This window comes from Strongylocentrotus purpuratus, unplaced genomic scaffold, assembly GCF_000002235.5.
Source record: "Strongylocentrotus purpuratus isolate Spur 01 unplaced genomic scaffold, Spur_5.0 spur5_contig_821, whole genome shotgun sequence".
Classification (NCBI taxonomy): domain Eukaryota; kingdom Metazoa; phylum Echinodermata; class Echinoidea; order Camarodonta; family Strongylocentrotidae; genus Strongylocentrotus; species Strongylocentrotus purpuratus.
The window spans coordinates 1667446-1791892 of NW_022145526.1; the positions used below are offsets into that span (position 1 = coordinate 1667446).

Sequence of the window (124447 nt, forward strand, 5' to 3'; positions counted from 1 at the left end):
TAAATTCTCACAGAATCCAACAAAACTCACACTGAATGTTCAAGATTACAAATAAATGACATGTGCCATACAATTTTGGTAGAAAATGTATAGGGGGTGAGTAATGAGCTGGGAAGATAAGGAAATCAAGGTAAGTAGGTTACAATGCAATTCCATGACCAGAACTCAACTTGATCTTTGGGCAATTCCACGGTAACGGAAGGACACTCAGACAAGATTTTTGAACCTCAGGTTCATACTAAAAGAAATGTTTTATTAGTATGTATTAAACTATGGGGAACAAAATGTGTTTCAGTCAAGTGGAAAGCTTCATCAACTTCACAAAGTTTGGATAAACACTAATTAACTGGAAAAACCATGTCCATTTTTATGTCCTTCCGTTACCGAGATAATTAATATGCACATTCTTAAACTACTTAACTATAATGACAATTTTTTGGGGAGAATTAAAGGCACTTATATAGGTATTATATCTGTACTGTTTCACATCTTATACTAATAAAACAGTTCTTTTAGTATGAACCTGAAGTTCAAAAATCTTGTCTGAGTGTCCTTCCGTTACCGTGGAATTGCCCCTTTATAATTAGTCTAATGATCATATATTTTCCAGAGAGGGACATGAATTAAGAATTACAATGTACTGTACCATAATCTACTTCAAAAACAAAATTACACATGAATTAAGAATTACAATGTACTGTACCATAATCTACTTCAAAAACAAAATTACTCCTACGAGTTTCTTGAATTCAATAATTTCTGTTTGATAAACCGGCACATGTACAGTGTGCATGTTCAGAAGAAAAACTATACACCGGTACTGAAAAAAAGCAATACAAATGTTGTGAATGTCCTTCTTTTGGAAACAAGTGCAGACTCACACCTTCCCTTGTTGTGTTGCTACAACCTGCAACGACGCAGCGTTGCGGCATACTTCGATTTAGATGTAAATCCTCGAGGCAGTAAATGAGTTTGCACGTACGATGAATACAAGATTTTCTCAACAATTATCGAGGACTTCTGTTTCTGACGTCATACGTCAATCAATCTCGAAGAACGATAATTCAGGGTTTTAAAAGGGGCGGGGCTTAGCGGAGTGATTTAGGCATGAATACATGGGGAAAATATATATTTTTAATATTTAGATACGTATAAAGTTCAAACAGATAACATTTTTCACTTTATATGAGTTACATGTACAAAATACCAAGTATTAGAATTTCATAATAGGGAACCTTTAAATATTACTCAAAGCACAATATTGCACTTTACCTGATAATATGAGTTCCTAGGAAATATAAATATCACCTATTGAGCAACAGAAGGGCATGACACTGTTTGTGTTTTGAGTTAAAGCCCTTCTGGCTCTACAATAGGCAACATACTAATACTGCTCAGGAAAGGAAACAAATATATATACGATCAATGACCAATTCAACTCTGGGAAGCTCCGAAATAGCTCTGGTAATTCCAAAAAGGAGCTCTGATATAAAGAACAAAGTTACAAACAAATAAACAAAGAAGAATACAACAAATTTGCAAAAGAGAAACTAATTTCAATACAGCACGCCAAGAAAGAGCTTCTACAAACATACATGTACATGTAGAATTGTAGATGTATTTTTTGTTTCGCCCCTAATCAGGGATATTGCCTGTTGAGAACAGAGAGTGCATGAAATCTGTTTTAAATTAAAGAGTTATGTACACTCTTTCGGCTCTCAACATTGATGATCGTGTCCTTGCTAATCAGTAGCCATACTGGTAGTCTTTGGAGCGCAGACATGTTTAGGAAGATATCTGTCTGAGCTGTATTCTTTCAGACATACCCCACACTTGTATGGCTTCTCGCCTGTATGCATGTGTACATGCTTGGTGAGGTCACTCTTCCATCTGTACGTCTTGCGACATAACGTGCAGCTGTAAGGCCTCTCCCCGGTATGGACACGCATATGGACAGTGAGATTTCTTTGTGTACTACAGGTTTTGTCGCACAGCTTGCAGGCGAATGCACTTTCACCTGTATGAATTCGCATGTGAACTGTCATGTCTCCTTTTCGACTGAAGCTTTTCCCGCAGGTCTCGCAAGAAAAGGGCCTGATCCCGGTGTGGGTGCGGAGGTGATAAGTCAGATCCGAGCCTGCGCGGAACTCCTTGTGACATACCCAGCATTGGTACGGCTTCTCGCCTGTATGCATGCGTACATGCTTGATGAGGTTACTCTTCGATGTGTAAGTCTTGGGACATACAGTGCAGCTGTAGGGTCTCTCCCCGGTATGACCACGCATGTGGAGGGTGAGGCTTCTTTGTGTACTGCAGGTTTTGTCGCACAGCTTGCAGGCGAATGGACGTTCACCTGTATGAATTCGCATGTGAACTGTCAGGTCTCTTTTACGACCGAAGCTCCTCCCGCAGGTCTCGCAAGAAAAAGGCTTGATCCCGGTGTGGGTGCGGAGGTGATAAGTCAGGTGGGTCGGTTGGCTGAACGCTTTCTGGCAGACGGAGCATGCGAATGGCTTCTCACCCGTATGGCTACGCATGTGGCTTTTAAGGTGGCGTCTTTCGATAAAGCCCTTGTCGCAGACACTGCATTTGAATGGTCGCTCTGACGTGTGAACCTTCATGTGTGATTTTAAATGTATGGAAGATTTGAGGCATATCTTGCACTGCGAGAGTTGTTCTTCTTCATTCAGTGACGCCATTGCTGATGCGCAATGGTTCTGTGGCCGTTGGCAAGATGTTCCTTCCAACGCATTTGTCTCTTTGTTCTCTTTGGATACAAGATCTACTTGACAGTGAACAGCAATTCCCGATTCACGAATCATAGTCACACCCTTAGTAGAGGGTTTTACATCCAAACTCTCCCTGCCATTTACTTGAACCATGTCATTGGCTGGAGATCTTGGATTTGCATCAGATACATGTTGGCTTTGAAACTGTCTTGCACCCAGACCATCTTTCATCAGGTGATTAGTATCAGAAGCCTGTGATCCATAGAAATATCTTCTTTCCAGAGCACTTGCCTTTTTCCCATCTCTGCTCAAAAGATCTTCTGGATGAAAAATGGAAACCCTGGTTTTGTGGGAAATCGACTTGATTCCACCAGAATGCTTTTCCCGCTGTGGCATTAAAATATGTTTTCCTTTATTTTCAATTATCCATGGCTTTTGGTCAGGCGTCTTTTCACAGGTATTTGAAACCATGTTCTCTTCAGTCTCTTGTGTCGAAGGACCATCAAGGTCCTGAAGAGCAACCTGTGATTCTTGCATCATTGTAGTGCTTGCACCTGGTGCTTCCCGTTCCCCATATGGTGGCTCACAAGGGATCCAATCTGGAGGAGTCCTCCTAGAGTTCAGAGCTGGTGCATGAAGCTGGACACCTGCACAGGAATCCTGTGAGTTCTGTTCCTCTGTTGAAGAACCAAAGCCATGACCATCTCCAACACTGGTCCTTCCTGTCTGGGTGTCTAATTGACCTGGTGGTGAACATGACACAGGTTGATTGGCAGTAATACCGGACATCCTCTCTCATTTTCTGCAATTAAGAGGGCAACAGATAAACATACATGAACAGTCAACAACTCAATTTTTAATCATACCCTTACAAATCTTTTGTAATTTCTAAGTATGTGAAATATTTGATTTGTCCTGATTTATGTTTCTTGAGAATGAGACATATTACAGCTTACATCGAAAAGTATTCAACAAAGGCTCTAATTCAACCAATCTTGCTAAAGGATTATTAGTGCTGCAGCGGGACTCAAACCGTGAACCATGTGAACCAGTGACGAATTCCACTAGACCCAAACACCTCTACCAAGATCAAGATCTTGTCTTACCCTGCTGGTTGTGAGGTTCCACTGGTTCTTGTTTGACAGTGACGGTGATACCTGACAGGTTTGAGCTCTCCATCGTCTAACTCACATCCACCAGCCCACTAAAAGCACTAGACCTAGATCTAGTACTGGATTGGAGACCTGTATAAAATCATAAACAACAGGACAATGAGTAACTTACAGTAACAAACAAGTGTGAAATATTATGGAGATAGATAATGAAAAACAAAGGAAATCACAAATTAAGATCCCTCGAGGCTTTAGGCTCTAGCTCTTCACTTCAGACTTCATTCAGACAATATTCTCCACTGCACGGCCCACGATCTATCTGGTCACCCTGTCCTACCCGACAGCTACGGGAGGGCCATCCCATAGGAAAGTGAAAAGTATGCCGCAGACCTGCCGCAGACCTGCCGCAGATCTGCCGCAGACCTGCCGCAGACTTTTAGTCTGCGGCAAAGAGTATGCCGAAGTATGCGGCAGAAAGAAATTTTGCTGCAGACTTGCCGCATACCAGTATGCCACAGGAACAGTCTGCGGCAGATCTGCGGCAGGATGAAATTTTGCTGCAGACTTGCCGCATACTAGTATGCCACAGGAACAGTCTGCGGCAGATCTGCGGCAGGATGAAATTTTGCTGCAGACTTGCCGCATACTAGTATGCCACAGGAACATTCTGCGGCAGATCTGCGGCAGGATGAAATTTTGCTGCAGACTTGCCGCATACTAGTATGCCACAGGAACAGTCTGCGGCAGATCTGCGGCAGGATGAAACTTTGCTCCAGACTTGCCGCATACTAGTATGCCACAGGAACAGTCTGCGGCAGATCTGCGGCAGGATGAAACTTTGCTCCAGACTTGCCGCATACTAGTATGCCACAGGAACAGTCTGCGGCAGATCTGCGGCAGGATGAAACTTTGCTCCAGACTTGCCGCATACTAGTATGCCACAGGAACAGTCTGCGGCAGATCTGCGGCAGGGCGAAACTTTGCTCCAGACTTGCCGCATACCAGTACGCCACAGGAACAGTCTGCGGCAGGTCTGCCACAGGAAATCCCATTAAAGTCTACAGGGCCAATTGAAACCAACCATCTCATGCATATTCATTATTACTTTACACGTGTGACAGAAAAATACATTTATCATGATTTGTTAAGCAAATTAAGACAATGCACATCATTTTTGTGATTTCTATTTTCCTTTTGCCATTATTAACCAATAGAATATTTTGTCTGATCATGTTACAATTACATTCACGTTTAAGCAATAGATATATTGATTACTAACCAAGAAACTATGATTACTAACCAAGAAACAATATACATATTTAGTATATATATGTGTACGAGCCTGTGTCACTTTAAATGTTACTCTTGAATACACTTCAAATGATCAATGTGATGAAGTTAATACAATTGAGAATAGAATATACCTAATTGGTAATATCGATATATATTGGTATAATTGGTAATATCGATATTGCCAATATTGATTATGAAGTATCAATCAGTTTATCACTGGTTCTTCTACATGCATACTTTATTGCCACGTACTGGATATGAAAGAGTATGCGGCAGGTCTGCAGCAGGTCTCTTCATCATACTGAAAGAGTATGTGGCAAGTCTGCAGCAAGTCTGCGGCAGACCTGCGGCAGACAGTCATCTTTTTCACATGCAAATTAGTTTTGCCGCAGACTTGCCGCAGACTTGCCGCATACTCTTTCAGTATGATGAAGAGTCTGCGGCAGGTCTGCGGCAGGTCTGCCGCAGACTCTTCATCATACTGAAAGAGTATGCGGCAAGTCTGCAGCAAGTCTGCGGCAGACCTGCCGCAGACTCTTCATCATACTGAAAGAGTATGCGGCAAGTCTGCGGCAGACCTGCCGCAGACTCTTCATCATACTGAAAGAGTATGCGGCAGGTCTGCAGCAAGTCTGCGGCAGGTCTGCCGCAGACTCTTCATCATACTGAAAGAGTATGCGGCAAGTCTGCGGCAGACCTGCCGCAGACTCTTCATCATACTGAAAGAGTATGCGGCAAGTCTGCGGCAAGTCTGCGGCAAAACTAATTTGCATGTGAAAAAGATGACTGTCTGCGGCAGGTCTGCCGCAGGAGTATGCGGCAGGCTCATTTCTTTCCTATGGGATTACCTGTCCGTAGATCAACCCAAACTGCGCTGCGCATGCCACTTGCCGACAAGTTACGACTTAAATTGTACTCTTTTCCTACGTTTATATCGATCTGTTTTACTGCACACTCTTGCAATTGAATTCAAGTATCGCTCTTTTTATTGCAAACTTTCTACTTACCCTATTTCGGGGTTAGACTTGGTTCATTTCTTCTTCGAAGATATTTAATAGTAGTCTTGTTCTCAGACTATATAAATATGTAGACGCTATGTAGACGTCTACATATTTATATAGCCTGAGAAGAAGACTACTATTCACAATTGAATGACACACGCCCTTAAAACTAAAACAACAAAAACAACAACGGTTGGCCCAAAAATCTTCGAAGAAGAAATGAACCAAGTCTAAAATAACCACAAAATAGGGTAAGTAGAAGATTTAAAATAAAAAGGGTGATACTTGAATTCAGGTGCAAGAGTTTGCAGTAAAAGAGAAAGATAGAAACGTAGATAAAAGAGTAAAATTTGAGTCGTATCTTAATGTCAGCAAGTTTGGTTAGATCGAGATCTACGGACAGTTTAGAACGGTCCTCCCGTAGCTGTCGGGTAGGACAGAGCTGCAGATCAGTGACCAGATCGAGAGCTCGAGGGCTGTGCGTGTGCAGAATAACTAGACCCCAGTCTAAATGAAGTCTGATTCTCAAATGAGAAGAGCTAGCTAGAGGCTTGAGGGATCTTAATTTGTGATTTCCTTTGTTTTTCATTATTAAAGAATCAAATCAATGGAAAAAGAAATAGTCTATAAAATAGATCTAGTCTAGATCTAGATCTAGCATTAGCAACTACCGGTAGACGTAGACCTAAAGGTGAGTAAAGGCTAGATCGACTATAGGCCTACCGGTAGTCTAGATCTATAATCGCACATTTATTTTGGCGGCCAATGCATGGCCTGGAATAGCAACAAACTGACTTGTGGTGGCGCACTGGCCCTTTACAGTAGACCCTAATTAAAAAAGATATGACGGGTTCGGAGCAGTGATCGACAACTCGCTTGTCGCGGAAGTTGTCGCTCATCTTCTTGGCAAAGACGGCTTTGTGAAATGACTTAGCTGACAAGCCGAGCGACAGTAGCGACAGAAGCGAGATGTCTTTGATCTTTTTGTAAAAAATTGTAGCCATGACGGTTTCGAGAAACGGCCCCCAGGCTGTTTATTTGTTTTTTCTTGGCTTTTTTGCCCAGATTTTTCTTCGAGTTTGACCAATTGAGGCATTGAGTGATTTCAAGTTCGATGTGTATAGTGTTAGTGTTTCGAGCAGCCAAGAGCTCTTACATCGGGCAAAAAATTTGCTGATGAAATTAAGAGCTCGATTGATACCGATATCAATATCGGTAGGCCTACTGTGCGCACTGACTTTGCCACACAGACTTGATTTCACGACGATGATTTAAAAATAGTACATCAAGAGTTCAAGACTCAAGATATCATGAAAAGCACAGAATAAATTTACACTCACTTCTCTGGTCTTATAAAATAACTCATTTTACACAAAAGAATGTTTGGATCACATAGTGAAGGAGCTGTTTCTACTTCTACTTCTACTATCGTCAGACAATAAATTAGCGTCGTTCGTGCGTTGACTGTTGTGCGGGTATAACACTAACACCGAACTGGAAATCAACATTTGCTTAATCCCTAGGGTCTAGTGTTAGTGAATAGGACATTTGTACATAAAATATTAACACCACAACCACAAATTCGGTTCAGCAGACAATAATTTTGTAAAATCAATAACACTAGCTACCGGATGTTGACAATATTCAGTGGTCAAAGCCTTAACACCAGCTGATTTCCATTTCAGTGTTTAGGGCTGGTGTTCGTGTTTATTTAACACTAACACCAGCCCTTCACACCCAACTTGAAAATACTAATTGAGCTGAGTCTGAGCTGACTGAGCTGAGTAAATTCCATTACTTTTCTTACATTATTGTGTAAAAGTTAGATACTAGTAGGCCTACTAGGCTGCCATTGACGGTAATGTTTTGAATTTGGTTTGTTTTCATGGATATTGGGCAGTGTTTTTGAAGACTACTGAAGTACTAGTATAATTCTCTAGTCTATTGAAATAAGCATGATGAGTAACTTACAGGTGTGAAATGTAGGACCCCAACAAAATGTCCATGTAATTTTCTGTTATAAATATTTAGGAAAAACAAGATTCAGAATCAGAGATACGCATACCCTGTAATCTATCTTCATAATATTTCTCACCTGTATTAAGTTACTCATTGCCCCGTTGTTTATGATTTCATGCAGGTCTCCAAACCAGCAGTGCTTCAATCGGACTGGCCTGGGCTGGTGGATGTAAGTTAGACGATGGAGAGATCGAATCTGGCAGGCATCACCAGCACCACTGTCAAACAAGAACCAGTGGAACCTCACAACCAGCAGAGTACCGGTAAGACAAGATCTTGATCTTGGTAGAGGTGTTGGCCCAGGTCTAGTGGATTCGTCACTGGTTCACATGGTTCACAGTTTGAGTCCCACTGCAGCACTAATGACATATCCTTTAGCAAGATATTTATATAATATTGGATGGTTTTGAGTGTGATACAAGAATATCTTGCTCGAGCTATGACAATATTGAACGAGTCAGAGACGAGTCCAACATTATCATGGCGAGAGCAATATATTCTTGTATCACACGAAAACAAAGCCATACAATATTATTTGTATTATCTATATCAGACTGCATGATTAGTGAAATAACAAAATTTGACTTTGCTAAATATGGCTTTGTTTTTGTGTGATATTGATATGATATGATATTGATAGTTGAAGTTCCCGGATGACTGAGCACTACAAAAACAATATTGGTCAGTCATCCGGGTTCTGCGCTAAAGATAATGAGTACACTGATTAATTATACCACTTGGACGCCTTAAAATATAGATAATAATAATCTATATTGCCACTCTCCGCCCAGGTGTAGTAAATAGGTACCCAGTAGGAAGAAATCCTTGAATGCTTGAGCGCTTTCTCATTGTACCTCCGCTAAAGCCAGTGTAATGTTAGATTGCAGGGCCCTCAGGGAGAACAGTATTTATACTGATGAGGCTTCCCTGGGTAAAGAAGAATATTAATATTATTATTATCAATATAAATATTATCTAAGTCTTTTAAGTGTCAAAAGTGTTAATAAAGTATGCAAAACGTTTTGGCACAATTTGCTGACTTCAGCCCAAACATGATACATGACCCTAAATGATAAACCCTAAACAAGAAAATCTAATCACATCCTTGGAGCACTATCCTTAAAAAACAAGTTTGACCACTACCCTACATCTTTATAATATCTTTGACAAAATAGAGTTCAAAGCAAAATTATGCCACTCATGGGTAGGTTACTTATACTTCCATGCAGATGTACTTACACTGCATGTACATCTTCTTCATGCACAGGTAAACATAATTATTTTTGATAACTATGTTTTTTCCTTTGATGCAGAAGATGATAGACGATGTCCGTTAGTTGCCAATCAATCTATGTCAAGCCCACCACCCCGTCAATCCTTGGCAGGTGTCCAGCTTCATGCACCAGCTCCAAACCCTAGGACTCCTTCAGACTGTACTCCTTGTGAGCCAACACAAGGGGAAGGGGAAGCACCAGGTGCAAGCACCACGCTGATACAAGAATCGCAGGTTGCTCATCAGGACCTTGATGGTCCTTCGTCATATGAGACTGAAGAGAACATGGTTTCAAATACCTGTGAAAGGATGTCTGACCAAAAGCCATGGATAATTGGAAAGAAAGGAGGACGTATTCTAATACCACAGCGTGAAAAGCATTCGGGTGGAATCGAGTCAATTTCTCACAAATCCAGGGTTTCCATTTCTCATCCAGAAGATCTTTTGAGCAGAGATGGGAGAGAGGCAAGTGCTCTGGAAAGAAGATATTTCTATGGATCACAGGCTTCTGATACTAATCACCTGACGATAGATGGTTTGGGTGCAAGTGTTCTTGAAAGACAGTTTCAAAGCAAACATGTACCTGATGCAAATCCAAGATCTCCAGGCATTGACATGGTGCAAGCAAGTGACAGAGAGTGTTTGGATGACAGACCTTCTGCTAAGGGTTTGACTATGATTCATGAATCGGGAGTTGCTGTTCACTGTCAAGAAGATCTTGTTTCCCAAGAGGACACAGGGACAAATGCATTGGAAGGAACATCTTGTCAAAGGTCACAGAACCATTGTGCAGCAGCAATGGCATCAGTGAATGAAGAAGAACAACTCTCGCAGTGCAAGATATGCCTCAAATCTTTCATGCATTTAAAATCACACATGAAGGTCCACACTTCAGAGCGGCCCTTCAAATGCAGTGTCTGCGACAAGGGCTTTATTGAAAGACGCCACCTTGAAAACCACATGCGTAGCCATACGGGTGAGAAGCCATTTGAATGCTCCGTCTGCCAGAAAGCGTTCAGCCGCGCGACCCACCTGACTTATCACCTACGCACCCACACCGGGATCAGGCCCTTTTCTTGCGAGACCTGCGGGAGGAGCTTTGGTCGTAAAGGAGACATGACAGTTCACATGCGAATTCATACAGGTGAACGTCCATTCGCCTGCAAGCTGTGCGACAAGACCTGCAGTACGCAGAGCAACCTGACCCTTCACATGCGTGGCCATACTGGGGAGCGACCTTATAGCTGCACTGCATGTCCAAAGACGTTTAAATCGAAGAGCGACCTCATCAAGCACGTCCGCATGCATACAGGCGAGAAGCCGTACCAGTGCAGCGTATGCCACAAGGAGTTCCGCGCAAGCTCGGATCTGACCCGGCACATGAGAGCCCACACCAACGAGAAACCGTACAAATGTGATGTATGTCTGAAAGAATTCAGCTCAGACTGTTATCTTCCTAAACATGTCTGTGCACCAAAGACTACCAATATGACTGATACTGATTAGCAAGGACTTTCATCATTGTTGAGAGCCAGAAGAATGCAAAAACTCTTTACTTTAAAACAGAGTTCATGCGCTCTTGGTTCTCAACAGGCAATATCTTGATTAGGGGCGAAACAAAATTCATCTAGAATTCTACATGTACATGTATGTTTGTAGAAGCTCTTGCTTGGTGTGTTGTATTGAAATTAGTTTCTCTTTTGCCAATTTGTTGTATTCTATTTGTTTGTAATTTGTTTGGTTCTTTATATACCAGAGCTCCTCTTTGGAATTACCAGAGCCATTGATCCTACATATTTATCCCACCGCTGCCACGATGATGAGTTTGAGATTGGAATGCTCTTCCACTGAATATTCATAACATCCAAAACTATGAAGTGTTGAATATTCATTAACATCCAAAACCTTTAGTCTTGGATATTCATAAACATAAAAAATTGTTGAAACATTGAAGGTTTTTCTGCTGAATACTTTTATACAAAATCCAATATCATTCAATCATTGCTGTTGAATATTCATAATATCCAAATCCATGAAATCATTATACTTGAATATTCATAATATCCAAAACCATGAAATCATTAGACTTGAATATTCATATATATCCAGAACATTGGATAATTATTGTCTTCAATATTCATAAACCTCTTAACTCACTAAAATCATTTAAAGTTCTTGCATTATAAATAAATAACACCATCCGAAAACATTTATAATCAGGATGATAGAGAGTCGGCAATCTGGTTTGTTATGGTAAACATGTTGTTTATTCAACTACGACGAATACTGGATATTCGGATATCGCATATCGTAACATTTATTTACTTTCCTGATTTCAAGGAAATGATTGGGGCTAATTGGCACCGACCGTACTTAAAGGGATCCGGTAACTACAGTATGTCTCATATTCTGAAACAAAATCCTGGATTTAGCTCATGCTGCAATGATAATTCTAAACCTTTAGGTCAGTCAGGAACCCCATGACTTTTACAAGCTGATCGCCTGTCTAATTATCAAGATATTTATGATTGGAAATTAAAAACAAATTTTGCGTTTTCGTAATGGTTTTCATAACACTACAGTCTATTGGGGAAAACGAGTATGGTAAAACCGGTCACTCAAAGATTTTTACTTTTTTGAGGCACTTCTTGATCATTTTGAAACACAATTTTTTTTTTAGTGCTTCAATATTAAACCATATCACAGACACCGATAACACATAGGGCCGTGCATCTGAGATTTAACATTGTTAAACGATGCGTTTAAGGATGTGACAGGATGATCGAAGTACCGTTATTGAAGCTTTAAACAAAGTTTGATAGCAGTATTAAAACATTGCTTCTTGATCCTAGTTTGTGATGCAATCAGAGTTTTCCTTCAAAGTTTCAAGAAAGGTAATCACTCAGAGCCTCACTTGAAAACCAGCGAGTGAGTTATCCTTAACCCATTGCTTACTGGAACCTGGTGGCCTCTGTGTTAAGCCTATGGCAACAAATAAATTCAGTAGTCAACAGGTTAAGTGTCATCACAGAAAGATCCAATATTCTGGAAAGAGGAGATGGCACCCAAAAGATAAAGAATGAGAAAAGAAAAGTAAGAAGACAGAAAGAAAATGAAAGAAAAGACAAGGAAATTAGTAAATTAATGAATAAATGAATAAATAAATAAATTCCAAAGGTCAATAAAGAAAGAAATTAAGATAAAGAGAGACAGAAAAAAGCAGTGTTCAGGGGACGCTCATTTGAAATGGCGGATGCACAGCTCTTACATTAATTCTATCAAATTTGGTGCTTATAGAGGAAACTGGAGAATCTTTAATATTTTTGCCATTTAATACAAGTATTAAACTCATATTATCAGGTTTAGTGCAATATTGTGATTTGAGTAATATTCATTTGAAGGACATTCACACCGGTTTCATGGCGTTATGTCAGTATATAGTTTTCTTCTACCGTATACATAATGTACACACTGTACATGTACATGTACATGTATATCAGACAGAAATTACTGAATTCAAGAAACTTCTAAGAGTTATTTATTTTTGTAGTAGATTATGGTACAGTGTAATTATAAAAATTATGTCCCACTGTGGGAAATCTGTGCTCATTTATTAATTAGACTAATTGAATCATAAAGATAAAGTTGAGTTCTGGTCATGCGATTGCATTGTGAACAAAATGTATAGCAAATACTGACTAAAGACTGCGACACACTTTTAGGCTCTGCAAGATTGAAGGAAGCAGAGTGTACCATAAAGTATAAGAAGACTCTGCTCAGACCCAGTGTTATGCATGCAGATAATTATCGCAGGGTGTACATCAACTACATGTATCTTCAATAGTGGACACGTCTATATATGCTTAAGTCTACCTAGATGAACATTATCATAGGTTGGAAGTTTTAAGTCCCAAAGTCAACTCAGCATATCTTTGGGAACATATCAGTTTTGTAAAATACCCAGACAGATGTGAACTAATATTTGTATGTTTTATTTAATTAATCATTTGTTGGATATTAATTATATAAGATGAAATTATACAGAAAAAATGATGCACTCTAGTGGATACTTGTAATAGCTTAAATATAAGTTACCTGGAGTGAGAGAGGAGAGAGAACAAAAAATGAAGAGAAATAGAGGAGAGAGAGAGAGAGAGAGAGAGAGAGAGAGAGAGAGAGAGAGAGAAAGTAGAGGTAGGAGAGGGGAGAGGAAAAAAAACTACATGGTTTAGGAAAATAATGAAAGAAAAAATCAAATGAATGAGGTTGAGAGAGGGATAGATAAAGAAGGAGGAGAGAGAGATAGAGGGTGTTGAGAGAGCTGGAAAAAATGAGAAAATAATGAAAGAAAAAAAAATCAATGAATGCGGTTGATCGAGAGAGGGATAGATAAAGAAGGAGGAGGTGAAAAAGAGATTGAAGGTGTTCAGAGATATTGGGAAAATAATGAAAGAAGAAATTAAAGCACAGAGAAACTAGGGAGGGGCAGGAATCGTAATTAATTAAATAAAGAAAGGCTTAATTTAGAAGAACCTGTCAAGAGATTGATATGGGGACATAGAGAGAGAGAGAGAGAGAGAGAGAGAGAGAGCTAGAGAGGGGATAACTAGAAAGATGGAAAATGGAGGGAGCAAGTGTGTGATACTGGAAGTAAAGGTTGGACGCAAAGGGGGAGGGGGGGGGGGATAAATAAATAAAATTAAATGTCACCATGTTGGGGAGGAAGGAAAGAGGCGGGGGAAGGGGAGAAAAACATGTTCAGTTAATTACGAGGCAACTTCATCTGACTAGATGATAAGGATTTTTGTTTTGTTTTGTTTTTATGTTTGAGTTTGTTTATACAAACATACACTTTTTTTAAAGGTCTGATACTTTTTTATATTACGTGTATAGGCCTAGATATCTAAACTATTAAAACTGGCTAATACTAGCACGCGCGCGTCTGAGCTGAAGTTTGAGAAAGACTATTGTCCATGAACAGATCGAGGACCTCGCCCTTATTAAAAGTTGGACGGTAAGAATGTCTGTTTTTTCGCCTCAGTTCGTCAATATTTTGTTCTTAATTCACTTTTATTGATATCAAAGATGAGGGTACGGTATGTATATATCTATCAATTTAATGGGAGCTAGAATTGTTCCTTGAATAGGTTGGAATCGGATAAATAGTACCAGCATAATCTGAAGTCGATGTGTTTACATTGACTTTATTCAGTCCCATGTGTTGATTTTGGCGTTTGTTACTAATATTATTGTTATGAATGGATCATTTTGAAATATTAAAAAGCAAGACGTGACGTGAAGTGCTGTATGAAATCAAATCATCTATTTTTAATGACACAACACCAATACCATGTTCAAAGAATTATTAATTTCAGATGAATATAAATATGAGGAGGAGGAGGAGGAGGAGGAGGAGGAGGAAATGAATGATAAAGAAAGATAAAATGGAAGTAGATCTAGACCTATCACATCAGGAGAACAAAAAAAAAAAAAAAAATGAATAGAGTAAAACCACCAAACTTTGGACACCGCCAGACTTCGGACAAAAATTACTTCAACGGCTCGAACGCAAAATATGAGCCTAGCTCAGGCGGGTAACTTGCATGCATTTGATACTACTACTAACCTACATCGTTAGTACAGAAAGTTAGGGCAGGTTGCCGTCTGCAAAACTCACAAAAAACATCAAATTCAGAGACAGATTTCAGGTTACCTGGATTTTTACAGTCCCTTAACAGGGGAGTTAAGGTATAGAGCCTTCAATATATCGATTACAAACAAATCCTTGGCATATTTCACGTGGTTTCTGCCAAAATTATGGGAGCTTATGAGATACTTTTTCACTCTATCGCGAAAATTTTCTAATGGCGGCCGTTACCACGGACCTAGGGGTACTATACAGGTACCCCTACCAGAAGATGGCGCTCTTCCAAACTTCGGACAGGCAACATTGAGTGTCATTTTGACTACGAAAAAATAGCGCTTTCGTAAGATTTTAGCACCAAAATATTGTGTGAGTGTTGTGAAAAACACCTTTCTGATAGTTCTACCTAAAATAAATCTACCCAAAACAAGAAAATAATACTTTTTTCATAAAATCAACGCAGTCAAACTTACCCCCGTCGTACCATTTTTTGATCCGGTTTCCAAACCTCCGATGAATGCGCACTTTAGCGCGCGCGCTATACGTGCGCTGTATGTGCGCTATGCGCTATAACGTGCGTTATACGTGCGCTACTCATGAACGTCTGAAGCTTGGCAAGTGCGTCCGAAGCTTGGCATGAAAAAATGTTCGGCGGGTAAGTAAATAATTCTAGTTTTCCATTTCCTTTACTAATTTTCTTTTCATGATATACATAAACAGTATTTGCACAATAATAGTTTGATCTTTCAATAATTAAAAAAAGAATTTAATGTTTTCCCCCGTTTTGTCTTAAGTGTCCGAAGTTTGGCGGTTTTACTCTATTAAAAAGAAAATATTGAAGAGGAAGAAGATTGATTGTGGGCCTAGCAATAATTTTATGCCAGCGATTGCCAAACTTCCATTTACGTCTGAGTGGAGAGTAGCAAATACACATTTTTACTGTCATAATTAATCTTCTGACACTTCCCTATTCATTCTACCCATACAGAATTTAGACCCTTGCTGCTGAGGATTCCAGCTGATACCATCTCATCATGAGCTACCCCCCACCAGGTGGAGGAGGGTACCCCTACCCACCCGACGGTGGTGGCGCTTACCCCCCTCAACAGCCCCCTAATCAGGCTTACCCACCCCCAGGACCAGGAGGGGGCTACCCCCCTCCCCAAACAGGCGGAGCACAAGGGGCGTATCATCCCCAACCTTATCCTGGCTTAGGCGGTGGTTGTGTAAGTAATTTATTAATTTTTTTATTATTATTTTTTTTGGGGGGGGGGGGTTTAAATTATTCAGCTATTATTTTGCAAAGGAGTGTTGTGAAATATATTTTAAAGTTACATTTGCATATGTATTAACAGTAACAATTTATGCAAGTGATGATTATTTCATTATATTTGTTGTTGTTTGCTTTTTGAAATTTTGTTGTTGGGGCATTGGTCATTCAGATTTTGTTCATGGTTCACAAAACCCAGCCCCTCGTCTACACTGCAGGCTGAGACATGCTAACTGTTGCTATATATCAGGAAATTATTCTACCTCCTTGAAATATATTACCGAGAACCCTCCAAGCTTTAGCTAAGCTGAGCCATGTTAGGAATCTTCAGTGACGAGAAAGAGAAAACTTCGAACCTTTTTCTTGACAGTGAAAATCAGATTAAAACATAGTGGAGATGTTGTGTTATTGTGTTTCATTCACTTGAATTGATCCAAGGATCTAGGGTTTGAATCCAAACCCGGACTAATAATAATATCCTTTGGTAAAACATCAATCCGCATTTGCTACTCTCCACTCAGACGTAAATGGGTACTTGGCAATCGCTGGCATAAAGTAAAGCTAGGCCTGCAGGAAGAACAGCAAGGATTCGCTGATGAGGTTTTCCTAGGTAAACAAAATTATTGCTCTATTTTTTTGTTTACAAAAGTTATTCTACTTGAAAAATATGTCATTTATGGTTCCTTTGTTTGTTGCGTGCAGATTCCCCCACCACCAGTCCTGCCCCAGGGCTACCCAGGCCAAGTGCCATCATACCCCGCCCAGGGCCAAGTGCAGGTAATCAATCAATCAATTAAAAGATATTTGATACAGCGCCTTTTCCTTACACTTACAAAGCGCTGCAGTATGTAGTCACACCAACGAAACCGAGTCTGACAGACACCAAGGCATGAAACAAAGTTTCATGAAACTGTCGTAAGTACAAGTTCCCCTGCAACCCATTGAAACGGGTGTATTAGAATTATTGCTTGTTTCGGTGGGATGTCGTGTGAACTTCTATACTTATGACTCTTTCCTGAAACGAGGCCCAGACGGATATCAAACCGAACAAAACAATTACATGTGCATTACACTTTTTTTGTCAACTTTGATTTTTCATTTTTTCTTCTCCAGATGTCTTCTCATTCAAGAAACATTTCTATATATTCCAACTATGAAGAAGTGGAAAATATGATCAATTGTTGCTAACTTGAGGAGAGAAAACTTATTAATTCAGAAAATATGAAAAGTTTTAAATAGATTTGCATACTAACCTTCACTCTTAAAGCCCCACTGCGCTACTTGTAGCTACTTGCTCCCTCTATATAGAAAACAATGCCTAAGCGGTGCCCGTTGGTCCCCCATGATCCTCTTTTTCTTATGATAATTGATAGCTGAGTTGATGAGATAACCACCTGTCAGTACCACACTGGGTGGTCTAATCCCTCCTGGCCAAACTAGTGCATACAGGCTTTAACAGACTTGGCTCAGACAAGCGGTAATTAGAGTTGCATTCTAGAGGATAAGTGTCTAGACAGTGAGTCACAAGGCAGAGGGTTCAAATCCCTGCCACAGTGCCGACATCTTTAGGGTTATTCCCCCTGTCACATATTAAGTGCAAACAAACTAACAAAGTAGTTGAATTCCATAAACCATAGTCTGGTGTTTATTCCCCGCACTGGGTATCAAGTCACGCGTATCGCATATACATCGCGCACATGCGATCTGACCTCCTGAGGTCACAGGTGTCACATTTGCATAATCTGATACATATTCATTATCATGACATCCCTCCTTTGCCAGAATGAAACTTTATCCTGGTCTATTTTTATACTATAGTTTCACTGAACATTCTTGTAATATTTCTTTTGTTCTTGTGTTTCAGCCATATGTGAATTACTGAAATAAACATGCTTTGGTGCATTTGCTTTTGTTTCTTCCTTTTTTTTCCCTTTTTTTTTTTTAAAGAACAACTTCTAACAAACAACAAATTTATCTGGTCGATAAACTTTTCCCAAATGTTTTATCTTCCAAACAACTTTGTTGAACAACATAAAACATAACATGCAATATAATATCTTTCATGCAATATCTTTCATGCAATATCTTTCATGCATCTAGTCTGTGGTCCAAATAAAAGTTCAACTGTTCACTGGATACTATTGAGTTCTAGTTTTGAGTTTGTGTAAATCATCTGTTATCTCCAAGCGTTCATACGACTAGCTGAAACTGAAGTTTCTGGAAATACTCTCTTCGATGATTGAATCCATTTTTGAAAACTGATCGATGCTCCAACTCAAACTTGTGTTTTTCGCAACACCTATCACATACAATAAGGGCAGCGTTCGGCGTACACCCTTTTACATTGATTAATGTATGTGTAATATTGAAACATATATATCTTTTTGAACTGAGTGTTTGAGCCTCCACCCACAGATGGTGGTGCTGGAGAAATTATTCATGAACTTGTATGTACCTGTTTGCCATTTCGAAACAATTTACTCTTTGTAACAAAATGGAGGTATTATTAGAGATCAAAATTATCCCAAATTAATGCCAGCTTGGCTCATGTTGAGAATTTCAAGCGTTATATTCAATTTAATTGAGAAGGAGACGAACGTTATTTCAAATTAATTGTAATTATATTTCAAGTTTTTTTGTGTGTCCTATTTCATCATTTTAACCATGGTCAATGTCTTTCCTTGTAATATATGTGAGAAACCCGTAAAGTGTAATCAAAAAGCGCTACTTTGTACTAAATGTAACCAATGGATACATATTTCATGTGGAGATGTATCTTCCAAACAATATGATGATAAAACTGAACAGTTTCACAATTGGCAATGTACCAAATGTATTTTCCTAGAAATGCCGCTTTGGAATGTTGAGGATATAGTAAAAGATAGAAATGTGAGCTTGAACCATACAAATTCTGTTGATATAGACATTGACTTAAGTACGAATACCTGTACCTCTATAAATGACTTTCCAAAGGGTAAAGGATTGAAAATTGCACATTTAAATATTCGTAGTCTTAGAAATAAGGTGGATGATCTGCAATTATATTTGAAAGAAAATCCGTACGAAATTCTGACCTTGTCAGAAACATGGCTAAGTGAAAACATTTGTAATTCATTGTTACAAATTGATGGGTATCATTTTGAAAGACTAGATAGAGACGAAAAGGGAGGAGGAGTTGGATGTTTTATACAAAAAAATATATCATATATTAGACGACCTGATCTTGAAGACCGTGAGTTAGAAATTATGTGGCTAGAGATAAGACTACACAATCACAAACCAAAGTATCTTGGAGTTGTATATCGTCCACCTAACAGTAGAAGTGCTTTTTTCAATAACCTAGAAATTAATTTAGAAAATATATGTATGTTATCAAATGATATTGTAATATTAGGTGATTTAAATTGTAATATGTTAACTCAGAATAATCTTTCAAAGCAGATACATGATCTGAGTGACAATATGCATTTGTCTCAGCTGATAAGGACCCCGACACGTATAACCGTCAATAGTACAACCCTTATTGATCTAATTCTTGTGTCAAATAATTTGAAATCACTGGAGAGTGGCACACGGTCTATCGGTCTAAGTGATCATTTATTGATATACCTTGTATTGAAAGAAAAACCACCGCCCTCTATATGTTCTGTGAGTACCTACCGTTCATTTAGAAACTTTAATGAAATTTTTTTCAAAAATGATGTTAAAGATATAAACTGGGATAATTTGTACTTAAACAATCACAATGTTGAGAATATGTGGAATATTTTCAAATGTAAATTCAAAGACATTTGTGATCTTCATGCACCGTATGTCACAGTAAGAAAACGTTCTAGGGGGTCACCTTGGATTACCAACGAATATTTATGTATCGCAAGAGATAGGAATTATTTTAAATGCAAATTTGATAAACACAGAACTACAGACTACTGGGAAAAGTTTAAAGAATTCAGAAATAAGGCAAATGTACTGAACAAGAAGTTAAAGAAACAATATTATAAGAATCTTTGCATTGAAAATGGTAATGATATGAAAAAATCCTGGAAAGTACTCAAAGACTTACTCCCAAAGAAAGATGCCAATTCTGATCATAAAATTCTTGTAAATGACCAAATTGTAGTAGACAAAGAAAAAGTAGCAGAATTGTTTAATGAAAGTTTCAATAATATTCAAAGCCAACTAACAGGAGCGAATGATTCTCATCTCAATATAAATGCATTGCAAACATTACCGCAAACAGCACATGAATTCAAATTTACAGAGATCGAGGAATGTTTTGTATTAAAAGAACTACTCAAGCTTGATGTTTCAAAAGCAGTTGGTATTGATGATCTTCCTCCAAAGCTACTTAAAATAGCTGCCCCACATATTGTTAGAGTCTTAACAGTATTGTTCAATTGTTCATTGTCAAAAGGGTACGTTCCTCATGACTTCAAAGTTGCTAAAATAACCCCTATTCATAAAGGTGGAAACAAAATGGAATTAACTAACTACCGACCTATTTCCATTCTCCCCACAATGTCAAAGATATTTGAAAAAGCAGTGCACAATCAGATATACTCTTACTTAAACAAACATTCTTTGTTAAGTGAACGGCAATCAGGTTTTAGACCAGGGCATTCAACTCTAACATGCTTGACTGAAATAGTCGAAGGTATACTTGACAATATGGACAAAGGTCTGGTCACTGGAGCCATTTTTCTTGACCTGAAAAAGGCGTTCGACGTTATACCACATCCATTGATTATTAAGAAAATGTTATTGTATGGTATTGGGGGAGTTGAACTTGAGTGGTTCGAATCCTATCTATCTAATAGGCAACAATGTGTATTCTTGCAAGGGACTAAGAGTAATTTTCTAACTGTGAAATCAGGAATTCCACAAGGATCAATACTGGGGCCATTAATTTTCTGCCTCTATGTGAATGATATTTGTAACCTGCAACTCCATTCTAAGACAAAGATTTCCTTATATGCAGATGACACGGCAGTATTTCATCATGGAAAGGATTATAAAGTTTGTGAATACAATCTCCAAAAAGATTTTACCCGTATCTTGAAATGGCTAAAATACAATGGACTGTTTTTAAATGCAAATAAAACCAAAACAATACTATTTGGTTCCAAAAGAAAAATTCAAAATAATAATATTTGTATTCGTTACAGTGACAATGTACTCGACTCAGTCGAAAGTATGAAATATCTAGGTGTAACACTAGACAAAAGCTTAACATGGTCGTTACATGTAAACGAAGTTGTTAAGAAAGTATCGGGTACGATTGCCTGCATTAGACGTATACGCAATTATATTTCCCGTAAGAATCTTATTACATTATACTTTTCTCTTATCCTACCGCATTTAAACTACTGTAATTCAGTATGGGGAAATACTTCGAAACAAAATCTAACAAAGTTGCAAAAATTACAAAATAGATATGCACGATTAGTTCTTCGTGCCGAATATTTTACACCCCAAAATGTTTTAATGAGTAAATTGAAATGGCGGTCATTAGAGGAAAGAATTACATATCAGAAATGCATCTTGATTTTTAAAATCATAAACGACCTATCACCACCATATCTTAATCCATGTATAAGTAAAAGACCGATATTATATTCTACTCGTTATGCTTTAAACAGTCCATTATTCATTCCAAAGTGTAAAACAAATTTTAAAACGAAAACCTTAGCGGTTTCAGGAGCTAAAATATACAATAAATTACCCTATCATATTAAAAATTGTAAGTCGCTGCAAAGTTTTAAAAAGAATGTCAAAACCTTTCAGTTTCCCTTGTAAACATATTTTCACGTTAATTTGACCTTTATTTATTACATTTCATTCATCTAGTTTTTTCAATTTGATAGTTGTATTTTTTTTTCCTTATAATTTATTGTTAATGCGTGTTTTTCGTTACCTATGTTTAATTATTGTATATACCATGTATATTTTACCTTTGTATGTATGTTTTGAATTCATGTTATTATTGTACATGTTTTTTATGTGAATACAGGGCTCTCTGGGAGAGCAGGCTCAGAAATGAACTTGAATGAGACCACCCTGTTAAAATAAAACTATAATAAATAAAAAAAAAAATATCAGAACTTATTATTTTAGCACATAACACAACTTCCTCGTACGCTTGGTTTCCATGGTGATTTCTCCAACATGTCGATTTCACAAATATGGGCAGCGCAAGGCGTACACCCTTTAAATCATAACTTGGCTTCAACCAATGATTTCCAAACATTTCTCCTTGGCACATGTAGTTTCATATATCACTGTCGCTATTTTACAAAGAGCTCCTCCCCACCATATTGATCTGGAATCACACAAAATCATCATATCGCTTAGGGAATCTTCTCTGGCGTTGTGGTCTACTAGCTGCCATAGGAACGTTGGTGTTTGTCGTCTCTGCTTGGGTATCACCATCTTGATGTCTCTGGTCACCGCCTGATGTGTTGCTCGCTGCCTCTGAGTCTGGATCTCTGGTCACCGCCTCAGGAGTACTGGTCTCCGCCTCAGGATTATCGTCCGACCCTTCAGGAATACCGGTCACCGCCTCAGGATTGCCATCTGTCCTCTCGGGATTGGCAGCTTCGTTATGAGTGTCTCGGGACATGTATCTTTTTACACTTGATACATTCCTATTATACAGGACTCCGTCAGGTGATTTCACAGTTACCATACTTCCTGTTCTTGCTGTCACTGTGTATGGCTGGCTAAAGTATGGCGTGTCTAGTTTCCTCCTTTCATCACGTCTTACTATCACCTTATCTCCTGGCACTATGTCAGAATGTACGGCTCCCCTCTTCAGATCTGCATAGTGTTTTGCACCACTTTTCATTTGGAGGTCCCTGTCTCTGAGTTCCTGATCCTCACTAATGTCCTGGATTTGTGGTAGTTTAGTTCGGATCTTTCTCCCGAACAACACTTCTGCCGGGCTTTTTCCCGTTGTCGAATGAGTACTAGCCCGGTAGACTGCGACGTAAGTCAGCAAGGCCTCCTTCCAATCCTTGCCTTCTGCCTGTGCAATTCGAAGCCTTTTCACTATACTCTGGTTCTGTCTTTCGACCTCGCCGTTGGCTTGGGGCCATTTAGGAGTCACCCGATGGTGGTGAATTCCTGTAATGTTCATGTACTCTGCGAAAACTTCTGAGATGAACTGGGGTCCATTGTCTGAGTATAACGTCACAGGTAACCCATGTCTGCCAAAGATTTCAGCCAGGGCTTTGACTGTCTTCTCTGCAGTGGTTGATTTCATGATTGCATACTCGTAGTATCTGCTATAATAATCAACTACCACAAGTATAGATTCTCCTGTCGGAAGTGGTCCTAGGAAATCAACAGCTACATCCACCCAAGGTCCTGTTGGCAACATAGTACTTCGAATTGGTTCTGGTGGATTACCCCTGCTTGTGATTTGGCAACCATGACAAGTCTTGACGAATTTCTCTGCATCTTTCTCACATCCTGGCCACCATACCTTGGTTCTCAAATTCTGTTTGGTGCCAACAATGCCCAGGTGTCCTTCGTGAGCTAATGACACCATCTTTGGCCTCTGTGCCTGTGGAATCACCAATCTGCTACCTCTCAGCACACACTGACCAATTATACAGAGTTCATCCTTGATGGGAATGTATGCTTTATATGGACAATCATCCCATTGTCCACTGTGAATACACTCTCTGATAACTTCGAGTTCAGGATCATGTTCAGATTCTCTTTCGACTTCCTTCGTTGTCACCGCACCTGGCGTTGACTGGACTGCCACAAAACGCACAAAGCTCTCTGCTTCTGTTTCCAACACAGAAGTTTCTCTCGGTTGATCATCCTTCAGCAATCTTGACAATGGATCTGCTATGTTGGACTTTCCTGCGATGTGGACTACCCTGTACTTGTACTGTTGAAGCCTCAGAACCCACCGCTCTATTCTCGCACATGGCTTAGATCTTGGTGAATAAATGACTTCAAGCGGTTTGTGATCAGTCACTAGATCAAACTCTATTCCATACAGGTACGCATGGAATCTTTCACAAGCCCACACAAGTCCAAGGGCTTCTTTCTCCGTCTGAGAGTATCTCCTTTCAACGTTACTTAACGAGCGGCTGGCATATGCTACTATCCTCGGGCCATCAGCATGCACCTGCACCAGCACTGCTCCTAAGCCAACTGGACTGGCATCCGCTATGACTTTTGTCGGTGCATTTAGATCATAGTAGCCCAGGGTCTCTGCACTCATCAAGCTTTCCTTTAGCGACTTAAACGCTTGTCGCTGTTCATGACCAAATTGAAATGGCGTGTCCTTTCTGGTCAGCTTTCTCAGTGGATCTGCCAATGTAGCAAAGTTCGGAATGAACTTTGCGCAGTAGTTGACTAGCCCCAAGAAACTTCTCATCTCAGTTGCAGTCTGGGGTTCACGGGCCTCTGCAATTGCTTTCACCTTGGCCAATCCTGGGTTGAGTCCCTCGCTAGTCAGTCTGTGCCCCATGAAGTCCAACTCAGAGACACCAAACTTACACTTTTCTGCATTTGCAGTAAGTCCTGCGTCCCGCAGTCTGCCAAGCACCTGCTTCAACCTCTTGTCATGCTCTTTCTGGGTCGATGCATGCACAATGATGTCATCTGATATGTTCGCAGCTCCTTCTATCCCAGCTATCACTCTGTGTATCTCATATTGATAAATCTCTGGAGCAGCATTGATTCCGAACAACAGTCTCTTATAGCGGAACAACCCACAATGAGTGACAAAGGTTGTCACCTCTCTAGACTCCGGATGTAACTCCAGTTGGTGGTACCCCCACTTCAGGTCTATTTTCGAAAAGACCTTGCTAATCGACAGCTCCTGTAGGACTTCCTCAATAGTGGGAATGGGGTGACGTTCTCTTATGATTGCTTCGTTCACTCTACGCATATCGATACACAGTCTAATTTCATCATTTCTCTTTGGAACTATGACAACTGGGCTTACCCATGGTGTGGAGCGTTCAACTGGCTCAATGATGTCGAGATCGATCAATTCCGCAATCTTCATCTCGACCTTTTTTCTCAGTCCAAATGGAGTCCTTCGCACAGGCTGGGCCACTGGCTTCACCGTTTCATCCACTGCTAACCGCACCTGTCGGCCCTTCAACTTCCCTACTCCTTTGAAGACTGCTTCAAACTCATGCTTTAAACCTGCATAACTCTGTACCGCATTTACATGTACAATTCCCACCTGGAGCACTCCCAGCTCTCTAGACGTATGTTTGCTCAGTAAAGGTTCTCCCTTTTCTTTGATGACAACAAACTCTGCAGTCGACTTCATCTTGCCAACTTCTACGGTGGCTGTGAAACATCCAATGGTCGTTAATGGTATATGTGATGTGTATGGATAAAGCCTCTTGGTACTCTTAGTAGATTTGCAGATGATTTTGTCCTTCTTCAGTTTCTCCCACAATATCTGATCTATTACATTGCAATCACTTCCCGAATCTACTATCACTGGGACTGTGACACCTCCAATGATTATTGGGACTTTCTCATGATCACCATTCACAGCAAATTGATAGTACCTCTGCTCCTCACGGCCACGGCTGTTGTCATCATCACTATCATTTCTGGGTTCACCTTCCACTTGGCGAACTCTATTCTTATACTTCTTTCCATCTCTGGACTTCCCATCTCTGAATTTTCCTCTCGCCTCACTTGTGCTCTTGGCCTTACTTTTGCACATCGTCGCAAAGTGGTTTTGGCCTCCACATTTCCGACAGATCTTTCCTTTGGCTGGACATGATGCATCCTTCCCAAAATGTCCTTTGTTCCCACATCGGTAGCATTCCAAATTCTTTTTTCTGTCATTCTCGTACGATACTTGATTCACTTGACCTTGCCCACCAGCTCTAGGCCTTTCTCTCTCTCTCAATGACATGGAGTTAAATTGACCTTCAACAGCTTCTAGAGCAGCAGCCATGGACAATGCATCATTTAACTTGAGCTCACCTCCTTTCTCCAGCATTCTCCTGCGAAGTTTATCAGCTCTGCAGTACTGAACTACTTGGTCAAGAATTTGGTTTTCGACATCCCCAGCTACGAAATTGCATCCAATAGCAACCTGTCGTAATTTGGTAACAAATTGGGCAACCGTTTCACCATCTTCCTGCTTTGTTTTCCTGAACAAATGTCTTTGAAACGTAGCATTAGGTTTGACAACATAATGAGCATTTAGGGCATCTGTGGCTTTTTGATACTCATTCCTCTCTCCTTTATTGGGAAGTGTTTTGAAAGTCTCCCTTACCACAGGCCCCGCAGTGTACAGCAACAGTGCTCTCCGTTGCGCCTCCTGGGCCGGCGTACATCCGTCCAGAAACAGGCCGCGACTATCGGCGTAGGCCTCGAACTCTTCAAGCCAAGCTTTCCACTTGCCGCTGACAATACTTGCACCACCCGTCGGATCGAAGTGTGGAACTCCTCGAAGCGCTAACAATTCCGCTCCAGCGAATGCCATGTTGAAACTTTTCCAGCTCGTAGCCACAGATTCAACATCCAAGAAACATTAATCCTCGTCGCCAATGTCACATATTAAGTGCAAACAAACTAACAAAGTAGTTGAATTCCATAAACCATAGTCTGGTGTTTATTCCCCGCACTGGGTATCAAGTCACGCGTATCGCATATACATCGCGCACATGCGATCTGACCTCCTGAGGTCACAGGTGTCACATTTGCATAATCTGATACATATTCATTATCATGACACCCCCCCCCCCCCCCACTCAGTGTTATTTAGGGTACGCATATGCTATGTTACGGATTATTATGAGTATAATCATCATTATCATTATCATAATAATATAATAATAATATTCTGTTTTTATATAGTGCCCAATACATTGATATAAAGATGTGTCTAAGCGCTTTACAGAGATATTATTACCCCGGTCATCGGATTCAGGCTTACCCGCACACAATGTATGCACATTCTATACTCCCTGGGGAGCATTCCAGCCAGTCGCCATGATGAGCATAATCGTTATCATTTTCATTATTATTATTTTTTTGTCATTTACATTTATCTATTTTCCACTCCTAGTACCCACAAGCTCCTGTCGGCTACCCTGGTGCGGCAGCACCTGGATACCCTGCTTCCGGTTCAGTGGGCGTGGTCGCTCACGGGAAGAAGAAGAAGAAACAGAAAAAGATGAAGAAACACAAGCACAAGCATGGCTCGTCATCGAGTTCATCCAGCTCTTCATCATCGTCGTCTTCAAGTTCTTCCAGCAGTGACTCGGACTGTAAAGGGCATGGTTATAAGGTGAAGGTGAAAAAACATAAGAAGAAGAAGCACAAGGACTTTCGATGAATGAACCATTTATAATAGAATCAAATTTAATGCATAAATCTTTGTTAAAGATGAAGTTGAGTTCTGGTCATGCGATTGCATTGTGAAAGAAACGGTGTGGAATCGACCAGAAAAGGTTGATCATCTGGCATATAAGTATTTGTGTGTATTGCAAGGTTCTAGTTCTGGAATCATCAAAATGATAAGAAATTTGGCCAAGTCTTAGTAAAGTTACAAACACTGTACACAGAAAGATGTATATGGGACTACACCAACACGTAGCGTAAAAATCTGTCCCAATTTTTACGATGTTACATGACATATTTAGAATATGAAGGCATTTGAAGAAACAAGTTTTATCTGATGTTCTTCCACACTTGCGTAATAACAATGATAACGCTCACAATTTATTTTTCACCTCTAATTCCCAGAACTCAACCTTCTTTTTAAGTGCCATGTTTTAAATTCTTTCATTCACCTGTCATGAATGATTGTATTTCAATAGGTAGAATGCGAATTCATACCTTAATTTTTGCTTGGTAGGACAAACATTATGACATGTCCTACCTAGCAACAAGTAATATGTGCAGTTCGCATTCTGGCTATCCAAAGTAACAGGTGAATGAAATAAAATGTACATGTAGCATGGCACTTAACAAACCATTATGCATTAGATTTGATTACATTACAAAAATGGCCTATTTAGGTCCTGGTATAACTCGATCCTATGACACGAAAAGCGATCCAAATCATTTATTTTTAACTAGTAGTATTGGTGTAGATGGGGGATGTGGTATGCATCAACATTTTTTCTTTTTTTTGGTGAAAAGTGACAAACTAGTAGACAATTGGATAAAATATGAGCAGATAAGGCTTTTCCTTTCTTGCTAGTTTATTAACCTACTCTCTACTGGAATCAAATTCTGTCTGTATAAAGCCTATGGGAATTAGACAAATTCAGTAGTAGGGTTATGAATATTTCTCGCTTGTTTTTTAACCTATTTTCGACTGTAACTAGGTTTTGTCTGTATTCAACCTGTGGGAATAAGAAAATTCAGTAGTAGTCTAGTTTGGTATCGTAATTTATTGATCTACTCACTGATGTGAATTAAGAGGCTGCTTTACTTTATCTGTATCCTTGTGTTATTTCTATTTGTTTTCTGTGAAGTAGAGGTTATGATTTAATGTTACAAGTCTACCTTAGAATCCTGGCTAACTTGGGAATAGGGACAACTCAGTGCAAGACCTTGGCAGAGTTATTCAAGCTATAGCTGAATCAATCACAAATACTTGTGTGCTTTTTTTAATAAATTTTGCATCAAATAATTCTTTTAGAAGACCATGTTCAAGATTATTTGATATGATTGGGTAAAACTAGTGTTGAAAATTGCAGGAGTTAAAATTCTGCAAAGCATGAAATGTTCTGCTATTATGGGGCCTGGTGTGTACATGTAGCTTTTTTTCAATCCTGCGCAATGCCGCGTTTACCCCAGTGACAAGTTAGTGGCACCTTCTAGATCATTTTTAGCCCATTTCCATGAGAGACCGCCACTTAATAGCAAAAGCATTAAGATGAGATTGATTCAGTTCATATATATATATACATGTATATATATATATATATATATATATATATAAAAATTATATTGCAATAAAACTAACAGTACTCTTATAATAATCTTGGTTTTCTCTTTTCCATATTGTAGATTGAATATGAAAATATGTGCTAAAATTATCAACCTGTCAATAATTCAAATTTTCATATGTATCTTTATATCATGAATTGACAGGGGGTAAAATGAGAGGTGAGCAGTATAGAAGATAGTTTCTTGACATTTTAGTGCTATCATTTCTACTTATATTATTTGCAGTTTGGTATAGGAATAAAGGAATCTAGACTTATTTGACTGTGTTATTTGTGAAAAGTAATCAAATAATGTGCGTAAATTCTCTGTAGAACAGTGTTTCAAGAAATGTGCACTCTAATTCTTTTGTATACATGTATGTAATAAGAAGCAAAAAATGAATCAGTGAAAAATAATAAATAATTTATACATCTATTTAAATTATGATCATTTATCAGATTTATATTAATTTATAAATGAAGAATGCAGTACTAATTTGTGGAGTTTGTTGCTAATTTAAGCTGAGTGCATTCACAGTAATTTTTTCTGTATTCATAATTTTCAACCATTTGCTGTCAGAAGGAAAATTGTACATGACAATTTATACAAGGAATAATCAAATTCAACAGAAGTGTTATAGGGCTATATGTTCCTTTTTTCTGAGTGGATTGTATTATCTAATACTCAGACATGTTATATGAAACACTAGTGCCAAATATAAATCAGGAATTTATTAGGTTTAGTTATATATTTTATGATGTTAAGAGGCTGCATTTTATAGAGTCAGGATCTCATTTGTTCAACTCTGTTTAACTGATTATTGGCATGTTTATTACTACTACTACTACAACTATTACTATTACAGTACTACCACTGCTACTTAGTACTACTACCACTAGAAGTAGTAGTAGAAGTAGTAATGATACTAATACTGGCACTACTACTACTAATAATAATGATAATAATAACAGTAATAATGATAATGATCATGATTAATTAACAATAGTAATGATGGTAATATGAAAAGTTAAAAAAAAACATATTGATGATTATGGTGATACTAAACAAACTATATTTCTATTGATAGCAATAATAATAATAATGAGTTCTTGTACGTTGCATATTCATGTTATATCAAGTGCCTCCAAACAGCTTTGGATTTATATCTATGTATTTTCTGCTGCGACAGAAACATGAACTTTATTCTCATGCAGATGTTGCTGTTAAAATATATAGGCTTATATAGTCTGGATCTTTCATGGTTAATATATTTTAAATTAAGAGAGAAGAACGCAACATATTGTCTTTATTTTGTTTGTTTTGTATTAAACTGAATTCATATTAGAAGGATGGAGACTGAGATTGGGGAGAGTAGGAAAGGGATAAGTGGAAAGTTCATGGGGAGAGAGAAAGAGAGAGAGAGAGAATGGGAGAATCAAAATATTGTTCAGGGAGCTCTATACGATACAAGATTACAAAATAAATAGCACAAAATGATAATGATATTAAACTGAAATAAACCAATAACGACAAATAATAAGAACCATAAGATCGAGATAGATATGAAGAATGAATTAGGATAGAGAGTAATAATAGTTGTAATATTTGAATAAGACAGATGGAAAAATGAAATACTCGAATGAGGGAAATTAAGAGGAAAAAAACTAGATTGAAAATGAGATAGAGAGAGAGAGAGAGAGAGAGATAGAAAGAAAGAAAGAGAGCGAGAGATAGAAAGGAGAGAGATAAAGAGAGAGGGGGAACACATTCGTACACTCAAAGAACAAAGAATTCATAGAGAAAGGGGTGTGCTTAAAACTACATCTACATACCCACTATCCCGGAAATTACCCACAATGCAAATGGAAGAATCCATGGGGGAGGGCGTCCGAAGATTAAACAAAGAAATTAGGATTTAGGGTCTGAGGGCTAAACTATACCATTATCGATATGCTTCCGGTGTACGACGCAAAAAATTTAGGGCACTTTTCATCAAAAATTTCCACATTTATGGTAAGTGTTTTCGATCCCTTTTAGTTATAAAAGTGCAAGAAATATTTGGTGATAGTTTAGAAGAGTCGATTGTGTTGATTTTCGTCGTGTGGAATGTGTAATATTGTGTTGAATTTTGTGCGAGGCTGCCACGACGCCCCGCGGCCCCCGCACGCCTATGAAAACTGTTCATTGCACTATAGTATGGGCCTTGTGCGTGTATAGTGTGTGCAGTGCATGTATGAGCATATGATTTGGGCCTGCGTGTGTGTTCGTGTGTTGTTGGTGAATTGACATTGCCCACGCGATAATTTGTGTGAGTTGCTAGACGTGTTTTTGCGATTAAAATCCAGTCCTTTCAATAATGCCAATATAATTCACATTATAAATATGATCTAGTGAATCTATACATAGAAATGATAGAATTTAAAATCTAGAATAGATTAACTTGAGTTAGATCACAAGAATATGGTCAGAAATCTGCAGTAAGCTCGGTCTCAGACTCTCGCTCAGCATGGGGGCCATTGCAAGCAGATCCCCCCCCCCCCCATTAATCTGATTATGATCTAGTATCTGCACTTCAGAAACTGGTTGGTCTTGAGCATTTGTCGTACATGAATTTGCAGAATTGCATTTAATTTGAGTATTCTATCCACATCGCCAGTGTAGAGACTAGAGTCATAATATCCAATCATTGCGCAGAGTTAGGTGGGGAGGGGGGGGGGGGGGCGGGGGGATGTTTAGCCTCCTTAAATTTGCTGGATGTAAAGTTTGACTAAAGCAAATTTTGCGCAAACACAAAATCACCAACTAAATACCGCTGTACATTTATGGTTGATTAAATGTAGAATCAACATGTGTTTTTTTTTAAATTTACAGCAATATTTAGCCGCAAAAAAAAAAAATCCTCGATTTTGACTTAAATTTTTGAGGTGAATTATTTTGTTTTTTCAGAAGCGTGGAATGCACAGCATCAACAATTTGAAATATTATTTTAATTCAAACTATTTGAAAAAACTGACCTTGAGTTTTGTAAATGTAATTTTCTGTACTGGTATTCTACTTTGTATTTCATTATTTTATATTTTAATGTTCATGACTGAGCACTGCATCAATGTCTTTGAATCTATTGGAGAAATACAATTTTTTAACTATTTATTTCCGTCCATAAATAGAGTCTATTAATTTTTTTCTTCAGCTAATCCATAATCTGGATTCCTGGTAGAGTAATAATTATTTTGTTGTTAATGTATTATATTGTTCTATATTTATTTAGAACTACTGATTCATTTATTACATATTTTGGTTTTTCAGAAGCATGGAATACACAGTATCGACAATTCAAATATTATTTTAATTCAAAATATTTTAAAAACAATTACCTTCCTTTTTTTTTTAAAGGTAAAGACGAGTTATGGTCATGCGATTGCATTGTGAAAGAAACGTGGAATCGATCATAAAAGGTTGATCATCTAGCATCTAGCATCTGCAAGGTTCTGGAATCATCAAAATGATAAGAAATTTGGCCCATTCTTCGTAAAGTTACAAGCACTATACACAGAAAGATGTATATGGGACTACCCTATATCTCTCACAGACCATGAGAGAAACAAATTTACCAAATATATGAATTAGTAGGCGGTTTCCCGGCAAATTTGTTATCATCATGTATTAGTCAAAACATATTCTTTCACATGATTGGTAATGAGAGCTTCCATTTCATTTTTTGAAATTGGGGCGTTTCCAATACTGGTCTTTACCTTTAAGGTAATTTTCTGCAGTCTACTTTGTGTTTCATTATTTTATATTTTCATGTTCATGCTGCTAGCCACATCAATGTCTTTGAATCTAGTGGTGAAATACGAATTTTTACCTTTTAGTACATTTCTTTTTCTATAAATTCATGCTGGGAGAGTAATAATTTTTTTTTTGCTAATGTATTTCTATTGTTCTATATTTATTTAGACTACCCTAGACCCATACTGATTCATTTATTTATTCTTTAATTTATTTATTACATATTTTGAAAATTGATTATGCAATTATTTTTCCTTGGGGCTTCTCTTTCTATATGTGCAGTCCTTATTATGAATGAATGATGGCAATTAAAATATGTACCCTTGAGCAATAGACTATAGAGTGGTGAAGTGTGACGTCATAACATTAGGAGAGCACTATTTAACACATAGTTCCCATATAGGACATATATATATTCAGATGGTCAATATCTCAGCCAATACTTGACATATTCAATTCTCGCTACCCCAAATAGCGATTCTGCCGAGATCCGGGGAAAATCCTGAAAACGCGCATTGCATTATGGGATAGCTTTTCGACATTACAGCTTCCTGTGCAGGCGTTCGTGATCACAACCCTCTCTTTCACGGTAGAGTTTAACGGCCTTTTGTGCTAAAGTCACTAATTCTGCCCGAAGCTTTCCATTGCATATTATAATCTGTACAAATTACACTGATTGGCATCGATTTTAGCGTGCGTGAAAACTCTGCACAGCGAATACAGGCGCTAGCGCCAGCGGGATGGGACTCTATACCGGAAGTTGTAGTGACGACCCGAGAGAGTGAAAATTACCTCGTCTCGCGAATTTCGAGATTTTCGTACCTATTTAGGGTAGCGAGAATTGGTTTTCGACATTCAGACATTATTTTTGATGCTCTTTCGGAAAATGAAGAAAAAATTGAGAAATTCTAAAAATAGATTTTTATGATGTCACAGCTTCGGTATAGCTGAGTGGACTATCGTCACATGCACAGTGTGTAGTGCAGTTTTATTGTACCATATACACCTAATAGTACCAGTAGTCTGCTTGCACAGACTCTGATGCAACACTAAAATACAATTCAACAAAACCTTGAGCCAAGCCTAGCTCTGTCGGTCTCTTGCTGTTTCAGGAGCAGCTTAAGTAAATTACAAAGACTCTAGTGTGTCAACTGTGTAGTCAACAGACATGTAGTCTCACTGTTCAGACATTAATTGTCTTACTTGTGTACATGTGCATAGGGTTTGATTCCTGGAAACGAGAGTTGAGGTGTTGTGGTCTAGTGGATACGTCGCCAGACTGTGCATCACATGGTTCCTGGTTCAAGTCCTGCCTTGGCCCTGGCGTCCTTTAGCAAGGCAGTTATCATCAATTGCCACACTCTACCCAGTGATGTAAATGGGTGCATGCCAGGAACAAATTCCTTGAAATGCTAGAGCGCCATTTATGACAGCCATGCTTAAGCCCGGGTAATCATTGTAGAGTGCCAGGAGTGTTCAGAATGACATAGATACGTATGAGTGATATACAAGAACCCACTATTATCATTATTACACACAAAACTCTAATTTTGCAATCCTTAGTAAATACAGAGTTGACCCTTAATGCTTGACCTTTCCTAATAGATTCCAACCCAATGACTTATGAGAGATGACTTCATTGAGTTCAGCTGAACAGCTAGAAACAAAGGATGATGTACCACCTACTTTGACTCAGGAGCTGCAGTCAGAGGTCAAAGGTCAGTATAACCTCAGGAAAGCAAAGAAGTTAGATGGAACAACAGGGTTTGATATGGGTTGTTATGTCCAACTAAATCCAGATATTTAATCAAGACTCCCCAAAACATTGAAGCCACATTTCTATATTCTACATTTCGTTGGAAAACAGATTTATGGAGTGAATTAATAGATTTAGTTGATGTGGGAATTAAAGTGCCCTGTAACCTTTTTTTTTTGGAGCCCTTGGAGGAAAATAATGGAAAAAACATGCATCATAGGGTTAGAAAATATTAAAAATGAAATCCAGAAGAGGGCTCATGAATAGAGGAACTACCATGATTATTTACTATAGTAACCAGAGCCGCCAACCTTTATGATTTAATTGTATTTAGTACGATTTAAGTAAGTACAATTTTCCTCAATAAAATATGATTTTCAAAACAGAAAAATGTTAAGTATCGTACAAGCATCTCACATCGGCAAATTGGGGATGTTCATTGGTTCATTAGACACACCAGTCGTGACGAAATCATGCTTACATGTATTCAACAAATGATCAATACAAAAAATTCTTCCTGTATGTAGGAACTGTAAGAGGCATTTATCCATGTTTTTTCTTAAGAATACAATTTTTGTCAATAAAATACTACTTTTGGGATTAAAGAATACAGTTTTTGAACTCCAGAGGTAGACAGGTCTGAGTTACACATGTAATGTGCTGTTCTTTTCTTTCAGAACCTGCGCTACCTGTAGAGCAGAACTGTAGTATAAGCCCAGAGACAGAGGACGTGTTACATGATCATTTCCTACTGCCCTGTACAGTCAAAGTTAAGTGCGGCGGCTGCGGAAAGGAAGCCGAGGTTTTAAACCAAGACGACACCTCCCCGGACCTGACCGAATTCTCGTACATCTGCGACATCTGCAAGTCCCGCGCCCAGAAGAAGCTCCGCCTCCACCAGCTCATCAACGGCGGGACGTTCGCGGCGCAGGAACAACCGGATCGGACAGAGCCGAAGCGGAAGCACCCATGCCCGCACTGCTTTAAGGAATTCAACTCCCAGAAGGACATGAAAAGACATACAAACATCCATACAGGATTGAAACCATACGCGTGCGATACCTGCGGAAAGTCCTTCTCGCAGAGCTGCAGCCTGAAGCGCCATCTAGTGACGCACACAGACTCTAAGCCGCACCGCTGCGAGGTCTGTGGTCAGACGTTCAGGGGTCATCTGGCCCGGCATATGAGGAGCCATACAGGGGAGAAGCCGTTCACCTGCGAGATTTGCCAGAAAGGGTTCTACAGGAGCGAGCTTCTGAAGAGGCATTTGGCGGAGCATATGACAGACGGAAGTGTTTCCGGCTCTAAATCCAAGCTAGGTAAGACGGACCAGGTTTAGTCTGAAGGTTTGGGGCTATGATGCACAAATAACTCTTTGAAATTTGTTTATATAAATGAAGAAAGAAAGGAAGAGGAAGAAATTGATATGTTATCATACAGTTATTTATTTTAATTCCTTTACTCTTTTTCTCAATTGGAAATTTGTTGTAGGTACTCTGTGGCTAATGAGCAGTTTTATTATATTACAGTCAACCCTGTTTACTATATTAACATGCAGTCCCACCCAAGGAAAACAATGAATGAAGACTTTGTAGACTGGTAGCATTTCTAATAAGATTGGTAATATCAACCTGTCCGACAGTGCATTCGCATGTAATCAATGTCGAGCATCTTGAGATAATGTCTTTTTTATCCTTCACAGACGATATTTTTCAAAGGAGCCTGACCAAGCAGCATACCTGCTTGATCTGTGACAAAACATACACAAACAGTGGACACCTCGCAAGACACATGAAGCAACACAACAATGAGAATGTCCTGCGGTGCGGGGTATGCACCAAGGTGTTCTACATCAAGGATGAACTCCAGGAACATCTGCAGGGCCACAGCAAAGAAGACCTGGCTGCAATCATCGCTGGCACACGTAAGATATCTCAAAGATACCTACTTGAGTTATCATCTCTATAGAGGCTATCTGTCGATATACCCCAAATTATTATTGAATGAATTACAATACTTGGAATCCAGTCTGCATACATTATTTATTGCTACATTGTATGCTCGTACATTGTATGCTCGTACATTGTATGTAATATGCAATATGTCTCTTTTCCATTTAATTCATCAAAAAATGAAAAATATCTTGATATGATCCTGTAATAGTGTGAATGATACACAAAATAACCTGTAGACAATGGTCAAACCAAGAGATTTTTATTTGTTATGAAATGAATGAATAAATGTCAACATGCGGACATGTTGCAAGATATTTCCTGTATTAAGTTTCTCTATATCTTTGTATTTGCAGTTGCAAACTTGCCTATGATGACCAATGGCAGCCCTCCCTCTCCTGAGGCTGAAGATGATCCGATAAAAGAAGAGCTTGCTCCTGAAGACGATACCCCGGCGGTCTTCCCTTCACAGGTAGGAGGGATGATTTAATACATTGCCTTTTCTGCGTGGTCAAGAATTGGTTCCATTTCTTAAGACCTGTCTTCATCAGACCGAAGTTGCATAATAACCCGCTATTTTCAGACTTGAAATTGCGTCTTCACCAGACCCATACGCTCATCACAAATTAGCTCATTATTTGTGAAATAGCGGGCATTTGGAATCAAGGCCAAGATTTCTCATGATATTTTCTTGACCAAATAGCTTGCTAATTGCAACTGCTGGCTTTTTTTTTACTTGTTTTTCCACTTGGAAACCAGTGCATCTTGTCATGGAATCGTAATAAGTGCAAGTTGGCAGACGCCTCATGAAAACTTGTATTCAAATTAAACCGTGTGATGAGGTGGCAGCAAATTTGTACAGTTTCATTAAAAACATGTCCTTGTACTAGTATTTGAAAATCTGATTTCCATTCTCAACAGTTCTTTCCTTTTTTCTGTCCATTTTCCATGATTGTAGAGATCTGTGGTCTAGTAGATAAGTCGTTGGACTGTGGATCACAGGGTCTGTGGTTTGAGTCCCGCCATGGAATTTATGCCCTTTGGCAAGATATTAATGTACATTTGCCTCTCTCCACCCAGGTGTTAAATTGGTACCGGTAGGAAGGAATTCCTTGAATGCTGTGAGCGCCAAAATCGGCTGCCTAGCAGAGCCGGGGTAACAGTGGTGGATGTGTGCGCCATATAAATATACAATATTATTATTATTGTGTAAAATGTGATTCCCTTCACAGGACGCAGCTCCAGAGGAACACGCCTGCCTGGAGGACAAGGTGACCTGTGGCATCTGCGGTCATGCCTGCTGCTGTACCAACTACATCCCACTACACATGGAGAACCATGAAGAAACCATGGTCAACCACGAAGAACCCATGATGGTCCAGTGCAGATCCTGCGGAATGGACTTTGCACCATCTGGTGCCAACAAAGGCTCCACGGTGAGAGAGTGCTTGGTTTCTTTAAAGCCCATCTGCTCTAGTCTGGCCAGGAGGGGTTAGATCTCCCTGCGTGGTCACTAGCAGGAGGCTATCTCATCCAATCAGCTCTCAATTAACATAAGAAAAAGGGGATCATAGGGTCCAGCAGGCACCGATTAGGCATTGTTTGCTATATAGAGGGCGCAAGTAGCTATAAGTAGTGCAGTGGGGCTTTAACAAACGATACCCCTATTGTGCTTGCTCTAGTGCCTCAAAGTAAATTTCTAGCGGTACAAAATTCTTACTTGAAATGTAGACCCAACACCACCGTACCTATTCCTTCCCTAATAGTTAAAATATGCAATCTTGGCTGTAAGCTTCCATCTTTAACATCATAAAGTCTGGAAAAAATGCCGCCGGGGCATAAGTCTGATCACGAAAATCATAAGACCCTGTTAAAAAATTGATCTGCTTTAATAATTCCTTTTAATGAAGAATTTGTATTTGATCCATATTGCATTTCCAGATCTGCAACGTCTGCAAGCCTGAACAAGCAGGAATGGGAGCACAACCAAAATCGGATGACATCCAAGACGATGAGGGAGACGAGGCCCAGGACGATGTCCAGGATGATGATGGACTCGCCGCAGGGGATGATGAGGAGAAGAGACACCAGTGCCTTGAATGCGACAAGACATACAAGTACATCAAGCACCTCAGGGAGCACGCTCGGATCCATGCTGGCGGGTACCGACCGTACAAGTGCCCCACCTGCAGCAAGACCTTCTCCAAGCGATACCACCTCAACAGGCACATGCTGATCCATGGTAGACATCAGCAAAGACAGCAGCAGAGCCAGTCCAAGACGCTCGCTGGAGTGAAGGGGAGAATCGGAAGGCCACCGCACACCATGGGAAGGCCACCTAACACCGTCGGAAGGCCACCTAACACCGTGGGAAGGCCACCTAACACCGTCGGAAGGCCACCCAAAACTGTAGGAAGGCCGCCACACACCGTGGGAAGGCCGCCACACGCCTTGGGAAGGCCGCCGCACACCGTGGGAAGGCCGCCGCACACCGTGGGAAGGCCGCCGCACACAGTGGGAAGGCCCGTGGGAAGGCCACCGCTGCAGCACGTCGTGAAGAAGGGGAGAGTCGGAAGGCCACGGCTCACTGATCGAAAGCCGCAGCTGACCGAGATGAAGCCGGTTGTTGCGGTTGCTGTCAATGTGTATGCAAGGCCGAAGCCACATTCTGGAGGCATGCCGTTTGTTTGCTCTGCCTGTGGGAAAGGGTTCCTGAAGAGGGTTCCCTTGAAGCGGCATCTGCTTAACCACCTTCAAGAAGGCACCATCCCTAAGGATCATCCGCAGATCAGTAAGTCAATTAGAATCATTATGTCTTTATGCCCAGGGCCCTGTCTCAAAGAGTTTTATCAATCGCAACTATGTACATAAGAGATAGGAGACTGCTAATTTGTGATTGATTTGGATCAATCGCAACGCTTTGTAAAACAGGTCCCTGGTTACTTCGATCAAGAGAAACAAAAGAAATGCTGCCTGTCTATGCAAGTGGTCCGGAATGCTGGTTTCACCTTATATCTGTCATTGTATACATACAGTGTACAGAGTGCACCTTCAAATACCCTTCACTGAAACCTGCTTGCAGGATAGCCACTTTAGCTATATATATATTGGGAGATAATTGTTGATTGCAGGTCATACCAGCCGTCCCTGCAAGGAAAGTCCTAATTGAGCCATTCACATTGGTTTCTTGTTGCATAGATGGTCGTATAAATGTCTTTTCTTTTAAATAACAAAATAAACTCAATTAGCATTTCTGTGACATTAAAGAGAAGGTTGAGTTCTGGGAAGAGGTGAAATATAATTTGTGAGCATTATCATTGTTATTATACAAGTATGGAAGAACATCAGATAAAAAGTGTTCCCTGAAAAGCATGGCTCTTCAAATGTCTTAATATTCTAAATATGGCATGTAACAGGATACAAATTGGGAAGGATGCTCGTGTAACCTTACCAAGACTGGGCCAAATTTCTTATAATTTTGATGATTCCAGAACCTTGCAGTACACACCAATACTTATATGCTAGATGATCAACCTTTTCTGATCGATTCCACACCGTTTCTTTAACAATGCAATCGCATGACCAGAACTCAACTTTATCTTTAAAGGCACGCTTTACTACTTCAGCTAGAAGGGATTAGACCACCCAGCGAGTCAGCGAGGTCACTGTGACAGGTGGCTATCTCATTAACTCAGCTCTCATTTAACATAATAAACAGAGGATCATGGGGGACCAACAGGCACCGATTGGGGAAGTTTTCTATATAGAGGGAGCAAGTAGCTACAAGTAGGACAGTGTGCCTTTAAACAAAAATGATTTGTGGACGGTAATTCCTTCTTTTTCTTGTCACTTTTAGATGAGATGAAGGTCAATTCCTACGTGAACGCCAACATGGGTGAAGCGCCCTCGCCCCAGCTCCAGACCTGTCCCATCTGCACCAAGGTCTGCAAAGGTCTCCATCTTTACCGACACATGAAGATACATTCCAAGGAAGAGATCGCAAAGGCCAAAGAGGGCGCAATAGGTTCCTCTTCCCCGCAGCTCCAGCAGCAGCAGCAGCAGCAGCACAAGAGGCCTCAGATGAAGATCTCGAGTAGGGAAGCTCAGGGCGAGATGGACTACGAGAAAGGTATGGAAGATGCCGTATCCCTCTTGCAGGCCCAAGATATAGAATTGTATGAATAGAGCGGTAATGGTGATTTTATTTACCCAAGGAAGCCTCATCAGTATCAATGCTTTTCTTTCTGAGGGTCATGCAATTATTATGATAATAATAAATATTTTCCGCTTTTATATAGTATTTCAATACATCTACGATTACCCCTATCAATTACCATGTACCCATTGACACCTGGGTGAAGAGTGGGAAATGTGGATTAATGCCTTGCGAAAGGACATTTAGTGCCAGGCTAGGATTCAAACCCTCAACCCCTTGGATTGGAAGTCGCTTACAAGTGTATGAACCACTATACCACATAGAGGAATGTAATGTGTCTCATACATCGTATTACATTTATATATTTTACATCTATGAATGGAAAATCTCTTGTTATGACTATTGCTAATGGTAGTGATACAGTCAAACCTGCTTTAGTGACCACCTGTCTACAAAGACCACCTGTCTACAACAAGCACAATTTTTGTTTCCCTTGAAAATGGTTTCTTATTGGAACCTGTCTACAAAGACCACTTTTTGTTTTTCCCTTGGGCGGTCACAGTAGACAGGTTTGACTACACAAGAAAATATTGTTATTCAGTGGTCATACATCTAGAGAGTATTAATTTTTTGATGAAATATGTGGTAGAAAAACATATACACTGTATGTCATACAGGAGATGTAGGATGGAATCCCCCTTCAACTAGTTAATTGCCATGGATTGAAACCCTATACTATATCATTGTTGAAAGTCTGTGATTCATATACACTACATGGGATCAAATATGATTTTAGTGGTCCGCTGTTTATTCCAGTATTCCCACAAAGCCTGTAAAGAGTTAAGAACTGCTCTGTGAATATTACCAATAATCAAACTGGAAAATGCTGTGGAGAAGAGGATGTGATTATGCTCTTTTTGTTCCACGTTGCGCTCAATTGATCTCTGTTTCTCCATTCCATTTACCCTCCCACCGTCTTCTCTCTTTCATCTCCTTGCCTTCTCTTTCTACCCTTCTTTCTCTCTCTATGTCTCGTCTTACACTGTCTCTGTATGTCTCGGTATATCCATCCCCCTCTCTCTTTCTCTATATCTCTCTCTACCCTCCTCTCTCGCTGTCTCTCTCTTTTTTTTCTCTCTCTCTCTCTCTCTCTCTCTATCCCCCTCTCTCCCCCTCTTTCTGTCTCTCTCTTTCTCTTTCTTGCTCTGTACAATCATTCCTACAACAGATGAGAGTCATTTTGACGGTGAAGATTCTGATGAAGAAAACATGGAGGATGAGGAAGAGGAAGAGGATGGTAATTGTCATTCATTTTTTTCTTGAAGAATTTGTGCCTAGAGGTGCTTTTTTTCTGTGGTTTAGTGTGTTTTTAGCCCGGGGAGGGGGGGGGGCTTCTAAAGCCCCCCCCCCCTCGACATTTTTCGCGATAATTTTTTAATGCAAGAAAATCTTGCACTGAAATTTTTCGAAAATCGGACCTACCATTACAAAGTCATGTGTCCTTTTGTCTTTGCATGTCAGCCCGAATATCGCTCATTTTTGTGATTTGTGTACAAAACATATGGAAATCTCATTTTCAATGAGAGATAAAGCATTGGTTATTTGGTCTTGTTTATAGTTTAGGTGTTTATGTTGGGGTCAAAAAAGTTGAATTATAGTTGGAAATGAAATAAAACAACAAAAACAATAAAATACATAAAAGTTAAAAAAACAAAGAAATACATAAGAAATTATCAAAACAATAGATAACATAAGGAATAACCCTGGTTTTTCAATTTTTTGTGTTGTATTATTGTTCCAAATGGTCTAACAAATATATGTAGTGAGAAAGAATGTTTAAATATGAATAATGTCTGATTTATGGGCAATAATGTGAAATTTGCATAAATTACCATAAATATGCAAATGAGTTAATTTAAAAAAAAATTGAAATTACCATAGTATTCTATACAGTTCACTTGACATGTATGCAAATTTTCGCGGCGATCGGGCGTTTCACGGTCGAGATCATAGGGGGGGGGGGGGGCCTTAGAAGCCCCCCCCCCCCCCCTAGGCTATGCAGTTTCAAAATAGCCCGGGCTAAATAGGGTTAAGGGAACAACTTTTTAAAGATATTAGTACCTTTCTGGCATTGATGAACTGCAAGCAATTCAGCTCTGAAAAGCCCCCAAATAGCTAAGGAAAACTAAATTAATGTCTTGCAGAAAGCTGTAAAACTAAAAAAAAAAACGGCAATAAAGTAAGGGGGAAAAAGAACTAAAAAAAAGAACTCTCTTGAACAGAGAGCCTGAGGTATTTTTCTTTCCACTGTTAAGAATTCTAATCCCCCATGCTTGTGATCCCACAATCATGACGTCACCAAGTTTAAAGATAGATTTAAAATACAATGCTAATGAGAGTTTTGTATTGTCTTCCGTTCTTCCAGGATCGATGTCCATGTTAAAGGATGGTGACCTCAATGTCAAGGAAGAACCACCTGAGGAGGTAAAGGAACACACGTGTCTAGAAGACAAGGTCACCTGCGGGATATGTGGACATAACTGCTGCTGCGCCAACTACATAACAGTCCATATGGAAATGCACAGCAATGAATCTGAGAACTGTGGCAAGTGTGGGAAGGAACTGGGTGATCTTCCATCCACCTATGTCAAAGGTGGACGCATCTGCAGCATCTGCGCTTCACGCTCCAGGAAGCAGTTGCGCCTCCACCAGATTCTCCGGAACAGGGTGATCCCTTCGGATCTGCCCGCCGGCGTGACGAAGAAGCGCATTGAGTGCCCGCACTGCCCGAAGAGCTTCGTAGATCGCAAGTACTTCAGGGAGCATCTGCGGATCCATACGGGTGAGAAGCGCTACCACTGCTCCTTCTGCGGGATGGGCTTCGCGCACAGCCGCAACTTCAAGCGCCACGTCTGGAGGCACACTGGTGAGAAGCCCAACTGGTGCAACATCTGCAACAAGGGGATCGCTGGACACCTCGCGAGGCACATGCGCAGCCACTCCACCGAGAAGAGCTACGTCTGCAACATGTGCCACAAGGGTTTCAACCGCAGCGAGCATCTCAAGAGGCACTTGAAGACGCACCTTGGTATGCATGAGGAGTACCAGTGCCATCTCTGCTCCAAGAAGTACCTGCGGAAGGAGCACTTGAAGCGGCATGTGAGATCTCATGAAGATGGGACACTGACACAGCAGGGAGGAGCTGGCTCCAATGAACTTAGTCCAGGTACAGTGAAAACAATACACCGGGGCTCGGGGCGAAATATCCCCTGAAATGCCCAAAAGGGCCCGAAAATCAGAAAAGAGCCCTGTAAATTTGCATAGAGTTCAATGCAATACAAATTTTAGAATGTTATTTTCATGCAGGCAAGCTTGAAAAGTAGCCCCCGAAAAATAAATATTAATTTTTTACCTGGACCAGGTAAGATGATCATTTACCTTTATGTTTCTTTGTGAAATTTGGTTATTGCAGATGCTTTTCTTTTCAGTTAATGCACTCTTCTGTTTGTATCAGTTTGCATGTTTTACAGCTTCTTAAGTCTAAAAATACCACAACTAGTTTACTAGTCCACATAATTACCTTTTAGAAATAATCAAAATTCAAACAAAACAAAATGAACTAGTATGATCTTCTTCCCAATCAGAAAAAATATCTTAATGCTCTACAGGGCTTACCAGTAACATTTTATTGGGTCTGCAGGAAAAACCTGATGATACCCAGAAGCTACCCAACTTACATGTAGATGCAATTGTTCCAGTCCCCTCATTTTGGTTGACAAGGTCGTAGAAACAACCCTTCACTTTATTATTGTTAAGGATTACTACAATAATTCAGTTTTGTATAGATCTTTATAGACATTATGAGGTGTATTGTATATCATTATTTCATCTTTTGTCCTTTTGCTTGGCCTGCAGTAGTCATGCCCGTTCGTCCACCAGTGAATGACCAGCCATACCGGGAGCATCCCTGCACATACAATGACGCTGTCTGTGGTCTTTGTGGTGACGCCTGCTGTTGCGCCAACTACCTTCCTTTCCACATGGAAGTGCATGGTGAGAAAGCCGAAGACTACATCGAAGGCGGCACCGTCAAGAAGGGCGCTACGCCCAGACAAGGTGGTGATGGTGAGAAGCCAGTCAGGGACCACTCCTGCACCTATGATCCTGTGACCTGCGGTCTCTGTGGGCAGGCATGCTGTTGTGCCAACTATATCCCCCTGCACATGGAGATTCATGGTGAGAAGGCGAAGGATCTTCCCAAAGACCACATCCTCAAGGACTCTGAAGGTGAAAGTCTGACGGAAGCCCATGAAGCACCCCAGATTGCAGGGAAACAAGTGAAAGGGCACCCTTGCTTGCAGTACATGGTGAGCTGTGGCATTTGTGGTGATGTATGCTGTTGTACCAACTACATTCCTTTCCATATGGAGCAGCACAATGAGCAGGCTACAGAGTCCATCGGAGAGGATGATATCATCAAGAAAGCGCTAGATGCCTCCGACATCGCCTCCGACTGCGGAGACGATGTCAAACCACACCCTTGTACTCATGAACTAATCAGCTGTGGCATCTGTGGCGAGCCATGCTGTTGCCCCAACTACATTCCTTTCCATATGAAACTGCACAGCGAGGTGATGGACCAAGAGCCAATCTGCCAAGAGGAAGTCGCCTACGTTGCCAATCCAACAACTGTTACTGATCAAGATGTAGCTGATACAGCAGGTATTTATTCAAACTGGTTATTTGTCCATTTCATGGCCTTGTTTGTCACATCTTTGCTGACTTTTTGTCTGGTTTTCTATATGTCATTTACTCTTCCCTCTTCTTTTCTCCGTTCTCTTCTCTGCTTTCTCTTTACTACTTTTTCAATTCGCTTCTGAATTTCATGCATCACTGTCTGCTCCTTTAGGCCAATAACACAAGGATGTTCCATTTGAAACTTCACCTTTTCTTCTTTTATATCTATTTGTCATTTCAAGATGCTATTCAAATTGTCACAGCTTCTGCAATAGAAACAGTACATGTAGTTGGAAGTGCCAGAAGCAATCACTCTTTAAAGCCCCACTGTACTACTTGTAGCTACATGCTCCCTTTATATAGAAAACAATGCCTAAGCAGTGCCTGTTGGTCCCCCATGATCCTCTTTTTCTTATGTTAATTGAGAGCTGAGTTGATGAGATATCCACCTGTCAGTGAACACACTGTGTGGTCTAATCCTTCCTGGCAAAACTAGTGCAGAGGGGCTTTAAATGACGAGATATCCACCTGTCAGTGACCACACTGGGTGGTCTAATCCTTTCTGGCAAAACTAGTACAGACAGGCTTTAAGGTGAAGCACGCTGATCCTCATTTCTATATGTCATTTACTCTTCCCTCTTCTTTTCTCCGTTCTCTTCTCTGCTTTCTCTTTACTACTTTTTCAATTCGCTTCTGAATTTCATGCATCACTGTCTGCTCCTTTAGGCCAATAACACAAGGATGTTCCATTTGAAACTTCACCTTTTCTTCTTTTATATCTATTTGTCATTTCAAGATGCTATTCAAATTGTCACAGCTTCTGCAATAGAAACAGTACATGTAATTGGAAGTGCCAGAAGCAATCACTCTTTAAAGCCCCACTGTACTACTTGTAGCTACATGCTCCCTTTATATAGAAAACAATGCCTAAGCAGTGCCTGTTGGTCCCCCATGATCCTCTTTTTCTTATGTTAATTGAGAGCTGAGTTGATGAGATATCCACCTGTCAGTGAACACACTGGGTGGTCTAATCCTTCCTGGCAAAACTAGTGCAGAGGGGCTTTAAATAACGAGATATCCACCTGTCAGTGACCACACTGGGTGGTCTAATCCTTCCTGGCAAAACTAGTACAGACAGGCTTTAAGGTGAAGCACGATGATCCTCAATTAAAACTTCAACTTTACCCATTTTACTTGTCATTCCTAGATGCTGTTCAAGAAGTCACATCTTCTGCAGTTGAAGCAGTAGAAGCAGTCCCAACCCCTGAGGCAGTTGAAGCGCCAAGAGCAGTGCCGACACTGGGGCCGAAACAAGAAGCTTTCGAAAAACAGGTGGTGAATAATGGCAGTGCCGTCATGGAGGAACATGTGGAAGAATTTGACTGGGCCAGTGTTGCCAACTTCCTTCAAGGAACCCCTGAACCAGGTATGTGATTTTTTTTAACCTGGGCCCCTTTATACAAAACTTGTCATCAGTGACAAATGATAATTTTTGTTAAAAGCTACTGAAATCCTTGCTTCTGATTGGTTATTAGCAGATTTGTCACTGATTTTGGTCATTTGTCATTGAAAAAAGGCTTTGCGAAACGCCCCCTGGGAAGAGCGTGAGCTCTAGGCAGAGAGTTTTCCACAGAAAAAGAGAAAGAGAAAGGAATAGAGCAACGTCGATCTGGCGCTGCTCAGTGGCTGCCGGGCTCACAATCAATTATTGGGCAAAAAGAATTTCTGTTTCGGTTTAATAAAATTTGGAGTGGACTAATTATTGGATCATTATTATTATTATTATTATTATTATTATTTGGTCCTGGCTCCATTTTTCAGAGGTATAGGGTTAGTGTTGCTGTAGAGGTTTAGGTTAAGATTAGGTAAGTTAGGTATAGAGCTTGGTCCAGGGTTTGGGTTCTAAATTTGTATAATTGATATGATAATATGGATAATAAGGAACTGACTGCAGTGATTATTGCCGGAGCATTTGATGTATACCAGAGGGGAAAAATGTAAGATGTCAAAGAAATTGTGCAAAGTATTTAACCATGATTGCTATTTATATATATATATATATATATAATGTCTAGCAGTCAGTTATTGAAATATATTCAAAGATTGTTAGGAGCTGGTATTTCAATATCAATGTTAAAACAGAAGTTGATTGTTCAAGTCACTCGCAGAAGGATAGGGTGAATTTACTTCCACTTGACTCTTTCTCAGCACTAATGTCCTTTGGCAAGACGTTGATCTACATTTGCCACTCTCCACCCGGGTGTTAAATGGGTACCTGGTACAATGCGAAAGTTAATATGGTTGGATTAGCAAGTGGCACTTGTAAAATGGCGATTGGCTGGAATGCTCCCCATGGAGTGAAAATGTGCATACATTGTGTTGCGGGTAAGCCTGAATTCAATGACGGGGGTAATAATATGTGCTGCGCGTAGAAACAAAGTATTGGCGCATTATAGATGTGGGCTATTATTATTATTATTATTTCTTCTCTAGACCCGTTGCCTGTTCCTCCACTCCTCGCCAGCGGAAGCAACGTTGAACCTTTAAACGGATCACCAATCAAGGAAGAGCCCTCCACAGCTAGTCATGTCGATGAACACCAGGTGACAACGGATCACGTGTGTCTTCAGGCCGAGGTGACCTGCGAGACCTGCGACAAGCTCCTGTGTTGCATCAACATCCTCATTCCGCACCTGGACACCCACAAGGTCATCAGCGTACGGTGCGAGCTCTGCCAACGGGACGTGGAGATGACCAAGACCGTCACGGTGCTCAAAGACGGGGTCAAGATCTACAAATGCGGGAGCTGCGTGATGGGCATCTCAATGATGTCGTCCAGCCCCTCCAGGACATCTCAGGTAAGAGCTGGTGAACCACGTGTCCTCGCAAAGAAGAGTATCCCGTGTCCACACTGCAGCAGGGTATTGAAGTGCCGCAAGGATTACACTCGCCACGTGAAGATCCATGCGGAATTCAAACCCTTCAAGTGCGACATCTGCGATAAGGAGTTTACGGCGATGGCCAACCTGAGGCGTCATCTGGACGCGCATGCCGGGGTGAAGCCACATGAATGCCAGATCTGTGGGCAGTACTTTAGTGGCCACATGGCTCGTCACATGAGGACCCACACAGGCGAGAAGAAGTACAGCTGTGAGATCTGCAAAAAGGGATTCCAACGCTTGGAGCATCTGAAGAGACATCTGTGGCAGCATGTCAAGGATGGACAGGCCACCAGCTCCCATAAACAGCTACGTGAGTAGAAAGCAAAGATTCATCCAGCCTTCTAGCCATTATCCCTTGTCCTAGTCACTCAGTGTACCAAAGTCTCGACTGTGCCAAAGTCTGTAGATTGTGCATTCATGTAGCTTTAGCCGGCATGTGCTTCAAGATGGTGTCTTCCAGTTTGGTGGCGTAGGGAACTAACGTTCAAGACTCTATAAAACTAACAAGCTTTAGCCGGCATGTGCTTCAAGGTGGTCACTTCAGGTTTGGTGGGGTAGTGAATTCTTCTTTAAACTAACGTTTAATAGTCTAAAAAACTAACATAGCTTTAGCCGGCATGCGCTTCAAGAGAAATCTTGTTTACGCTAACGTTTGAGACTTGATAAAACTAACCATCCTTCTCGCTGTGATGTTTGCATGCTATTTACATTCATGCTTATATACCAAAGACTTCATAACATAACATCATTTGTCCCATTTGTTTAGTTTCCCCCGGAATGAGATTTTGTTGTGTATTAAACAATGCAACGAAAGAAAAAAGAAAGATCATACAAAAACAAACCTAAAAAAATTCTAAAAACATGTGTATTGTACTTTATTTTTTTTTTAAATTTGTCCTCTGTGAAGAGGCAGTCATTTTGTGACAATTTCAAATATTTCCAGTAATCAATGGAATTTTTGTTTCATTCTCTGGAACTCAAACGAATTTCAATCTTTTTTTCTTCCCCCTATTTTCATAGTTGTGTTCATACCTTCTTACTTGTTTGTTATTATTTATGCAAATTTACATAAATGGTTCTTTTATATCCATCTTTTTTTTTTATTGCAATATAATACCATGTTCATTTACTCTTCTGCTGCATGATCAGTGCCTTATATATTTTGCTGAATATTTACAGGGTTGTGTTTTGTTTTGTTTGTTGTTGTTTTAGTATTATTGGCGTGTATCATTCATTTAAGAATATTTACGCCCACGTTTTGTGTGGTGTTCTAGTTAGTCCTCGAAAGTTGTCATATTTCGGTTCGTTTGGATACATTTTGTGATGACTATCCTATCATATCGATTGCTACAAGTTTTTTTTTTTTTAATGAAAAAAATGCAGAGGTGACCAATCACTTGAAAAAAAGTCTTGTGTAAAGCTTTTATCTTTGTCATTATTATGAACCTACAAATCCGTACTGTATTGCTTGAAATAAAGTAGACACTCTAACACAGTGTCATGCATAACTGCATGTATTATTCCATAGACTTCGGTGTGACTTGGTGTTTATTTATGTGTCTACTTTATTTCAAGCAATACAATATATTGCTGTTCAGATTCGTTTGTTCATAATAATGTATAAGGTCACTTCCAAAAATTTATTCAGTTTTCACATTACCTAGGTAAAGTTAAAGGAAAAGGATGCATGGTACCTAAACGCATCTTGTGTGTGTTGGGTTTTCAAAGTGTCCTTATCTCATTGAAACGTCAGTTATTCTAAAACACCTGTTTCAATGAGGTATCCTTTTCGGCTGTTATGACAGTTCAGCCTAAAAAAAAGATGTTTTATTGTCCTTTAGGTACCAAAACATGGGTCGGTCGGTCAGGATTTTTTTATTTTTTAAAACTTTTTATATATTTTTTTTCTCCCTTTTTGGGCTGATATTTCTCACTTTTAAATGCTTTAATATTTTGTTTCTCTAAAAAACGGTAAAAAAAAATCAAAAAGCTGAGCATCAATTTTAAGATTTTTGGGTCAGTTGCCAAGGGCAACACAACATCTTTTTTTTTGTAGGCCTTATGACAAACAGCCCCTGTTTCCTTTTATTACCTGAATATCACAACTCATTATGGTGACAAATAATTGGGTTTTTTGCTTTTTCTTGTCTCAGTTGAACTAGGCATCACGGCGGACACTCCGCCACCGAGCGAGGCGGCGCCATCTAAGCCCAACTGGTGCCATATCTGCGAGAAGGTGATCCCGGGACGCCTTGCCCGGCATATGATAACACACAGTGGCGTGAAACCCTACCAGTGCAGCGAATGCCCCAAGGCTTTCTTCCGCTACGAGCACCTGAAGAGGCATCTTGAAATGCACTCCAGGAATAAACAATATACAGGTGTAGTCAACACCCTGAAGGGTCAATAGGTCAAGTGAATCCTTGCTTTAAACCAATTCCTACATCTTACATGTTTTATCCCGAAGTACAACCCATGTGAGAAGACTTTTCTTCATCGAGCATATCTGGAGAAACATCTGGAAGTCCAAGGTCGGAGAGGACAATTTACCGTGGAGCAGCAAACACCCTGAAGATGTGAAACCAATTCCTTCACTGTACATGTTTTATCCGAGATTACAACCTATGCGACAAGACTTTCCTTCTGTCGGAAAAAATCTACAACTCCATGTCCAGAGAGGACAATTTACAGGGGTGCTGTCGACACCCTGAAGTGAAACTAATTCTTTTAACCATATGTGTTTAATCCGAGAGTACGACCTTTAAGACAAGACTTTCCTTCAGTGAGAACATCTGGAGAAACATATGGAAGTCAAAGCTCGGAGAGGACAATTTCATGATGTAACAATGGGTCTCGGAAGTTGGTGGTTGCATTTCTCAAGATTTGAACTACATCGTAATCCAGGCCCCCCCCCCCCCCCCCCCCCCCCCCCCCCCCCCCCCCCCCCCCCCCCCGTCTTTATACAAAGAGTCAATCGCAATTATATAGATAGGAGACTGCAAACTTGCGATTGATTGGAGTACTTACGATTGATTTGGATTGATCGTAACTCTTTGTAAGACTGGTCCTGGACCCGTCATTGACATTCAACCAAAGGGTTGATGGCCATAAGCACCAGTGCTGGTATTGAATCCAATGCATATGTCAGCAATGAGAGTATTTTACTAGGTTTCTGGCTAAGATAAATACTTACAATGTATTGAATGTAGCCAAATTTGAAATACATACTACACCATTTACATGTATATGTTTATCTTTATATAGATGTAGGAAGCATTAAAGTGTAAAGGATTTAAAGGAAAGTTATTGTTGGTTTATATGTTGAAAATTCAATTTTCCTTTGTGACGCAAAAAAAGAAAAGAATTTAAGGTTGGAGCCCTTAATTAAAATGGCTTCTTGAGTTTTGTGTTCTTGTTCTTGTTTTAGAGGCGAAGGTCTAGCTATGATATTGAGATATTCAAGAGAAGTGAAAAGTGCCAAGCTGACGCAAAGTAACATAAAAATTCCTTAATTGCTGCATAAAAGTAACATAATTGTGCTCCCCAGGATAGTGTAATGTTCACTGTGGATGCTGTGATAATAATATTTCCCTGACATTATTGAAAAGTGTTTTATAGACATTGAGATTAGTATTTAAGATTACATTTACGAGTCGAGACCGATTATTTTACATGAACAGGGGGCAAGCGCTTTGATTTACATGATATGCTACATGGAAGCTACTGATCAATTATCTAAAAAGGAAGCATTTTACATATTTAGCGTTGTGCCATATAAGACACTCAAAAATAAGATTTGAATGTAGAAATCAATAAAAATCGCAGTTTCCAGCAAATGTCAATAACAATCTGTAACAATAATGTGTATCTTTCTGTAGAATAATATGCTTAAATATTTACATGTAATTCATAACTGATAAAAGAACATCTGTAAATTCTGTATAATCTAGCATTTATATTTTGTTCTTTCTAGTGCACTATCATCAAAGTTTCATGAAATTATTTTTACAGAGCAAAAAGAAATAATGTGATGTTTAACCACATTAAAATTTAATTGTGACTTCATTTTATGTAGAATATTCAATATCGTATAATTTCTCTTGGTCATACAGTTAATTTGTCTATCTTTTGTTCCAAATCTTGAGCAAAACAAATATTGTGTCCATTTTCCTCTCTTTTTCCCCCCCATGAGAAAAATATAACAATAGACAAGTTTTTTTCAAAGGAAATACCATTGGAATATATTTAGAAAATACCCAAAATATATTTGTTTGCATGTGAAAAAGGACCAGGGAGGGAATGTGTGCTTGTATCTCATCTGCTCACAAAGAGCCCTGTTAGATGGAAAAGTGTATTTGACAAAGATTAGGGTCAAAGATTATACTTACTTGTAAAGAATTGGTGTACATGTTTTCTTTATTTTTCCATATGCATGTACATATTATGTTAATTGATTATTGGATTGTTTTGCTGAAAAATGTTGCATTCATTATTAAAAAATATTGAATTCACTATTTGTTTGTTGGGGTTGTCTTTAATAACAAATATTGTAATATTGTTCCATCTACACAGTGGTCTATTTCCTACTACTTAGCAGCATGTTGCCTTGTGTATATTGTGTGTTAGACCATTATGTATATTTAAAAAAAAAGTTTATTATACAAAATGTGTAATTCAATTCATTCTTCTATATATTTCCCCCTGAATTTAAAGAACAAACTACCTCTCGAGAACAGTTACCTTGTAAAAATGTTATTGATTTTCTCATGTCTCATGTACTTGTTGCTTCTTTAACTTTCTGCTATCTGTTAACCTCTATTTCCTCGTTATTTTCATACTCCCTTGCATGTCTTATCCTCGTTCCTTATTTTCAGTTGTACAAATGTACTTATTCATTCATCTTGTATTTATTTGTCGATCAATATATTCCATTCGCTGATTTTTAAATTGAATTGTATAGTGAATTCATAGTATCAAGAAATTTGAGAAGTTCTTTCTTTATTTTACTTTTCTTTTTGCATACTCTAAGCACCCGTAATTGAGCCATTGTACGTAGTTAATGAAAGTTCAGAATTTATACAAATATTTTCTTGCCACGCATATATTATGTCTCAGCTAATTGACAAGTTAATTACCACAAATGTTTATAATAATAATAACAACCATAAATGTTTATATTAACAACAACAACAATGATAATAATGGGTTCTTGTAGAGACTTTAACAAAATGTTGATCCTTCATATAATACAAGTAGAAGGGCATGTACCCAAATTTTGTTCACTTTATAATCAAGCATTAGTTTGGTCTAGGTCAGGCAGGCCTCTAGCAAGCTCTTGAGTCATTTTAGGTCACTATTGTGCAGGCATTATGCCTAAAGTTCGAGTATATACATGAACTGATCTACTTTGAGGTGAAGGCAAGTGCAGAATATTATTCCATGGAATTGTTACAGATTTATTAACTTTGATGCATTGTAGTTAATTTTGGAAAGCTCATGCATATTTAATCTGATGAATATTCATGTAAAAGACTGCTTAGTTTTCTCTTTGTGTATAAATATGTGATTCTACATTTTAGGCATATTAATCTGATGAATATTCATGTTAAAGACTGGTTGTTCATACATATTAATCTGATGAAAATTCATGTGAAAGACTGGTTGTTCATGCATATTAACCTGATGAATATTCATGTGAAAGACTGGTTGTTCATGCATATTAATTGATGAATATTCATGTGAAAGACTGGTTGTTCATGCATATTAATCTGATGAATATTCATGTAAAAAACTGGTGGTATAATTTTGTCATTTTATATTTGTTCACACTCTAGGCACTGATAACCAAGATTAAGGCACAGAACAGCAGAGACTGTCATTTGATGTTTTATTTTGATATATGTACTCAGAATGACTAAGTTACATGTAAATTGTGAAGTAATAGAGAAAGTTGATTTTTGTATTGTAGTAATGAGATTGTGAATATTGTGCTGATTTGTTGATTTATTTAGCATTAAAAGAGAAGTTATTTCTGACATTTTGTGCGCTTAGATTCATAATTCATGTCAAATAGGTTCAGAGCGAGGTTAAGTGAATGAAAAAAGTTTGATTGTAATCATCTGGACATATTAAAGTGCCACAGAGAGAGAGTGGGGTGTAAAAGAGTGAAAAGAGAGAGAGAGAGAGAGAGAGAGAGAGAGAGAGAGAGAAAGAGAGATGATAAAAGAGAGGAAGGGAGAGAAAAGGGGAGGGTTTGAGGGAGTAGAAGTTTATAGAAAATAAAAAGAGAAGTCCAGTAAGAAAGCGAGAGTATGGAAAGAAAAACGAGAGTACAGAAAAGAAGAAGAGATGGTGTTGGAGGGAAAGGACCCCAGCTCAAATCAAGTCCAGTCTTGATGAATATAATAAGAATGGGATCATCTCTAAAGTGCTTGGACACATCGAAAGTGTATTGAGCGCTATATAAACCAAATTGTTATAGTAATTATTAATCTTGGGCACAAATTCCAATATTCCACAGAAAATTTAAAAATCCAGACGCATTTATATAATAGGAAAACCTGTGTTGCAAGAGAAGTTACATTTGTCCGATTTATGTTTTTTTTTTTTAATTATTTAAACCACAATGGGCTGTGTACCCTGCTTATCATCTGGTGTTTGTAACTTTTTATATTTTTATGATTTGCAATATTATATTATATATATATCTTTTAAATTTAGCAACTGGCTGCTAATCATGTTCAGTATTACATTATACCATGAATAATTACACATTGCAAATGCAAATTGGCTACATTTAGAGAATCAACCACGCCCCCCTTGAGTAAAAAAAAAAGAAAAGAGGATTCGGGGCAAAAAAATTGCATTTAACAACATTCCCCCCTTTTGAGTAAGAAAAATTGGGAAATAATAGGGACGAATACCGTACCATAGATAAAATAAGGGAAAAATCAGGAAGAAAAATATAAGAACAAAACAAACAAGTTTAGTACAAGTCATATCCATTTTTCTTCTCAAGGAATCTATATTCCTTTAATCCATATTTATTATTTTTCTTGCAATAAAGATTGCCATGCATACAGATAGGTATATGCATTCCATGAATAAATACATATATACAGAGTATAGCTAGAAAATAAAGCACCATCTTTAGTCCACACTATGCTACAAGTAAAAAAGAAAAATCACCCCACACATTAAATATTCAACAATACACAAAACAGATGATGTTTGAAGGTTTGCATGGTGGTATGAATAATCGCGGTAGAGGTTTACGGTACACCATGTGTGAAGTCCTAGAAGGACTAAGGAAAGTGGACAGAAAATAGAAGTGAAATAGAAAGGCGAGAAGACCCTGAAGACTCCTGAAGACGGACAGTCAACCTGTCCGAAACGTCGAGTCTACTCTCCTGCTCCTGCTCTGCAACTCTACTCAACTCTCCAACTCAATCCAGTCTTCTACTCAAACCTCTCATCCTATCTACAACTTTCTGGTTTACAGTCCTTTTCAGGACTATACTCACTTCCGAAAGATACTCTTCCTTCCAACCTCCACTTTCTCGCCTTTCTATTTCACTTCTATTTTCTATCCACTTTCCTTAGTCCTTCTAGGACTTCACACATGGTGTACCGTAAACCTCTACCGCGATTAATACACAATACGTAAAGAATTACCAGTAGGCTGCTTATTCAAACGTGACACTTCCATCATCAAAAGGCTCACAGAAAATTACATTCTGCTGCTCCAAACAACATTTCACATATCAAATCTACACGCATCAACTATTGCTTGGTTAGATACACCTCTAGCAAGCCTTTAAACCTCTAGGAAACCTTGTAGACCCACACTGGTTCTTGCCAAAGCATACTAAAGAGACATCGAGAAATATATAATAATATTCCATTTATTGTCTTCGAAAAATTGGCAACAGAATAACCTTACTTTTGCCTATAACGTACACCTCGAAGCAAACAAATAAATACATAAATACTAGAGAAGAAAATAACGATGTATCTTACGCTTTGAGCAAAAGTACACTGATAACCATGCAAATTTTCAAAAACGGCACCTCATGGTTTTCAAAAAGCACCTGAAGGACGATAACGTTTGTGTCAATACCTCATGCAAAGGGTTGCGAGAAAGCTCTTTCAATTTCCTATATTGTACCCCACTCGAGGCCATTCAATACTATACCGGTAAATATTAACAAACTAACTCAAAACAATGGTTCAGCGAAATACCCAACATGTAACCTGCAAGGCAGTATCTAACAATAAATATATCTCAACATTTCTAAATCAATAATTCAGTCAACAACTAAATTATTCATAACATTACCAAGATTTTTAATTTACTATTATCAATAAGTATGTAAAAATTTGATTTGTCCCGATTTGTATAGATTTGTATTTATTGAGAATGTGACATATTTACATTTAAAAGTATCGATAAAGGCCCTAATTCCACTAATCCATGTTCCTTTCATGAAATACACAAAAAACATCAAATTTACAGGGGTATGAATAAGCTAGTTGTTACTGTATGTGAAAAATCAAACTATGTATGTAAGTGTTAGCTGTGCAATTTTGTGACAATTTATCTTGATCTTGTAATGATCATTTAATGAGGTTGGGGCAAAAAAGAGAGTAGTATAAACCCATCACTTTTAGTGTTAAAGCAATTATTCATCATTTAGCGTGTTAAAACACAATTATATTTTTGAGGAAAGGAAAATTTGTCTTTCAACACACTAAATGATAAATTATGTCTTCAAGTTCTGCAAAAAATGAAATTCCATGGATAATCTACAAAATCATGTTTTAGATCTACCGGTATGTTTCACTCCAGAAATATATAATTTATATATATATATGCAGTCCAGCTCTTTGGAATTAATTTTTCCTTCATCACTCATTAAGTGTTCTGAAGTACCTTGAAAGGATTAAGCCCTTCCATTTTTCTACCTGATAAAATTAAGTTATTTATCAGTTATATGTGGAATGTTTAACACTTTGGTTGCTTTGGTCGCCTCTCTGTACAGTTGCAAGTTTGCCACACAAACATTTCTGCACAATACAATAAGCAGCAATGGAGAGAGGGTTGCTTTGTGCTACACAATGGCTTTGATAAATTACCAATATGGTCTTTATTAGCTTATGACAACCTTTTTAACACCGGCATAGATTAATCTTGCGCTGCAAACAGTAAAATAATCTTGAAGCCTTTGGTATATCTATCTTGTGATAGAAACAAAGTGGCACAGCATATACAGAGGCAATTATAAAGGCACAATTTTAAAAGTTCATATAAAGATAATTACTTTGACAAATGCCAGCTATGGGTCGCTTTACAAGAAACACAAAAACAACAAAAATTGTTTAATCTCGTTTCTGTTAGGGATGAAACAGGTTGGGTTCCTACCCATGGAAAAGGTGCTAATTTACTTGTGCTGTTACAAAGAAATCTAATGCTGCCTGATACATTTTGGCAAAGCACTATCAAAAATTTGAGAGACGTGTACCAATTTCTTTGATCATATGCCAAGGGCATGCGAACGACCCCCACAAGAGCACCAACGATTCCCCCAAATATTATGTTACGTATGGATTGCCAATCGTTTAGAAATTGTCACAATGTGAGAAAGAAGGTGGCCGGTAGAGGGGACGTCACATACACCCCACTAGATCCTTTGGCTTGTGTGTCTAGGACCGTACATCTACGGATTGACACAAATCAAATCCCTTTCATTGGAAAGTATGAGGGAAGTGAGACTGATAGGGGCAGGCGTGGTCGGTAGAGGGGTGTCATGTACACCCCACTAGATCCTTTGGCTTGCGTGTCTAGGACTCTACATCTACGGATTGACACAAATCAAATCCCTTTCATTGGAAAGTATATGGGAAGTGAGACAGATTGGGGTGGGCAGGGCCGGTAGAGGGGTGTCATATACACCCCACTAGAGTTTAGGGTCTATTTTTTTTTCTCTCCATTTTAATGGTGCAAATGGGCCTTTTCCTTCAACCTTTTCGCCCCACACATAAACAATTTTTGAAATGTGAACACTCACAAAACTACATGTTTCACTACCCACCTCAGTTAGGAGCCCTATTTTGCAAAGGTATATAGTAGTAGTAATCCAAAATAAATCCGAGGAAGTCCGGTAAATAACAAGCTTCCACGATCGCAGTCATCGCACAAGCATTGAAGAAAACACGCCAATGTATACAGTGTTTATGCACGGCGTATCAACTGCACATGTAATATAAATACACATGGGCTATACGCAGGTATGAATAAACATCCCCAAATTGCTGATGTGAGATGCTTGTAGGATACTTTACAGGACAGAATGGACATTTTGCCATTGAAAATGGCGGGCGCACACACAAAATATTAATTTTAAAAAAAATTATTAAAAAAAAAATAATAATAATAAAAAAAATTTAAAAAAATAAAATTAAAAAAAATTAAAATTAAAAAAAATCGGAGTTTTGAGGTATGCACTCGGAATTCGGAGTTGGTATGAAAAATGCGGAGAAACTCCGCCTAAATCGGGGTGGTTGGCAGGTATGTCATTGGAAAGTATGAGGGAAGTGAGACTGATAGGGGCGGGCGGGGCCGGTAGAGGGGTGTCATGTACACCCCACTAGATCCTTTGGCTTGCGTGTCTAGGACTCTACATCTACGGATTGTCACAAATCAAATCCCTTTCATTGGAAAGTATGAGGGAAGTGAAACGGAAGGAGGGCGGGGCCGGTAGAGGGTTGTCATGTACACCCCACTAGATCCTTTGGCTTGCGTGTCTAGGACTCTACATCTACGGATTGACACAAATCAAATCCCTTTCATTGGAAAGTATGAGGGAAGTGAGACCGATAGGGGCGGGCGGGGCCGGTAGAGGGGTGTCATATATACCCCACAGGATCCAGCATCCCCTCCCAATTTGGCTTGCAGTAACATCGGACTTGGTTAACCGTACCTGCATCATGGCTGGAAAACAGGTAGAAAGAGAGAGGGATTATTTCATGACGTATAACGTGGTACATAGAGTAAAGTAATGTTTTTCTGGTGAGTTTGTTGTGCATTTTATGTTTGAAAGTTGAAAAATGGGACCAACATTTACACCTGAAATTGTTCAACAAGTAGATTTTTGTTACAGTATTCAAAACTGTAATCATATTCTCCGTTGTCTCGTTCTTCATCTTTTCATCGTCATTCTTTATCTATTTAATTCTTTTTCCTCTCCTGCCCTCCTTACCTTATTTTCCTCTACTCTTCCTCCTTCTCTTCCTCTTCTTTTAATACTCCTCACTATTCAGCTCCTTCTTCTCCTCCTACCCTCGTTTTCATTCTTACTTTTTTTAAAACTCCTCCCCTCACCCTTCTCTTCCATCATCACCAACATTGAACATTTTCATCAACAAAACTCACGAGGCCAATGAAAACTACTCTCATTGCTATCATCTTCACTGCCTCACTATCATCATCACCATCATCACAATCACCATCCTCATTATTTATCACAATCACCATCACAACCATCATCACCATTCACAACCATCACCATCATCACCACTATCATCATCATTCAATCAATTCAATTTCAATTTCAATTTAATGTCCAATATTGGAAATTTGTTTTGCTCACATTTAACATCACAATCATCATCACCATCACCATCACAACCCTCCTCATCATCATCATCATCATTGAAACTCACCCAGCCATCGGTACAGGTATATCACTACAGTGATAATGGTAAGGGTCAAGTACAGAGTCACACTCCATCACAACCATTATCACAACCATTACCATCATCATCATCATCACCATCATCATAATCACCATCATCATCACCATCACAATGACAACTACCACCATCATCATCATCACAACCATCACCATCACCATCATCATTGTAACTCACCCAGCCATCGGTACAGGTATATCACTACAGTGATACTGGTAGGGATCAGGTACGTAGTCCGACTCCATCATCATCATCACCACCATCATCATAATCACCATCATCACCATCATCACCATCATCACCATCATCACCATCATCACCATCATCACCATCATCACCATCACAACCATCATCACCATCATCATTGTAACTCACCCAGCCATTGGTACAGGTATATCGCTACAGTGATACTGGTAGGGATCAGGTACGTAGTCCGACTCCATCACAACCATCACCATCATCACCATCATCACCATCACAACCATCATCATTGTAACTCACCCAGCCATCGGTACAGGTATATCACTACAGTGATACTGGTAGGGATCAGGTACGTAGTGGGACTCCATCACAACCATCACCATCATCACCATCATCATCATCACAACCATCATCACCATCATCATTGTAACTCACCCAGCCATCGGTACAGGTATATCACTACAGTGATACTGGTAGGGATCTGGTACGTAGTCTGACTCCATAGCGATCCGCGCCTGCTCCAGGTCATCTTCCATCTTAAGGCTGTTCTCCTGTGGGAGCGCCCAGTAGTCGTTGCTTTCTACCTCCATGGACTGAAAGAAAACGTTACATTGCATTGCATAATGTTAATCATATACAGTCAAACCTGCTTTAGTGACCACCTGCCTACAAAGGAAAGACCATCTGCCTACAAAGACCACCTGCCTTCATACATGTAGACTAAGGCTGCGACGGGTAGTCGAATGCTCGAGTACCCGCACGGTTGACAACTACTCGGGTACGATTTCTTGTACCCGAATATTCGGCCGCAAAAAAAAAAAAAAAAAAAAAAAAAATGTCCAGGCCCACGCTTACCCGTGCCAGGGAGAGCGGCGTCCGCTGGCATGGTACCGTCGGTAAAAATGTTTCCCAACTCAAGCACTGTCAAACTCACCTTTCAGAAACTGGGACCAAATGTCCAGATTTCTGTTTGGACTGGGAGGAAAATGGATTATTCTGCCATCTTTGGTTTTTAAAACAGCATTGTTTACTGTTATTATTCTTATTAAATCGGCGCCTTCAAATGCAACTCAAAGTAAAGTTGCATGCGTTTTCAGCGAGGGACCTGAGAAACTGCCGAGTGGTATGGTAGTGGCAAAAAAAGAAAAAAAATCAAAAAAATCCAAAAATCCAAAAATTAAAAAAAAATCAAAAAAATTCAAAAAAATTATAAAAAAACATGGCGTCCGAATATTCGAGTATTCGCCTGTGAGTGTACTCGGGTACCTCATTACACTGTTGTGCACAGCCCTAATGTAGACTACCTGCCTACAAAGGAAAAACCCCCTGCCTTCATAGACTACCTGCCTACAAAGGAAAGACTACCTGTCTACAAAGGTAAGACCACCTGCCTACAAAGCACTAGTGCCTGCCTTCAAAGACCACCTTTTGTGTTTCCCTTGGGCGGTCGCTATAGACAGGACTGTATTCATATATTTACATATCAGACTATCGGACAGTTTCTTTGAATTTGTGTACATTATTTATTTATCATCGTTATCTATCTAGCTTGTACCTATATTCGAAATCAAACCTCAACTTTTGGTTGCAATGAAGAAATAATAATACAATACACCAAACCAACACACAATAAAAGATATTATTTTGTAAACAGAAAATTTTATATTGTACCAACTTGAAATCAAGAGATTTTCTTAAACAAATTAAAAATAACTATTTAGTCCATTCATTTAGTGTTTATTCATATCTATTAAGCAATCAGAAAACCATGGACCCTTGCATCCTACCATTTTTTATTTATTTATCACCAGGGGGGTGTTTCACAAAGATCCTTGATCGAACCTAACTCTAAGTGGGACTTAAAAGTTATGGAGAGCCATTTGTAGCCTTAAAATAAAATATATTCAAAAGCAAATATTGAAGTGTTTTTTACTTTTAATAAATTCCACATCAAGAACAAGAAATATCCTTGATAATATACAAATATACGAAGCTGTGAGAAAGAATAGTGGAAATTATTTAACTGAGGAGGGACTGGCAAAGTACTATTTTGAAGAAATAGTAACTATTGCAGTCCCTCCAAAGATATATAATTTCCACTATTCTTACAAACTAAATGCTTGGTATATTTGTTTTATATCACTTCGTTACGTTCCGAACGTTTGATTAATGATTGGCTGGCATTATGGTTTTTATCTTTATTCTTATGTCACCCACATTGGGCCGGCGGTATTGGAGAAGTTTATAATCAGTTTGAATTTGTCAATTTAACCTGCGCACAATTATATTAACGCGCATTTAATGAGACGCGCTAATTGCGCATTATTTTTGACTGAACATGATGTGACGTCACAATGCTTTTCTACCTTAAAATCTCATAGAGCATGCGCAGTTCTGCCTATGAAAAAATGGTGGAAAACATTCGGAGCTCTGACAGAGATTTGTTTCAAATAGTGAAATTATATTTTATTACGTGACCACCAATTGACCAATCATGTATTTAGAAAACTCATGAATATTCATAGAAGGGATATAATAGTAAATATGAATGATTTGAATCAATATTTTATATCCTTTAAAATAATTTTTACAAATTATTTTCATAGATGCTAATTGCTTTCCATAATTGTTAAACTTAGGATCTTTGTGAAACACCCCCTGGGTGGATAGGTGGACATATACCAGTATCACAACCGAGGGCTCAAACCCAAGATCTTTCCTTGTTGAGCAGAGCTGCCAACCTTGTGCGACCAAAAAAAGGAATCATGATGGCAAAAAAAAAGGAATTCATGAAAACGAAACTTACAACCACGTGCAACACGCTTCCAATGCAGAAATGTTCATTCATCATGCTGTTTTTTCCATACAAGCAGGTAATTTTTTTGGAGGTTATTTTGGTATTATCGGCATTTCATTTTTTTTGAGAATATTTTTCTCTTTAACTATGTTTTAAAATTAGTTTTCTATTTAATTTGTGATCATTTCACCATTTTAGGGCAGTTGTTTGATGTGCGGTATGTAAAAGGGAAAAAAAAAAAAAAAAAAAAAAAAAAATTATTAAAAAAACGTATTTTATGAAGAAAAAACGTAATACCGTAATTTGGAGGAAAAAACAGAGTAATTCCGGCAAAAACGGAATGGTTGGCAGCTCTGGTTGAGTCAAGAATTAAACCATTCGACAATGACGCCTCTATTTATTTATGCAGACTTACCTTCATGTAATGGAGTTGTGATTGTAGTTTATCTGCTTTGGCTCGAAGTGATTCCTGCCTTGCGTGCTCTAGCTCAGGAGTTCTAATTTGTTTCTGGAAAAAATTAAAAGAAAAGAGATACAATATGTTCAAGGGATTTTTCTTTTGCATCGTGCGCTTTACTTACTTTATTGCCTAGTCACATGCATCTTTCTATACCAAATTGATAACATTTCGACCAACAGGTACAGCGTGGTGCTGCCCAAGGACAAAATGAACATTTCTCAATACAACAATTCGTACTGTACACAATGCAGAATTGTCAATTTGCAGATATGTGAATAATGACTATTAGTCCATAAGCAATAATTCAAATACATTTTGAGATATGGTTATGAAACTTCATTTGTTTATTCAATTATGAGATACTCTATCTCTCTGTCGAGTTTCAGAATCTTTTCATCACTCCATCTCTGAGATCCCGGGGTGGGATGGAATCCACCCCTAGTACCCCCTCAGCAGAGAGTGCACCCCAAACACCTGGTCTTTTTAGGGTTAAACCTTGTTGCCCACTTATTAGTCGACAACTAGCTTAGTAAAGGTTTAATGTTTATGAGCCCAGGGGGGGGGGGGGGGGGGGTGTTTCACAAAGACCAAGATTGACTTTAAGTTGGACTTGACCTAGCAGGCCATTCATGCCACTGTTTGCTCTTACCATTTACTAGCGTTGGTCTCTCAAGGAATGTACAAACCATAGTCACATATCTACAGAATTTTGGATATCGTATTTGCCAGCGATAAGGCCGCACTGCCGCATAGGCCACACCCCAAGTTTGACATTTCAAAGAGGAAAAAAAAACAAAAAAACAGACAAAACAAAATAATCGTAATTTTCTCTGAAAACACTATTTTTTTTTTACAAACTAATACCAAATTCATCAATATTCTTATAATTTACTGGAAGTTTAGCTAAAAAAGTGATCGCAGGCAGATTTGGTGTCCGATATACCCCTACCACAATGTACGGTGTAAAGCAAAATTGCATGAAATGGAAAAACAAAATGGCAACTTCGGATGGATGCTTCACGGCAGCTCCGTTAAAAGGTCCCTTACTTTACTTTTGCAATGCATTGGCACTAACTTAGATCAAGATATATCGGCAAATGTTGTTTTAGGAAGTTATTTTTCGTCTTCATGTCAACAATGCAAGATAAAATTGTCGGTAAGATGTGTTGAAATGTCCTGTACCAGAGTGCTATAGTTATTTTACCGTATGTAGTCCCATATGTGCAAATTCGTGCTGGTTTTGACTTTCGTTTTTAAAAATTTTTTTTACTCTTTCGCCGTAAAGGCCGCAACCCGACTTTTTGATATTGATGGCAAATACGGTAATTCATTATCGAAGGAAGAAATGTAAATCTAAAGATCATAATGGCGAGAGCAACCAGTGGCATGAATGTCCACTTTTAGTCAATAAAGGTAGAAAGCAAGGTCGATCTTGTCTTTGTGAAACACTCCCCCCCCCCCCCCCCCCCCTGGTGTATTTATTTGTGCTTTCAATGAAAAAGCTTTGAGGTTATCCATAAAATGTGAACAGATTCTTGGAACCATAACAACCACCTAACAGCAAAAAAAATTACACTCAAGTTGTGAGCAATTCAGCTCTTGAAAGCTCCAAAATACATGTACATGTAGCTCTGGTAATCTGAAATGGCTCTGGGAATATATAACAATAAATTTCTCAAACATGATAAATATCACTGAAAATATAGCCCTTTCACCACATGAAATCCTGAAACAACCCCTGTGAACAAAAACATGTTTGTTTACACTGCCAACTAACCTCTAGTTGTTTGCGAAGGTTTTGAGGAGTCTGCCAGCAGCTGTTTGAATCCTGATCTATCTCCACCCTGGGGTTACTCAGCAATGCCTCCTGACCTGACCCCGACCCCAGCCTCTCGGCCCCGCCCCCTTGACCACGTCCACCCTCCCCCTGGCCCCACCCCTCTCTGTCCAGTTGGGCGTCGTCGCCGCCCCTGCAGGACCGCGCCACGGCCGACCAGCTCGCCAGCCGGCCCCCCTGCCACGAGAGCCACTTTGGACCTTCTCCCTGATTGTTCGGTTGGGGTTCTACCCTTGGTCCCGTGTGGTCACTCTGGCGTTGGTGAAGTGACGGTGACATGTGAGGTACTTGGTGCTTCGATGGTTGATGGGTGATGGCTGGGAAAGATGTCTCTGGAAGGCAATCATCGTCCATCGCAAGGTCTGATGGCGAACACATCTTCTTTGCAACTGGACAAAACTGGGAGGTAAACATGAGTTGTGGTTGTCTGATTAAGTTGCAAAACAAACTGTGTTCAAGCAAATAGGAAGGTTCATGATGAAGTATATAGATGTTGGCCTGAATTCACTAAGGAGTTTTAAATTTAACCCATGGTTTAAATCTTCCTTAACCCATCACAAGGTCCGACGGTGAACACATCTTCTTTGCAACTGGACAAAACTGGGAGGTAAACATGAGTTGTGGTTGTCTGATTAAGTTGCAAAACAAACTGTGTTCGAGCAAATAGGAAGGTTAATGATGAAGTATATAGATGTTGGCCTGAATTCACTAAGGAGTTTTAAATTTAACCCATGGTTTAAATCTTCCTTAACCCACCGCAAGGTCCGACGGTGAACACATCTTCTTTGCAACTGGACAAAACTATGGGGTAGAAAGGAGTTAAGTTTCAAGTTTTTTTTATCTATCTTTCTTTCATTTAACACACATTAGAAATATGACATGAATATAACAAGTGAACAGAATATGGCATTACAATAGAAAGATGAGGTGACCTTGGTTGAAAGCAAGGCTTGTGGATTTAAGGTCCCTCATGAGTAGCTTATGAGTACGGTATGTCCAAAAAAGAACAAACTCGTCAGATAAGAATAATGTGTACATTTAAATGCTTACAAACTAAACTAACTAAACAACTGAGAAAATATAAACATTTAAATAAGAACAATACAATCTACTGACTACTAAATAATGGTTATAAACAAGAGGAAACAGGAATATACTATGAGCAACAGGACTGAAACACAGACAAAAAGTAAAAAAGACAGACAGATTAATAGATGTGAGAAACGGAAGTAGAATTATGCTGACCTATATAGCAAATAATTGCATGGTTATCTGATTAAGTTGTAAAACAAACTGTCTGCAAGCACATGGGAAGGTTGTTGGCCGAATTCACTAAGGATTTTAAAATTTAACCCATGGTTTAAATCTTCATTTACATAACCCATGGTCTAAAATTAGCATAAATTAAGCGCAACACAGCCAGAGGTCCAATATTAGACGCGCTCAAGGCAAGGTACGCTTAATTTGCGCTAATTTTCATAAGAAGAATCATTCCTCCAAAATAGGAATGATTGGCAGCTATGAAAGAGGGAGCAACACTGTTGCTATGTACCTGATCATGCGGTTCCTCAGCTTGGGAGAACGTTGATTTTCTCTTAGTCCCATACATTCCAAAGAATGTCTTGCTCATGTCCCAGCTCGGCCTCGGCAGCCCCATCTGATCACAGGATGAAACTTCCATCACTGCCACGCACCAATCTTGATCAAACTGTGAGAGAGAGAAAAAAAAAAAATCAGAAAACATATTTCGGACATGTGTGTAGGATACCCAGGATTTTGTCAAGGAAGGTGTTTTAAAATTTGGAAATCGCGCTGACGGATATTTCGCTTTGTGGGGGAAGGGGGGGGGGGGGGGTTGAGCAAAATTGAGGGGGGGGGGGGGGGGTTTAACCCCCCAAATAACCCCCTTTATGTATTGCATACGTGCCTGAGGATGCCAGACCATAACCACTAGGAGCATATACATGTACATGTATATTTTGTAGGAACAAATTTAAAGAGAAGGCACCCTCGCATAGGCTCAAACCTCTAAAACCACTGTCCAAAAATCACCAGATTTCATTCAAAATCAGCATTTCAGTCTTTACTTTTTAGATCATTGACAACTAAATTTCAAAAATTAAATTCAACAATTTACCAATTAAAAGAATAGGTCTAGACCTACTTAAAATTTAAATCGGAAATCTATCGTTACTCCTGGCAAAATGCTGTTTCGCCTTCATCATTCATATTCATGGTTCAATGTCATTGCGAATTTGTGTGCATTTCTAAATCTTGCCCTTCATTACTCTTTATACTATAGCTCACTAGCTGTTTTAGCCTAGATCTACAGAAAGTCAGATTATTTCAGAGCCACACAATGACACATACACAGACAGAGCAACATCAACAGACACAGGCACAGGCAGAGTAGACTCTAGTCTAGGTGCAGTGCAGTGCAGTGCTAGCAACACTGAAATTGACCCAGATTTGATATTGTACAAGTGTTTGAGAAACAGTCTGCATAAATTTAGAGGAAAGTGTGGCCTGCAAGTGCTAAGCTATAAGCTAATTAACGCCGTTAACCTGATACATCCTTAATTGAGTACAGCCTACAGCCACAGTTGTAGTTCGAGAACGGGCGCGGGCCGGGCTGGCGGCGGGGAACTGACTCAGTGAGCCTAATCCCCGGGCGTCCCAGCTGCAGTGGCAATCAATTATCTTGCAATACAAAGCACATGTAATAATGTCAATAAACACCGCAGAACAGAACGGTAAAACAGAAGATAATTACAGCTCTTCCCACAGAAATTGTCACAGGAAATTCAGCTTACGTATTCTATACATTCACGTCGAATGAACGGTACATGTAATGTGTAGAAACATACCTAAAATCCCACGAATTCGTCAGTTATTTCCGACTTCCTTTGTTGTGGTTTTGAAATTTTCCCAGCACAGGATAGAGCGCCAAACATTAGTGACCCGGAATTGACCAATAAGAAGCGGCGTCTTACAACCAGCTGATAAAGTTGGCTTCAGTACCGGTAATCTAATTGGCCAGTAGTAGAGAATCTAATTATGGATGTTTATGTTGTTTCGGCATGGCGCCGGTGGTTTTGAATGATCTAAATTGTTTCCATCTTTGTTTATATTGAGGCCAAATTAATTGCCAGTTACTCGCCCAGAATTGTCTTAACAAAGCAATTTAGAGTAGGGGGGGGGGGGGGGAGTGGGGTGGTGTGGTATAAAAAAAAAAAAAAAACACGTTATTTTCAGGTACAAACAAAATGCTGCTGTCAATTTTGACATACTAATCAAAATTTCAATATGCAGCGCACATGCACATAATTATATTAATAGGCCTACTATACTCCAAGGCTAAAAACAATCAAAGTTAAATTGCGCTAAGCGGTTGATTTTTGTTTTGCCACATCGCGCGTCTAACTGCCTTTGAGTTCAATTAACTCAGTGGGCGAAGCGTTTAAAGGTAAAGACCAGTATTGGAAACGCCCCAATTTCAAAAAATTAAATGGAAATATGTGAAAGAATATCTTTTGACTAATACATGATGATACAAATTTTGCCGGGAAACCGCCTACTAATTGATATATTTGTTAAATTAGTTTATCTATTGGTGTATGAGAGATAAACGCACGTGTGCGTAGTCCCATAGACATCTTTCTGTGTACAGTGCTTGTAACATCACGGAGACTGGGCCAAATTTCTTATCATTTTGACGATTCCAGAACCTACCTTGCATTACACACCAATACGCTAGATGATCAACCTTTTCTGATCGATTCCACAACGTTTCTTTCACAATGCAATCGCATGATTTATCTTTATGAAAGTGAGGCAAATTCAAGATATTTGTTTCCAGGATGAATGGATGACTAAATTTTCAACTTTGTGCATAACAGTTGAGGTACGGGTACCATGTGAAAGATAAAACATTGAAATTTAAAGAATCAATAAAAGAAAATTGAAATCTCTACTAATGTTGGAAATAATCAGAGTCGGAAACGGATCAGGAAATTTCTTGAAAGCCAGGAAGTTTAAAAATTACTTTTCCCAAAAGAAAATAGTCAGGGAAGTTAAGTCAGGGAATTTGTCAATTCTTCTAGCAAGTCGATGGAAGTTCATTAATGTATTCAAGATATTTGTTACGGTTAGCAAATTCGTAAACATGCATGGCACTTTACGGGTAGGCTACTTGAAAAAGTGGAGGGGAGGCACTGTGCCCCTGCACCACCTGCCCCCGGCTCCGCACCCACTGCCCTCTATTATTCTCTCTTTCTCCGTCTGCCTGTCTCTCTCTCTCTCTCTCTCTCTCTCTCTTCCACTCTCTTCCTACTCTCACACCCTCTCTACATTTTTCTCCCCTTTTTCTATCTCGCTCCTTCAGCTCAATAAAATATCGCTGAACTTCAAACAATCACGTTTCAAAGATAGGTCTTCATTGTAAATACTGCAGATGGATTATATTAAGACAATGCAGTAACATCCCGGCCCCCCCCCCCCCCACTCAGTGTTATTTAGGGTACGCATATGCTCGTTCCCTCTTTTTGAAAGTACCCCCTATCTGAGGACAGCCAACATTTCCGAACCCCCCTTTCGCGGGCTTTTTGCGGGCTTTTCCTGCCTTGGAGACCCCCCTAAATCAGGAAAAATGCTCAATGTACCCCCCTAAATTCGGAATAATTTCTCAGGAGTCCGAAGAGATTAGAGAAAAAAAGAAAAAACACCCCCTTTTTAAAGAAATATCCGGGTGAAAAGTCAAATACACCCCTTTTTTTACAATTCTCGGGCCGGACTCCCGGCCCCCCCACTCAGTGTTATTTAGGGTACGCATATGCTCGTACCCTCTTTTTGAAAGCACCCCCTATCTGAGGACTGCCAACATTTCCGAACCCCCCTTTCGCGGGCTTTTCGCGGGCTTTTCCTGCTTTGGAGACCCCCCTAAATCAGGAAAAATGCTCAATGTACCCTCCTAAATTCGGAATAATTTCTCAGGAGTCCAAAGAGATGATAGAAAAAAAGAAAAACACCCCCTTTTTAAAGAAATCTCCGGGTGAAAAGTCAAATACACCCCTTTTTTTACAATTCTCGGGCCGGACTTTGTCGCACGAAAAGTACCCCTTTACCGGACATTTTGGCAACACGCATGCGGTCATTTCGACCTCTGAGTGGGGGGGCCGGGGCCGGACTTTGTCGCACGAAAAGTACCCCTTTACCGGACATTTTGGCAACACGCATGCGGTCATTCCGAAACCTGAGTGGGGGGGCCGGGAGTAACATTAAGACAATTTTCTTAGATCATTTTTCTCATTGCAGAAAGTCATACCATAAAACGCAAAAACAAATATTTTGAAAAATGTTTACATAAAATATATGTTATTACCCATTGAAACTGTAGTCTTTCACTGTGCATTCGTTATTCTACCGCTTAAAAGCAAATTCAACATTTTCATTTCGAACATTTACGTAGTTCATCCCATGGCTCCCTGACATAATGCTTTCTTCTGTCTTATTTTCGCCTCTCTCATTTCCCCATTTTTTTTCCTTCTAGTTTTAATTGAACATAATCTTTATGCTCAATAGACTGTTCTTAAAGATACATGGGAATCTAAAATTTACAAGCTTAGATTTTTACTAGATTACCCTATATTTCGCGACAAGTAAATTTGTCCAATTTCCGTTTAAATACCATGCAATTTTGTAGTTAGAATTTACAAGCATAGCTTTTTAAAAAAACTGAATTACCCAATATTTCACGACAAATAAATTATAAATACTGTTTGTATTTTTACACCTATTGAAAGAACAATTCTTTTCATTCCTGTTGTTTATTGCTTATGATTTATGTAAAAATGTGAATCTGAAGAATGAAACAAAAACGAAAATTATTGATAAACTAAAACAGAATTTTGCAATTTTACTACTTTGTTGAAGCCTAAAACACTATACACAAGTTTCATAGCACTGTATTTTTACTAAAATTATAATGGTTTAATTTTTTGACTAACTACCAAATGAAAATATCTTGGGGTACCCATCTCAAAAAGGGAACCTTATTTACAAGCACAATGCTTCTAAGGTTTCCTCTTCATTACTGTAGATTAAGTTAGCATCCTTTGTATTTAAAGACTTGTATGAAGTCGTTTTCATAGTTTTAATATTACCTATCTATCGAATATATTTATATGTTTTGTTACCTTGTATATGGGTTACTTAGTAAATTCTGTTCATATGCAGTTAATGTGGAAATAAAACCTAAATAACAAAAATGATAACATAATTCACCGGTCAATACCCACAATTATATTTTACAAGTAATTCTCCCGATTAATGCATTGTTATTTGTATGTATTAATTGTCACTGCATAGTAATGAAGCTGGTTTGGGGCAGAATTTTAGCTCAGTCTGCAAACTCTCAAACTGCTTAAATAATCAGACGGATTAGTTTTGTTAAGAAATGTTCAAAGTGCTAATTTACGAGTTTAAACCAAACAAAGTAAGTATATTTGGGGGTTATTCTGTATTGTTCATACTTCTTTGATGTTTACATATTGTGGACTATAAGGACTCACATTTGATACGTGCCTAAACATAAATGTTGACTTGGATTACATAATATAATTCTATGGATTAACTTCTAATTCTACTAGTTAATTATTAACTAAAAATACACCTTTACATAATACAACGCTTTCATGTTAATTTTAATATGCATAATCTATGTCTATTTTCAAAACTTATTTTGATATTTCATCGTTCAAATTAACCAACTTGAATTCCACTGCTTAATAGTCGTAGGAGCAGCTGTATTAATACTAATACTACTTATAACAAGAACAATAATTATTGACTATTTATTAATTATTGTCCACTAATGTAGTAATAATGCTTTCCATCAGCAATGACATGCAATAACACTAGTAATACAGACAAAAAGTACAGTAGAATATTGTGCTACTTTTTTGCTACTGATATATCAAAACACGATTAACAAGTTGGAATATGCCTTCGTACTTTATGGCATACGTGTATATACATGACTCAATAATTTTTCATTTATATTTGCACCTGCATTGAAACATAAAAAACATATCTTATATTTCTAAAATCGCTATAATCTGATACCTCAGCAGAGAGAATAAAATGCAACTTTCGAAAAAAGAATTCCGGACGACACGGTGTCTACAATTTGAAATACACATCAAATAAAACATTTTTAAATGCCAATCAGCCCGACATCCAGCATGAAAAGACGTATACCCAGACAGTTAGAAACACTGGCATTTCCTTAGGGAAGTGATTACAAAAAAAATCATTGTCTCCCGATTATGTACTTATTTATTTATTCAAGTTTTATTTAAAATAGAGGGTAGGTACATTTGGTAAAGAACTGCTTTTCAAGTACGCCCTCTAGGACTACATATCAAAAAATGTGATACACAAAAATACAAGCAATACATGAAAACATAACTTTCATAAAAACTAAACATTGACATATATTTGACATAATATAGAGTACAAACATATATAACATAATAAAAATAATTATACCGGTAAAGGGAAACATATACCGGTAAATTAAAGGGATTAATGCATTATTATTTGTATTAATTGACACCGCGTAATCTATCTGGTATTTGGCAGACTTTTAGCGCAGTCTTCAAAATTCCAAACTGCTTTAATAATCAGACGGATTAGTTTTGTTAAGAAATGTTTAAAGTGCTAATTGACTAGTTTTAAACAAACAAAATAAGTCTATTTTGGGGGTATTCTTTATTGTTTATACTTCTTTGATGTTTACATAACGCATTCTATAATTATATTTATCAGGACCCACATTTAATATGTGCCTAAACATCCCCTGCTCATATGGTTATATACAAATGTTGACTTAGATTGCATTATCTGACTCTATTAATTAACTTCTAATTCTACTATTAATTTTTTAACTAAACATCCAACCTTACATAATACAATGCTTTAATGTTTATTTTATTATGCATAGTCTATATTCAAAACTCATTTGCATATTTCATCGTTCATATCCTAACACATTATCGTTGACCTATTAATCAACTTGAATTTCACTGCTATAGTGATAATAGTATAACAATAATAATAATAATTGATTATTTATTCATTCGTGTCCACTAATGTGGTAATAAAGCTTTCCACCACCAATAACAGACAGTAACACTAATAACCAATACATACAAAAAGTACAGTACAACATTGTATATTGTCCTACTGATATATCAAAACACAATTAACAATATGGAATATGCCTTCGTAGTTTATGGCATACGTGTATATACATGACTCAATAATTTTTCCTTTATATTTGCAACTGCATGATACATTATTATGTCTTGTTGATGATTGAACAATATAAGTACTAACCTCACCTTACGTTTACAGGCAGAGCAAACTTATAGACCTCCCAAGAAACAATAGGTTCATTCATTAGTCATTAGTTTAATTAGTTATATTGTTTTGAATTCAGGGTTAGTGTTAGTGTTAGGGTCAGGGTTAGGGTTAGGGTTAGGGTTAGGGTAATACACCAGTTTTTATGATGTCCTGTTAATGTATCATTTAGGGTTGTATATAGATGTCCTATAAATACAACATGTAATGTTGAGGCCTCTTTACTCTTTTGTGCATTGTGTCGATGTCGTTTTATGTTTTTCAATTTCTCACCGATTTTAAATATAATTATTTTCTATTTCAATGTCATGCATTTGATGTCTTTTTATAGTACATGATTTTGATGTAAACGCAATATGTAAAATCCCACAATGAATTTCCATGTCATTATTGGACGAAATAGAATTGAATTGAATATTATATATCCATTTAAAGAAACTAATCTCATAACATTGATTATAGTAATGTTTAAATGCCTGGCACGTTGACATAATCTCTTTTCATTGGGTCATTTAATTCTTCGTAGTTAGCTTCTTGGTCAGGTTTCTTCAGGTCTTCATATGTTTGAGTGTCAGTAAGATTCGCGTAGGTCTTAGCATCTGTACTGAGATCTTGGTAGGTATGAGGGTCGGTGTTCATGTCTTGGTATGTATGGACGTCTGTCTTTGATGGATCAAATACAGGGTTCTCATACTGCGGAGACGAATCGGACTCCTTCCCTTTAGACCTAGTAGAGGCTGATTTATCGCTGAAAGTTAATGATATTAAAGTAAAGAGGATGAAAAACATGATTGAGGAAGGAAGTCCCAATAAATAGATATATAGAAATAAGTCAACATGATATGTGGGAATTGGTATGGTACTTTTAAAAAGCATGTCATTAACATAATAATCCTTTTAAGAGAGTTTCCATAGCATTTAAAAAGTGTTATGCTTTTGAATATCTATATTGGGTCCAAATAAATAGGTAGGCCTATATAATAACTTGTAAACATGACGATTAGTATTTGGGAATTAGTATGAAATGATACTTCTAAAGTACATGTCAGTAACATCATAAGTCTTTCAAACTGGTTGCCCTAACATTTAGAAAACGTTTTGCTTTAGAATATTTACATTGAATAGCAATTTCAAAAAATGAAGAAAGTAATTAAATAACTTCATAACATTACACAAATACTTGAGCTTGTATTATCATGCCCATATGGTATAAGCCCCTTGCCACAGGGGAAATAGGATGGGATTGAATGGACTGGTGAGAGGAACAAGTTAGGTACAAGGTATCTCTCTCTAACCTTTTTCGCTTGTAAAAGATGATGATGAGCACTATAACGATAACAATCACAACAATAGCACCCACAGAGCTTCCTACGACAGTTGCTGTTGAACCTGAAGGACCTCCAGTTGAATTTGATTGTGGTGGAGAAGAGGACGGTATGGAAACTAGGATGGTATAGAAATACAGGAGTTAGAAATACCGAGGGAGCATTAACATAGAGTTGATAGATAAATGATAGATGAATCCGGTACAGTCAATCTGCTCTAGTGACCACCTGTCTACAAAGACCACATTTCCTGGCTCCATTAGGTGGTCTTTAGAGACAGGTTTCACTTATTATGATCATAATTGATTGTAATGAATAACGGCATGTGAACAGACAGGTCACAGTAGGCTGCTTACTAGCACAACTAGAAATTGATGATTCACATACGGAAAGCTGTGTGTGTGTGTGTGTGCGTGCGGGCGCGGCAGAGGGTGCGTGCATGTGTGGGTGTGTGATTATTATTCAATAAATGGAAAATAGATTGATATTGTAATTTTCATTATCTACATTCTTCATTTTTCGAAAAATATTTTTTTGCGGTTCCTTTTTTAAAATTTGTGGTTCATGATATTTCAAGCTTTCTAATGGACCGTCATTAAAACGCGTATTTTAAAATTAATTTATTTAAGATGCCAACCTTGTCTTGATGTAAAGGTCAATGCTGGTCCTTGTTCTCCTTCACCGTTGATACCATCTCGTATCGCTGCAATCTGAACAGAGTACGTTGATCCTGCTTCAAGTCCACTGACGTTATACATGACCATCTCAGTGGCATTCTCAGCAGACCTCTTCGATACGGAACGGTCCGTATTGTTCACCATGCTTGGAGGTTGTACTTCTTTAGCCAACACGACATTGCTACCTGATCGCACGTATATCTTGTATCCAACAATCGGTCCGTCCCCGGTATCAGAGCTAGGGTCCCATTGTCTCCAACCGATAGCTGCATAGTAGTATCCAAATTCAAGTAGTTCTGGTGCACCATTATAACTTGGTAAAACTGCAATGTGTAAAAATAAACACAGAGAAAGTGGGTAAAAATAGTACTCATTTATTCTAACTCATTGGTTCCTTCCTCCCCCCTCCGCCCAGAAAATGAAAGGACAAAAATGAGCAGGTAGGAAAACCATTAAATGTACAAATTAAAGAATGATTGTACTTGGAATTTCAGTATACCACCTGCAATTTATTGTATGATATGAATATGGAACATAATCTTTTGCAATTAATATGTGAAATATTTGAAATACTATAACCATATACGTGCATACTGAAAAATGACCTGGCTCAAAACCCGTTTACATTTCTGGATAAATCATGAAAGTAGACCAATATCAAAAACTGAACGTAAAATAACATACAGAGCTGATCAGGTAGTGTTAATTATTATGCTTGAAAGGATTTTCGTGAGTTACAGGTACTCGTTCTTAAAATTCATAGATCATTTAAAAACTTGTAGAGTACAACGTGAAAACATTATTGCAATAAACTGCTATGGGGACTGCTTACCAAAGAAATCTCTTGGAGGTAGCGTTACGAAAGCAAACTCGGAGGAACTCTCAGGTACCGCGACAAAGCAGTAAATTGGTTCTTCTGGCCCTGTATACTCGTGGATAAATGAATAATTGAGGGTTGTTCCTGATGTATCAGAGCTAATACGAATCATCCAGGGTTCCGTAGTAGACTTTCCTGCAGCTGCCTTTACATACTCAGAGGGAAAATTTTGCCCTGGTGATGCTGTGAAGGAACAGGAGAAGATCGCCACTCCTGGATTGGTCTTTTCAAAGCTCGTCTCAAAACGATCTAAATTTGGTGAAATAACACAACAGAATAATAAAACGTGAATGACAGTTCAAAAGACAGGTGGAGAGGAAGAGAAAGATAGTACAAGGGAATGACACCATTTTAAACACTTAAAAAATGAACTTAAAGGTATAGACAAGTTTTGGAAACGCCCCCTCTCAACAAAATGAAATGGAAGCTGATATTACCAATCATGTGAATGTAGGTGATGTAGGTGATGATGAAAGGCAATTGTTACACACTTATGAGGGCTGAACAGTGACAGTACGCTCCAAATAAAGATATATGTTCTTATGTGCGTCACTGCTTGAATGATATAAGCAGCTCAGAATTAATACTGAAAGTATTTTTGTTTAATGAAAAAAAGTTTTAATATGGAAGAATCGAATTATGTTGCAGACACTTGGAAAGAGACACGTATTTCCTTCAACCTCAGTTACCTGTTTGGCATTGATCCCTCATCCATCTTGGATGACAGGTGGATGACAAACAATCCCCAGTCAAAAAGTTACAATCCTCAACACCACCAAAACAATGGCATGTCTTTGAACAAGAGCTGAAACATCCTGAAACTAAACAAAATATATAAAGCAGCCTTAGGAAGACATTTCTGATCTTCTATGAAACTAGAATTTAAATTGAAAGTTAAAAGGGATATCGCATAATATTGGAGAAAAGTGTTCTGTCATGAGAATAAACAGAGACCGAATATTCAAGTATACTATTGCACTTTTGAATAGCAAATCATAATATTAAACAGGTAAAAAATGGATATTAAGATCTTTTAGTTATACTCGGATGTCACTTATTGTCAGAATATGTACATAGATTTAAGAAGTGTATCTGCTAATTTGATTGAATTAATAAGGTGGTATAGGGACCTTCATGCGAGCATTCGTTTCTAAATATCTGTTGTATTTCAATATAAAATATCAATAAAAGTAATCTTACATGTCATACAGTTGGATGGAAACTCGAGAGAATCAGTGAAATATCCCAAGTCGCACTGCCCTTCAACCTCGTCACAGTATCCAGAATCTTTAAGGCATGGTGTGCCATTCCTGCAATTGCATTTCTGTGTACAGTTTGTCCCGAAGTATCCGTTTGGGCAAACAGAAGGAACTAAAATGAGGAAATATGAATATATTTTTTTTTGATGAAAACAACATAAGTCATGGGCAGCATTGTTAAGCGAATGACATTCCTTTAATATGTACACTTATTTACTATGTCATTACGTTAAAAACAGAAACAAAATGAAGGCAACATGTATTTTGATTCCATGAATTGTTTGTCGGTTTACCTATGGAATGAAATCGCGGCATAGGAATATTCAAAAATAAATTGGCTTTTAAAATCACATCGAAAAGAAGTTGCATTGGGAAAAAATAGTCAACATGAAAGGTTGGGACTTATCTCGGGTCTTTTTTTTATCAATAAAATTTATTCAGCATTGTTATGATCCTTTATATGTCATTTTCAAGTAAAGTAAATGATTGTACCTTGACATGCTGAACCAGACCATCCTTGCGAGCAATCTCCAGAACATTCTCCAGTGACGTCATCACAATCTGCCCCATCAGTACAATGACATTCTTGTAGACAATCAGCTCCAAACATACCATCTGCACATGCTTTAGGACGAAATAGAAGTGATATAACGAAATTTGTAGATCTGTGGAGATATTATTCAGTTAATTTGCTCCGCATAATATTTTAATTCACATTCGCCCTAATATATTATCGTAAGTAATACACAGGTGCCAGTTCTTAAACCATGATAATATCCATGCATATATACCAATATAAATCCTCTTTTAAAATATACATCTTAGACAAATTTTGCGTAGGGATTCGGATTTGAAATGTGCAAGTTGTGTAAAACGAAAGGTTAAAATACCTTTTGTATTTCAAAGTTTCTTCCTAATGTCAATAATGCTAACAGTCGTTTAGAGCACTAACTTTCATTGCAGTAGATTCCTGTATATCCAGCTAAACAGATGCATCCATAAGGATCGGGTAGACAGATCTGACTTCCAGCACACTTGTCCAGAGGCTGACCGGGTCCACATTCAAATTCACAGTCCCAGCCAAACTTATGCATCCCACACGCTGCATGAAAATGTATATATTAGAGTGATTAATTTAAATATAATTCAAATGTTCTAAAATATTCTCCAATTTGAGAAGAGTCAAGCATGTAATATTCAAACATATTAAAATCATTCAAAACTGTTATGAAAATGTGCGTATTAATAAAACTAGTTTTTCATTATCTTTAATAGTTTTAGCATTTTTTTTTAAAATCATCATTATTACTGTTATTGGCATCATTATTGTTTTTATTGTACTAATTAAGATTATTTGTAGTACTGTCATCATCATCATCATCATCATAATCATTCGTCTCTTCCTTCTCCTCCTTCTTTTCTCTTCTTTTCTTCCTCATCTTTCCTTCTTATTCTTGTAATTATGGTTGTAGTTATTATTAATTGGAATCACCATCATAAAACGATTAGTATATCATTGTAAAGACTCATTTCAAGGCAAAGATTTTATTGGACATAGAATAAAAAAGTTTCACATGGTAGTATCTTCTTTAGGGATTTCTTAGTTTTACCTTGGAGGCAGTTCTTTCCAGCATGACCAGGGGGACAGATGCATGTTCCTGAGAGTTCGTGGCAAACACCTCCATTATAACAACTATCACACAAACGATCGCATAATGGTGGATTCCATCTTCCATAAGGGCATTCTGTTAATAAAATGAAACATGTACAAATATAATGTACATTCCACACGTACGTTGATCCCGGAGATGGGTGTTATACCCTACCCCACACACGCACACATTTCTGAACGGGGTGGCTGTACAATAATACCCCCATAGTAAGGAAATCAATCACATTTTTAAAAGTTTATACAAATTGATTTAGAAGTACTCAAATTAATAGGACATTAAACAAACTTGTCATTTCCAGCTCAATTTTGAGTCATGAATGTGTTAGTGCGAGAACTCTCGGCGCCGGTTTACGATCACACCATCCCCCATCCATTCCACACACACACACACACGCACTTCTTGGAATGGAGTTAGGCCACTGATATCTCAAAACAGGTAGCTTATAAAATGAAGTGACACAAAAAGACACTCCCGTAACCTGTGATGCATAGTTCAAAATCATACCTTAAAGGGATAGTTGAGTTCTATTTTCAGATCACAAATGCCTTCAGAGTGCATGGTTATTGCTCTTATTCTTATCTATGACATTTCTTGTGCCCTTTTAGAACCTATGATTGCTATTAAGGTAATTTTAGACCCCAAAATGTTCGAAATTTAGCCAATACGATCATACCAATTCAGCTCCATTTTCAAAAAACACGGTGACCGTTAATTAATTATTTAATTAAAAATACCAATACATGAGCCGGCTAATTGTGGGTAATATAAGCAACACGAAAATGCCAACAAAAAAGCCATCATCGGCACTGGATGAAATACGACGTAAAAGGCGTTATTTCATTTTTTCAACGGTTTTTTCAAGTTCGTTAAAATATCTAATATTTGTGGTGGTACACAAGTATTAGAAATCGTTATATTTCAGCCGTCTCTGAACCGATTTTGATCAAACAAAGATGATTTGGTCATTTAAATATTATGTTCTTTCAAATTTGACACTCAGTTTTTCATTATCTCACAAAAAAATATTTTGTGTAGCGCCCTCTGCAACAGAACTCAACTATCCCTTTAATTGCAAAGACGTCGGTCCGAATACATGATTTTTGAAAAATCGTCACTTGATGATGAAAAAGTGGCAGATCCCAATTGTATAACGGTTCAAAATCAAAACTTAACTGTAAAAAGTTAAAACCACATCATCAGGCCATGAAGCTGAGTGTCTGGGGTAAATATTTGTAAGTCCTCGATTAGGCTTTATAGTGCAGAAACTGTCACTCGATCATGGAATTTACAACTTTACATTCATCGATATTATTTATGCTTTACTGACGTTTAAACCAAAATATATCTGGTCGGTTCCGATCGGTTTTTCTTGATTGTTGTTATTTAAATGACCATAGCTACAGAGCTGAAGAGTAACTAGTTCCAGTGAATTTATACCCTTGTGACCAATATGCAATGATATATTTTTTCGATGTGTAAGGAAGACGAAATTCGAACCCGTTACGATGAGTCTTATGAGGCTGAATTGATGTTGTTCCAATGTTCCATCCATGTACGTCACATACACACCGGCGTCCGAGACAGATGCAGATGGGATTGTGTGTGATAGACTGCCAGTACTACTTCCCATAAGTGAATTAACCCAGTCTACGTCAGTGAATTTACGCCATCGTATCCCGTCTTCTCCTACCATCCCTGTCGTGCTCATCACACTGAGTGTGATATCATCTCCAACATGTATTGTCTTTGTAAACCGACCATCACTGGGTTGCAATTTACCTATACAAAATAAGAAGGAAACATCGACAACACCTTACATTCGAATATTGTTTTTTGCTGATTCAATACAATTGCGTCATCTCGTCTTTCATTCTATCGTGATCCCTCTCGCTTCATTTTTCTTTCGTTAATTTTACATTGTCATCAATTAAACATTATTACAAAATATGTTTCAAGCATTAGCATTTATGATATTGAGGATCGGATTGAGTCTCAACATAATCATAATATTTTCTTTTTAGAAATATTTGCATTAGTTGAAATTATCTGTTGTATTATAATTTAAATGTAAAATATTAACGACTAAATTATTAACAACCTTACCAAATTATGTGAAAAATTGTTTTGTCCCAATTTTTGTCTTAAGAATGTGACATATTAAAGCTTGCATATAAACATGTTCAACAAACGCCCTCATTTAACCAGTTCACCTTGCATTTTTCAGTTACGAAAAATACACACACTCATTCACTAGAGGTATGAATAACTTCGTTGTTAACTGTTTGTGTATATTTACGGGAAGAAAGAAGAATGCCAAGAGGAACAGATGTCATTCTACTGGCTGTCACTGCAGAACATTCGAAAAAACCCAAGCCATCCATAGCAGCTGGAAGAGTCTGCCTTAACACTACAGATGATACAACATTGCTGTCTCCTGGAGCTGTGTAACTATTGGAAGTTATAGCCTCAGTCAGACGGACGAGTCTTCTTGTGGAAAATGTGAGAATCTCCTCATTCTCTGAGCCGAGTAGACAGATAAATGACGCATCCGTCAGTCCTCCGCTGTAGGGTGATGGAGTAGCTGCCAGTAGACGTACAGGAAGGATTTGTCGCGGGACTATGGAAAAAATATATTATGTTTTCAAGTAGTTAGTGTCCGCCTAGTATTTTCGTTAGAGGAGAAGTAAAAGGAAATATACATTACTTTTCCAAGGCAATGACTTTTCTCACACTTGAATGTTACATTTCGTATGTTATGATAACGGTTGTTATATACACACAAAAGAGTCCTTACATATATTTTATAACAAAGTTGCCTCCTCTTCTAAAACTGAAGTGTATAACAATTTATGGGAAACACAGCCTAAATAATATATGATACTTTAGGAAGTCACGCTTCCCTCGAGTCATTAACTGTAGATAAAGCCCAAATAACTAGGAATATTTAATAGGCAAAACATTTATTTCAAATGATAAAGTATTTTCCTTTTTTGTCATTGAAAATATTGTACAAGCATCGATTAAAGTGGAAACCAACTATCGATTTAAATCAGTGGTTGCACAATATTATAATATTACCAATCGATATATTGTTTCGTTGTGGCATTTCAAATTCAATGTAATAATGTGAAACAGGCATCATTTGAGCATGGACTATCACTAAGGAGTACCCCTGAATATAGATAATAGAAATATAATGCCAATACGTACTCGGAGGTTTTTCACAGGCGAACCTGAGGTAGGATGTACATCTTAGTTTTCTCCATCCATTAGTAACCTGCTGATGAACACATCTTTCATTCTCAACTGAGGTTGCCTCACCATCCGACCAAGCAGGAAATCTTGAAAGTCAAAATATGTTCCAAACAGTAACGTGTTATCACAGTATTAAAATAAATATGTCAGCGGCTTGACTCGAGCTTCAGTTAAAATATATATACATTAAAAAGCAAATATAGACAATGCCTTTCTTGGTAACAATGATCTTGCATCATTTTAGGCTCCATAAGGTCCGCATACAAAAAACATGTAAACTAAGACAAATTCTTCATTTTCGACGTTTTCGGGGGGGGGGGGGTGGGGTGCCATCAATCCAGTGGAAAACCCATCCTAAGCTTGATGAATATCAACTTGTATCTCGGAAAATCATGTTATCAAAGTTAACCTACCAGTTTCTACCAATTATATTCTGTCTGCAACATGATATGATCGCAGTGAGATATTGTTGTGCTTGTGTGTATGAATAATACAGTTTAACACATACCCATTATTATCGAGTGGAGTGCCATCAATCCACTGAAACATGCCCTCTTGATTGATATCATCCAGTCCAAACCAATACGAGTTACCTCCAGCCAGCTCAATGAGATGCATCTGGTGATTGCGTTAAGACAATATTTCAGAAAGAGAAAATCACCGATGATAATTTCTAATGTCCCATGATCATGATAGAGGGATAACTTTATCGATATACCGATAGTCTATGACATTCTTGGAAGTTGAATTAGCTGAATTAAGATATAATTTGTTTCCCTTATGCTTGGCTCATCGCGTATATATCATGCTTCTCTATAACCTTTTACACCCTTTCCCGAATGTTTTCACAAAACCAACAAGATTTTCTATTCCTCTCAAATTACTTTCGTTGCTTTCATTTTCTATTTTTGCACACACTATTGTTAGATTAAAGCCCGTTGAAGTTGTTATCATGTTTTATTCATACTTAGAATTAAAAGGTCCAAAATCACAATGCGTTCTTACATTGATTTTGTCTGTTTTAGGCTGGGCAAGATCCCCTCCTTGGGCCTGGCAGTACTTTCTAGCAAACGAGTATGACGTCATCGAGGATTGAGAGATATAGTACAGGGTTCCATCAAGGCGAGTCCACTTATATTCTGGAACGTCTATATATATTGATTAAAACAAGGTGATTGCCATTATTAGATGTTCATCGTGTTATGAAAAAGGAAAAAGAGAGAATTTCAAATCAGTACGTGTCATTACATTAATCATAGTCATACTGATAAAATACGTGACCAGATATAAGAAGATCATGGATTCACTCTCCGGCACGGCACTTTAATGTAACATACTCCTGTCCACCCAGGTAATATTGGTACCCTGTGGTATGCAAACATCTCCTTTGTTGGGTTTACACTGTGTGCGTCTGTAAAATGAGAGTGAAGAATGTGTACACATTGTGGTTGTGGACAAATCTTGACCCAATAACGCAGATGATAAAACGCTAAGAGATATTGGATATGCAGTTCTAACAAAACATCATTATAAGTAGGTTTGTTAACATGGATATGCAATTGTGTTTAGACATGACAGCAGATAACATTATCAAAGCTAATATTTCATCAAATACTTAGTATTTAAAGTAATCACCGGATCGTGTCTCTCCCATCCATGACAAACTTATATTAATATTTCTAAAGAGCAAGTTTAGTGGCACTTTACTTGTGAAAAAAATTAACTTTAACATATGACCCCAAATGACATTTGATCTTAGCATATGACCCCCGATATCACCATACCGTCTAGGTACACTTTGTGACGGACGCCATTTGGTCCCCTTAGTCTCGACAGACTCGACTCCATCTTTGGTAGGCGAGACAATAATAACAATGATGATATACGTTTTAGGATAGCGCATGTCACATCATATAATTTATATATATGCAGTTCTAAACGATATTGGATATTATTAGCTTCGTTTCTAATCAAAGCTCCGCTCAATGCAGTCAAGGAATAATTCCTGTCAAGTACCTACATGTACTTACTACACCTAGATCTAGTGTGGCAAACGTAATTACTGGCTTGCCAGAGGACATTAGTGGCGCAGCAAGGATTCGATTCATTTTTTTGTAGCATAGAGGGGGGGGGGGGTTAAATTATATCAAACAATAACAGTTTCCGTAACTCGACAACAGTGGATTAAAGGCTCTCTTTGAAATTTCTAGGTTAATTTAATAGACCTAAACATATTAAAAAAGCAATTAGAAATAGAGAGAGAGAGAGAGAGAACAAAAATGGCAATGAAACAGAAACGACAATACGTGTTAGGTCTAGTGACTTACCCTGATATCGTTCACATATGAAGGGTCGGTCGAGATCACAAGGAATATCAAGCCATCCCATGTCTGAATCAGAAGATAGAGTGGCACAATCTTCATTCCCATCATAATTGTTAGGTTCCGGATCCCTCCATGCTGAATACCTGTGTTTATTGAATTAAGAATAATGGAAAACCAAACGCTTGAAGGAGTAAACAGACGGTTATACGAAACAATGATTTTAAACAAAACTTGTCTTAAGACACATTTATTCAAAATTGCTTTTGATAATTAACTGTAATACTCTGTTTGCATTGACGTATATTCCATATGCACTGTAATTTGTGTGTTTATTGCATTTTCTTTCTGTTTTGTTTAATATGTCATTGTATATTGTTTGTTATAGCATTTATAGAGACTTCTATAAGCGCTTTATAAGCACCGTTTTTATTATTATTATTATTATTATTATTACAAAATGGTGTGCCTTCTTTTTTGTTTATAGGATTTTTTCTGCATTGCGTAGGCAGATATTAAATTCAAATTCTGATGATTGGATTATAATGACCTGTGTTATATAAGTGCACTGTCTTATATTTTTGCTTTAAACCTTTTAGTTCCGAAACTGGATTTTTGAGCCGAACCATCCATAAGAATATATCTCAATCAAAAAGTAAGCTTCCTGACATCACTTTTCAATCTAAATCGACAAAGAACCAATGAAGATTAATATATACGAAAATCGTAGTATGCACTACTGTTTTAACGATATTATTTCATTGCATATTGAAAAGTTGTATTTTGTATGCGGAATATTATTTCTTTTGATATGAAAATATGTATTTAAAAGTTAAAACACATCGTCTCTTGCATTACGACATGCAAAATTCATTTTTTTTTCGTTTTTTACGGACTGCAATCATTTCATGATTAAAACATAAGTTAGCGATTAAAGTGTGATCAAAAAAATTATCACGCATATTTTGCTTTTTAGACCAACAAATTACATAAAATACAATTGTTTTCGAGTTACAATTGAAAATGTCGGCGATTTTTTTCTTCTTATTTTTGGTTTAATCTATTATTTGAAACTACCTAAAACAAAAGGAACATTATACAAATCATATAATTAGAGAATGATATTAGTAATTTAGAGTTTGGCAGTTTTTTCAAAGTAGTAACAATTACGTAGGTATTATAAAGTTATTGAACATACTGTAAAGGTGTTCCGTCGATCCATTTAAATGTGCCTTCTACAGCTTTGTCAGTCAAACCTAAAAATACAAGGCTATTCAATCCCGAAATCCTGCCATGAAGAAAGGTCTGGTAAGAGGAAAATAGAAAAGTCACCCCATACAAATTACTTGCTGATTTATGTTTTCTTATTTGCATGCCTGTAAAGCCATTTCTGTCGATTTCGTAATGAAAACGAAATTTAAACAAATACAGAAAACGAATAAAAATGAAATCAACACAAGTCAATCGCCTGCTGTTAACCCAAAAGGCGGTAACTATTAAGAATTAAAACTCTCCTGGGCTCAGAGCAGGGGCGTAAATCCCTGGGAGATGGGGGGGGGGGGGGGGGCTGCATCCCCCCCCCCCTGGCTCGAAGTAGGGGGGGTGGCCTGTACAATCATCCCCCCTGATATTAAAAAAAAAGAGAGAGAAAAAAGGAAGAAGAAGAAGAAGAAGAAGAAAAAAAAATGTGATTGTTTCAATTTTAGCATAATACATGAGAAATGAGTTATTTTTTTAATGTAAGTATAACTGTATAGCCTACACGGATATAGTATGTCACGATCATTAAGAGTAGTTGCGCAACGTGCGTGAACAAGCACTTCATGAACTTTAAAATAATTTTTCGTTATTTTGCAAGGTATTATTATAGCCCAGACGTAAAGTGCGCCAGAGCGCGAGCGCTTAAAAAGTGCAATCATGTACATTAGATGCTCGGCTCCCCCACTTAGTATTATTTAGGGTACGCGTACGCTCGTTCCCGCCCTTTGAAAGCACCCCCCCCCCCCACCCTATCTCAGGACTGCCAACATTTCTGAATCCCCCTTTCGCCGGCTTTTCGCTGGCTTTTCCTACCTTGGAGACCCCCCCCCAAAAAAAAATCCGGAACACTGCTAAATGTACACCCTCCCCCCCCCCCCCCAATTTCAGGTGAGCTCTAGTCGATCGAGGGGGACTGGGGGCTAATGCTTTTACTTTTCAAAATGAAAAAATCCTGAATGAGCTTTCAAAGCTAGCGGGAATTTCAGGAATTTGATCCCGAGATTTTCTATGATATTCAAGATATTTTATAACTTCCTTTTTCAAGGAGTCCAAAGAGAGAGAGAAAAAAACCCACCCCCTTTAAAAAAAAATGTAGAGTCGAGAATGGTACAACGAATCGTCTTCTTTCTCTAATGATTTAATGAAACTTAAAAGCTTCCGCGCTTCGCGGGGGAGGGGGGGGGGGGGGAGGGAGAGGGGTGGAGGGAAGGAGGGAAAAACTGAATTCAGATGAGGATTAAAAGTCGAGAACGGTACAACAAATCGTCTTCTATCTCTAATGATTTAATGAAACGTAAAAGCTTCCGCGCTTCGCGCGGGAGGGGGGGGGGGGGGGGACTGAATTCAGACGAGGATTAAAAGTCGAGAACGGTACAACGAATCGTCTTCTTTCTCTAATTATTTAATGAAACGTAAAAGCTTAGGCGCTTCGCGCGGGAGGTCAGGCGGGAACTGAATTCAGACGAGGATAAGGAGTCGAGAACGGAACAACGAATCGTCTTCCTTCTCTAATGATTTAATGAAACGTAAAAGCTTCCGCGCTTCGCGCAGGAGGGGGAAGGGAACAACTGAATTCAGATGAGGATTAAAAGTCGAGAACGGTACAACAAATCGTCTTCTATCTCTAATGATTTAATGAAACGTAAAAGCTTCCGCGCTTCGCGCGGGAGGGGGGGGGGGGGGACTGAATTCAGACGAGGATTAAAAGTCGAGAACGGTACAACGAATCGTCTTCTTTCTCTAATTATTTAATGAAACGTAAAAGCTTAGGCGCTTCGCGCGGGAGGTCAGGCGGGAACTGAATTCAGACGAGGATAAGGAGTCGAGAACGGAACAACGAATCGTCTTCCTTCTCTAATGATTTAATGAAACGTAAAAGCTTCCGCGCTTCGCGCAGGAGGGGGAAGGGAACAACTGAATTCAGATGAGGATTAAAAGTCGAGAACGGTACAAACAATCGTCTCCTTTCCCTAATGATTTAATGAAACGTAAAAGCTTCCGCGCTTCGCGCCGGAGGGGGGGGGGGGGGAACTGAATCCAGGCGAGGATTATTTTCGAGAACGGTACAACGAATCGTCTTCTTTCTCTAATGATTTAATGAAACGTAAAAGCTTCCGCGCTTCGCGCTAGAGGGGGGGGGGGGGGGAACTGAATTCAGATGAGGATTAGGAGTCGAGAACGGTACAACGAATCGTCTTCTTTCTCTAATGATTTAATGAAACGTAAAAGCTTCCGCGCTTTGCGCGGGAGAGGGGAAGGGAAAAACTGAATTCAGATGAGGATTAAAAGTCGAGAACGGTACAACGAATCTTCTTCTTTCTCTAATGATTTAATGAAACGTAAAAGCTTCCGCGCTTCGCGCAGGAGGGGGAAGGGAACAACTGAATTCAGATGAGGATTAAAAGTCGAGAACGGTACAAAGAATCGTCTCCTTTCCCTAATGATTTAATGAAATGTAAAAGCTTCCGCGCTTCGCGCGGGAGAGGGGAAGGGAAAAACTGAATTCAGATGAGGATTAAAAGTCGAGAACGGTACAACGAATCTTCTTCTTTCTCTAATGATTTAATGAAACGTAAAAGCTTCCGCGCTTCGCGCGGGAGGGGGGGGGGGGGGGGGGGGACTGAATTCAGACGAGGATTAAAAGTCGAGAACGGTACAACGAATCGTCTTCTTTCTCTAATTATTTAATGAAACGTAAAAGCTTAGGCGCTTCGCGCGGGAGGTCAGGCGGGAACTGAATTCAGACGAGGATTAAGAGTCGAGAACGGAACAACGAATCGTCTTCCTTCTCTAATGATTTAATGAAACGTAAAAGCTTCCGCGCTTCGCGCAGGAGGGGGAAGGGAACAACTAAATTCAGATGAGGATTAAAAGTCGAGAACGGTACAAACAATCGTCTCCTTTCCCTAATGATTTAATGAAACGTAAAAGCTTCCGCGCTTCGCGCAGGAGGGGGGGGGGGGTAACTGAATCCAGACGAGGATTATTTTCGAGAACGGTACAACGAATCGTCTTCTTTCTCTAATGATTTAATAAAACGTAAAAGCTTCCGCGCTTCGCGCTAGAGGGGGGGGGGGGAACTGAATTCAGATGAGGATTAGGAGTCGAGAACGGTACAACGAATCGTCTTCTTTCTCTAATGATTTAATGAAACGTAAAAGCTTCCGCGCTTTGCGCGGGAGAGGGGAAGGGAAAAACTGAATTCAGATGAGGATTAAAAGTCGAGAACGGTACAAAGAATCGTCTCCTTTCCCTAATGATTTAATAAAATGTAAAAGCTTCCGCGCTTCGCGCGGGAGAGGGGAAGGGAAAAACTGAATTCAGATGAGGATTAAAAGTCGAGGACGGTACAACGAATCTTCTTCTTTCTCTAATGATTTAATGAAACGTAAAAGCTTCCGCGCTTCGCGTGGGAGGGGAGGGGGGAACTGAATTCAGACGAGGATTAAGAGTCGAGAACGGAACAACGAATCGTCTTCTTTCTCTAATGATTTAATGAAACGTAAAAGCTTCCGCGCTTCGCGCAGGAGGGGGAAGGGAACAACTAAATTCAGATGAGGATTAAAAGTCGAGAACGGTACAAACAATCGTCTCCTTTCCCTAATGATTTAATGAAACGTAAAAGCTTCCGCGCTTCGCGCAGGAGGGGGGGGGGGAACTGAATCCAGACTAGGATTATTTTCGAGAACGGTACAACGAATCGTCTTCTTTCTCTAATGATTTAATGAAACGTAAAAGCTTCCGCGCTTCGCGCTAGAGGGGGGGGGGGGGGGGGAACTGAATTCAGATGAGGATTAGGAGTCGAGAACGGTACAACGAATCGTCTTCTTTCTCTAATGATTTAATGAAACGTAAAAGCTTCCGCTTTGCGCGGGAGAGGGGAAGGGAAAAACTGAAATCAGATGAGGAATAAAAGTCGAGAACGGTACAACGAATCTTCTTCTTTCTCTAATGATTTAATGAAACGTAAAAGCTTCCGCGCTTCGCGCAGGAGGGGGAAGGGAACAACTGAATTCAGATGAGGATTAAAAGTCGAGAACGGTACAAAGAATCGTCTCCTTTCCCTAATGATTTAATAAAATGTAAAAGCTTCCGCGCTTCGCGCGGGAGAGGGGAAGGGAAAAACTGAATTCAGATGAGGATTAAAAGTCGAGGACGGTACAACGAATCTTCTTCTTTCTCTAATGATTTAATGAAACGTAAAAGATTCCGCGCTTCGCGCGGGAGGGGAGGGGGAGAACTCAATTCAGACGAGGATTAAGAGTCGAGAACGGAACAACTAATCGTCTTCTTTCTCTAATGATTTAATGAAACGTAAAAGCTTCCGCGCTTCGCGCGGGAGGGGGGGGGGGGGGAACTGAATTCAGACGAGGATTATTTTCGAGAACGGTACAACGAATCGTCTTCTTTCTCTAATAGTGCTTGTTGTTTGTTCGTTTGTGTGTGTGCGTGTGTGTGTGTGTGTGTGCGTGTTTTAGATATTCCACCATACTATATGGAAATGTTGCAAGCATGGCAAGAGACAAGTAATTTAAGATATTTGGAGGGTTATATTAATCCAATTATTTTTAATAATCAGAATATATGTATAAATGGAAAAAGTATATTTGATAGATACTTGTTTGAAAGAGGGATTGTTCAACTGAATCATTTGGTTGAGAAAGGTCATGTTAAGCCTGTTAAATATTTTATGAACCTCGGTATGAAAGGTAATAATTTGCTTATGATTATTGATATTTATGATGCGATACCCAGGTTATGGAAGGATGATTCAGGGTTAATAGAATTCCTCGAGGTTGATTTGATAAGCTTTAATACTTATTTCCATATTTCTAGTAAAAAAATACAGTTTGTGGATGTGGGTTCAAGAACAATCTATGATTATTTCATCAAAGCACTGCAACGAACGTATGATTTGCAGGTAAGGGATGGGCAAAATGATTATGATTTTATAGATAAAGAATTAAAAGAAATATTTGTTAGACCAAGAATTACTATACTCATTAGAAAACAACGTGAATTTCAATTTAAATTATTGCATGGAGCCATATACACTAATGAGCATCTTCATAGATTTGGTTTTGTTGGTGATAATTTATGTTCGTTTTGTAAGCAGGAAATAGAAACATACAAACATTTATTTTTATCTTGTGGGAGCGTTCAAAGGTTATGGCAGGCTTTAATACAACTTTTTGAGTTAGATGAAATTAAAGATTTAGAATGGCGAGATATATTTGTTGGGTTGGTAGGTAGTTCATATAGAATAAAAATGTGTAATACTATCATTTTCATGGTGAAGTATGTTACATTTATGTCAAGATCGGGGGGGCGAGTACTAACTTTAGAAAAGATGAAAAAAAGCATTTTTAAGTATAGGGATGAGGAAAAGAAAATAGCAATTAAAATGGGAAAGCTAGGATCACATTTTTTAAAGTGGGAGCAGCTTAAGATTAATTAAGATTTGCTTTCTTCTCCACCGTGAGCTTGTTAAAAGCGTAACTCGATTTTGCGGCCTGGATAACTTATTTAGTATATTTTTCTTAAGTTGAGAATGTTGGCAGACATCCACTGAGTGAGTACTGTGTGTGTGTGTGTGTGGGGGGGGGGGGTGGTGGGTGGGTGGGTGAGTATGTGTGTGAGTGGGTGAGTATGTTTGTGTGATAGAGGGTGAGTATGTCTGTGTGATGTAGGGGGCAGGGAGGGGGCAGGATTGTTTCAGTAAAATTATCTCCAGATTTGTTTTTTTTTGTAATATATAAGTAAATAACATTTACAATTGACATATTATGTTTAGGTACTTATACGTTTACTTTGTTGTTAAGTTATATTATACTGCAAATAAGTTTGTGTTTAATTATGTTTATGTAAAAGCATCAATATTGAACACGTTTATTTTATTCAATTGTATGTCATGGTTTGTATTACACATCTGGAGAAATAAAACAAAATTGTTAAAAAAAAAAAAAAAAAGTGTGTGCGCGCGTGTGTGTGTTGTGTGTTTGTGCGTGCGCGATCGCGCGCGCTTGCGTAAATTAGTGTGGGCGTGTGCTCGTGCTAGTATGTGATGGCTATCGCCGATCATCCCCCCCCCCCCCCCCCCCCACTCCTCGGTACGGATTTACGCCCCTGGCTCAGAGGAATATATTAGAAGTAGAAATCATTCGTTCATTTGAAGTTGCTAAAAGATATTATGAACTGACTGTTTATGCGTTGTGATCACGTCAGAAAAAAACAATGATAAGAACTAATATCTAAAATATATAAATTAAACTATTCACATTTCTTTTATAACATAATATAAATTTAAATGAAATAGCGGCGTTATCAATAAACAATCTAATTTGAGATATAATCGAAAGCTTGAAACATAAGGAATTGGGGATGACATTGTCTACATGAATGTTTTATTATCTCTGCTATCAACTAAATATTACGCTTTTTGATATTATTTAAGAGGGTTTTCAGGAGGAACCAGTTGACTTATTACGTCACAATCGTCATTCAATCGTGATATTACTTTATACAAATGTTATTTTCCCGATATGCCCTAGTGAGAGACTTGCCCAATAGCTATGTAAAATTCCAAGCTGTGGAATAAAATTACTAATATTTTTATTATTTTTATTGGCATTTTGTATGACAAAAAACAACAACAACATAATATAACGATCGAGAATACATACATGTATGGTATCTCAGTTATGGGTGTATCAGGCTGGACAGACTGGGTATGGGAGCCCGCAGGCCATCCTCCCCGAACCCACCCTGGTGCAACCAAAACTGATCAGAATTAACAGTACAATTTATATACTTAATACATACAAAAACTACATAGGTTTCATAATAACAACATTTTGGATATCATTAGCTGAAAGAAAAGAAGTATACTTGAGCATACGTTAATGTCGTGTGATTTGATGAGTGCTAAATCAGCTCCATGATACTGACAGTAGATCCGTGCATCTGAGTAAGACCGAGCCAGCCATGACGGAGAGATGAAATAATCTAGACCTCCAATTGATGCTTCATTGCTTCTATCAAATACTGTGATAAAACAAACTTTCTATTTGAGAGTGTATCATGATGAAAAAGATTGTGATATTAGCGAAATTGCACCGCCTATTCTTTGCACAGTATAGGCATATCTCAGATTCTACAAACCACCTCTGTGGGCGTAGCGGTCGACGATTCTTTTTTAATGTTCAACTAAAGGGGTCAGAAATTACTGTTATTCTCCAAATATGTTAGCAAACAGAAAACGATTGCATTTGTTGTCAATTCTTAAATACAAAAATTGCATACAAAAGAGTTTTAAAGACATTATAATTTGTTCATTAATCGAACAATTGAAGTTGGATTTTCTTTTTTGTAGTGAGAGAAAGTTACGAATTCAAAGTTCTACATAAGTCATTCATCCCATGATGGTTTGATACAATTATTTTATATAATGTTGTAATGATAACGGTTTCCTTTAAGGAGTAGCGCCATATTCAAAATATCTGGAAAAAATTCAAAAGTTCTGCGATTGATTTCTTACATTAAACGAATTCCAAACTTCGATCCATTTTCCTTATGCTAACCCCGACAATAAAAATAATCCTAAACTACAGCCAAAATGCCGTACGATACAAAGACAATACTTTCGTTGCAATATAGCCCGGATCAACACTCGCCAGAACACAATTAATATTGGATCATCACTATTCATACCTCGTGTACGTTCACAAATGTACGGCCTGTATTGTTGTGGAGTCCTGTCAGACCATGAAGGATCATCACTTACACTAAGACAACCCCAGTAGTCAGAATTACTTGAACCCGTGGCAGTAGACCAATCATTGTACCTTGGAGGAAAAAACAATACACAAATAAGGTTCGCATTATGATTAATAATAATAATAATAATAATAATAATAATAATAATAAGAATAATGATATTTGGAGTAGTAGTATTAGTAGCGGCACCAGCAGGAGTAGTAGTATTATTGTTAGTATTATAATCATCATGATCCTCATCCTTATTATTGATTTTGTTATTATTATTATTATTTTTATTATTATTATTATTGTCATCATTATTATTAGTAGTATTATTATCGCTATTATCATTATTATTAATATCATTTTATTGTTCGTGTAATATTGAGAATAATCATTGAGGTTCGGATATCCATCATTAAACTGAAATTGAATTTAGAACTTTATTCACATTTACCTCGTCCCCCCCCCCCCACCCCCTCTCCCCCTTCGCTGATACAGAAATAATGTGAGTATGTAGCATGTAAAGAAATAGAGTAGAAATTTGGTCGTAAAATCACTATTTTGTATTGTTGTTGAGCCAAGCTTTTTATATTCCTTCTTCGTAATATCCTTATGAGACATAAATATTACAAAGTATGCTATTAAAGTATACTATGATTTTAATAGACACTGGATCCTTTTTAAAGGGAAAAAGTTTTTTTTAGGATAATTGTAACTACAGATTATTGACATGCATAGGCGTTCATCAACATGTACTTGTGTTAATCTTTACTGATCTCGACAAAGCAAACATATGAGGAACATACTGGAGTGTAGTATCATCCAGCCAGGTGAAATCTCCAGAGCCAATCTTCCGAAGCCCGAAAAAGTAACACAAAGTTGGATCATTTGAATTAAACGGAGGAAGTACCTTTTTGAGAAATGTCTGTTAGAAAAATGGAGAAGAAAAAATCATAATAAAGTCATGATTAATTAAGTCAGAATGGAAAACCTGAGCGTAAGCTGAAATTGTTCACTGTGTTTTGTGGGGGTCCTCTCTCTCTCTACCTCTCTGTCTCTTTCGCTTCTCTGTCTCTCTGTCTCTCTCTCTTTCTTTCTTTCTTTCTTTCTCTTTATCTCGCCATCCCATTTTGATGTATAAACTGTGCATATGAACTGCACTTTGCATTGTTCTGTATATTGTAAATTGTCCATATCATTTTGCATATTGCGACGTAACGTTTGGATTTATTTGAATATTGAAACAATTCTCACGTATTTTATCCTTTGAAAATTAAATCGAACCTTGATAGAGAGCTAATTTTAAAGTAGATATTCATTGATTTAAAAAACTAACTTTATTTTCATTATTGCAAAGTTGAAACTTTGACTCGACAAGGTTATCAAAATTCAATGCTTGGAAACATTCGAAGTAATGATTATTATAAATTACAAAACGATTAAATACAGCCCCGGCATAGCACCTGAAGAGCTCTCCAAACGCTGCTGAGATGTGTGAGATCACAGTAGGAACATGATTTGCACAAGCAGACGATGTCCCATGACATCTTACACATTTTCAGTGCCTGTTTTTTCAACTTTTCTTGAGTTCTTTCTTTTTAAATGTATAATCTATTGCCTCACTCTATGCCCCGCGCATGGTTTTATTTTGATGACAAATGCAGTGATACAAAAATAAAGGAATCTGTCGCTTGTAAACAAAATAAGACGCCATTGTATATTCAGTTGCACACACCGCGGTATGTTCGGCGTTTCAAGAGGGGAAAAATGCCGTCCTCAATATCATTCCGGGGGTTATTCAACTTGAAAATCTGGTTTCTTTGATTGTTAATTAACCCCTATCCTGTGTATTTACAAGCAAAAGATTTAGTTATCAGAATCGGGTCATATCCCCTTTTGAATGGTTTGACATGCCATCACATTTATAAACACTAAACTCACTATAATTGGACAAATAATAGCTTTGCAATTATGTTTATTCTTTATGGGATGTCGTCTGCTTGGGCAGTAATGATCCATATGTGACGTCATTAAAACATCGTTATTTTTCCGGCGAATCTCTCGTATATCCCAGCTGCTATGGAGGTGGTTGTATTTGTATTTTTATAAATCACCCGATATGTAGTTGACCTCAAACGTGTACGATGGCCATCTGTTAGCTTACCAGTTTCTAGTGATATATTAGTTGACATATTTGTGATATTCTTTGTATTTCACCTATAAGAGAATGATATGAACATCAGCGAAATTGTTTGTTATTAAGGCTCAGTAGGCCCGCAAGAAATTATTATTGAAATAATCTATCATTGGAAAAAAAATATGTAGAATATTAAAAGGCACAATACTTTTTCCTATTGAGATTTTTGGGGGTTGACAGCCTTTAATTAAAGGTACTATGTCCCATTTGCAGGCCAAAAAAATGAAAAAGTTAAATTCCAACTACATTTGAAAGATAATACTAATTTAGAACTTCCCTTAAAAAGGTGGGGCTTGAAAATGTCTTCAAGTGGGAAAATAAAATCTATTAGTTGTCAAATCGACTTTAGGGATATAGAGCCCAAAAGTAATAGTCTTGATTTTCAGACAACTGTACCGAATGGTCATACGTTTTATGCTGCGCAAAGACTCAATCAGTTTAATCTTGGCCATCACAAGAAGTGGGTTATTGATGTAGACAAATGCTCATGTACCCTTTACAACTCTTTTCATGTATGTTATTACCAAAGAAGAAAAAAGCCAGTCAGTCACTCAATAGTGTCTGACAGTGAAGTCTAGCAAGTAAACGGGTTTCCTTGCATAATTTGAATATGAGGACACTGCTAACGTTTAAATTTCACAGATAGGACATACATGACATATTCATAATTCCTGCACAGTTCTACAGAATTTGAGGTTGGCTGCAAAAGGGACATAGTACCTTTAAAGGAAGACCGTTTTGTTTTGTTTTGTCTAGGTTAGTTGTTATTGCATACCAATACAGTACGTCCCAGAAAAAACGAAACTGAGAAGTATTGATGTTCTATTATAACTTAATCACAACTATAATTAATGAATGATACATATTTGGAAAGCTTAGAGTTTCCTCTTTCATGTGATGCTACTCAGATGATGCATATTTCACACATGAGTTAGATTAAAACTCTATAATATAAAAATATACGCCACAGGGTAAACTACCTATACAGGTAGTTTGCCCTGTGGCGTATATTTTATATAGGCAGTTTGCCCTGTGGCGTATATTTTATATAGGTAGTTTGCCCTGTGGCGTATATTTTATATAGGTAGTTTGCCCTGTGGCGTATATTTTATATAGGTAGTTTGCCCTGTGGCGTATATTTTATATAGGTAGTTTGCCCTGTGGCGTATATTTTATATAGGCAGTTTGCCCTGTGGCGTATATTTTATATAGGCAGTTTGCCCTGTGGCGTATATTTTATATAGGTAGTTTGCCCTGTGGCGTATATTTTATATAGGTAGTTTGCCCTGTAGCGTATTTTTCTTCATTATCTTAATCATCTTGACCTTGTCAGTACTGTATAAAATGTGTCATTAGACTTACGTTGACTTCGGCTGTCTTGATGAAAGCCAAATCACCGCCGTAACTTTGACATATTTCCCTGGCATCACTCGGATGTGCACGAGGTGTGGACCTGATGATATACTGAGATTCACCGAACTCTTGCCATCTACAGTCAACGTCTGTTCATTTAACATTAAATAAAACCGTATGGTAAAATTGGATTACATCAACTGAACTTTAATAACAAAGTTATTCAATTGTTGGCTATCAAATCCATAATGTCAAAGAGCATAGATTACCCGTTGAGAAGCATATTTATTAACAATGCAACAATTGTAAAGCTCTTGGCAGGCGCGTACGCAGGGGGGGGGGGGGGGGGGGTTAACCCCCTTCATTTGTTGTATGTGTGTGTTTTGGAGGACCCCCCCCCCCCCTCGCTTATTCAGCGGCTGGCTGAGTCGTTGCGAGACACAAACAGATAAACAGAAATGTGACAGTTGGAAATTAATCGGCCCAATGATAAGATAAATAGGAATGTTTGAAAAAGCGAGTTCATTGTAAATAAGTACGAATTTCAGTAGCAATTTGGTCCTTGCATGGTGACGTAGATACATATATATTTAACATATGTTTGTGTCGTTCCTGCTTCCTCCCTTCGGGCACTACCGGGCCTTAATGGCAGCTAAGCTAAAGCCGGGGTAATAATTTCCAAATTTGAAAGCGCATAGAGACGTTTGAATGTGACATGCGCTATACAAGATGGAAAGCATATTATATAACCTCTATAAAGAACAGGCCCTCCTGAGTCATACATTTAAACAAAAATTGACATGTAAGTCATTTTTTAATTTGGAACAAATGGAAAAGGTTGCCCCCCCCCTAAATTACAGAGACATTACTGATTCAGCCAATTTGAAGATCCCATACGTATTGTGATTTTACTTTAAAAAAACTCATAATTATTTAAAAATATTTCCAGGTTTTATTCAACATTCACCAGTCTGCTTCTCTGATTTTTGTGCTTTATTCTTGTTTAATAGTTGGCCGCCAATTTTGATTTCCCTTTGTTTCTAACAGGTTGCCTGTGTGTTATTTCACATTTCAGGACGATCGATATTTCAGCTGTGATCCAACTAACATTTTTTTAGAGAATAATCTTCGGTGACAATTTACGGCCATTTTCGTAAAATTTGTCACAAAATTTCTTGCAATGTTGTCGAAATTCACGAAAATGAGAAAATTTACGCAGAAATGGCCGTAAAATGCAACCATATAAAGTTGAGATAGCATGCATTTTGTTCGTTGCAAGAAAGTTGCAATTGATTGCGAGTTGCAAAATTTTGCAACTGAAGTTTGCAATCGATTGCAACTCAACTTTCTTGCAACACACCACTAGTCTCCTAAATTTCCCAGGATTTTGTTAGGATTCAAGTTTTAACAATTACATTAAGTTAACTAGATCTAGCTTTTATTCTCCCCACCTCTCTCTCTCTCTCTCTTTCTGTCCTACTAATGGGGCGTTGCAGAACTTACGCTTGATTTTGGGTATTTGCAATTGATTTCATCTTTCTTGCAACGCCCTATAAGTATGCTTTCATTATTAAATTTAATCATATTCATACAAAGATTCTTTATATCGTCTTGGGCATCGCTGTGGAAATAGATGATCCCTTTGGTATATATTGACCTGTCTTTATTTAGATTCTACCTGGAAATTTATTGACATACAAACGAGAACATTATACAAATTGAAAAAATAAATTAGTTTGAATACGTTTGTGATTAAATCTTCATAAAGCACACACCCACACCAAAAAGTGAGTCATTTGACACATTTAAGCATAATTTTCGTGAGTCAGGTGTAAATTGACTCATTAGTAACAACCAATGAGTCTCTATTGACTCATTTATATTTCACCAGTGTGTCAATCATGAGCTGACGCATTTGCAAAATGCTTCGACTGACTCACATGGTCGTAAAAAATGAGTCAAGATCGACATAAGAGCATTTTAGAAGAAAAAAGTGAGTCAACTTGAAAGTGAGGCTGTATGCATGCGCGCGCATGCTTTCGTGACGTCATCCAAAATGCGCATTCTCGAGCCATATTTGAATTCCCGATCGACGACGCGACGTCGCCATCTTATATCTTGGATTCAGAAGAGTTTTGACTGCAGCTAGTGAAAAATTGGTACGCATAATTATTCATATGGTTTTAAACGATGATTTTTATGACTGGATTCGTGGGCTGAATCTTCTGATTATTATACAAATGATGCATGCGTTCATTTTACGATATCCGCACTCGAGTTGATGAGGCTGTGTGTAACTTAACTATATATTCTACTGTATCGCACGAAGCCGTGTCGAATGAAAACATGCATGATCTTGCATCATTGTTTTATACAACGAAACTCCTAGATCTTTGTTATTTGATGTAAAACTAATTAATTCAAGATTGTTTCGTGACAGTATGGGTGACAAATAAATCTCAAGTTAAGGCTTAATTTAGTGCGTACAAAGTAGATTTTTCAGATTCGGGTAGCGGGACCACCGATTACATCGCTAAAATGTGATATTTTAGGATATATTTTCCATTGCAAATGTGGACAGTGACTCTGGCATGGTATGGTATGTGTGTGATAGGCCTAGGGAGTAGGGGGTCTATGTCATGATGCACCAACAACAAAAAGTGAGTCACCCTTACTCAAATTGATGAGTCACTGGTTTGTCCGTAGATTTGTCTCTTAGATAAATAAGACTCATTTGTATCGAGTCATAGTGACTCACATGATCCTTCAAGTGTTTCGCTGTACGGACAAACCAGTGACTCATCAATTTGAGTAAGGGTGACTCACTTTTTGTTGTGGGTGCAAACATGGTGGATACATACATTACAGCAAAAACACTCTTTGGCATTAGTATTGGAATAATATATGCACCAAAAACTTCCATGCTTCAAGAGAATTATCGAAATGACATAATGTAATATTTCTACTTCAGATTACTCATTATTGTTCAGCGATCAATATTCACTTTCAATAGAATCTATGTTACGACATCACCTAGAATAATTTAAGTGAATGATTACCGTTGCTTTTTAATTTTCATCTTACTTTTAAACGATGATCCTATTTTAGGACCAATGTTGACATTGTAAACATTGTGAAATTAGTTCCTGGAATACTAATTTGTTTTGGTTTTTAATAATTTTAACCACACTGATATGAACTGAAAATTAACATGAAAATAGTTACACTCGATAAAAGTAACGTATCTAATTCTTTGTTCGGCTCTTATCATTTGTAATTAATTGTTGATGGTTACAGAAGTAATGTCCCGTCTAACGCAAGGATGAAAGCTGACGATCCTCGAAATAGTGTATGAAAAGGGAAAATTCTTTTGATCGTTATTTAGGTTTTCCAATATAATTGAATTTATATCACTTTTGGGATTGTTTTTTCGTCATTATTGTTATTACTTGTATTAATAATTGTCATTGCGCAAAATTGGTTCCATTGTTTACTTTTTTCGTAGGGTCCCCTTCTCTCTCTCTCTCTCTTTCTCTCTTCGTTTCCCATTTTACTAATACAAGATAATTCATATTCACACGCCGTAGATAATAGCTAGGCAAAAACAGTACACGAAATTCGATTGTAAGCATATTGTGTCAGTATGCCAATATTACATGCTCCTTCAGAACTGGACTAAACATGGCGAATATACAAAACGACTTGAAATACCTACCGACAGGTATTTGGCAGATATGTCGTCTTGGTGATGTGCACTCTACTCGATTCCATCCTCCATTTTGGGGGTCAGTGAGGCTCTCTCCAGTCCTCATCACAGCACAGTAAGGTGGTGAAGGGTTATATAAAGCAGAATCCCAGTTGGTATACCTTGAAAGTGATTAATTCATATAAATTAAATAGGATTAAAAATAAAACTTCTATTTATGCACCCCATCAACAATTCCACAGAAACACTGAAGATATACAGTGCGTCCCAGATAAAACGAAACCGAGAATTATCGATGTTTTATCATAACTTAATCACAATCATAATTTATAAATGACACATATTTAGAATTAGATCCTCCTCTTTCATTTGATGCAACTTATTATGATGCATATTTCACGCATGAGTGATTAAAACTAATTTGAAGAGAAGAAATCGAAAAGTCGTTTGGCGGGCGGTATCTGAATTTCAAAGAGAAAATCACATTTATAGAAAGTCGAGTTTCTGCCCTTTCATATGACACCTCATTCAGGAAAAACGAGCTAGGAATAACAAAGTTCTGAAGTAGTGCTTGCATTTCCATAATTTGATTAAACGAATTCGTTTTCACTGGCTGCCTGTCGTATCAACACACGAAATTAACAAAAGACTTAACTCCGTTTCGTTGACAATCAGCCGTAGACAAAAGACTTGATGCATGGCTGTTTGTCAACGGAACGGAGTTAAGTCTTTTGTCAATTCTGCTTTTTGCTACGGCAGGCAGCCAGTGAAAACGAATTTTTTTTTGCTAAAATTATAAAAATGTAAGGGTTACTTTAAAGGGAGGCTTTACTACTTCAGCAAGAAGGGATTAGACCACCCAGTGAGCCATCGAGGTCAATGTGACAGGTGGCTATCTCATTAACTCAGCTCTCATTTAACATAAGAAAAAGAGGATCATGGGGAACCAACAGGCACCGATTTGGGAAGTTTTCTATATAGAGGGAGAAAGTAGCTACAAGTAGGACAGTGTGCCTTTAAACAAACATAACTTTGTCATTCCTTGCTCATTTTTCCTGATTGAGATGTCAAAGGGCAGAAACTCAACTTTCTAGAAATGGGATTTTCTCTTTGAAATTCAGATACCGCCCGCCAAACGACTTTTCGGTTTCCTCTCTTCATATTGATTTAATTCACTCATGCGTAAAATATGCATCATAATGAGTTGCATCAAATGAAAGAGGGGGATCTAAGCTTTCCTAATATGTGTCATTTATTAATTATAAATGTGATTAAGTTATGATAAAACATCGATATTTCTCGGTTTCATTTTTTTCTGGGACGCACTGTACATGTTCTACTACATTAAGGCTCGAGTGTCTTTGGGAAGAAAGTACATTGAATCCTCTGGAGAATTAATAAGAAGTGCAAAAGACTAATATTGTGAGGGCATTGAAATGGGCCTTTTAAAGCATTTTATTCGGAGTTTTTCATTCATTCGTTTATAAAAAATCCGAGTTTAGAGTAAATATTAAACTGTAGATTATGGTAGCATAAGATTTAATTAATTAGATTAATAACAACAGGACAGATTCGTTCGTGAAGAAAAGCTTTTTTCGTTTTTTTTTTCGTTGAGATACAAAAAACTAGGGGACGCAAACTTGATTCTAATAGTGGCGTGACACGCCTTCAGTATTCAAAACAAATTTGATTTTCAACTATAATTGTCCTATTATTTGTCATTAGCCATTTAAATATGTGAGACGTTACTCATTTCGATTTATCATGAAAGAAACGAAGGTTTTGCATCTACGTTTTGTTAAATTTTGATACAAACCTTCATTTTTTTATGATAAATCAAGTGGAGTTGATACATACCCAGGGGCCGTCCCATCAATCCATCTGTATGTTCCATCCATGTCCATGTCTTCTAAGCCGATGAAATAGTGAACTCTATTAGTAGTTAGTAATAATTTCCCAGCTATGAAATCCTGTATATTTTGTAAATACAACATTATGAATGTCGATGTGTAGTGGCATTAGTAACATCACCATTAGTACTCAAAAGCTGACTACGATTATGCCAAGTGAGTACTTCGGTTATAGCACTAAAAATTGCACGAACGCTAGAATTGCACTTGTTTAAGTCGATCAGATAAGAGTAATATCTTATATTCAAATAATAACGAAAAAATGATTTGAAGCTGTTTTCTTTTCCCTGTCTACCAAAGAGTTTTAGGGAGGACAAATATTGTCATGTGAATCTTTAGGGGCAAACGAGCAAGAATACATAAAACAGCTCTTAATAATTGTCTACCATTTTCATTTTAAGACAAATAATCTATCCTTCGTCTTTCAATTTATTTGTTCTGTATTACCAAAACATTTTGTATCATATATCTGAAATAGACTTAAATATAAAGTTTGTAATTACTATCTATCGAAATAGTATAGTTATATTTGAAATCAGAGAAATGCAATCTATTCCATTCGATTTTGAATATTCTTAAACGCTTTTAATTCACATCGAGTGTTATGTTCAACAGATTCAACATTTTCTGGTTTTCTGCTGGTTTATTTAACGTTGTCACGTTACCAGTGATCAATGGTTCGTAGCATATACAATACTTCGCGCTATAGCCCGAAATAAACTGAAACATAGGTATTAAAATTGTCTCCTTGTTACCATTCATCAATAAATGAAAATCATTAGCTTTAAATTTATTCCTACATATTATTGGAAAGGACAGAACAGGAGGAATCAAGAAAATTGAAAGACCGTAATCATCTAGGTTACGATAGGAATTTCCACGAATTTTCAGAAAATACAAAAATCGGAGTTTAGACGTAACGTTGCTCAAACACAATATACACAATCATATATACAATCTATAAAAGTGTATGTGCTAAGGTTTAATGCCACTGGTGGAAAATTTTGAGACGGTACAAGACATTCTACTTATTTCATAAAAAAATGCCCATGGTGAACCAATCGGAGTTAAGGGTTTTCTTAAAAAGTTGAACTTCATAGAGCACTTGGCAATTGGAATATCTTTTTTTTTTAAATTTCGGTCTTTGCAATATTTCACTGCCTTATTTGGTCTGAATCGATAAAAAGTTGCCAGAAATCCTAAAGCTTCATAGTTCTAGTATGCAACGGTTGAAAGGAACTTGCCATGTTTCAATACACAAACTGCACATTGGGTTTTATAACACGCTTTGCTCAATACAAAAACTGATGATATATTGTAATAGACGGTAAAAGTGTGTACGTACATTTTGTTCAGCTGATGTGATGATTGGCATGTCACCCCCTAAGCTTTGACATAGTGCAAGTGTTTCAGAGAATGTCCTTTCGACACCATCAGCACCATGGTAGAAGCGATACTGATAGTCACCAAACACATCCAACCCTGATGTAGAACACTCCTGACATTCAACTGTAAGATGATAAGATACAATGCATCAACACGGTAGTCTTCATGATAAGGATTTACAATAACCACCTACATTGGTAAATGCTCCTGACTCTCATATGCGAGGACCCGGGTTCGTTACTCGCTCGGTGCTAACATTCTTGATTACAGTTATCTGCTACCAGTAAAGTTAACATATGAGACGTATGTTCTTACCATCCCAATACATTTTCGTCAGCTTTCAATCAGTTTGTCTTGGTGAATTTTGTCGAATGCTTTAGAGTAGTTAATTAAGCACCCATATATATGGAATATGGCTTCTCTAGTACCACTTTGAGGTCTGAAACCAATCTGTTCCTTTCCTACTTCATTGTCAATTCGAATTTGTATTCTGTTAAGAATGATCTTAAAGACCAACTTGGTTACATGGCTCATAAGGATAATTGTCTGGAATTCTACTCATACACTTGACTTAGGCTTCTTTGGAATTGGCACAAATATGTTGTTTTTTTTCTTCTTCAGATCTTCAGGAATATGACATGTATTGTATATCATTTGGCAAATAGTAGTCAAATGTTCAATCTCTAAATTATTAAAAGCCAAGTCCACTAAAAAACAGAAAAATCAGACAAACTAATCAAATAAAGTTTGAGTAAAATCGGACAACTAACAGGGAAGTTATGTATTTTTAAAGGAAGTATGAACAAGTTAGGGACAATGGAAATCACTACACAAATTGCCAATTTGGTTATCCGTTTGTGACGTCGTTGCCTCACTATTTATGAATTGCTTTATATATTTGTATCCATTAAGTTCCTTTTTTTTTTTTTCAGATCTTCAGGAATATAACATGTATTGTATATCATTTGGCAAATACTAGTCAAATGTTCAATCTCTAAATTATTAAAAGCCAAGTCCACTAACAAAAAACAGAAAAATCAGACAAACTAATCAAATAAAGTTTGAGTAAAATCGGACAACTAACAGGGAAGTTATGTATTTTTAAAACAAGTATGAACAAGTAAGGGACAATGGAAATCACTACACAAATTGCCAATTTGGTTATCCGTTTGTGACGTCGTTGCCTCAATATTTATGAATTGCTTTATATATTTGTATCCATTAAGTTCCTTTTTTTTCTTCTTCAGATCTTCAGGAATATAACATGTATTGTATATCATTTGGCAAATACTAGTCAAATGTTCAATCTCTAAATTATTAAAAGCCAAGTCCACTAAAAAACAGAAAAATCAGACAAACTAATAAAATAAAGTTTGAGTAAAATCGCACAACTAACAGGGACGTTATGTATTTTTTAAAACAAGTATAAACGAGTTAGGGACAATGGAAACCACTACACAAATTGCCAATTTGGTTATCAGTTTGTGACGTTGTTGCCACACTATTTATAAATTGCTTTTTATATTTGTATCCATTAATTTCCTTTTTTTAATCCCGAAAACTTGATTTCCCTATGCCTACGCCCAGGTTATATAATTTGTATCATACAGCGTGCATGACATTTCACAATATCTTTTATGAACTTTGAAGAATAAAAACTATATTCTGGATATTGTAAATTCATAATTATTGAATCTGATATAAATAATTTATAAAAATTCACATTTTTAATGATTTAATAGGGGAAATATAACTCTTCATTTGTGCATCAACACAAAAACATATTACTATCAATATACCTTAGATGCTGGTGTGAGGAAATAAGATTCTTCGAGGGGAAATGGGAAAATTATATTAACAATATAAAGAAAACAATTAGTGGATAGTGAGGCAATGGCGTCACAGACTCACGAGCGAGTTGCCAATTTGTCTTGAGTCTTTCAAAGTTTTTCATGTCATTACAAATTCATAAATTTCTTATTAGTTATCGGATTTTGCTCAAACTTTTTTGATTGGTTTGTCTGATTTTTCTGCTTCTATTATTAGTAAGCTATTTTGGGAGTGGACTTGGCCTTTAAGGCCACAATTTCTTCCCTTGTTATCCCATCTCGGCCTCCAGATTTAGAAGCTCCCAGAGAATGCAGAGCTTGTTTAACTTTTGATTCATTTATACATGGACCCTCATTGTCAATGATTGGACCTCTGTCTTCAAATAAGTCTTGGATATATTCTTCCCATCATTGTTCAATATCTTCCTTTTCCAGGGATGATGATGTTCAATCTTTGTTCTTGATTCATCCGCTTGCTGACTTGTTTTCCTTCTCTTTAAAATGCTTGATTTCTCTATGCATTTCATTTGTTTGGTTTGTCTTGGAGAAATGCTCAATTCTAACACATATTTGAGTTAGCCATGCTTCTTTTGCTTTTTTACATTTATTCTCAATTTCCTTGTTGATGTCTCAGTATGTTTTGGAGTTTCTGACTTGATTTTGCCTCTCCTGCATCAAGTTGAGAATCTTTTCTGTCATCCATGGTTGTTTTGCTGGTTTCTTATTAGTCTTCTCATGGTCCTATGTGGTCTTTGTTGTCAATGTAGGTTCAGTCTACCGAATGTTATATATTAATAGTCTCAATAAACAGCAACAAAAATAATAAAGCAGTTGCGAATTACAGTTTTTAAATTTCCAAACATTCCAAATGTCCTGTTCATGAAAACCTGACTAACTAACTGATAATGAACAGTAGACACCTTTAAATTTCATAGGCAAACCCATGCTTCTGGAATAGAATAGTGGAAACATCTAGTAAGTCTGACACAAACCTGTTGAAGACGAAATAATCCATATCAGAGTAAGAGGCAGGAACACCCTAAGCCATCCAAGTACTGTATCCCCAGACATTGTCAATATCACAAAAACACACAGAGTGAGAATGATGCAGTGCCCAAAAGTGAAGATCAATATTCAATATATGAATTCCTCCCTATGTACACATAGCACAAAAGATTGCACTTTGAGTTATATCCATTTGGGTTACTTATCCTGATACGAAAGAGCAACTTGGAACGGCCTGTGATATGATTCCAGTTCCCAATTATTGTGACTGATTATTGCAAAGGAAGTCGAATATGCCGTGTATCAAATTAATGACAATGTACTTCCTCCTTGTTGGTTGACACCCCCTAAACAGAGGGTGGTGGTACGTACATGTACGAGAGCTACTGAGGCATGAAGAGGTGTACCGCGCGAAGTGAAATAAATCATATTTTTGATAACACATTCGTGGTAGAACCGTGAACAGGTTTCTCTTTGTGAATCAGTCATGTGCTTCACGGACAAAAAGACACTTGAATATGCTATTGCGATTATAAGGAAAAAACCCTCAACCAAGGTAATATTTCGACACCATGACGTGTACCGCGCGAAGTGAAATAAATCATAGTTCAGGGGGTTGTTACACAAAGATCCTAAGTCAAACTTAACTCTTAGTTGGACTTATAAATTATGGAGAGCCATTTGTAGCCTTAAAATTAAATATTTCCAACGGCAAAAATTGAAGTATTTTAGACTTTTAATAAATTCCACATCAAGAACGTGACATCTCCTTGATAATAGAAAATAAGATTGATTTGAATCAACATTTTATGCATTTTGAAATAACTTTTACAAAATATTTTCAATGATGCTAACGGCTTTCCATAATTGCTAAATCCAACTTAGAGATAAGTTCAACTTAGGATCTTTGTGAAACATCCCCCTGATTTGTGAATCAGTCATGTGCTAAATGGACAAAGGAACTCCAAAACATGCTATTGAGATCAGCAGAACATTGTTCAATCTCCGTCATATGTCTACACCATGACGTTGTAAAGCCAAGTAGGGCTTATTTGTACAAAGTTATTGCCGCTTTCCAGGCTCAAACAGTGAATACAAATATAATGAAGCTTAGTTTTTCGACTTGGTATTATATGAGTTAATCTATGAAGAACTTTATCAAACATGGTACTACAGGAATGTGAACCGCTCTCTTTCCACATGCAATCGTGTTGGTTGTTACGGATATAATAAGTGGTTATAATATAGTATTAATGACTATTTCTCAAAAATTAAAGCAGTCATTAATACTTTTATATGCCGAAAACAAAAGAGTCAACTAATGACACCACCTTGGCCTTTCTCTAGTTTATCTGCACGGTTGTCTTTTATGAGTGTATCTTTGAGAGTAGAGTAGATCTAGATTCTAGTCTAAGCAAGATATTTTTTACAATTTTGGGGGGTGGGCCGGCCCTCTGGGGAGTAGAGAGAAGAACATGCGCTTTCATATGACACCTCACTTATTGAGTATCACCTTCAGGATCACAACAGATAAAGGTTTGAATCTCGAATTGAAAAAAAAAACTTGACTTTTTTTTGCATGATCGAGCAATGCACGTAGACTGCATAGAGACTGCATTACGTGTAATCTCTATGGGAAGAATGTAGCACACAACATCGGGTGCGCGATCAGACACCCTGACAACTAACTCCGGGAGCTTCTCGGAGTTACCTGACAACTAGATCTATTTTCGTCTACGTCTATGCTGGTACCCCATTTTCAAACGAACATGTTTATGGATAATTTCACGTACCCTTTTTGTTGTTCTTGCTGTCAGCGAGTCTTGCATTTGATAAGTTGAAATCTTGGGACAGTTTCTTTAGCCTTTTGTCTTGTTTGGAATTGTCTTGTCTTGTATGAAAATACTGACCAATTCTTCGCACACGTACGGTATCCTCGATCGCTCAGACCATTTTTTAACATGTAAACCTATGGGGTAACCATGGAGACTGACCTATTTTCCCAATAACCATGGTTATTGGGATTTTGAACTGTTTTAACCATGGTTACTGGGAATTTTCGGGAACAGTTAAAGTTTATGAATGCAATTTCGACCAATCAGATGGTTGGATTTCTTAAGTGAGGTATAATAATGATATCTATGGACGGAAACGATTTCTATTTCATGCATTGAATCACCTTGACCTTGCAATGAACTATTGACTATTTCAGAAACTACTAAAAATCGTTTACCCCCCCCCCCCCTCCTCCCCTGGGGATATCTCATATTTAGGAATGTGCGTTCATTTTACTTAGGGATACTTTACTTTATGCTGAGATAATAATGATAACACATTTTAAGAGCTATGTTCATGAGATCTAACCTTCACATAGCTGTAGTCGTCTTCTGGGTGAGAAATTATGTGTGCGTGTGTGCGCGTGCGCTTGGTGTGTGCAGGTTTTAGGGATAGTTTGAACCTCATTTTCAGGTAAGGGGTGTAAGTTTAACTATTAAGTGGGGGGGGGGGGATCTCCTTGAGATTTCCCAAGTAGAAGATTATTATTTATTTATTTGATCATCTTAATACAAAGATACTTCGAATATATTCTAGATGTTAATTTAGATGAGGATCGATAAAATTAAACCAGTACCATATCAAGAGAAAGAAAAAAATGTAGACAAGTGAAAGAAAGGCAAAGAGATGTATGGATGGCGAACGAAATAAGAAGTATACTCACGGAGACAACAACAAGTATTTAAAGACACCCATAGAATTATTTGGCAATTCAATTGGTATGCCCAACTATGTTATAATTAGATATTCCTGAGAAGCTCATCTTCTTATATGTACCTTTTGATATGTTGAAGGATTGAACATTGGATGGTAAATAGTTCTGTACTCTACCACTTGCATGTGAAAAAGATTGCTTAAGACACTCAATATTTGGCTTCGGTTGACACACGTTCAATGTATCAATATCATCATAGTAGAAGCTCCATATGAAAGTGATTGCACCACGAACAAATTAGTCCTCAATTGAATGGCGACAAAATATGATTTCACGCTTGTGTTTGTATAATACTTTTTCAAGGCTTGATATGAAGTTGTTCTATACTCTTCATGCTTTCTATTCATCACGAAAGAAAGGTTAATCCTATCAAAACATAACTCCTAGACAGTTTGTTTTCACTAATATCACTCAGAGTGCAAACCGTACAAACAAAGATCAAGCACAAATATTATCTTTTTTCCACCGGGGCATCTATTACATCTATTGCGTCGTGATACGGAAATTCAGTTCAGGTTTTATGTTTGGTATGGTTATCTTTTGTTATCTTACCTTGACCATTGTTTGTGATTGGCGAGGAGCCCATTTGTCTGACTAACTGCCAAGCAATAAATACACAACTGTATTGCAATGGGTTTCGTAGGGAAAGCCCCTGTTTAATCAAACTCTAACCCGTTTACTTGCTAGACTTCACTGTCAGACACGATTGCGTGACTGACTGGCTTTTTCTTCTTTGGTACTAATATACATAAAATGAGCTGTTAAGGGTACATGAGCATTTGTCTACATCAATAACCACTTCTTTTAATGGCAAAGATTAAACTGATTGAATATTTACGCAGCATAAAATGTACGACCATTCGGTGCAATGATCTGTAAATCAGACTATTACTTACTGGCTCTATAGCTCTTAAGTCGATTCGACAACTAATAGTCGTTATTTTTCCACTTAAAGACATTTTCAAGCCCCCTTTTTTAGGGAAGTTCTAAATTAGTATTATCTTTCAAATGCCGTTAGAATTTAACCTTTTCATTTTTTGGGCCTGCAAATTAAGACAAGGGTAGGTATAGGGCATTAGAGACCACCGAGCTTGAACCCATCGCTGTCTGTTCGTGTTGGCTCCAATATTGCTATAGCGCCATATTTGGCCTTTACAACACTACTGCATATATCTAATTTATTTCGATGGCTACAATGCGTTCTCTCTCTGGAAAAAGTTGGCAACATTGACCAAGGGTAGCAATTTTGATCATAAAACTTTGCTCTGATATAAAAACAGAATTTTCACTGAATGTTATGGCGTATGCAGATATTTAGGGGTGGCTCTTAAAATGTAGTTTAAAAGAAAGTTTATGGACTATGTCAACCATCACATAAACTTATGGCCATAGCGTGTTGTGAATGGGTGTTGCAATGAACATTATGAATGGTGTCTGATCAGAGATGTGTGTAGGCAATGGGGGACACCAGGTCCAAGATGGGGGTCGTTTGTTGTGATTGTCGAGTATGCCGAGGACAGTCAATGACCCGATGATGGTTGGTTAATTGTCCATGAATGGAAATATTTTAGGCCACATTGTTTTAAAATCCGATGTAATAATTATATTGCATAGTTTTTATAGCTCACATATCCACCACGCAAGGTGCTCAAGGTGCCCAAATATGACACTGGCACTGGAATTCTACCGTTTTTGGTGCTCACAGCATTTCAGGCAATCTATGCAATCGGTACTCATTTATCACATGGGTGGAGAGTGGCAAATATTGATGAGCATCTCGCGTCAAACGACACTATTGCCGTGGCGGGACTCGAACCGCGAACCATATGAGCCACAGACCAACGACGTATCCACTAAACCACGACACCTGTACATGTCGTGTCGTACTGAATCCAAGTAGACCAAAACACTGTATAATCCTATAGATAGCTCTGAATAACTGGATGGGGATCCGCCTTCAGTTCGAACTGAACATATCAATGTAAATATGCCAAAGAGTCTCTTTTTCGATTTCCCTAATGCTAAGTCTGATATCAGTCCTTATATCCTGAAGAATTAGTGTTTACATTATTTTTTAGCAAGAGCAACATCATTTTCACATCCTGGAATTGCACATAATTATTGTTCACATATTTGGACAGTCATTCATTTAACAAGTAGTTTATAATGTATGATATGAAATATAGTATTTAGATGCTTATAATTAACAAATAATACAATTAGAACTTTCTCTATATTTTCTTTTTGTTGTTCTTGCAATAACAGGCTACACATCGCTGTTTTGGAGAAATGAATAATGTGTTTGTTACGTGTTTGGTTTTATCAGAATTGTGCCTTTGTGTGTGTGCAGATGAGGGCACTACACACATATATACACTCTCGCATAATTGAAATATCACAGCATGTCATTTTTGTAATTTGCATTTTTTTTCTGTTTTTCGTAAAAGGTGAATGGAAAAATTCGTATTAAGGCAAAAATGTATGCCTTTAATTCGGTTTCGAAAACGGCCTACATAAATTTCATTTGTGAATGTAAGCCTCATCTTTTCCGTATTTTTGATTTAAAAAAAAAATATTTGTTCTCTGTCAGTTGACAAAAAGTTTGAAATCAAACGTTCTCGACTCTTTCATTTTGTTAGAAATAAACCGAAATTAAATGTACAAGTTAACACAGTTTGAATACGTCAACAATATAAAATTGTATTTAGAAAATGCTTAACAGACACATTCAATTTACATTTCACTAAATCATATGTTCTCAACTCATGCACATTTTCAAGAAATTATAAGCTAAATAAAGTACAAGTTAACACAGTTAAAATCTTATTTAGAAAGTGCTTAACAGCTACATGCAACTAGCCTTACATTAAATCTAATGTTTTCGACTCTTGTATCCGTTTAGAAATACAAGGTTCCTAACATACAAGTTAACACTGTTTTAAATTCCTAAAAGCATTTACAATTTAATTTAGAAAATGCTTAACGGCTACATACAATTAGCCTTACATTAAATCAAATATTCTCGACTCATGCATTTTTTATAAAGAAAAAGAAAAACTAACGTACAAGATAACACGTTTTCAATACGTAAAAACATCTACAAATGTATTAAGGGAATGCTTAGCTACACGCACAAGTTACATAAAATTTTCCTTTATTTATAAGAATTAAACAGATTCGTTGGCATTCCTTATTTAATTCCAATTTGTTTTATTCTTTCTAGTTGTTCAATTTTCTAAATACAATAAATGAATAAGAAAGAATATGTAAACGTAATGTATAATAGAAATAAGCAAATAACAGCCTCATGTCATACGGTAAGTAACATTGATATATAAACATATGATAACGAACGTGATAATTTCATAATGTAGTATAATCAGTACAAGTATTAACCTTACTCTTTTATGTCTTCTTCTTTTCTTTGAGGTCCTGACAGCCTAATAATCCCCAGATTCATGGCATTCATCTATTTATTTAATTTCTAGGTACACAGCAACAACAAAACAATAACATACATAGCCAATGAAAAAATACAAAAATGATGATTATAATAACGATACAAATATAAACGAAAACAACAAACAATGCCTGGGGGTTGCCCCAAAGAAATATTAATTTCTTAAGGCCTCTCCTCATTGGTTGTTGTTACTACAAAAATCTATATCCTCCACCGAAAATATACAAACTATTTATATGTTTTTACAAAGAGAAATTTACCAGAATAATGTAAAGAATGTGGTAGGAATACAAAATAATGAGATTGCTAAAAAATATTATTGTACTGTAGTAGGCATATCGGGAAGATGACAGTGTAAGACATTTTCAAATGGCTTATCTGACAAAAGTATGAAAAAAGTAGGCAGCTAATAACGGAAAAGTTTTCAAAACATGAGGAAATGTGTTTAAAGGGAATGTACACCCTGATATTATGTATAGGAAGGACAAATGAGAGGGAATATTCAATTTAAAGGCACACTGTCCTACTTGTAGCTACGTGCTCCCTCTATATAGAAACTTCCCTAATCGGTGCCTGTTGGTTCCCCATGATCCTCTTTTTCTTATGTTAAATGACAGCTGAGTTAATGAGATAGCCACCTGTCACAGTTACCTCGCTGGCTCGCTGTGTGGTCTAATCCCTTCTAGCTGAAGTAGTAAAGCCTGCCTTTAAAGTTTGAGCAAAATCCGACATTTTTTTTTTTAGAAAGCTACGCATTTTTAAAGTTTCAAACAATCAAACACAAATTGCCAGCTCTGTGACGTATCTTGCGACGTCATCTCCCATTTTATCTGAACAACAAATCAGTCATTTTTATTTTACTTTACGAAAATGTTTGGTTATACATGCGCCCTAAATATAAATATTGCAAATACTTTTACTGATACCAGCTTATTATCATTTTTTATTTCCTAAGTAGACAAGAGTATTTAAAACGAGGCGTGATTAAAACTAAAACATGTAATATCAGTCATGGTAATTTAGCTTGGGAAGGAACAGATGGACTAATGATTAACCATTCAGTTGTATAATGTATTATGTAGGAGACAAATGAAAAAGAAATAGTCGCTCATGATTTGACGGAGACTTTGCACCTTTTAAAGAAAATAATCTAGTATAATGTCTGTGCACAGCTTATAATGATTTAATGTGGTTCTTTTGACAAAGTAATCAAACATAATCGAGAATTGGGCGACAGAGTGAACATTATCTTTAGGATAGCTGGATTTCGAATTTCGAGTATTGACATTACGACGCTTAACACCAGTCATTTCAGAACATTTAATTACCGTGCTCCTTAGATGGTGTGACAAACTTAAATCATGTGATTAAACAAAACCTCTTTTCCATTACAATCTTCTTTTTCGCTCTTTTCTTCTAATTCTTTCTAGCCTGGGAAGAATCTGTCCCTCAGGTCCAACAGCCCAGCCCTGGTGAGGGCGTCCTTCAGCCTGTCCCGTTGCTCTATGACTGCTGTCCTGGCCCTCCAATCCATCAGCATCTGACGGGTTCCTTTAGCCGTAAGGCGACCTTCCAACCTGTTGATCTCGTGATACCGTGACTGTGACCCCTGTGTGACTTCCAGAGTGTGCATTAACCTTTCAAGGTGTTCATCAGTCTCGATTTCTTCGGCGATATCGTAGAGAAGTATGTCGTCTAACCGTACGGGGGTAGCTGATAGCCTTGCGGAAACAACAGAATATAAGGGGTGACTCTTAAGATTACGCAAGCATGGTGGATTCAATGTGAAAGCAAATTACAAGTCGCTTTCCCTTCTCATTCCATCTACTTGCTAAACAAAATTAAAACAAATGACTAAATATCTATATTTAGATATCCTTTCAGAAGGGTGAACCTATCCTTACTTTGCAAAAACAAAAGGAATCGCCATATTTTGCATTTGTTATATGTTAGAAACATTCCCGAAAGAGTTGAAGCTGTTTCTGCAAACTGAAGTTAAACATTATTACTTATTTATAATCGACATTACCAATCATTTCGATTGTTCATCGAAATGTCTAATTACACAAAGCTTTAGCAAAGAGACCATATCCATCTGCATACTAAATACGAGGTAATACTTTTTTCACATGTCTGTTTAAAGAGTCATATTAGTCCAAGAATTATGTTGGGATATCTCAAGACCTGTCTTTATGCCGGTCTTTTGATAACTCGGTTATGTTCCACACTCTGGAACAAAATGCAATTAAAATGAAGTTCTCCTTTTGATCTCGTTGTCGGCTAGGAAATATGGGTTATTAGTGGGAGCACTGTGTTATCTTGATGCCACCTCTCCGCTCTCACCCCAGAGGTGCCTCGTTTTAATATCTTTGGACAAGGAGTTTAGGGCACATTTATCTTTCTTGACCCACGTGCATTAAATGGGTCACTGAATATGATTTGGTGATACCGTTAGGACTAGGCCTAATCTGACTGATTTGCTATTATACATTATATGTAGCAGCAACATGAGTATATGAACGTTTGTGCAAAGCTTCAGATCAAAAGACTATGTGGTATTCTCGATACGAGTGAACACAATTAAACACTTATTTTGTACACGCACAATTGGGTGAGCAAAACACTGCCGTTGCCATAAAAAAAAGTATTTTTAAAACCAATACTATTTTGTTCACAATGCTTTTGGAATATTTTTACAATTAAGTTTATTTTCACAACATTCTGCCCTTAAACAAGTTTTGGATTTTCACCTTGCAAATCTTTGAACTTGTATTATGACTTACTCTTCTTTCCTCTTCGAAGACTCCGATGGCTCTGTAGACGACGATGTGGCCCCCTCTGGTTCCATTGAAGTTGTGGTGGAAGGCACTTGTCTGGACAAAAAGGAAATATATTAAGTTGGTTGCTCTCTGTGGAGTATTATCTCTTCTCTCAGTTAAACCGTTATATATTGCAAGTGTTTGATTGATCGAGAAACTTTACTAAACCAACCATGGATCGATAACAAACCAAAATTACTTATAAAAAAAAACTACATTACCTTGAGCTAAAGCTAGGTTATTTTTAACTCTGACTCATGATTCTGCATCGCCTGAACAACGCTCAATATTGCTAGGTGACTCATTCGTTATTGCACAAAGTATAGGATATATGTATGGTATAACAACATGGCATGTGAAAATATCACCGATTCAATTGGAAATGGGCAAGGGCAATTTCATTCTTTGAACTTAATACTAATGATAATAGTGGGTTCTTGTATAGTGCTCATGTCTGTCATACGTGACACTCCCGACACTATCATCTGGGTTACGCATTCGGATACCGCACTATAGCACAAAATAGTAAATGTATCAGTGTATATAAATACAAAGGTAAGATATTGCACTGATAGCGAAAAAGGTTCAAAAGTTGCGTACTTCGTAGGGAGTATCAGTTCTCCCTCTCTGATCGTCCGCGGTGGGAAAGCGATAACCAAAGATGCTGTCGAGAGATTCCTTTAACGAGAGCTTACCTAATGAATAATTAGTGAAGTGAAGCTACAACATAACATTCCCCTTTTGTTCACGTTCATGGGCAGATGTGCAACATTTGGGAGATGTTATATTTTGATATTAAGCGTAATTGTGTTCACTTTTAGGTTATGACGGAATGCTATTTGTAAGTGTCTCGATAAGTACTTACACGATAGGAGCTTCACCACCATCTGCATCAAGACAAATAAATGAATAGATAGATAGATAGAAACAAATAATCAATAAATACATAAATACAATAGAGTAGGCTTTATAAAAAGAGACTTAATGTGCTTTGGAAATTTATATCGTCGCAAACTTCGGTACAAAAAGAGAAATGACTTTAAACGTTATAAATAAAACATATTTATTAAGAACAATTACTTTCTTTTCCACAAAACTCATGTACAACACAGGTCGCTACTCAGGATATTTAAATGTTTGCAATGCTATACAATTCTTATTCAAATACTGGAAAAGCGAAAGTGATTGTCTTCATTCTTCGTTAATCATTAAATAGGTTAAATGAGCGACAAGATATGAATAAAGTAGACAATTATGAAGTAAAGACACAACAAATAAACGGGGATTTCACTACTGTAACAGCGTACTTCACTAAAATGAGAAAGAAAACGAGAGAGGGAGAGAGTGTGTGTGTATGTGTAAGCGGGGAGAGGGACCGTGAGAACAAAATCTGCCTATAGATAATAACAGTTTATTCAAGAATTGTCAACATCAGTTAATACTATTCAGATTATAACAAAAGAAAATGGGAAAAAATGCCATCAATATAAACTACCATGGCATCATCACCCAAAAGCTAATCAAATCTACGTTTCCATGGAAATTACCATCAATGGTAATGTTTATGCAAGGAGACCCAGCCACAAACCTGAGAATTCTGCTTTGAAGGCATGTCCCTCGTCACAATGAGGATGAAAGTTGAACTTGAAATGTACGTCGGCATTTCCAATCGCTTTCACTACAAAAATAAAAACCTTTCGATCCAATCTGTAGATGTCATCTAGCGATACGGTCTTTATTTGTGAGATGAGAACACATACGAAAAAAAAAAGACTTTAAAGAAATCAACCAAATAGTGATTCAAGTAGCCTTTTGAATTGCATGTAGAAATCACGCTTTGGTTCCTTTTGTAAATTTAATTTCCCAAATTAAACAAAGTCGATGACATTATGGTAAATGTATTCCCTTTATTCCTTTAGGAATGTACTAAAAACATAATAAATAAGTATCGGGCAACTGGGTAAGTAACTACATTAGTAAGTTAATTACCTAGTTGTCTCGTTTTGGCCACGATGAAGTCAAAGATTTTTTGGTATGAAATGAAATATGCGTAGTGCATTGGTGTGACATTAATATTGGGGAAATGAGTGAATAACATGAAGTGCAAACATACAAGAATACCAAGGAGAAAGGACTAAGAATCCGAACCTTATAGTGATGATTGGTCAATTATTCGTTCTTCTTACCCCCACCCCCATTCAACCTCCTTGATAGAATAACGCGATTTCTCCGCATTCTAAACCATGCGTTCTGAAATTCGCCAGTGTAAAAATTGTTCATGTACCTTTTCGTTCTCGGTCACATGACCGCTGTCGACCTCGCATCTGATCTTGAGTTCGCCTTTCTCCCAGAGCACGAACATTTTCTGTGTCGAAGCCATCTTGCGATAATCGAGTTGGTTTTCTTCCTTTTCGATCAGCTATTATTTCAATTTTGTACAGCAAAGGAATAGAAAGTTGAAAAAAGGACGGGAGAAAAACCGTTGAATGTGTTATATTGCATTTCCTTTTGAAATAGTTTCCCTCTTATTTGAAAAAGGATACATCTAAATTATTCATATATCTAGTAAACTTGATACTTTTGTCAGGTATGTCATAGAAGAATGAGAGGTGGACTGATTAAATAAGGGCCTTTGTTGAATACGTTGGTATGTAAGCTCTAATATGTTACAGCCTCAAGAGATTAAAATTGGGACAAATAAATAGTTCACATATTTCACCCCAAAAAGAAGAAGATTGTTTAAGGAATAAATAATTGACTTTTAAACTATATGGGTGGTATTCTCACAAGTTAAGCCGGGACTAAGTCCACACAAGAATTTTAGTTCACACTTCTATGGAATGCTAGGTTTTATCTTCCTCCTTCAATATTCATGACAAAGAAAATCTACCAAAGACTTCGTTGAAATTAATTTCATACTCATATTATCTTTTTCTTCCCATCTCATCGCAAAATTATTTTTTTTGAAACTTTTCATTGAAGGATTAAAACAATCTGTACAGGGTAAATGAGTTGGCAACAGTCACTTCATAAAAGTGTGGACTAACTGAGTACGCGTTAACTTAGTACGCGCTACCGGAATACCACCCTATATATATATATATATATATATATATATATATATGTATACATACATGTGTAAGAAATGAAAGAAAGAGACATAGCAAAAAAGGCGTTTGATACATTTCTGTAAAAAAGATATTTCGTCCACACAGAGCTGCTTGAAGTTAAAAGTTAATAATGATAAATGGGAAAATATGAAGCGCTAATTAATTTGGAATACAGGCCCCATAATTTTTTACGGAAACGCTTAAATAATTAATTCAAAATACCATGTAACGGAATATTTTCATATACAGTAGTATATATATATATATATATATGCATATAATATGCAAATAAATACTTGGCAGTAATATAGGTATTGGAAAACAAGTGCGTACAGGGGCAAGGGGCTTTATTCATTTCCCCTACCTATACAGAAATATAAGAACATAATGATGATGATGATGATATTGATAATAATAATAATACGAATAGTAATAATACTGATGATGATAATAATAAGAATGATACTGATGATAATTACAATAATAATACTTATAAATACTACTACTTCTACTAATACTGATGATAAAAATGATAGGTTATGAACGAGAAAGGAGGAGGGAATAGAAGCCAACATAAAGTGGACAAAACAACATGAATGAAAAGGAAACCCCTTCCACAACTTCAACAATTTTTTAAAACAGCTTTTGATATTTTTGATTTATCCTGAATTCATATTTGTCACATTTTCATAAATGTTGGCAAATTACTCACATCTTCAAGACCCGGATTATCATTGTACAGACGTAGATGGCAGTATTGCGGTTGGAGGCGACTCATTGATTTTGGAAGGTAGGGAGTTGAAGCGACACGTTTCCCAACAAGGTAGTCGGAAATGACCATGAACATTTCACAAATTGAGAAATGGTCAATGTAGACTTCAAGTTCATCTTTTCTTACTACGCATCTAGGTATTCCGGTTGATGACAGTTCTTTCTTGGTGACTGCAAAAGTGCGGAAGATATAAGAGGACAAAGAGAGAGGGAGAAAAAGAGGCATTAAAGAAGAGGGACATGGAATAAAAAACACTCATCTTTATCAGATTATTATTAAATATATATAATGATGATAAAAGGGATCATGCTGCAGTGCATCCCCATTACGTTTGCAAAACGCTTTAAGTGTCTCTACATTGTTTTCTTATTGTTTACAAACGTTGTTTTCACCCTCTTCACAATGATTTCTTAGTGTCTCCACAGTGTTTTGCAACTGTTTCCAAACGTTGTGTCTCCAGGAATTGTTCCCATTGTTCAACCCCCTCTGTTCTTCCCTATTATCCACAGTAATCCAAATCTCTCTCTATGCTACATATGTTTATATTTGGTTTACAAAGTTTCCACACCTCTTCACACTTAATTCTCATCGGTTCCACACAATGTGCTTAATTGCTTTCACACTTTATTGATACACTCACCTTGTGTATCACCATGAGTGAAGTATAGGATGACTTTGGCCTTGGAGGGGTCTGTTAACACCGCACAGTGGGGGATGACCAACTTTAATGGGCTCTCAAACGTGGTTCCCGAAGGTTCACACACTACACCAGGGGAGACAAGAGCTTCATTCTCTGCGAAAAGGACACTTGACGGCTGTGCTAGAACCTGAGTTAAATGGCAATAATTCGGGTGCATGAACTTACTATTTCTATTCAATCTTACACTTTTTTTAGTAGAGTTATCAAAATATGAAGTGTCTAAATTAATTAAAACATAATCAAACAAAAATAAATGATGGGTACTACAGGAACGAAAAATAGGAGCGAACACAGACATCACTAAAGCTTTACGTCTTGCCCTCATCGGACTAAATCAGAAAAATGAACATAATTATTGTTAGATGCTGCTTGTAAGTATCGACTTGCATGGTGTTACCAGCCTTTTTAGCTCCCCCAATATTGTCCGGTGTGTAAAGTCAATACGAGCAGATCTTTTTATTTGTAACGAGCCGGAGATTTGGGGAACATGAATGTGGTCCCTCCGTTCCGGAGTGTGGGGGGGGGGGGCAATTAGGTAAATCTAATGCCAGCCTTTTATGACAATGGTGTCTATTAATTATTGCTAGTACGAGGGTTAGCGCGAATTTTTCCTGCACAAACTATTTATTCCTTCTGTTTCCCCAGATCCAAGTGATAAAAGCACCTCCACCCTGATACCATGATCTTGAATACGCCTTACCTTTATGGTAATTTATGAAATCATATTGTAGAGCCCAGATAAGTATGAGAGAGAGAAAGGGGGACCACCTCCGATTCATAACAAAAGAGCGCGCAGCAAGGCTGTGCCATACATTTAGGGTGATTATACTCTTGTAGAGCCCAGACATGTATAACAAGAGAGAGAGAGAGAGAGAGAGAGAGAGAGAGAGGGGGGGGGGGGTGTCGGGAAGAATCTTACAAATTACCTTTAGAGTAATTAAACACTTCTTTTGCAGCGCCAATGCGGGTATGCAGAGGCTTATTCCAAGGTCCGGTAGTTGAATAGTGCCTCCTCTTGAAGGCTGAATCGTCTTACTTGCCACGTCTGTTCCTGGATATTGAAAATCAAATTGTACCAATCACCAGCAAAGTATTTTGCTCTGTTTGATGGGAGTTTCATGTACGAAAATTATGATCAAAATTTGAGCTTCAACTTTTTCTTCTGTAAAGAGTACTTGCCAGTTCATATACACTCTCATGCAGTATGCGCTAAAATGGCTTGAGAGTAGACTAATAACGCGCATGTATGCTCCCCATAGCATATGACAAGCATTTCCGACTATGGTTACGTACGCCGGACTTTGTTGTTATTTGGGCGTTATGTTTTTTGTTGTCCTGATATATTTAAACTGTTTACCTATTAAATCCCAGGTAAGGTTTTTCGGTTAATGTTTAACGGTATAGTTTCAAACAGATTATATGACCATATTATATAAGAAGTTATGATTGGATTAAGGGCCATACTTATGCACTATGAACAAAGCCAAAGAGTAGAAGAAAATAGATGAAAATAATTATTAGAATGCACGTTTATATACAAATCATACTCATCTTTTTCATTTATCTTTCTTCAGGGGAAAATGCAAATCATCAGTTGGAAGCCTTACAAATAATTGCCCTGCCTTTATTTTCACCTTGCATGTATGTTTACATTTGTTAGCAATCGTATGTTTCCGAATGACTACAATACCAGTTTAATTATTAAAAGTAAGATCAAAACATAAGGTAACAATACAATCATTTACTTTTTCTAATTTAAAATTTAAACACCGATGGTTGGAAGTTATATTGTATAGGTGGCAGCATTTTTTCAACACAAACCAGACTGTGGTAAGCTGGAAAAAAGTCAGGAACGTATACTCAGTCAAAGGTTTTCAATAAAACACAAAATGAAATTTATGAGAAAAGCCCCCAAAATTCCCTGACATGTATGAAACATATCAGATATTCACAACATAATCTAAGGTGCCTATTTATAGACTGTTAACAAATATCGGGGGAAGAATCAGAAAAAGAGCACAAATCCCAAACAATTATAAAACATATCAGATATTCATAATTCTATCCATTTCGCATACTAATGGTCTGGGAACAAAGATCGGGTAAAGCAGAGAAGAAATAAAGAAAGTATAAATATACTGTGCAAACAGGCACTTTCGTTCAAAATCGTGAATAACAAGAGTGCCCTAATATACAGCACTGTTACATTATTTTGGTTAATGCACTCCACGACTGTTACATTATTTTGGTTAATGCACTCCACGACGGTTCATTACATGATACATATTCCTGAGTAGAAAAAAAGAGGAAAATGTCACCTCTTTCTAAAATATCATTTGAGAGGCCTAACTTTACTTATAACTATTACTCTTCTATTCAATGGCATAACTAAGAACGTTTGTGTTAATGAATTACGTTTTCCATTGATAAAATACATTACTAAATTAATGAGGAAAAAAAACGAAAAATCCCAACATTTATTAAACATATACAGCACTTTTAGGTTTCTTTTCTTAATGCATTTTACGACGGTACATTACATGTATAATATTCATGTGAAAAAGATCCAAAATATCACCTTATTCTGAAATATCAAGTGAGAGGCCTAACTTTATACTGATTAACTTTAACTCTTAAATATAATGACAACTAAGAACCTATGTGTTAATGAGTTACGTTTTCCATTTCATATTTAACAGGCAAGCTGTTCCTCTCCCTCTTTTCAGTCTCGTGTAACAATGAGTCCTTTCTTTTCATCGTACTTTTTATCATTTCAATGACTTCAGCAATCATTGTCTTGTTACATGTTTCCAGGCTATATTCATTCCGTACCCAATATATTATCAAAGTACATGACAGGCCTATAACATTTTTTTTTATAAAAGCAATTCTTTACATAAGTATCAAGTATTAGAAGATAGATATAAATGCCAACTCTAA

General features: G+C 37.7%; 7 protein-coding genes across 12 annotated transcripts; 3 read left to right on the top strand and 4 right to left on the bottom strand.

Moving 5' to 3' along the window:
• Positions 1-660: 660 nt before the first annotated feature.
• On the bottom strand, positions 661-6187 carry LOC100888229 (zinc finger protein 2). 2 transcript variants are annotated; one of them, XM_030981399.1, is made up of 3 exons: positions 6142-6187; positions 1236-3531; positions 661-856 (listed from the first exon to the last, which is right to left on the bottom strand). In XM_030981399.1, exon 2 carries the CDS (start codon positions 3516-3518, stop codon positions 1743-1745), a length of 1776 nt encoding a protein of 591 aa, XP_030837259.1. In that variant the 5' UTR covers positions 3519-3531; positions 6142-6187; the 3' UTR covers positions 661-856; positions 1236-1742. The 2 variants fall into 2 exon arrangements, with proteins under 2 accessions (XP_030837259.1, XP_030837253.1); XM_030981393.1 differs by lacking the exon at positions 6142-6187 and adding an exon at positions 3836-3935.
• Positions 6188-9490: 3303 nt separating this feature from the next.
• Positions 9491-11828, top strand: LOC105444045 (zinc finger protein 25-like). The gene has a single exon (XM_011677810.2). It carries the CDS (start codon positions 9506-9508, stop codon positions 10931-10933), a length of 1428 nt encoding a protein of 475 aa, XP_011676112.2. The 5' UTR covers positions 9491-9505; the 3' UTR covers positions 10934-11828.
• Positions 11829-14410: 2582 nt separating this feature from the next.
• LOC115922487 (calcium-binding protein P-like) lies at positions 14411-27796 on the top strand. Of its 3 annotated transcripts, none has more exons than XM_030981414.1 (4): positions 14411-14441; positions 16060-16297; positions 17044-17118; positions 27410-27796. In XM_030981414.1, exons 2-4 carry the CDS (start codon positions 16106-16108, stop codon positions 27677-27679), a joined length of 537 nt encoding a protein of 178 aa, XP_030837274.1. In that variant the 5' UTR covers positions 14411-14441; positions 16060-16105; the 3' UTR covers positions 27680-27796. The 3 variants fall into 3 exon arrangements, with proteins under 3 accessions (XP_030837274.1, XP_030837290.1, XP_030837282.1); XM_030981430.1 differs by lacking the exon at positions 14411-14441 and adding an exon at positions 14495-14518; XM_030981422.1 differs by lacking the exon at positions 14411-14441 and adding an exon at positions 14500-14523.
• A 3373-nt stretch (positions 27797-31169) lies between these two features.
• On the top strand, positions 31170-51082 carry LOC100889357 (zinc finger protein Xfin). Of its 3 annotated transcripts, none has more exons than XM_030981449.1 (14): positions 31170-31296; positions 34678-34790; positions 35506-36147; positions 36531-36752; positions 37137-37252; positions 38013-38216; positions 38722-39571; positions 40637-40909; positions 42165-42233; positions 43362-44162; positions 44852-45658; positions 46881-47099; positions 48167-48531; positions 50769-50887. In XM_030981449.1, the coding sequence occupies exons 2-14, from the start codon at positions 34703-34705 to the stop codon at positions 50775-50777; spliced, it is 4665 nt and encodes a 1554-aa protein (XP_030837309.1). In that variant the 5' UTR covers positions 31170-31296; positions 34678-34702; the 3' UTR covers positions 50778-50887. The 3 variants fall into 3 exon arrangements, with proteins under 3 accessions (XP_030837309.1, XP_003723908.2, XP_030837303.1); XM_003723860.3 differs by having other exon boundaries at positions 31171-31296; positions 48167-48925; positions 50769-51082; XM_030981443.1 differs by lacking the exon at positions 31170-31296 and adding an exon at positions 31500-31591 and having other exon boundaries at positions 48167-48925; positions 50769-51082.
• An 8284-nt stretch (positions 51083-59366) lies between these two features.
• LOC581634 lies at positions 59367-68493 on the bottom strand. The gene is made up of 6 exons (XM_030981457.1): positions 68475-68493; positions 67214-67369; positions 65602-66060; positions 63780-63872; positions 61003-61160; positions 59367-59605 (listed from the first exon to the last, which is right to left on the bottom strand). The coding sequence occupies exons 2-6, from the start codon at positions 67340-67342 to the stop codon at positions 59521-59523; spliced, it is 924 nt and encodes a 307-aa protein (XP_030837317.1). The 5' UTR covers positions 67343-67369; positions 68475-68493; the 3' UTR covers positions 59367-59520.
• Positions 68494-70973: 2480 nt separating this feature from the next.
• On the bottom strand, positions 70974-78831 carry LOC115918515. The gene is made up of 7 exons (XM_030981462.1): positions 78713-78831; positions 78162-78332; positions 77651-77782; positions 76917-77210; positions 76045-76407; positions 75378-75525; positions 70974-74830 (listed from the first exon to the last, which is right to left on the bottom strand). The coding sequence occupies exons 1-7, from the start codon at positions 78828-78830 to the stop codon at positions 74551-74553; spliced, it is 1506 nt and encodes a 501-aa protein (XP_030837322.1). The 5' UTR covers position 78831; the 3' UTR covers positions 70974-74550.
• Positions 78832-83272: 4441 nt separating this feature from the next.
• On the bottom strand, positions 83273-85609 carry LOC105444056 (C-type lectin domain family 4 member F-like). Its single transcript, XM_030981095.1, has 4 exons — positions 85476-85609; positions 84154-84296; positions 83657-83766; positions 83273-83312 (listed from the first exon to the last, which is right to left on the bottom strand). The coding sequence occupies exons 1-4, from the start codon at positions 85534-85536 to the stop codon at positions 83273-83275; spliced, it is 354 nt and encodes a 117-aa protein (XP_030836955.1). The 5' UTR covers positions 85537-85609.
• Between the last annotated feature and the right edge of the window lie 38838 nt (positions 85610-124447).

Coding starts and splice junctions, on each gene's coding strand:
- LOC100888229 (XM_030981399.1), bottom strand. CDS start 3,518: ATGTCCGGTATTACTGCCAATCAACCTGTGTCATGTTCACCACCAGGT.
- LOC105444045 (XM_011677810.2), top strand. CDS start 9,506: ATGTCAAGCCCACCACCCCGTCAATCCTTGGCAGGTGTCCAGCTTCAT.
- LOC115922487 (XM_030981414.1), top strand. CDS start 16,106: ATGAGCTACCCCCCACCAGGTGGAGGAGGGTACCCCTACCCACCCGAC. Junction 16,298..17,043: donor CTGGCTTAGGCGGTGGTTGT/GTAAGTAATTTA, acceptor TGTTGCGTGCAG/ATTCCCCCACCACCAGTCCT. Junction 17,119..27,409: donor CCGCCCAGGGCCAAGTGCAG/GTAATCAATCAA, acceptor TTCCACTCCTAG/TACCCACAAGCTCCTGTCGG.
- LOC100889357 (XM_003723860.3), top strand. CDS start 34,703: ATGACTTCATTGAGTTCAGCTGAACAGCTAGAAACAAAGGATGATGTA. Junction 37,253..38,012: donor CGGCGGTCTTCCCTTCACAG/GTAGGAGGGATG, acceptor TTCCCTTCACAG/GACGCAGCTCCAGAGGAACA. Junction 48,926..50,768: donor CAGCTCCCATAAACAGCTAC/GTGAGTAGAAAG, acceptor TTCTTGTCTCAG/TTGAACTAGGCATCACGGCG.
- LOC581634 (XM_030981457.1), bottom strand. CDS start 67,342: ATGGAAGTTTCATCCTGTGATCAGATGGGGCTGCCGAGGCCGAGCTGG. Junction 63,873..65,601: donor ACCTTCGCAAACAACTAGAG/GTTAGTTGGCAG, acceptor AATTTTTTCCAG/AAACAAATTAGAACTCCTGA. Junction 59,606..61,002: donor ATACCTGTACCGATGGCTGG/GTGAGTTACAAT, acceptor CCTGTTTTCCAG/CCATGATGCAGGTACGGTTA.
- LOC115918515 (XM_030981462.1), bottom strand. CDS start 78,830: ATGTTTGGAGCTGATTGTCTACAAGAATGTCATTGTACTGATGGGGCA. Junction 78,333..78,712: donor GTCTGGTTCAGCATGTCAAG/GTACAATCATTT, acceptor TCCTCATTTTAG/TTCCTTCTGTTTGCCCAAAC. Junction 75,526..76,044: donor GACCTTTACATCAAGACAAG/GTTGGCATCTTA, acceptor ATACCATCCTAG/TTTCCATACCGTCCTCTTCT.
- LOC105444056 (XM_030981095.1), bottom strand. CDS start 85,536: ATGGGATGGCTTGATATTCCTTGTGATCTCGACCGACCCTTCATATGT. Junction 83,767..84,153: donor CTAAAACAGACAAAATCAAT/GTAAGAACGCAT, acceptor CGCAATCACCAG/ATGCATCTCATTGAGCTGGC. Junction 83,313..83,656: donor ACTCCACTCGATAATAATGG/GTATGTGTTAAA, acceptor TTTTAACTGAAG/CTCGAGTCAAGCCGCTGACA.